The 121,896-nt window shown below is 39.6% G+C and overlaps 2 protein-coding genes across 7 annotated transcripts; one reads left to right on the forward strand and one right to left on the reverse strand.

Moving 5' to 3' along the window:
* The first annotated feature begins 4,769 nt into the window (after window positions 1-4,769).
* SAMD3 (sterile alpha motif domain containing 3) lies at window positions 4,770-40,837 on the forward strand. The gene is made up of 11 exons (XM_058020533.1): window positions 4,770-4,790; window positions 5,271-5,378; window positions 6,100-6,289; window positions 10,107-10,211; window positions 17,895-18,080; window positions 18,383-18,467; window positions 25,314-25,481; window positions 37,653-37,856; window positions 38,225-38,396; window positions 40,031-40,113; window positions 40,360-40,837. Exons 2-11 carry the CDS (start codon window positions 5,300-5,302, stop codon window positions 40,675-40,677), a joined length of 1,590 nt encoding a protein of 529 aa, XP_057876516.1. The 5' UTR covers window positions 4,770-4,790; window positions 5,271-5,299; the 3' UTR covers window positions 40,678-40,837.
* Window positions 40,838-42,563: 1,726 nt separating this feature from the next.
* L3MBTL3 (L3MBTL histone methyl-lysine binding protein 3) lies at window positions 42,564-120,823 on the reverse strand. 6 transcript variants are annotated; one of them, XM_058021097.1, is made up of 22 exons: window positions 120,761-120,823; window positions 110,676-110,787; window positions 98,020-98,131; window positions 95,646-95,805; window positions 94,526-94,664; window positions 93,138-93,222; window positions 90,903-90,994; window positions 88,317-88,421; window positions 86,862-86,997; window positions 83,304-83,395; window positions 82,615-82,766; window positions 73,841-73,917; window positions 72,359-72,444; window positions 70,130-70,240; window positions 68,390-68,504; window positions 65,124-65,226; window positions 57,713-57,859; window positions 55,828-55,992; window positions 52,166-52,257; window positions 47,531-47,694; window positions 46,690-46,752; window positions 42,564-44,441 (listed from the first exon to the last, which is right to left on the reverse strand). In XM_058021097.1, the coding sequence occupies exons 2-22, from the start codon at window positions 110,775-110,777 to the stop codon at window positions 44,298-44,300; spliced, it is 2,442 nt and encodes an 813-aa protein (XP_057877080.1). In that variant the 5' UTR covers window positions 110,778-110,787; window positions 120,761-120,823; the 3' UTR covers window positions 42,564-44,297. The 6 variants fall into 6 exon arrangements, with proteins under 6 accessions (XP_057877080.1, XP_057877084.1, XP_057877083.1 ...); XM_058021101.1 differs by lacking the exon at window positions 120,761-120,823 and adding an exon at window positions 120,671-120,721; XM_058021100.1 differs by lacking the exon at window positions 120,761-120,823 and adding an exon at window positions 120,422-120,494.
* Window positions 120,824-121,896: the final 1,073 nt, after the last annotated feature.

Raw genomic sequence — 121,896 nt, forward strand, 5'->3', positions numbered from 1 at the left:
GATTGCAGTGCCCAAGGTTTCTGTATTGCCCAGTGACAAGAGCTGGAGTCCTGTAGTCAGCCAGCAAGCAGCAGCATGATCACACAGTACTCATGGCCCTGGTGAGAAACTTACACTTTAGGGAGAAAAGTCAGCATGATATCATTTACAAGATGAAATTAATTTTTTTATTTAGTCTTCTGGACCAGTGTCCATGTCATACTGAACATCTTCAGTCTGATTGCTTTCTTTTTGGTACATGAAATTTCATTTTTGTGTTTCATAAATTTTTAACCTTTACTTGACTTTTTGACTGTTCTCACTGCCCAGTAACATTGTATTTCTATTTGATACTTTTTTCTTAAAGGTGATTAGTTTTGCAGGTTGTGGTTTTTGGTAGCAGGTGGGTCGCAAAGATGGCTCCTGTGGGAAGCTGCTGGAAGCTTCCACCATGTCCAACAGAGCCAATCCTTGGTGGCTCTGAAGATGGATGTCCTGCTGGCCAAAGCTGGGCCAATGAGAGAGGCTGGTAATGCCTCTGTGATGGTGTATTTAAGAAGGAAATCAAAATGAAGTCACCAAGTGTTTCTGCTGGTCTGAGAAGAGGTGAGAATGTGTGAGGCAAACAACATGGAGACACCAAGGTCAGTGCAGAAGGAGGGGAGGAGGTACTTGGAGTGCTGGAACCAAGATTTCTCTGCAGGCTGTGGTGGGACCATGATGAAGCTGCTGTTCCCCTGCAGCCTGTGGGGATCCATGGGGGATGCAGAGATCCACCCAGAGCCCATGCTTGAGCGGGTGGATGCCTGGAGGATGCGCTGTGATCCAGTGAGAGACCCGGTGGAGAGAGAGCCCCTGCTTCCAGGCTGGAGCAGCCTGTCCTTGGAGGACAGCACCCCGTGGAAAGAGAGCCCCATGTCGCTGCAGTTTTGGGAGGACTGACTGCCAGCAGGGAGGAGTTCACATTGCAGCAGCTGTGGTAGGGCTGCTACTCGTGGGAAGTGGACCCACAGGAGAAGTTAATGGAGAGCTGTCTCCCACGGGAGAGACCCCACAGCCTCACAGGGGGAGGACTCCTCTCCTGGAGCAGTGGAAGAAAATCTTGGTGATGAACTGACTAAGCCCCCATGCCCTGTCTCCCTGTGCTCTTGGTGGGAAGGAGGGAGGGGCTGTGGGAGAAAAGGTGTTTTAAGGGCTTATTTTACTTCTCATTATCCTCCTCTGATTCTGTTAGTCATAAATTATTCACTTCTCAACCTTATGTTGAGCCTGTTTTGCTGTTGAAGTGATTTTTTTTTCTCCCGTTCCTTATCTCAACGCATCAAGTCTTTGTATGCTTGTTTTTCTCTCCCCTGCCCAGCTGTGGCAGGAAAGGGTGAGAAAGTGACTCTTGTGGGTGCCTGGTGTTAGGCCAGTGTCAAACCATTACAATAGGATAATATAAAAAGTTTTGATTTTACAGGGCCTTCATTTCTAGAAGGTTTTATAAAAAAATATAGAAGGCATTTACAGCTAAGTGTTTCATTTTATCCCTTGTGCACTGTTGCCAGTGATAGCAAGAATGGACTCTCATTTACATTACTATTAAATCACAGCCAAGTAAACTTTCTTCCTTTTAAATTGCCAAATGACTTGCACACCTGTAATAGAGTTCTCTCTCTTGGTTCTTGTGTTGAATCTTGCTCTTGAAGTGGGACAACTCATTTTTCCAGAGTACTTCAGATGGTGCTGATGAAAATATTTTTAAAATTCATATAGCAAAAACTTGAATATTAGAAATGGCATGCTTAATCAGGAGCCCTTGTATTAAGGAAAGAGATGAGTTTTTATAATATTCTTCAGAGTTAATTCTTGCAGAGGGATTTGTTTACTTGATAATGGGTGGGCATGTTCAGAACCCTTGAAACTTCCCTTAGCTCTGATCAAATTTTAAAAGGTTTGTCTGGCTTGTATCCCTTTGTCTACAGCTGGCTAATGGATGTGCTTGTGTTCTTCCTAGATCTTCTTATATAGCCTTTCTCCTATGTGATATGGGTTTTCTCTTGCATCTGCTGTACATTTGCATCTCTCCTTGTCTGCAGCTGCATGTGTCTTCCTCTACAGCAGCACAGAAATGGAAACTGGTGTGTTGACTTTAAGATTTGTTTCTTCACTCATATTGGGATTTTTTCCCCTTTCAGGCATCTCTGCACTATGGTTCATGCTAGCATAAACATGTGATAAATGATAGCAATATGTTGTTGACATTTTCAAGGGATGGGGAAGTTGACAGAGGCTCTACCTCAGATCCTTTTCCTATGTGTTACTGAAAAGGTTTGTGGACAACTGATGTTCTTTTCATGATAATTCAGCACTGGATCTGAGATTACATATTCTGTCTTGAATACATTTGTTTGAATCTATTTTTAATTGTTTTAAAAAATAGGTTGGTAGTAAGTGGAAAGAAATTAATAGTCTCTCTAGTGCATTTGAAGATGAGGCGAAATTAAGAGAGCATAAAATTGCACATGGGATACTTTGCTTACATCTTTGGTATGCACCAACTCCTCCTCATCACACTTGTAACTTTGAGGCCTGGCCTTTTACAAAATGTGACATACAGCTGTGATGTATAGCTGTGCACACAGCACATGCCTTACACATTCCTTTAGCACTAAAATGTGCTAAAATCAACCAAAACTCTGACATTGGTGAAAACCTCATGGAGGCCTGTCAAAAGTTGTGCTAAAGTCTTGGTGCCGTAAGCTTTCTCATAGGTAAGCATAATAGCTCACTCATCATGTTTCAAGTATTTTGATATATTGGCTTATTCATTTAGAAGTGTCACTTCAAGATTGTGGCAGCTATGGACAAGCTGTGGAATAATTTGGTGCATATGTAGTATGCATCTGCCAGCACAGGCATGCTGGTCAGGATCCCCATCTCGTGCTATTGAGTAACCAATTATGTGAGCTGAAATCTGTACCATTGATAGATCTATATACCTGAGATTTTCATCCTTTAGTTTTGAAGAATTTTATAGTAAATAGAAGTGTTCTCCTGTCACATTCTAGGGAAAAGTAATTTTCATTGATTTCATTATTTAATTTCATTAACCAGGACTAGTTAAATCCTAATTGTAGTTATTGAGCCCAGGTGTATGAAGAAATGGGTCCCAGTGATTGGCTATATTGCTAACAAACAGAGATCACTCACTCTTAGAACTGTTCTGAATTTGACTTGAACTTACACTGTAAATGTAGATGTTTCTCTAGATGTTTCTATTATTGGGTTTTTGTTGTTCTGACTTATAAGACTTGATTGAGGAATATAAATATTCACAGGTTTCACCACATTCAACACAGGCAACATTTTGCTGGGTAGTCTTTTGATGCTACTGTAATAAGTAGAATCATTAATGAAGACAAATATCAGCATCTGTGCTCAGTCCTTGTTGTCTCCATAACACTGATAGAAGACTGATGTGCTCTTTTTCTTGTTGCTTTATCTATAGCAGATGCAAGTAACTGAAATCACTTTTGAGAAGCATTTCAGGTATTGATGTTTCATGACCCTTAATGTATATAATCTTTTTTTTAAAAAAACAGCCTCTAAGCTATCATCACTTCCCTCAATAAACTGTGCAGCCTGCATTTCCATGTGCAAGTGGCCATTGTGCTGTAGAATTAGCCACCCAGGGCTAAATGTGCACATTGCTGTGCATGGCACTAGAGTTTGCTTGACACTTTCTGAAGTGTCGGTATCTGCCTGTCTGCTTTAGAAGAATTGTTCTAGGGCGTTAGTCTTCTTATAGGGTGAAGAAGTGACCTTTCCAACATTTAAATGTATCTCTCTCCTTTTACACTGCTTGGTTGATAAGGGAAGTATCTTTCTGCTTTGCACTCGGTTTTATCTTTCAAGTTTTTGGAGACTTTTTTTTTTCTGCCCTACGCTTTGCAAGGAAGTAAGAAGTGTGACAGAAAGGTGTGATTTTTAATTTACACCAGAGTTCTCAACAAATAATGACTTTTCACACCCTGTTCTTGTTGCTTAGCCTGGGGGAGGAGTTGTATGGCTACTGTTGTCATATCAAATTAAACCCACTCATGTAATTCAGAAAGGCATTCCTCTTAAACTTAACCCTTCTAAGTGCTGAAGTCGACAGGCATAAGAGTGTAGGCTGAAGTGTGTGTCTTTTGGAAGGTCTCTGCTGCTGAAGGATGAAAATGGAATTTTTTTTTATTCAAGGAGTTGCTTTCGTTTTTTTTTTTCCTTTTCTTTTGAGCACAGATGCTGATGAGGTTTGTGAGGGTGAATCCTCATGTTAGCCTGGAATTTGCTGGAGGCTCAGGGTATGGAAAGAAATGTTTGACCAACAATGCCAGACACTTATATGCTTGTCTGAAAAATGGACTCCAATAGTGCTTTGCTGTGGATTGCAAGCATGGTTGTGGAGCACTTGGTGCTCTTTTAGGTAGTAGAGCTAAAACAAAATAATTAGAAAATTCCCCTCAGAGAGAGTTTGCTGTGCTGAGAAGTTTGCAGTGTGGAACAAGCTGTGCCTTTACAAGTAATCTTCCTCTGGGGAGGTCACTGGTGGTTTTGGGGTGTGTTGCACCCCTTCGTCATCCGAGTGAGTCCTTCAGGCAGGGGGGCACACACGGTATGTGCCGGATTGATCCAGAGGGTGGATGCACCTGTCCCAGCAGCCCCAGAGACTCTGCCTTCCCAGGGCACCCGCTGCATCCTCCCAGGTACCACTGCAGCAAGGAACCGGCAAATAACAGCAGGAGCAGCCTCCTCCCTTTCCCCTTGCTTGTCCCTAGCTGTTGGTAATTCAGGGTTAAGTATTTGCTGGGTACCTGCCCTGCCAGGCGGTGCAGAGGGGGTTAAAGTGTTTGACTGACTGTAAGCATGGATGTGACAGACTCTTATCTGGTGGTGGGGTGGCTTGTTTTTTTTTTTTTCCTTCTGTAAAATGTCAGCCATTTCCTGATGAGCCTGATGGTGGTGGTGAATTTCACACCTTTTTTCTTCTCTGTGTGGAAACCTGGGTGTTAATGGTACCCGAGCAGGTCTTGTTTTATAAGGAATGAGGCTGCCTCAGAACGGAGGGAAGCCAGAGACAGGAAAGGAGGTGAGGAAAGGGATCCAAGCAAACTGCCACTTACAACAGACATTAGCTGGATTATTTAGCACTATTTTTATTCAGAGCATGTAGATATATTATTTGCTAAGTGCATTTTTTGCTATGAAATGTTGGAGTTTGGCTTAGAGCTCAGCACAAAAATAATCCCCTGTTTTCATTTCAGAGGGAAATTTAGCATTGAAACAACTGAAGATGGAAACTTGGTCAGTTGAGCAAGTCTGCAACTGGTTGAAACTGAGAAATTTAGGAGAACTAGTTCCTAAGTTCCGTGGTAAGCATTTTTATTGTTTGGGGGGGTGGTGCTGTTTGTTTAGTATATCTTGCTATGCATTTTATTGGCACTGCCTACCTTGTTTTGGTTTGGGGCATGTGTGTATATGCTAACCTCAGACTTTTATAGAAATTTATTAGTGTGAGAGCTGACATAGATCTGATAAATCAGCATAAGTGTACAGATTTGTTACGGAGTCTGAGAAATCCTGGGGGACGAGATTAAGCCTGTGTATAAATAGGCACACCTCAAATCAGAGCTGGCAGTTTAAAAGTCCTGACGGGGCCTATTTTATTTTGTAGCAATCTCTTGAAATAATGCAAATGTAGTGTGTAAATGTTTTATGTTCTACAGAAGAGTGCACAAGAAACTGTAATGTGAACAGTCTATTTCTTGTGTACTCTTAAAAAGCTTTATTTCCTTCATCAGCAAGCAACAGTCTCCTGTGATTCAAGCAAGGCCTGATTTACAGCATTAAAATTGTCACCTCTGCCTCTGTGTGTTTCAGACTTGGCTCTATGTCAGGGGAAGATATCTGGGCAGTGATTAGGACTCCTGGCACTGCTTGGGAAAGGATGGTGACAGCTGAAGATGACTGTCAGCAGTACAAAGCATCCTTCCCTTTGACCCATCTTCTGTCACCATGTTTTTAGGCATACAGAATATAACTGTAACTAAAAAGATATTTTACAGTAATGATTTTAACCCCTTCAATCTGCAGAAGAAGAAATAAGTGGAGCAGCTCTTCTGGCTCTTAATGATCGTATGGTGCAGCAGCTGGTGAAGAAGATTGGGCACCAGGCAGTGCTGATGGACCTGATTAAAAAATATCAGCAACAGAAGAGTGGGCTGGAATCCCTCACATACTGTTGTGAAACAGCTTCTCAAAAATTTCCAGAAGTAATCAGTGGGTGAGTTTGTTCGTGGCACAGCAAATATCAGTCTGGATATAGTTGTGTTCTTTTCATGGCATTTTAAAACTGGCATTTACTAGCTCTTCATCTGTACCTGTTTTTTTTATTTTCAGTAACTGTAACAAATGTGAAATGTAAAATTGGGTTCTTACCTTGTGGTTTTTAACAGGGCATCGACATTCCTGAACCACGCCATTAATTAATTTAAACTTCCTTCTTAGCCAGTTTTCATTTGAATGAAGCACTGTCAAACTTTCATTATAGCTAGGATTTTCTCTGTTTAATATATTAGCCTTTTGAAGAACTTACTTTTAAATGCTTGCAAGTCTTAGAGTAAAATAATGATTTAGTCAGAGATAGTAATTGTCACAGGTATATTGAAAGTCAATTTATCAAAGGAAACTCTGGATTTGGTCCAGATATAAGCATTTAATAATTCCATAGTGGATTATTGAAATTTATTGTGAAACTAGATATATTTTTTGAAAACAGATTCCAGGGAGATTGTCCTCAATTATTATGTTCTGGCTCTTGGTTGAGCAGGTTTTCTTTGTTTGTTTGGGGTTTCTTAGGGGAGGAAGGGGCAGAGTTTGTGGAGTGTTTTTGTTGGGTGTATTTGGATGAGAGGTTTGTTGATTCTCCCATCCTTTACTTCCATTCTGATCTACTGTAAGTCTAGCAGGGTTATGTTTTTCTCAATGTCTTGGCTGAGGAGAGAAATCCTGACCTCCAAGTGGTCCCTTTAAAACCCAAAAATCCTGGCTTGTAGAGAGCAGCTTGCCATGGATCCAAAATGCATTTTTTGTCAAAAGAAAGGACTCTAGCATTAAGGCTGCATTAGTCACAGTAGGATTAATCCCAGAGGATTAGAACTGCAGAGCATTTGCCTTCATCCAAAAGGAGTCCAGGTTGTGCACTCTGAGGTGATTAACAGCCCAAACAAAAGCCTGATAAACAGTGATAAGAGTTACTTCCAAACAACTTGAGCTCATGAGCAGAACTAAACTGCACAGGGAGAAAGATCCTCTTGTCCTTGTGGAAGTATTTGTGAAACTCCTGAGGTAAATTCTCTTACACCATTGGAGAGAAGGGGATTGCAGGAAGAAGACCAAGTCAAAGCATGTAAGATTTATCACAGGCCTGAAGTATGAGATCACAGCCAGTCTCAGTTCTCTGCACCAAGGGCCTGTCCATTTGAGTTATAGGAAGCTCCTTCTTTAGGGGTAGAGGTGTCTGCTGTGAAGAAGATTACTCCGTATATTGTACTTCATCCAAAGTACAGCAGTGGATATACCATGATTTCAGCAGGGGGTTCAGAAGAAAGCATGTCCTTATGTTTAGGGCAGTTAGGATGTTGCTTTGGATATTCAGCTTTCTGACTTTGTCAGGGGTGTTTGCATAGACTGTGTCTCAGATGTGGCTGTTTGTCAGCTCTTGCGGGTCAAGCCATGCTGTCCCACAAAGAGCATGCAGTTGCAGTAGCATGAGTGCAGCAGCTTTGCTGTGAAGTTCTGCAGACTCCAAAAAAAAATCTTAAAATATCAAATCTTAGTGAATATAGTTTACATTAAAATCTTTCCCTATCTAATCTCCTTCCTGGAAAATAAACTGCTGGTATCCTTCTCTTTACAGGGAAATTGAGTAAATGAGCTGCTGTTCCTGAAATATTTTTTGTGTCATCAAGAAAGAATAAAATCCAAGCAAGTTTAAGATGCATTCAATCATGTATTTTAGGACGAGTAAAAAGTCAATGTATTCTGTGCATTTTGGGGTATAAAATTATGGAAAAGCATCTATAATGAAAAGAGTATTTTTTTACAAAACTGAAAGTTGTATCTTTATATGCAGATAGTTCTGACTCTCTTTTCTTACCACTGCAGTGCTTTGTCTGATTATCTTTGTCTGTTCGGTACATCTTGAACAAAATCCTGTAAGAATAATTTCTTTTGATCTAGTTCGACTCATGACTTGAGTTTACGAGACACTGTTTTGAACTAATGTAAAATTCACAGTTCTGGTAGTTCACAGTAGATGTGAACTCACATTTCCTCCATTGCTCCCTGATGTTAGGCTGAATTACAGTGAGAAGAGAAACCGTGTTAAGGTCTGCAGTTGTAGCATCCACAGCTGGGTGTGTGGTCCTCCTGTGGTGCCAGAGAACAACGGTGAAATCTGAGTTTGCATGCTCCTAGCTCCTATCATGCAGTGCTTGAGCCCAGGTGAAAACCAACCATCTTTTCTGTTTTTCAGAATTATTTCTCAGTCAGACCAGTTTCCAGAACTTGCTTGCCGTGCCAGGACCAGTGACAGTGTGGAGAGGGCATTGCTCAGGGCAGGAAGAAATCATCATCATCACAGTCTCTTTCTGGGTCAGCTGAAGTCACTGTGGAGCTTCCCAGAGCTGTCAGCAATATTTCCCTGTTGTATTTCTCATAGAAATGCTATCCCCAGTGTTTTTTGGTGCACTCCTGGCTGCCACCTCTTTATCCTGGTGTCCTTGGCTCATCCTGTGACTGTGTATGGATTGTGCTGACCTCTCCTCCCTGACAGAAACAGAAACAAAGTCCTTGGCTGGACATGGAATTTAGAGTGCAATAGCTGAACGCTTTCTGTGTGGAAGTAAAAAATTTGGCTAATTAGAATGTGGTTTACATCTCCAGCAGTTTGGATTAGGACATGGAAATAGCATCCTGTGTCTGTCACTGGTTCAGTGGAAGTGTTCCCACAGTAGAAACTGCTCATGTGTGTATGTGGAGCTCACACATAGACATTACCGGGTAAACATGAAGCTGCCTTCCACTTTCACAATCAATTGTTTCCAAGAGCCACACAGAGAATATTACTGAGGGGTTTCTTTGTTGTTTCGTTTAACTACATGGCTGAAATATATTGTTTCATGGAAAGGGAGAACTCCCCTTATAAATATGGCAAACTTAAATGTCATTTCCAATAACAGCCGTTTGTGTGTTGAGTGCAACTGAGGCTGGAACAATTTCTAGAGCATCTTTAGAGTTCAGATGTTCTGAAGAGAGGAGGTTAGGAAAAAAATTAATGTTTTATGATTGCCATGAATTCTTGGCAGCATAACAGTATCCCCTCTCTTAGCTCTGCCTTTGCCCAGTATGGGGTAAAACTTCTGGTGTTGGCTTCCTCAAACACACTTACCAAAACAAGAAATAACGACTATGAGGAGGAAGAGAAGTGGAAACAAAGGTTAAATGGAAAGTAGTGGACTGGCTCATAGCAAAGTGGGTATCTAGAGTTATTGTTCCTAGTGATGAGCTGGAGCAAATGGCCAGGAGCTGTAAGATCAGGAAGCACTTGGAGATCTTCTAGAGTGGCTGGAGTAATGCAAAGCTGACTTGATGCTTTTGACTTAATCTCCAGAAAAAAAGAATTTTTCAAGATTCTAGCTAAATAGAAATGTATTGAAATGCTGTGTAATTAGCTCTTTCAGCTCACCCCTTAATTGTTGCAAGGGTTAGTTTTTCCCAGAAGTTTGGGGATGCCAGATTATGAAGATGGATGTTACCCTGCAACTCTGAGAGGTCTGATTTTCTTGGGATTTGTAACTGTGTAGTAATTAGAATATAAGCAGGCAGAACTTTCTACCTTTTCCCTTTTAATTTGTTAGTTTGATAACTGAACTGAGAAATTGATTAAGAGGCATGAGCATATAAAATCATGACATATTTGATATGTTGATTTTACTTCTGTTCTGTTTCTGCCACTGGCATTTTAGAACCCTAAACATCCTCTTTTCTATAAGCTGCACAAGACCTGAGAGTGATTTTTGTTCTTTTTTTTCTTTTAGGGCTACTGACAGACAGATGTTAATTTCTTCTGGCCCTGTGGAGAAGTATCTGTGTTCACATGAAAATGAAAAAGGAGTAATTGATCACAGAGTGCTAAAGCAAAAGTGAGTTTATAATATATTAATGAAATTTTCCTTGCCTTTTGAAAATTACATAAACACTTCATCTTGCTTCATTTATACTTTTTATAAAAGTAATCTTAATTACTGGAGGTCAGGTTCAGGTATATCCACATGTATTTAAAAAAACAACAGGAACAGGAATTTATTTGACTGAATGAAATAGCCTGATGGTGTGATTGCATCCTCAGTCCTTGCTCACTGTTTTGTGTTACCTCTTGCAGAAGGCAAGATACAGGTTTGTCTTTATTTATCTGATTTTTAAAAATCATTTTACGTATGTTTTCAACAGCAATCTGACAAATTAGTCATTACACAGTGGAATATGGCTATTCAATAAATTGTGTGCTTGAGGCATCTTAAATATAGCACTTTGCAAGGTAGGCATGCTGATTCCATTTTTCCATTTGCACACTCATTTTCCTTGGTTGTCAAAATAAGCCTACCTAGAAACTGGAGGCAAGACAATGTGATGTGGGTTTTCTTCTTTTTTTTTTCCTCCTATCCATGATTTTCTTCTTTGTGATGGGCAGGCAGTGTTGAAAGAGTGCCCTGTTCCTCTTTCAAGGCAATTATTTTTGTGTTTCCAAAGCTTTGTCTGCTTGTCATTATCCCCCTTTATTTCCACCTGCTACAACTTCTCCCCCTGCCATTCTCCCCTGTAGATATGATTTAATGCTTTTAAAAGTCCTGATACTTCTGTTTTTAAAAGAACATCCCAAAAACTCCAAAGGTCCTGTCAGCATTATTATCAAACAAACAAAACCAAATCACTTGAAACCTTGGAATAAACCACTAATATGATCCTGCAGTATTTTGCCTGTTCTTTTAAAGGATGCTAATTTTTAATTATTTAGCCTTGTGCTGTATAAAGAGTTTAAGATGGATTGTGTAAATCAGAGTAACCATTTCACAATGCACAGTTTAAATTATTGTTACTTGGCCAGGATTATACTTACAGCCTCTGTCTCCTTATTAATTTCATCCCATCTGAAAAGGAAAACTTAAAATTTTTGTTTGGTTTTGGATTTTTGTTTGGTTTTGTGTTTGTTTTAATTTGTCTGTGGTGTTGGGTTTTTGTGGTTTGTTTTTGGCTTTGTTTTCTCAGAAGATTCATGGAGCCACAGCTTCAGTAACTGTATGATTTTGCTGGAAGTGAATTCGTGGATGTTTTTATGGATTATTAATGCTGCTGAATTAGCTCCAAGTTTCTCTGTTTCCTGTGTAGGTAGTCCTAACAACAGTGTTAAATGCACTCTTCTATATTACTAAATATTACCAAAATATCAAAGAAAATTGTTTAAACAGAAAAACAAAAACTGACTGGATGAAGCAATTGTATAATTTGTTTTCTTGTATTGAAATTGGGCATATATTAAACCAGATGAGGTTTGCAACCTACTGCAATGGAATAATGCTTTGACACAATGACAGAAGTAAAACCAGCCCATCTTTTTGGTAATATCCCAAGAAGATTAATCTTGAAGCAGTGACTGTCTGTGAAGACAATAGGATAGACACAGAGGACAATTCAATAAATGCATTTCCCATAGTCCTGCTTTTCTGTACTGGAGTACTAGCAGTTTTATGGCTCCTGACAGCCTGGGGTTTATCTTGTTGCTAAGACAGAGGCTTTTATTATTTGTAAATACCTGATACTGCTGTGGAAAACCAACCTTTTATTGGTTAGTTTATGTGTCCTGTCTGCCTTTCCTCAACATATTTGCTTAGCAAAATGACATCGTATCCCTTTTTCACTGTTTCCACTATGACGGTCCAGCTGTTTTCCCTCAAGAGTAATGTCCTGGTACATGTTTATGTGTACATTTATTTTTGCTATAAAAACATGTTCTGTAGCTCTTGAGTGCTGTGTAACAGGTTTACTGTCTGAATGCCTTGGGGTAATTTTCTCAGAGCACAGGCAGGATAACAGATCTTCCAGCCAGCCTCAACAGGTTTGAACTTCCCTATTTGCTGTGAGTTTGGGAGATGTGGTCAGTGCTCAGCTAAACGTGGGCCTGCTACCAATAAAGCTTTTGTCAGCATTGACAGAATATTGGTGCTGCTGCCTGCATCAATTTGAGCTGATAGCAAGGACAACCAGCTGGAAGATTTACAATTACCTTTACCTCTGCCCTCACAAATTTGGTGTCCATCTCTAAGATGGCCATGATGGCCTGCATGGGTCATTCATTTCCTCAGTGGAGGAAATGTCTTTAACTAGGCCAGTCCCACATCTTTTTTGGTCAGGCTACAACAACTGCCCTGACTGCTGGGTAGCTGCATCTGAAGTGACTTTAATTATGATATGTTGTTCTAAAGATCTTTAGAGAGCGCCTTCCTTTGCCTCCCTATACATCAGTGTTATTCATCTGTTTGATGTGTTTTATCAGAAACGTATTTATGCTTGTGCTTAAAAAAAAAAAAAAGGAAAATTTTAAAAGGAAAAGAGAAAAAGAGCAGCTCGCCTGAAAAATTGTCAGAGAGTTACTTCAAATGATTTTGCTCTATTTACACAAGAGGGCAGATATTACTTTTATATAAAACATACATATACAAACACATGTAGCTATAATCCTACAATGAAAACTCAGTAGGACTGTGCTTTTTATGCTTTTTCTTAATGTATATCTTAAAAGTTTCTTAGTTTCTAAGCAAAGACCTTATTCTTGATAGCATCACATATACCAGAAATAATTCTGATGATCTTTTTTTCAGTTGGCTCATAAGGACATGAAAAGCTGACTTAAGTAAACCATGTGAAGTCTTTGACAGTGGTCAACAGTAGGCAAGAAGTACTGCCTGTCTGTTTTGTTCAGAAGTACAGATGTCAGATGCTGTTTGATTATACCTTTAGTATAACATACCAGAAAAACTATTTCATTTTTATGATTTCTGATAATTTCACTTCAATTGCTATTACATCTTCATGAAACCTGTCTTATCTGTGAGTTTTGGTTTGGTTTGTTCAGGGCTTGAGGGTGACGCTTTAAATTTAGGCTTTTAATTCATGTGGATGCAAGAATTTCTGCCACATTTTTTTGTTTTAAGTCAGCATTTCATGTCTCTGTTATTGCAGCAGGATACTTAAGGATACTAAACTAAAAGACCTAGAAGACTCATAATAATAGCTATTGTGTGTTCTTGTTGCCTCGATGTTTTGAAAGTCAAGATAACAGGACTCATGGTTTTGGAGCACCTCAGGTCATCAGAGCTGAATTTAATGACATGGTGCTGTGAGTCTTCCACAGAAGTTTACAGGAAAAAAGAAATAAATTGCTATGTCTTTTCCACACCAGAAATTAGCAAGTCTTAAAAATGACTTGCAAAATACACTAATTGCATTGCCTTAGTAAGGTCTAGCAAAGTCATAACAACAGCACAACAAAAATTGCAAAAACCCATAAAATTCTTGGGATACAGTATACCATATCTTACAGGGGTGAATACAAATAAACCCTGTTTCTTTTAAATGGCTGGATTTAGCTGGCATTTTTTTCAGTCTGATTCCCTAAAGAGCATTTTTATTTTCCCTTTCTGCAACCCACAGCTGCTGTCCTCGCATAAGGTGAGAGTGCAAAGCCTTCCCTTGTGTGATGTATCTCCTTAGGCCATCAAAGAGCCTGGAAGAAGGTTGTGTCTGCATCTTGCAAACTTTTTTGGAAGCAGAATTGTTTTGTCTGTAACTTTGTAGTCGTACTGAACATGATGGTTTCTATAGAATGGGTTCTGCAGGGGAAGCTGAAGTGGGAGCTGCTCTGGGGAATGGGCATCTTTGGCACATCTCACAGCTCTCACATCCCAGCCTTGCTGAAGTTGTGGGTAATTTCTTTTTCAGTCTAAAGGATACCTGCCTTTATGTTTAGTGGGAACTAAAAAATAGAAGCCATCATCAAGCACTAGGTAGACTGCAAATCCCAGGCTTGAGGGAATAACTGGGAAACCTTGTATTTGTGCTCAAAAGTTGGAAATGACATTGAAGCACTAAAAGAGAATGGCATGAGGATCTTTCAGGCACAGATATCAGAACTGAGAACAAAAAAATAGAGCCCTTTTTATCTGACTATTGACAGGAAGAAGAGTTTTTTTGATATTTCATCTTCTGTCATAATTTCTTCCTTTTGATGGAAATAGCCTTTGCAACTTTGAATGTTGTCATAAAATTGAAAGCATATTATACATGTATTAGGGAAATGGAATTTTTTTACAGCTGAAGACTTTTCTTTTCTTTCGCATCTGCATGTTCCTTGTTTTCTCCTCTGTTTCTTCCTTGCATTTGTTGACATGGACTTCCAGGCTACATACCTTCAGATCAGAGTCTCTTGCTGATGTGTGATGTAGACATGTGGAAGGTTAGACTTTCATTTGTGAATAGTGGGAATCTATTGAGACTTCACCTATGTGCTGAGTTTTATGTGGATATACCAAAAAGGGAACAACCCATTGATGTCAGCAAATTTCTTCTTAACTGCCATGTCCTCTGACTAAATGGGATCTGAGCTGATGCAAGATAAAGCAATGGGTGCCTGACTCACAGACTTGAGCAGACAATAAGAAAAGCTCATGCCACACAGCACATTTGTGTGTGCTCAATTGGCCTTTAAATCACATTTTCCCCTAAATGATCAAAATAGATCTTTCTTAACAGGAAGCTTAAAAACAGCAGCCTTATTATGATTTAGTATTTGATCTTATTTCTAAATATCTATGGCACTGTATACAGCTATCTTGATTGAGTTGTCTGTATTGATACCAAAATTATTTTTACTGACTTGTTGCAGCTAATGCAGGTGGCTTTGTGTGTCTGTGTGGTGTTGCACGGCACTGAACTTGGAGAGATGATGCTGTGTTTACTCCCCACTCTTCTCTCCAGTGTAATCTAAAACAATCATTGAATGGTCTGGGTGACACTGCAAATGTGTATCTCTTTGTCTTTTTGGCAGTAAAACAAGGTATTCCCTGGGATTAGGGATGCCAGGGGTTATATAATTCAAATAGATGGGTCTTTGAGGGCTCATTGTGAGGTTTTTTGGTGTTTGTTTTTTTGTTTGGTTGGCTGGTTTGCTGTGAGGTATTTTTCCATTTTTCTGAAGGAGACAAACGGCTCCTCCCAAAATAATGCTGTTTTATAGCCTCATGTCTCAGTAAACACGCTGTGCATGAGCAGAGTAAGGTTACAATGGAGACAAAGAAGGAAACAGCTGTGTGAGACAGGACTGTGACTGAGCACATTAAAGTGGCAGTCTACAAAAGCTGAGTGGTAAAAGCTATGTGAGTAGTTGTCTCCTTGCTGAGGAGGTTCCTCTTAGGATGCAGTTCCTTACTGTGGCTAAGCATAGAGAGAGCAGCTTGCTTCATCTGAATTGGTATTTGTTTCACTGCATGAGAAGTCGTTTTGGGGGCTTAAACTGTGAGAAAACGAAATGAAAAGTATAATTAAGAACTTTGTCACTGTAGCTCCTTGTAACTTGCTGCAGGGTTGCTAGTACCAGAGAGAAATGGGTGCAAATAATTCAGATGTGTGACAGCAGAGAAAGAGGGACACTGAAGTTTTGCCTTAGCTAGCCATTGGATTCATTTAGCTATAGAATCAAAAGCCTCAAGAAATGAGAGACAGGAAAAGATGTAACTTGAGATTTTGAGATTTTTGATTTTTTTTTTTTTTTTTGCAATTTCAAGATTTTGATTTAATTTGTTTTGATTTCTGCCTCAGGTTAGCTAGAAGAGGTATGAGCAGAAACAGGCTACATGTATTTGTACCTAAATGTCAAAACTGTACGTGCACTGGGATTTATGTGTAGAGCCAAAATCTCTTGTGATGGTAGAGGACAGCATTACAGCTGGACTCAACTGTTCTTTTAGTTCAACAAGTTTGCATGTGAGTGTTTCTGAGGATAAAGTTTATGTGGAGTTGTGTCTCTTTTCAAACAAGCTTGTATTTCATTCTGAAATATTACAGCACATGTTTAACATGACTTCCCAACAGCCATGAGTCCAGCTAAAACTAGTAAAATTTTTAATCTCACACACTGTGGAGACCAGGGGAATTTTTGATTTTGTTTGGAGAGCAAGGAATTATTTTTGTTAGGTAAGATAAATGAAGAGAAGTGAAACTTGGAGTATTTTTGTTGCCATGGCAAATGTTGAAGGGACTGGTGGATGGGAGAGTTGCCATATTCCCTGATTATTAGCTATCCCAACTGCAAGAAAATTTTATTTTCTCATGTGACTGAATGTAGTACAGTGTCCCCAAATGGAACCTGCTATAAACCCCTCCACTTTTTGAAATTACTTTTTGGCTTCAGTGGTATTACCAACAAAAGGAATTTCAGTGCTGCTTAGATGAAAAGTACTGTAAATTTTAAACTTCTGTCCACTTTTGAGCTATATTAAATGGTAGCATGCTGAAAACATTATGTAGTAACTTGCAGCCTGTGCATCACATCCATCAGGAAAGTTGGTGAAGGTACAGGATGTAAACTTTAAGGTTGCAGAGCTCTCACTGATGCTACATTGAACATCTGCACTTTGTTTGCATAGGAGGGATTTCCAAGTGATTTGCGAATCCAAGTTGGGTTTTATTTTCCTATTTGTATATTAATTTATCACCAAAAAAGGACATGGATATGTCTATGTGGATATGTTGTCACTTCCTGCACAACTTTGCCTTCTTTTAAGACTGCAAAGTGCAAACAGAACTTCACTGCCCTTTGCATCTACTGTTAACCATCTGTGTCCCATGGAGTCTGGTGAGCCTGAGAAGACAGCAGTGCTGACCATTTTGTGCCTGTTTTGCATGGAGGAATGGTAGTGCTGAGTACTTCTACTGATGCTGGGAGCAGAACACAGTACTGAAGCTATATATATTTTTTTTTTTTCCCCTCAGCACTGCATTGCCATTTGTGGTAGGGCTGGCATTGGTGCAGTTATACCAGGGATGTAGAGTTTTTGATAGCCCACAAGATACATTAAAAAATGCCAGTGTGGTGTGGCAGCATAAACAGGTCAGAGAGGTTGAGAGTTACAGACCAACCTGCTCAAGGAGGAATTGAGATGATAACTGGTTGGTTGGGACCCACTTTTCCCTGTGTTCTTTCAGAATTAGGGTTTGGGCAGCCAGTGGTGATAACCTGCCTCAAGTTCCCCCCAGCTGGGGTGTGACTTCTGTAAATTGTGGTCATGGTGTTCTTGTGACTGAAGCTGCTGGGCTGTGTCTGCTCTGTTTCCATGAGCTGATGATAGCTGCCTTCATCCCTTCCTTGCCTTCCCCTGTGGGAGTACAGCCTTAAATAATGTCATGTATAGTATTTTATTCAATTAAGCTGTTTGTCTTACTAGAGAGGAAACATTATAAATTAAGAGAGAAAAAGGTGTTTTGCAACAGCAGCAAGCCCCCACTGACTTCTGCTTTTGCTTTCAGTTAGGAAGCACCTCCTACTGTCTCCTGGTTATAACATTCCGTATTTGACATCTGCTTTTTCACTCTGTATGTATTGATCACTGCTTTTGTAGGTATTCTTTATGCAGAAACAAAGACAGCAGGCCTTGAATTTCTATGGCAATAATTTTCCCTTGTGTTGTGTTTTTCCATGTATTTATCTTTCCCTCCTGCCTGCATTTCCATAGAAGAAAGATGTGATGGTGATAATACGATCTTTTCTTTTACAGAAAAAACCTGAAATCATTTTTTGTGAGACACAAGATGTTGCAGTGGACAAGTTCTTATGCTTTGCCAGACTTCCCTTACGATGTCAAGTGCATGTTAGCAGAAAAAAAATGCCCTGATCACAGTATGAGAATAAGAATTATTGAATTTTTACAAGCAGACATGACAAAATACTTGGAAGGATCACTGTAAGTCAACACCATTACCTTTATTTGGGGGCAGACCTGTTGTCTGCAGACATAAATTTTCAAATGGATGTAAAGATATTCTGTAATATATTTGCTTAAATAAAAGAGGCTAAGGGCCTGACATCTACTGAAACCAATAGAAAGATTTCATGCCTTTAAGCAGTGCCCTTTGTTATTTGGAGGGCAGCTGATTGCCTGAGAAATAGTCAGAAATTATTTAATCTAGATCAGAATAGACTCCAGTGTTGAATACTGTCTAGAAAACCATGTATTTCTTTTCTATCTCCATCTTGTTTGCACAGGTATCCGAACAGTCAGCAATATAACATTGTTGTCAATGCTCTGCTCCAGGCATACCCATTCCTTGATGAAGATGGGAATGGCTTTGTGAGTATTGTGGGCTTTTCCCACATAATCAATCACAAGAAAATAATCTAGTTCAGAGGAAGTCAATTTCAATTTCTTATATGCTGGCTCTATTCAGAGTACACACACTTGACTGTGTTTTGCAAATCTCATTCTTATTTGATTCTGTCAATTAAAGATTAATGCAGGTATAGCTGTACCTCAAAGCTACCATGAGATCATGCAGACCTGTCTTTCTTTCTGGGCTGATATCTGCCCAGGGATAAAATTAAATCTGATTTTTTTTCCATTTTTAAAACCTAAGACGCCAGCTCTTTAGAAAATTGTCTGTGTGAGGATTTATATGTGACCGATGCTCTTGCAATGTATTATGATTGTTTGTGTGTTAGGTATGAAGCTATAACATGCAGTAATACCAGTGGTTTAAGGAATCTAGGTCTAATTAAAAAAAATTAAAATAAATATTGGAATATCATTGGGGGAAATAGCAGAAAACAGTGGAAGGAGATGATTTAAATTTGAACTACATTTTTCTCACTTCTGATTTAAAATATCTGTCTGTGATCTTGGAGGACAGTGGTTGCCTCACTTAACATCATTGCTTTGCCATATGATACTTTTATACCATCTTGTAAAAGCTTGTGAGCCTCAGAGGGGTCTCACATATATCTCACATGCCATTACTGTAGAAAGCAAAATAATTTTGGGAATAAATAAAAAAGTTGAGGCTTAAGGGTAACTATTCTAGTTCTCCACTGAGCCCAGGCACTGTTGAAGGGAAGGAACTAAAGAAAATGAACACATGTCAAAGAGAAGAGAGGGAGCAGAAGGACCAGAGAGAAACAGCCTGTCCTCATTTTTAATCAGGAAATGGCTCTGAATACCCCAATGGTGGTCCTTGGGAAGGGTCCTGAGTAATGCTGTGGCTTCCTCTGGCTCCCTCTATGATGAGGAGCTGGAATGATATTCAGTTTGTTCCAAAGAGAATTTTTAGTTTTAACTTTTAAAAACTGTTTTTAAACAGATTCTTAAGCTAGGTTTTCAAAGGGCTTTAATCACAGAAGGACCACAGGCTGAGGGAAACTACTTATAACCCTGTTCTTCGGTAAATAGTCATTACTTGCTGCAGGGGTGGCAGAACTGGTGCTGGCAGAAGTTATGTGAGAGATTTCAGAGTGACTGGTCTTTATCTTTTGATCTTTCCCCCCCTTCATACTAGAAAGCATTCTGACAATAGCTGCAGTAAGTAAACAAGGAAGCTGGAATTAGCAGTTTGCAGTATTGCTAGTCTGCCACTTTCTGATCCAGCCCCTCTTCATTGCCTGTGTTGAGAAAGGAAAAACTGCTCAAAAGATATATGCTTGCATTCTTAATTTTGGAGGAGGGTGTGAGAATGAATTAATATTTTTTTGTTGGGCCTACCATTAGGCACTCTGTTCTTCCTTCTTGATCATAAGCACTATAAATGCATCCTTTTTCTTGATCTGACAGTTGTGTGTTACAACAGTAACAGCTTAAAACAAACCCTACAATAGATGCATAAGTATTTATCACAAGACTTGCAGTAAAATTGAATTCATATACCTTTAAGAAGCAAATGAACAGCAAAAAAATTTTGACAAGTCTTTTTTCCTTGAAAGGCTCTTCAGCAATTAAAATAAGCAAAAATTTTATAGACTTTTCTTTTCAAACTCCTCCAGCTATTAAGGGAGTATAATTGTTGCCCTCTGTTCCTGATAATAGTATTAAAATGTAAGAGATAAAATACTGATTACTGAGAGGTTTTGAATACCTTTAAGTTGTTTATCTACAGTAATTAAACAGTTGTAGTTATTATTACAGTTTTTAAAATACTACATTGAAAACATTTAAGAAATTGGCCATCAATAAAATTCAGAGAAAAAGGGGACTGATAGTTAAATGTAGAAAGGAAAGCTAGCATGAGAGTGGTATTTCAAGCAAAAATGCTACTTACATTCTTTGTTAAGTAGCATTTATATATAAACTTCTGGGGACGCAGTTGGTATAATGTGGTTTTGGTGTCAACATTGGGAAGGGAGAAATAATCACCTCCTTTTTGTGTTTTGTAAAGCTGGAGAATGGGAGACACCAAACATGGCAATTCAGCCGGGCTGGTGGTAGTGCAGTAAAGTCGTTGGGGACCATTTAGCATACCAACAAGTCTGTTTTCAATTATTGGACTTATTTTTCCTACAACTTTGAAAAGAAATTATGACTTGTTTCATGCATTTAGAAACCAAAAGGGCTGACTGCAGTTTGGAGTACCAAGTTTTGTGTTCCCTCTGGTGTGCTGGAGCTCACTTCTGCTGTTGAGTATTATCTTCCTGCCGTGTAAAATGCCCTATATCACTGTATTGTTAATGTCATTCATTTACTGCCTGCTATTTATTGCTGTGCCAGGTCTCAGTTCCTAGATTCATTTTAACTCTAAAGTTATGCTTAAAAGGAAAGCAGTTTCTCAGCCTTTGGGGTGGAGGGGCAGCCACAGCATTTGCTGGGTTCTGCAGAAGGCTGCAGTAGTTCTTAAAGAGATGTCCTGAGAGGGTCTGCCAGTGGTGGGTGTGATTTTAATTTTAACTCACAAGTCTGAAGTTTAAAGCCCTTCACCAGACATGGATGTGTGCTGGCTGCCAGAAAGGTGCAGCAGAAGCTGTTCTTGGTTTCTCCCTGGCCAGGGTGCATGCCTGTGTGGCTGGGCAGGGGCAGGCAGCTGGGCTTCCTGGAGGAGGAAAGGGAAAACTATCCCAGGAGGGATCTTGGGATTCCAGAATTAACGTTTTCTTCTGGCCAAGCGCAGAAAATCAGAATGTAAAGAACTTGATGTTATTGATGTGCATGGATGGAGAAGCTTTGAACTGTAAATGTCAGCACTTTTATTGCAACATTTTTGCAGAAATGAAGTGAAATTAACAAGTGGGAAAAGGAAAGATTTCTGGCAAACATAGAGGAAAACATAAGAGCACCTAAATTACCACCATAATTTTCATGACAGGAAAGAAAAATTACTTGCAAAACTTTAAACATTCCTTTTTTTTTTTTTGTGGGATTTTTTTTTGTGAGGATTTTTTCCAAAATACTGGAATTTTGTTTCCCAAAATACTTATTTACAGCTCTAAATTATTTTAAACAAATAATTTAAACCATGTGTGTCTGTAGTCTAATATTTTCAATCTCATACTCTTGCAATGAGAGATCATTAAAAGTTTGTTGTTTCAAGATTTATTAGTAGATTATTCACAATTCTGTTTTCTCAGTTAAAAATTTCCCCATTTAGTTTTGCAGTATGAAAAAACATGCTTCTGTGCATTCCCTTTTCAAAGAGTATCCAATTCAATATAGTCAAGACAATGATTATGACCCTAAATAAATTCATTTACAAATAAAGTAATGAATAAGCCACTTATGTACTATGAATTTTAAAAGAATGTTATTTATGAGGTCAGTCTAGAAGCAGGGATTAAGAATTATCTAAAATTCTAAATAATGATTTAGAAAAAAATTTCTACTAATAGTAAAACTCATTTAAGAAGTGGGGTATCTGGAATGAAATTAATTCCAAGATTAACTTTTGGTAAGCGTGCTTTAAAGTGACTACATAAGGAAATTTTCCCATGGTATTTACTTCTACTTGCAGAACAATGCTATCCTAAACTAACATATGACATTTTAAAAAAATAAAAGTCTTCATTTAATCATGGAATAGTTTATTATATTTGTGGTGTGTATTGTAACCAGTACAACACTTTTAAGTTAGACATATAGTTTATATAGAAAAAGTGAAGGTCATAAACACAGCAGTCAAAAGCAAATTGGCGTGACACTCTTTCTTGAGAACTTGCAAGATATTCTGTCCCTGCTTGTCCATTTTTCAAGGCTTAAACCCAACAATTTGGAAAGAATCATCTGCCTTATTCCATTTCATTTCAGCCAGCCTTTTGAAAATCATATGGTTCCAAGAAAACATGACATGAGGACGGGAGAGAGGAGAGGGCTCCCTGCTGCACACCACTTGCCCTTTTGGCTGTGCTTTGCAAGGAGCTGCTCCCTTGAGCTCGTGCCTGTGAAAACCAGGGTGCCACTGCTGGCATGCCCCATTTATGTAACTGCTGCGCACAAAGTGATTATTTGCTAGTAAATTACTGATTTTAATCTGTGTGTAATCCTTTCCCTCCTATGTCAGATAGACACAGGCTAATCCTCCCACTCCTTTACCAGGAAGGTAAACCTTCCCAGGGTGGTGTTTGGGGGAAGCTGAGGAGAGCAGGAAAATGATTAGAAAATAAAACTGTTGGTTCAGAAATGGTAACAAAAGCATCCTTTTTAGAGCATGCATTACCCACAAGGGAAACCACATAAATGTATTTGCTTGCAGTCTCATTCTGGAAATAGGTGTGTGAGAGGGGACTTGCCTAAGTTTATGACAATCCTATTATAGAAATTGATTAAATTAAAATTCTTAATTTATTGGGGCGACTGGAGAAGGAAAGTTTTCAACTTTGTGGGATATTTAAAGCCTTGTATAGGTGTCAGCATATTCTTTCATGTGTGAAAAAATAAGCAAAAACATCTTCTAGCCAAATAAAGATTTTCAAAAGAAAGAAGCTGTGTGAAGCTCAACTACAGGGATGCTTAAATTGTCAGCTGCTAATATATTCTGGGATGATCATGTTTTAAAATACTGTAACATCTGTTAAACACTTCAAAGAAGCATTAAACTAAGGTTTTTGTTTGCTTTTCTTAGGAACCTTAAAATAGCAAGCTAGGCATAAATTTTGCTAAGCATATAATGATGAGGTATTTGCATCAAAATGCGTAAGGCCAGAACTATAAATGTACTTAGGGACCTTAATGGTTCAGGTGAACAACAAGTGGGATTTTCAAGGCCTCTAGTCACCTTACTGCTTCTGAAGATGTTGCTGAGGTGTAATACTCATCCTGAGGCAGTGACTATGCCTTGTGAGAAGACTGAGTGAGCAGTTGTACTGTATTTTTAGTCATTATCTTTAGGTTAGTGCTGATGTGGCTTCTGTTCTGGCAGAACACGAAGCCTGAAGTTTGCATACTAGAAATGCTGATGGGCATTTCTAGTATGCATTTATAGTTTGTATACTTTCTTTCCAGTTCTTGGGTGCTGAACTGTGACTGGCTGTGAAAAGATTCTTTGGTAAGGGCACCTATGAGGGTGGCAGAGAGTGTCCCCTTAGGAAGGGCACTCCTGCCCTGGTAGGCCCAGGGCTGCTCAAGAAGAGCGTAAGTAGAGACCGCAGGGGTTGTAGTCTCATAGCTCTTCCATTCTAATTTTTCACCATTAATGGAGGTCTTGCTTTTAGGATTGAGGGTCTGTAGGTCAGCTAGAGCCTGGGGAAGTGGGAACAGTAAGCTCGGCAGGAGAAATGCAAGGTCACACTGCCTTCACCACCGTCTCTTGAGAAACCCTCTCATCTGTATCCTGTGAGTGAGAAGGGCAGGCGTGTCCAACTCATTGCAAAGAGAGATACTGCACTACTTAGTCTACTTCTACTGAATTCAGGTTTACACTAAGTTAGCCTTTCATATCGTGTGGCCTTGACTAATAAATGACACCATTCTGGTAAGAAATGTAGGGTAATCATTCTTCTGTTTATATTGTGTTTCAGCATGTCAGTGGGTCAGCATGACTCTTGGTGATGTCCAGGGGCAGGCTTGAGTATACTATTATGTGAGTGTAATATTGGAGTCAGTTTTAGAAAACAAAGTAACAGATATTTTCATTCCTCCACATCTTTTAATTTACAGTCACTTTCTGACTGATTTTTTTTTCCATCTGACTCTTGAACAGTCCCCAGTAGCTGGAATATGCAAGTGCTTTTGAGGAATGACAAAACTGCAGGTTGTGCCTGCAGATGTCTTGAACAGCCTTTGCTTAGAAATTGCTTCCTGGGGTGTCAATGTCATGGCTAGCTCCTGCCATGGGACATCCAGCTTTGGGCCACATGCCAATGGCCATTGGTCCTTAAGGATGCATGAGGAAGTTGCCATCCCTACAACTTTCAGCAGTGACTTTTCAATAACTGAATAAAGAAATACAAGAGGGTGACAGAAGCACTGCGGCCGTGTAAGCTCTGCCTTTGACTGCCAAGGAGTGATGAATGGTTGCATTAAACAGGAGCTGCATCTGCTTGCAGTGCAGAAATGCCTTTAAGTTGCACTTTACACACCTTGAGGTGTCTTAGAAATGCTAGGACCTATTTAAATGATTGTCTTAATTCAGCAGTTTTGAGTTCAGTTTAAAAATACTCTTGATCCAGTATAACTGTAGACTCCCAGCAAAAGGTAGTGCCACACTGTGTCTTTCCCACTCCCATTCTGTTAGACACAATAATCATGAAACTGCAACCAGTTAGATACTGCCAGAGGCAGAAATAATACACTAAACTAAAAAAACCCAAAAACAAATCACCAAACCCCACAGCAGTTTTTGTTGTATCTCTGAGCTGATCTGCTTCACTATGTAGTTTCACAACCCAATGTCATGAATGGAGCATAAAGTAAGAGCTGAGGAAGGGACAACAGTGCAGTTTCACCGGTAGCCTAGGACAGATGTAACCCTTAGATTCAATTACTGTTGTTCTCAGCAAGCCCCAGCAGTGCCATTAGCCCAGCTGTTGATTGCTGTAGAGCCATCTACTACAGGTGCTTTTGTTTCCTTCCATCCTGAAGCCAACAGTGGTGCTGCCCTATGAGCCTTTTTCTGCTTAATGGCAAACACCTTTTTGTAGAGTTAGTTAAAAAAAACTGACCTGCTTTAGGCTGGGGCAAATTCTTGACAGATACTTGTAATGACAGCTATTTTTTCCCCCCGTGTAGTTGCTGTGGAAACGGGCCCTTAAAGATCGTTTCAAATATGTGCGGAGACCCATTGAGGATGATGAGCAAGTCCTGAGGAACAAATGCAAATTTGGCCACAGGAGGGGACAGAGCAGAAAATCATCTTTTGCTGAAAATACTCTTGATGGTGTCCAGGGGCAGGTGGAGGTAAGATTTTTTGGTGCTTGACTGAGTTCAGCCTTTCAGCTCCTCTGTTGACAATAAGGCCACCAGCCAGTAAAGGGGACAACTGATCTCATCCCATTTAAACTCATTTTGTATAGAGCTTGTTATGTTGCTAGACCCTTGACTTTTTTAGGTATCAACAGCAGAGCTAAACCTGATACTGGACGCCTTGCACATTTGTTGTCATTTAGAGTTGTAAATTGGACAGAAAATACTGTTTTTTTAAATGTAGTGTTTCTATTCTGCTTTTGATTGTATACCTTCAATTAGAGTAAAAAACAATAGAGAATTATGTCTACTAGCTGAAGCCTCTGTACAAATAAGAATGCAAAGAGGTATGTGAGCTGGTAACAAAAATCCCACTGTCACATTTGTTATATAAAATCTGTTTGTGTAGTTGTGTGATATACATGGGCATGTTTACAAATCTGTGCATGCAGTTGCTGTGTATTCCTTTAGCTGGAGAATTCAGAGAGTTATCACTGTCCTGTAAGCAACCTAATTAATTTATACACTTCCATAAATTCATTAAGGTTCCAGGTTTGCCAATGCTGCACACACCTCTTTGCACTGAAATTAAAACATGGTAAAATTTAAACAATTGTATAAATGTGATAAAGAAGTTATGTAAGTAGATATTCATCTTTAGCTTATCCATGTTCATCCTGCTGTTTACCAGACCCTGTATTTAGGGAACAAGAGTGGTTTATTGGATGCATTTCTGCATATATTGCCCTTGTGATTGAAGGTGGCTGTAGTTTCCCATACAAAATGCAAATACATGTTTGCGTTGGCTTTTAGAAATTTCAGTGATTTCTGTTTATTTTCTTTGGGTTAATATGTTCAGGAATAAACACACCCCTTCTTGCCTGCTTTAGTTGAAGGGTTTGCAGCTTGTGTGAAGTGAGAAACCTGTGACTTTGGTGCAAAACAATAAACAGTCTCGCACCCAGTAAAGAAGAAATTATAAGCTCCTGGTTTTGTGTGCACATCAAGAGTTAGCCATCCTTTATCTGCTAAAGCTTGGAAACGGCACACGTGGATCTTTTCTGTCTTATGAGCTCATTGAGAAGGGCTTTGGAGTGATCCTGTAGGGACTGCTTGCTAAACTTTATTTATCTGTAGAGAGGGTGTAACTGCTCTGTGCTGTGTTTCTGCAGACCAGGAATCACCGCTCTTTAACTGCATTGCCTGAAGCCAGCACTGGTCACACTTGTTTGCTTTAGAAATTAAAGACAAATATTGCATCTCCTCTAAAGGCCTAGGCCTTTTTTGCTAACCTGAATGTTGTAAGCAAATTAAGGGTAAAACTTAAAGGTGGTGAGAGGATGCTGAATATCTCTAAACAACTTTCCTTTCTCTCTCTCTCATTTTCCCTGTATCCTGAACATATATTTATAGATAAAATGCAAATATAAATGCAAGAATCGACACTTGTGGGCCCTGTTAAGGATTAAGAATGTATTCCATAATTTGAGGGACTCAAAAGTTAGTTTTGAATGTGTTTCTACATTGAAAGCAGCGATGTCTAACTCTGAGATCCTAATTTATGTCACTACATATCTGCAAAATGGAACAAAATGTTTCATATTGTTTTTAACAAAAGCAGTGGGGATTTTCATTCCGTACATTTAGGAACACACATAAAGGCACTTTCCTGCCAATCCTTTGCACTGATTACTCTATGAAAAATAGAAACTGTTAAACTGTCTTAGTCTCAAAAAATGAACATTTTATCTAGAAGCCAAGACCACAGGCAAACTCAAATTATATTCAAATTACTGTTAGCCAGATCCCCTTGTCTTCATCCCTTTTCCAAGACTGGAAGAATGAATCAGCCTTGTGTGAACTAGAAGCCAACACATCAAAATTAATTGAGGTGAAAGAGGGGGGAAATTAATTCGAGGTTAAGGCGACCTATGGAGAATAATTAGTGAAGGATCCTCAGTCCCCTTGGGCCACCACGCTCTCCTTTAGACAGGCAGAGTAGGACATTTAGGGCATTGCAGGTCAAAGCCGACTGGCAGAGCTATGCAGATGAGGGAGCACATCTGTTCCCAGCAGATGACCTACTTACCAGTCACACGGCTGACTTCTGCATCGAGCTTTATTTCTGAGCAGCTATAAGCTGTCACCCTGCCATGTATGCTTTGTGTCAGTACAGTCTTGGAGTGTTAATGGCATGAAACTGATAAAAAGATTGTTTACTGATCGGAAATGTCTCACTGTTATAGCTGGCATTTATTTTATGTGAGAAGAGTAATAAAGTTATTACTACTAATAAAACCCTCAATCAATCTTTTTACTTCTTCACGTGAAAATCCAGCTGCTTGCCAGGATGATCTTCCTGTGATGTTTTGAGCTGGATGATATCCGCCCCTAGGACTGCCCAAGCTCCTTCACCTTCCAGCCAGGCATTCTTCTTCAAAAGCAGCTCAAGCACACTCGGCAGGGTATGCTCCCATGCAGGGCATTGCTGCCAGGTGCAGCATCTGGCTTTCTCCTCCAGTTTCTTTAAAACATCTGCTGATGTATTCCTCATTACAGAGCATTATATTCAAACAAGATTGAAGAGTAGCTACTTTTTTTCCTAGTGACTAGCATCACATGAAAGGTCTTGAGCAAGTGCAGGGCAGAAGGGTGATGGTAAGTAAGCACCATGCTAGAGCTGTCTGTCACTAAAGGAGATTTATTTAAATGATGGTCCCTATAAATATCCATCAGGTTGCACCACCAGGGAAAGAAGCTTGGACTGTGCCTGGCAGGCATTAATTTGAGTCTCTGTGTCTGAGTGATATTCAGAGTTTTATCAGGAAATCCTCCATAAACAACAAATTTTGTGGCTATGGTGTGAGAATCCTTCTCAGTCATTTTCCACAGTCAGGCAAATATCTTGGAGCTGCAGTAATCCAGGGGAGAGTGTTTTGTAATGATAATGACCTTCATCTGCTGCAAATGGAAGGTCTTTCCATGACAAGGGGAATTACACTGTTAAAATACATAAGAAAAGCAAGCCAGTCTCCCCTCTGCAGCAAGAGTGGGATTACTGCTAAAGCAGCCATTCAGTGGCTTCTTCTGACTTGTCTCATTATTTTTTTAGCATCAAGCCCCCTTCCTCTGCCATAAGAACTTGTTTGATTTATGGTTCTTCAGGCCGTGAGGGAAACCACCTCCTGCCAGTTGTAATAGGAAAGGCCCTAGAGTTGGGGGAGCCAGAAGAAACATAAAGAGGGACCTTCCTGGTCCTTGGCAAAGGATTGCCAGAAGGTGAAAGGTGATGGAAAAGGAAATGGGGTTAGAGCTGATGATTGCCTTGCATACCTTGAGAGCTTATGGCTCAAGCACTATTTTAGTCTTCCCAGGGGCAGTGACCAAAGAGCAAATTTTCCCTTTCAGATCTTTAAGTTTGGAAATCTTGCCAGTCTCAAGCAGTGCTGTTCATGGAATGTATGACTTCACTGTCAACTCAGTTAGCTGAATACAGAAATGAAAAAGCCCCCAGATATCCTGCATGGCTTAACCTGCCAGTTCAGAGAGGTGTGTGTTTCCCATAGGTCCAGTATCCTATTCTGTTCCCAGAGGCTTCTGGGATACTCTTATGATATCTCAAATGCCACTAAATAGCTGTATCTATGCAGCTGGATTAAGCTCCTTCAATCCATCCCAGACATTAAATAAGAAAATATCTCATCAAAGGGAGTACCCAAGGGTGGCTTAAGCTTCCTGAAATGTAAGGGAATAACAGGCTAGAAGACTGCTGGTAGTTCTTGATATAAAACAAAAATTGAGAGAGACTACAGTCCCTCTTCTAAAGCCTCTGATTTCTTACATCTTATGACAGCCTGTTTGTGAGGTCATCAGGGTTTCTCTGAAGCTGTCACACAAATAAATTTGGAGTTAGGTGTGAAAAGGAAAAATAGGCTCTGACAAGATATCAGCTAAGATAGCAGTAGATGTTTGCAGATAAATGGGAGTATTTGCCACACCCAGCAGAGCTGGGAATAACAAAATGAAAACAATTTATAAAGGGGGCACTGGCACACCATCTTCTTTCTGTGTCAATGGGACAGAAACAAGAAAAGCTTTGATGAGAACTTTGACTGGGAGAAGTAGAAGGATTCTGCAGAAACTTTAACTCATGAAGTTGGACATCGATTGATATTCCTGTACAGGCAAGATAAGCAGGAGTTTTGAAACTGGTGAACATGCAAATTCTGTGCCAGGAGGACTAAAAAGCAGAGAAGACCCCTGGCCGAGGAGGTGCACCATTTGTGCTCGCTTTGGTGGTGTCATGCAGTACAAGAAATTTACCCTGTTGTTTTTATCTGGAAACTGTCTTTTCTGATGACAGGAGGAGTCAGGACTGAGTGAAGTCTACCCTGAGATGGAGTCTCTTTTATCTCAGATTAGGTAAATTAGGCAAGGTAGACATTTCCTAGGGATGTGCCTTTCTTTAGTGATAACTAACATCATGTTTATCAATGATCTTATGCCACTGCAGGAGTCAGAAAATTGAAACAAGATTTCAAGGGCTCTACAAAGAATAGGACTTGGAAAATGATGGCTGGAGAAAAAGGGAGGAATGAGAAAAATAAGGCAACAGCAAGGGAAAAGGAGAGCTAAATGTCTGTAAAATTCTCAGAGGATGAACAGCTTGTGTACAATATGCTGAAATTCTCTTGGCTCAGTCTTATGGCACTATTGGCAGGCAGAGCATTAGGTACCATCTCTGCTGAGAATGCCATGTTCCAATGAAACAGGGGTGATAGCACCTTTCCCTCTAAGATTGATGGTCTCCAAATAAGGGGTTTGAATGTTTGCACAGCTGGAATGTGAGCATGCATATTTAAATGATCTTTCAATGGCTGTACTGAACTGTTGTAATGTGATTTTTCCACTAAAACTTTGATGTGCATACATCAAACTTTGAGCGTGTAGTGTTGCTTAGTTAATATTTTGAAATGCTTTTAAGTCGAAGCAAAAGCTTTAAACACAAATCCCCAGCATACATCTTGCACTTCACCTTCTTATTTGTGTCAGCCAGTGTCTTCATTGTTCTGTGAGTTAAATTGTCAAGCACAGGTTGTTCCTTGGCAGAGGAAAACGGATTTCTGTAATTTTGCTTGTGCAGCTTACAAAATTAGAAAGCAGTTGTTGTGGTCAGAAATAGGCTGACTTACGTGACTTTGAAAGTTTTTGGTTAGCACTGGCACATAAATCTAGTTCCGAAGTTGCCTGCCTGGCTCAAAAAGGCAATTATGTGTAATTAAAGCAAAGCCTGCCTTAATTAAGCATCTCATTGGAATACAAGTCAGTGTGGATCCTGCTGATGGTTACACACTCATTTTGCTTGGAAGCAGGCTGTCCATGCTGTTTCACATGTCTTTGTGCGCTGTGTTTGGATGTGAGGGGTGAGGCATGGTTTTGATGTCTTCTCAGTTCTCTCTCACCATCCAGGATGAGAAGATGGGCCTTGAGCAGTGCCCAGGTTACAGCCTGCCTTTTTAGATTCATACTTGTTCCAGATCAGTCTCCAGTGTTTGGGGGTTTTTTTGAGCAGACCTTCACTTTCTCTCATTGCCTGTTTTGATCACTCCTCCTGATATAAAACAGCTCAGTGTTCATCATAGTAAATGTCATTCCAATGACCCTGATTGTCACCACAGAAAAAAGGGCTGTCCCTTACAACAGTGGTAGCAAAAAAACTGGTCTACACACTGTGCTTTTATCATGCCTTGTGTCTGTATGAGGTCCAGAATAGCAAGACCCACTTTTCAGTATTCAAATATCAAGACACAGAGATTATGCTCGTTTAAGTAACTGTGAAAGTTGCTTCTCACCCTGAAGAAGTTATAAAAGCCAATTAATGGAAAAGATTATTCCAAACAAGAGTCCTAACTATCATCAGGCTTTCTTGTGTAAATACCTTGAGTGTTGATGCTAACTAATGCAGGTAGACCCAGCAACCAAGAAGTGCTGGCAACATCAATGCTCTTAGCAATAGCATGACTTGGAACATGCATTGGCATCTAGCAAGGAAAATTTGAAATGTGTTTTTCAAAGGAAATATTATTAGCAGCTGCTGGAAGCTGAGAAGAGCAATAATAATGAAAGACAGAGGCTGTACCAATCCATCAGCATCCCCAGTCCTAGTGTATGGTTTTAAAGGACTTCCCATTCAGTGCTGATCCCACTGAACCTGCCTGCACAGCACTGCTGTTCCAGGAGATGAGTCTCATTACCATCACATGTTTTCTACATTGCTTTCTAGCGAGCAGATTAGTCTCCATCCAAAGGAGTTGCCTCAAAGAAACATTTCCAGAGCATCCCAGGTGAGGAACCTGGATCACTGGTTAGCAGTGAGCAGACTGACAGCATGCAGTAATGTCCTCATATACACCTCTTTAACTCCACTGCTCCTGTCTGAATTAACTCTCTCAAACTGAGGAGCCAGTAGGTCCTGTTGGCATTCATCAAAAAGAGATCTCTATCTTTGTCCTTAGCAACAATGAGGCTGCATTTACCATTCAGGAACTGGTCTAAACCCATATAAAGAGCAAAGAGTTGTCTGCTGTCCACACCAGAGGCACTTTCATCACTCTTTGATTAGGCAGTCATGTTTTGTGTTAACATTCATGTCCTTTACAATTTATTATGCTGGCTTTCAACAGTAACTGAGAGCTTAGACCTTGGAGATCACATCATGCAGAAGAATTTCTCCCTCCCTCCTCACAAACTGCAGTTTCACTGCCTTGGCTGTGACACTGTTTCATAAAGGCGCCCTGCTAGCTGGGGCTTTTTACAAGAAGGTGCTAATACAATCTTGTATCTTGGGAAGTACCAAGATCCATCAGAAGGGCATTTAGGAATCAGGCCTTTATTTAGAAATCTGCCTCCAATCAAGTGACTATCCTCTTGCTTCAGGAGATGGGAGGAATTTGGAATTTGGAGTCTAGTAGTTTTTTGTTGGTATGTTTTCTTGTTTTAATGTGAGCATCTTAACACAGTCTGCTTGTACATGGTTCCAAGTAGAGCTGTGAATAGAAGGTGGGGAGTCACAGTCAAAAGGCATCTGGAGTGTAGGCAAAGAGCCGTACAACCTGTGTGCCTCCCAGACTTAGAGTCTCCAGTCACAGATACCTGAGATGCCAAAAAGTCAAGAGTGTTTGTGGGCATGGGCAACAAGGGATGAGTTCCCTGCTGTTGTCACCTTTGAGAGTGAATCCAGCAGAGTGAGTAGGAGCCTTGGCAGGACCATCCTGCAAGCTAGGGCTAGGTTACTCTGACAGGTACTGGGTATCCTCTACATTAACTTCCTTTCCACATCCTTTTGCCTTTTTCTCTGTTCTGCTGCACTTCTCATAAGCTTGTGATTATAAGGCAGCTTCTTATTTAAAGACTGCGAAATAAATTTTTGTTTGTTCCAGAAATATTTATTTTTAATCAATTTTTTTTTGTTTAAAAAGAAAGGAAACCCTTTACCTTATAGACTAAGCATGTGCATTGCTAAACAAGACAAAAATAATTAAATATCACCAATTAACATTCTTATTGTTGCAACTGAGATGGATGTTACTGGTGACACAACTGAAAATCTGGCCAGAGGGGTCTGGTGACCTCAAGAAGAAAGATTCCTTATTTAATGAGGCTATTTTTTAGTTCTGTGTGGTATACATGCTGAACTGTTTAGCTGTGGTTTCTTCAGGCATTGAGACGAGATTCCAGCTTTGGTCTAGATAGGATTGGTTTTGCACATCATCAAAATAACTGAGCTTTAACCTTATGGTCAAGTTTTACTGGAATATTGCTGTGCTGTAGCTGGCTTTCTCACTGTGATGGTTGAAGTGGAGAGGATCTAGAGTCCTCCCTGAATAAAGAATTGGTGGGCTGATAAGCCGGTTCAGCAACCAGCTTCCCAAACGCAGATTCCTCCTGCAATGTTAAAGTTAACTATAAAATATTTTAAATGATATTTGGAATCATTCTCCAATCAAATGGGTGTCCCACTGAGATAACTTATTTCCACCAAAAGAAAGCACCTCTCCCCTTTCCACTTGCCTTAAAAGCCAACTTATTCACAGTCAAAGAAGTTGAAAAGATTATGATAGTGATTGCTTTAAGCAGGATGAACACTGCAAGGCAACCAATTCTAATACTGACTTCTCCCAGGTCATAGATGATTTACACTACAAAGTTTAGGCTTCCATTGCTATTTTTCCCCCCTAATAAATAGCTATGACAGCAATTCTTCCTTATACTGCTGCCATATTTCTATTGGTGGCTTGCCATTGCCACTGATGAAAATGTCAAATGGTCTCTTTTAGCTAATTAATAATATCCATCAGCTGAACTAGCTCTCAGGGACAGAGCTGACCACAGGGAAAGTCCATCAAATCAAGCAGTGTTTGCCTTGACAAGGGGGCTGGAGAGAAGCTGGTGTAAAGGTCACGACTTCTTCTCGTGTTTGTTTCTAAGCAACCGAGTCAGTCTGTGGTTGCAGCACACTGGGTTGAGTTGTTTTGCTTTCTTGTCTCTGCAAGTAAGACACTGAAGGTGACAGGCCCTCAGGGAATGAGCCACCATGTTCCACATCAGCTGGTTGAAGAAGTTCCTGCTTTATGGGCAGGAGGCCTGAAAGCAGACCCACAGGAGAAACCAGTGGTGAAAGGGCTGTTTGGAGTCAGAGGCTTCAAGCTAGCTCTTGCATAAAAACATAAATGTAATTTTAAAAGCCCTAACAACTGCCCAAGTTTGTGTGTGTGAGAAAATGTGGGTATCTTGAGACTGACAAGAATGGGTCATCCCTTGGTTCTGTGCACTGGTCACAGTGAAGCAAGGGACAGCCTGTCCAGCTTAGGGCAAGTTGGCAGGTTAAGGAATAGCTGAATGACCCAGCTGTGAATATGTGAATACTAGGATGGTATTCATACTAGTAACCAATATAAATTTCATACCAGAAACCATCAAAGGCCGATGCAGGAAGCTTGCAGGGATGACATACCAGCAGCAAAACAAAACTCTGATGACTCTGAGTGATCTGATGGACATTTACACAGAATTCTTTTTTGTGGCTTTCTGCCTTTTCTACATGGGTTATAGAGGCTTTCTCACCCAGGGTGAGAAGCAAGAAGCCTGATGCTGCTGAGGGACAGGAGTGCTCAAGGTGCATTCCCTAGGTCCAGGGTGGCTGGCAGAATATAAAGCCATACCAGAAAAATGAGATAGATTTGCAAGCATTCTCAGTAGGTGAGTTCAAATGATCACATTACTGGGACCATTTTCCATAGGCATTCTTCAGGGCATCTGTCTCAAGACATGCATGTCACTAAAGAGGACAGAATAGTTCACTAAAATGAGCAGTAACACATTTTCAGGATCAAGAACTTGCACAAAATTTTCAGTGGTATCCAAGGATAAAACAGGTAATCTTTTAATTGGGAAGTACATTTTTTCTCATATTAGATAATTGAAGGTAACTAATTTCATGCCAGTTTCTAGAGTTTCAAGAGAGAGCTAGAGAACATATGGACCAAGAAACCATCTGTTTTCACTGGCCAAACTGGCCAGAACTCTAATGCAGACCCAAGAGATTAACACGTTAGGAAGGAATCAACAAAATTTTGGTAAACAGACCTAATTCTTCACAAATTCATTAGTTCTTTGAAGTATTCAACAGCCCTGAGGACACAGGCAATCCAGCTGATATAGTTTACTTTAAATTCAGAAGAGATTTTAGCACATGCCTTTGAAAGGCTCTTAGAGGATATAATCTGAGGGGATAAACAGGAAGGTCCTTGAATGGATAAAGAGTTACAAGATAGAACAAACAAGGCTCTGCAGAAATGGTTGGGATTTGCAGTGGAAAAGATTATGAAAGCTTAGTTTAAGCGGTTCAATATATTTCTAAATAACATGAGAAAAGTAGACTAGTTGGCAGATTACCTTTTGTGATGCTACCAAGGATACTAAAGGCAAAGACTGAAGAATTGCATAAGGACCCCTTTCCAGGGTGGGGAAACCCAGCAGATAAAATTCAGTTCTGATAGATGGAAAATAAGGGACAAGGAGAAAACCCAGTCCTAACAACACTGATAGTGGTGGGCTCTTAGCTTATTAGTACCATTCACAAATGCTATTTTTGTACTAGGCCAAAGAATATCTGGCACAATGCTAAGCAGCAGTCAAAACAGAAAAAGAAAACAACAAAAAGAACTTTATTACACAGAATTATTTAAGAAAGGAACGAAAGGCAATGCATTATTCCACTGTATGCCCCTGTGGTGCCCCAGTATATCTCAAGAAGTACTTTTAAGTTATACTGCACCTATTTCATAAAAACTACAGTGAAATTAGAAAACTTGCAAATACAGTAACAAGGATTATTGAAAGTATGGACAAGCTTTCATATGTGGAATGATTAAATAGCTTAGGATGGTCTTGGCTGGAAAAGGGATGGCTGAGGACAGAATATGACATGTCTGTAAAACTATAGTGGCATGGAGATGGTGAATAGGTTTTGAATCCAGTATGATAATTAGGAAGCAGAAATAGCAGGAGAAAAACAAAGAAATGCATTTCCTCTGACAGCATATAGTTAAACTGCCACATTTAAGGCAGGATTTTGTGGAAGGCATGATTTTATGAGAGTTGGAAAAGTGACCGTGAGAAGTAATTGAAGGAGAAAAAAAATCTACTGAAGGCTGTATAGCTATAAAGACTGAAGGCTATTAAATATAAAGATTGGGAGTCCACAGACCCCAGTGTAGTGAAGTCTTGACAAACTCACCATATACTCATAATTTATACTTTTTGCCAGCACCTCTCCCAGGCAGGTAGGGGAGGGTATGGTACTAACTTGTCTCCCCACCTCTGCTCCTGTGCTCTGAGGAAGAGGCCAGGAATGCCTATGCAAGCTGGTCACAAACACACACTGCTGTTGTAACACAGTGAAGACTGAAATCCCCTATTAGGAAGAGTGCAGACTGTGCTAGCACAGAATCCTAGCAAGGGCCAGGGAGTTGTACAGGGGGGACATTAGGTATCTCTCCTCCATGCAGATCTAATTTTCTTCTGGGATGCCTATAATGGCTATTGGTAGCTATGGATATGTACTAGGAAAGGCAGGTGTCTCACTGCAGTGTGCAACCATTCTTGGAATACCACGTGCATGATTTCAAAGAAGGATGTTAATTAAAATGAAAAGTTTAATTGCACATGCAGAGCACTGCGAAGTGGTTTGGGATGTTGTGTGTTTCACAGCTCTGCGTTGGGAATGTTCCGGGGGGCATTTTGAAGTGTCTCAACTCCCTCTGGCATTGACCCACCGCCTGTCCATATGTGTAATCACAGCTGCATCAGTGACAATACAGACAGCAAAAGCCAGCAGCAACGCAGCCTGAGGATGTAACTGTACCAGCTGTGCATCTCTGTGTCCCTCAGCTTGTTTCAGTGAGCAAATTCCCTGTGTCCACTGATGGATGAGCTACACACACTCAGGCTACTCCAGCTGGTGTACTGCTTTGGATAGCCACCCTCCTCTCAGTAACTACTGGCTTTGAAATTACATCAGGAACAATAACAATAATTTTGAGGAAGGTTGTTAACTTCCCTCACATACAAAAATACTTTTTGGAAACACTAACAGTCAAACTGCTCAAATAATGGCTTTCAATACTAGGTTTTTAGTTCAGCTAGTGTCCTTGGGGGTAAAAATTCCAGCTGCATAAATGTGAAAGTTAGTTGTCCTGCTTTTAGGACCCGTATGGGTAAGAGGAGAATACTAAAATTCTCTTGGTAATACAGATTTAATATTGCTAAATACTGAGTTGTCGTTAGAACTGACTACTCCTTTCCAATAAACCACAATGAGACAAACCAGAAACAGGAACAGGAATTTCATAAATAGCCTCAAATATGCAATTTGGACTTGGGGGACTTGGCTGACAGGTATAGTTTTATATGAAAACAGACCTTGGTCTAACTTAGAATATGAGGGTGAGTTCAGAGAGCTGGAACTGAAACCACACTGCCCATTCTGCTGAGCTCAACTACACTCAAATCATAGAGGTCACATCAAATGACACGAGCTAAAAAAGATGAATAATCAGATAAAAAGGCTGATTTTTTATAATTCTGTCCTTAATTTCTTCGTAGGAAGAACCTGCTCATCTTAAAGGCAGTGCAATGGATTTACATATTAAGTGGCTTAATCAAGAATATATGAAAACTCAGAGGAACTGGGAAGAAGTGGAAAACAGAATGAATGTGACAATAGAAATACGGAGAAAGATGATCAGCGATAAGGCACCTTTAAAAGATGTTCTTAGACTATTTCCTTTCTTAAGATGCCCTTATCAGGTAACAGAGCTATTTTTAATAATAACAATGAATCCTGTGTTATAGATGTGATACATCTGTAGGCGTGTATTTCACAGGATATTTCCACTGAAGTATCCATCAGCAACGTTCTCTTTAATTCATACTGAAATCCCATTTTAAAAGGTTCATCACTTCAATTCTGTGTTAAAGGTGCCACACACACCACCAGCGTCACTGTTTGGTGTTACTTGATGTATTCCTTCCCTGCTTTGAAAAAAAATTACATCACCCTCTTGAGTTTATAATCTTATTTAACTGAGCTAGTTTTATCCTGTCTTCAAAGTGCATGCATTGTTTACAGTTGTGGTTTTGAGGTTTGCAATATCAAATACTTGTTTTTCTTTTAGCTTTTTAGGGAGTTCCAGCTTCTCACACACATGGACATTCATAAGAAAACAGTCGAGATTTTGGAGATTTATTCAGAAAACATATTGTCCTTGTATGTGGTGAGGAATAATCCAATTAACATTATGCTGCAAGAAAATCTGAAGCAGCACACAGAGGAAGACGTTCTGAAATGTCAGTACAAATCTCCTATGCTCTGAATATCAGAGTTTTGTTGCAGCTAATTGTTCTTACTTATGTAACTAAACTAGTTTCAATTGTACTGCAAACTCATTTCAAAAATGTTATGGTTTCTTTGAAAATATAGAATGATGGTGAAGCATTTAGAATAAAAGCTACTAAATTAGTAGGAAAATTAAGTCAGTCAAGTATTGAAGCTTTTTTTTCACTGAATAAAAGACTGCAGGTTTGATAAAATAAGTAATTACCTTAAAATACGTATTGCTAGATGAGCAGAAGTATGTATTTCTAGATATGAGTGCTTATTATTTTCTAAAAATACCCACAGAAAACTAATTTTCTGCTTTAGAAATTGCCCCATAAAAAAAGACGCAATTTCCTTTACAAGTCAAGTTTCTATGGTTATAATCTTTACCCCAGTAAAATAAAAGTAGTTCCCACTAACCATTTCAGGCACCTCGTCTCTGCAGAGAAACAGTGCAGGAGAAAGGGCACAGACTGGTGCCTCTGGGGAGGTCCGTGTGTCCTGGCTGTGGGGAGCAAACACCTGCTGACACTCAGCTTCTTTCAGTCAGTGAGAAAGCTGGGCAGTGTGGTCCTGCAGGGACAGAACTCTTCAAGCAGTCATTCAGAATTGCCATTCTTGCCCAGCTGCCCAAGCTCAGCTCTCTGAGGAGTCCTCCCTAGACTCACTTTCTGTCGAACAGGCATAATAATTCCAGGATGTCAATCCAAGGTCACACCATATGAAGACATGTGAGTCCTATATCAGTTTCACTCCATTTATTGCCAGGTCAGCTTCGAAAGAAGCAGGAAGTGTAGGTTAAAATTCTGGGGATTTCCTTTGCTAAGGTTAAAAACAAAAGCACTCATGGTAGATTAAAATTCTTCAATGAATAGTCTAATCCAGAAAGCCTTTATGGACTTTCTTTTCATAGCTTTGGCCAAGGAAATCTATAGATATAGTAAGTAATTTCCCCTTTTCTTATACAGCATGTCCACAGAGATTTTTGACTCATGCCTTAGTAAAGTCCCAAGGCCTTTCCTTTTCTGTTTTTCTCTCACAAACAACTTGACCTGGCACCTAGATAATAAATGCATGGCGAGGTAAGTTCAGTGAAGCACATAACACTAGAAGCCTGAGTTGCAAAAAAGATGTTATAGTCAATAACACCTGAGTCAGAGGGATAGTAGATACCAGGTGTCAGGAGGTTCTGCAGCACCAGCTGGTGCCATGGCCTCCAAAGCAGAGCCCTGGAAAAAGGACTCCCTGGACTTCAGTTTACTGGGGAGAGAGAAGTTTGGGGAAGGGCAGTGAGAGCAGGAAGACTGCTCAGCTCACAAGCTCAACTAAAAGCAACCCAATGGCCAACTTACTTATTGTGAGGAAAATTGAACTGTAATATTGAGTAGCAGAGTCCCATGAATTATTTGGCACTAATGTTCATTGCCAGCTGAGTTGTCTAAATATTGACTGTGGTACAAACTACTCTTCAAAGTGGACTGAACAACAGCTCCACTACTGAGCTCTTAACTATTACATAGACTGCAATCTGTTTTTCCAGGATGATACTGCAGTGCCAGGAAGTTTTCATTTGTAATTTAGTATAAATCCTTGCCTTTGACAGATATGAAAATGACTGCTGCATGTTTGCTCCTGCCAGAAGTCTTTGGAGATGATTCCAGTCTGTTTGCTGCAGTGAACGAGGAGGTAGGAGACAGAGCACGAGCAGCCTTGGTCTCTCTTCCTTTTATCACCTGCATGTGCACATCACCCGGGCTTTTGGTGGCTCAGCTTAGTTCTGGGAAGAGGTGACATTAGCCTGCCTTTTGAGTAGAAATACTCACAGAAATACTACCTAACTTCAGAGGAGTGTTATCAGTCTTACTTCATTCTCTGACCCGTTCATCGTAGCAATGTTGTGGCATCATTTGAAATAGCCTTTTTTAAATTTAGGTAAAGGCAGTGACACCAGTGCTGGAAGTGAAAAATCCCTTCAACGTGAATTCATGCGAGTTTGCCCTGTACATAGAAAGGGAAGAGCTGGCCCAGCTTGACGACTGCACCATGGCTCTGGCAGCACTGGTGGCTGCATTCCATGTGTTTGATATCCCATGCCCAAAGAGAATCCACAGGACACTGAACTTCCTGGAGTCCCTGGTCTTTGAGGTGAGGAGCCCAGCAGCTCTGCCCACCCCAGTAAAGACAGGGCTGGAGGCACCCAAGCATCCAGTACCTGATGGTGCACCCAGCACTCCTCTCAGGAGCATGTGATATTTTGTCAAAATAAATCCCTTTGTGCCATTCTTTCTATTCAAAGTGTATGTATATTTAAAAGCTACGTTTAGTAATGCCCTCCTTTTTTTATTGTACTGGCTACTTCTAACAAAAAATTAAAACTCCAGCAATCTCATTATTTTAAATGTAGATTTTAGAGCAGTCTAGAGATAATAAAATTTTCTGGATTACTTTATGTGTTATGTATTATTTTTCTATAAGTAGCATTTGAAAAATTCAGATATTTTGATTGTAAGAATTTAAAAAATGAGCCAACATGAGCATTTCACTGTTTTAGATGGTAATACAGTTAATGTTTTGAAATGACACAAATTAAACATCTACTTACTACTATTACTTCATAATGTTCTGATTGCTGAGAGGCTAATATAATAATTTGAGTGGTTTAAAATGGTGGGCTTGATTTTCAGTTTACAGGATGATGACTTTTGCTGTTCTCTTCTTGCATGAAACATTTTGTTTCAACATTAATCCTGAATTTACTAAATAGGCATTCTAAGATGAGCTCTCAAAGCAGCAAGAATGACTTATCTGGGATGCTGCCATGTGCATTGGTGCTGCAGAGGGAACATTTCTTTCCAAATTTGTTCCTCATTTTCTTTCCAAATTTGTTCCCTGGAACAAATCAACTTTCTCCACATGGTGACTCTGTCTGCCTACACAGAGTAGAGGCCCTCTCCTCTCTTCTTCCACAGCCTTCTCTCTTTGCCAACACTCCATTCGTGACTTCTGTGTGAAAATCCCAAGGGTTGCTGTCTGGCATTGCACAGCTTTGGGCAAGTGCCTGGTGATAGGAACAGCAGCCAGGACCCATTGCATTAATTAGAAATAAAAACTGGCTTTTTATTAAAACACTACTTTCTGTTAGAGACCAATCTCCCACAAGTTCCAAAATGTCAGCGTAGGCAAAGCAGCCTCTGTGGTCATGATGATTCTTTAAACACTCCAACACACAGCCTGGAAGATCACAGAAGCTTTGGTAAATTTTGGCTGTGCAGGGGTGACTCCAAGGCAGTGATGACAGTGGGAGATCCTTCAGGATGAGAGGAGATGGCTGCATTTGATGGCCAAACTCTCCTGCTATAGGCTTCACATGGTTCCAGGGAACCTTTACCAATGTGAGGGCTGGGCTACCACAGATACAAAACAAAAACCAATGCCATTTCAGAGATTCAGTAGGTCTGATGAGTGGTTTTAGTTTCTTTAGTCAACAAAGAAAACTTGTTGACTGTAGTTTTTGTAACAGAGGTGGCTACACTCAGCTACCTCATCACATGGGATACAAAAGTAAGGATTATGTATGTCCTCATTATTGTTTGTGATAGCTGTGTGAATAAAAAGTTGGGCTCAAGTGAGGTTTATTCTACATCTTGTAAACAGTAATAATTTAAATTAATTTCTTAAACCACAGTACTTTGTAAGTAGTTGTAAATAAAAATCCAGGGAGGTGCTAACATCCCCAGGTAATCTCTGTTGAGCTGCAGATCTCTTTGTTGGTTATCACTGCAGGCTGTAGACCTGGCACACAGGACAGACACAGAGGGTAGAGGAAAATAAACTACACAGAAGGAGACAATGAAAGAAAACAGAAGAATTTAGCTATTTACAGTCCTGCTTGTGCAACTTCAGGTGCTGCTGGTGACAAAGTCCAGGGCTATAAATGGCATTCTGATTTGTAGTGGCCAGGGGGATGTCAGCTTTGGGAGTAAGTGTTGAGGGAGAGGGCACACAGCAGTAGCTAAGCTGCTCTTTTAAAACTACTGGCTGCACTGAGCTACAGTGAGAAATCACTCCACACACACACCCATCAGGAGCAGCTGGGTTCATCTGGGAGTCCTGGGCACACACAAAGGTAACAGAGGCTCCAGTTCAGGTTTTATTTGTATTGTAGTACAATAAGAGTGCAATTTGAACGTACACATATTGAACAAAATGTAAAAATATTATTTATGCAATGCTATGGGAGGAAATTAACAGAGCAATGCAACTTACTTAATACTGACCCTGTTTCACCTCATATTATGGCAGGAACCAGTCACACGATCTGGAAGGGACACAGAGAGTGAAAACTTAAAAACTCCAGCCAAAGAAAAGCCTAGCAAAATCTGTGGGAAGATGTAACATTCTCCCAGCTCTGTGCAATGGGAATGTTCTGTTTGTTCTCAGTTCCACAGCTGAGCAACTGCCCACTGCAGCACTAAACAGAGGGCTGCCAAAAACCTGATCCAACTCTTCTCTCTCTTCTTGCAAAGTAATTCTGGAGCAGTCCTCAGTATACAGGTAGCTAGGCTTTCTCCCATATAAAGTGCATCTGGTTTACATCTTGCATGTATATATACCACGTGCAACGACTTTCCCTATAATAATCCTCCAAGAAAGGAGGTTGCCTCACCTCAGTACCTGCTGGTGGCATCTGCAGCCTGCTAATGACCTGGTGAATTGCATGTATTTTACACTTAGCATGTGCCGGTGCACCACAAGCATTTAAGTATCCTTTTCCCTGTGCTTTGTCTTTCTCCATATGCCTTATCCATTTACAAATCAGAGTTTTCAGCTAGAAAGTGGTGAGAAAAATAATTCTCCCACTCCTGGGAAAGCAAACCTCTGTAGAATATGAAACTAGGGTAGCAGTCCTAGCTTGAGCACAGTTTTTCTCCATTGTTGTGGTAACTATGCTGAAGACTGGGAAGTGCAGACACAATTGAATGTAATTTCTTTTCTGCTAATTTCCTTGCCTCAAATTACTCCTATTTTCTACCATGTTCTGATGGACTGTAGCAGACTCCATGTAAATGGCTGGGACTCTATTGTGCAGTATAAACAAAAATCTTCTATGAAGTCAAACTTTATTTTTCAGTTGCAGCCTTCTCTATACTGGTCTTTTGATAAAATACATGAAAGATGCTGGTGGCAAAACTCACGTAACAGTTTTGTAATCGTGCAAAAGTAAAAACATTCAGTTATCAAAAAAGCATTATAATTTCAACCCCAACAAGGTTTGTTTTGTTACAAGCAAACAGACAGTTTTATTATCTGTAAAGTAATATGCTGTAGCATAAAGTGTCACATATGTAACATTAAGTGTTTCATTTTCAAACTATGGCACAAATACACATTAGCCATAACAGTCTCATCTGGCTACCTGTAGCCTAATTTTTGGCTGATCAGTTTTTATTTTGATAAAATGAAGTAAAAGCTTCTGAAAAGTAAAATGGGTACATGAAGTACAATTCAAGAATCCTTAGAAAATATTAACGTTCCCTTATTTAATACAGCATAAATAATTAAGGAAGGTTTTCTTGATGTCCAGAGAGAGTTAGGGATCCTAACCATCCATGGAGAATTAGCGCCATTAGTTTGGTAAATGAGACCAGCTGACTCGGGTGTCACACAGTACCTTCTCAAAAGCTTGAACACTTCCCAGAAGGATTCAGATGTGTACTGGCTCCAGGAGATTATAAATAGTCCACGAGTGCTGAACTTCAGTTTCTTCCTTTCTGAGAGTCCTTACTCAACACTTCTAGTGAGTCTTTGTGCTTTGAATAAAACATGAGCTCCAGTGGAGAAAGCTGGTTCGTGCACATTTTCCATTATCTTCAAAGTTCATTGTGTGAATTTTTCTCTGCAGCTTTGAACATCAGAATGGAATTAAAGATTTTTAGGGCTGGTCCCAGTTTAATGCTCATTATTTTGACTATGTCTGATTGGGTCATTAGCAGGAATGCTTCTCCATCAATTTGCTTTAAAAGAAAAACACACAAAGCTATTAATAGATTTGACAGTGCAGCAGTATAAGTTTCAGAAAACATGAAAAGCAAAGTCCCAGCAACTTCAGACAAAGTTAAGGACTGGCTGAATTCAAGCACTTTCAAATGCTTTCAGGAGCTTTGATTTCAACCTTCAGACAGATCAGCTAGTCTAAGAGAACAGGATGATCTTCTTCCTGCTCAAAAACAACCGTCTGGCTAATTTTCAGCTAAACGTTTCTCATTTTCATACTGACAATATAAAACCTATTGAAGGGTAAAGTGGGTAAATTAAGTGTAATTCAACTATACTGAAGCACAGCAATGCTTTTAAACATCTTAGCTATTCGTTTTATGCCAGCATCCATAGGAGAAGCTTCTGGATCTCTCTCCCAGCTATAGAGCTGGAATCCCCTTTAGACCAACACTTCTCTGCTCACTAAATAGCAAATTGAAATTAATTTGATCCCAGATGAAAATAGGGGCCAGGCTAATAAAACTGCCTCTTGGACACAAACATAACAGAACATTTCAAAACACAGAATATTTTTTCTTTGTATTGTTGATATTTTACTAAACTTTACAAATGAACATTCTCCTGTAAGCAAATCACTCTCTCAGCAGGAGTGCTAAATCCCAACAGGAAGAGCCCCCAGGGTCCTCACTTCAGGGGCTTCAATGGGGCCAACATTTCCTATCTAAGCTTTTGATCACTTAGGTATCTAAAGCCAGACTTGGTGGGCTCAGAACTTAAAGTGTGTGAACTTGGGGCCCCCCAAATAAAAAGCTGAAGCATCTTAACAGAAGCAGGCTGAAGGTTCATTTCCATATAGAAGTTTGAACCAGCACCTTCTACCTACTGATGTCAGCCAGTCCATGCCTCAATGACCTCATTGACCTCAGTGGGGGACATTTAATTTACTAGTCACAGACAAAGCCTGAGAGGCTGAATCCTAGAGAAGGGAAATATTTTCTCACACCTCTGAGAATGAATTGTTAAGAATTCAGCATCTCTGTGGCACTTGCTGTTTGCTGACTTGATTAGCAATATGCCAACTTTTATTTCTAAATTAATTGATGAGACACCCTAAGTGACATAGGGAACAATCCAGGCTTGAATACTAAAATGCTCAACATCTGAGCTAGTGCCAAATGCCCAGAGATGCAGCCTCTCAGTCCTTTGATAAGCAGCTGTAATACAGTCTACATTACAGTCTACAGCACAGCCTGAAAGCTTCTGTTGCAGGAGATTAGCAGGGCCATTTGTATGCATTTTCCTCAGGAGGTGCCTTCCCAAGTTTAAGCAGCAAAATTATTCTTCACTTGAAAGGCTGGCTGACTCTGCCCATTCAGGTTGTCTGGCTGGGATTAAGCACCTGATCACTCTGGCATCTGTGATCAAACTGCCTTCTTGAAGCTAAGCATTAACATTAAGGAATAACAAAACTCTGAGCAGAAAAAAAAAAAAAAGACAATCTAGTTTATAAGGCCTAATGTATCTAAAACCCTATCCATTCCTAATGACAACTTTGGAAAATCAATCTCAGATGACAAAAATGCACACCTGACATGCTCACAAAGTGAGTACATGCTCCTTTGAACCTCATCAGAACCTTCAGATCTTCTCACTCACTGCTGAGTTAAATCACATTCATAAATTGGCTATATCAGGAGGAAGAGCATCAATAGCTAAATGTGATGAGACAAGATGCAAGGAGTTTTATGGGGCGGTTATCTCAAACTACTGTTCTGCTTTGTTTTACTTATTAACATCCTGGAGAACTAAAATAACATCCTTGCTTACAAATCTTGTCCAATCAGACCAAGAGAGAACGGTAGTAAATCAAAAAGTTTGTAAGTAATTTCAATTGGCAGGAAAAAAGATGGAAAAATACCTGGCTGACACTTTGCTGGTTTTCTCTTTAATTTCTTCCTATTTCATGACCTGAAAACCAACCTAATCTTCCATAGATTTGCATCTGACTTTAAACAATGTGGCATTGAAATGGGTTGTCCCAGGAGGCGGTGGAGTCACCATCCCTGGAAGAGTTTAAGAGGCATCTGGGTCTGGTGCTGATTGGCAAGGTTTGGAGGCTAGAGGGATAGTGCTAGGTTGGAGGATTAGACCTAGTATTTTAAAGAGCTCTTCTAACCCTGATGATTCTCTGATTCCATACACTTCATTCTACTAATTTGTATGTATTTCTACCAAGCTTTCTTGTCTCTGTTCTTTTTTACGCACCTCATCTTTAAACACCTTGCCATGTTCTTCACATCCTGGTAAACTTCGTATAAATTCAGAGACCTGCCACCAAAGCATACCACAAAAGATTTAGTTAGACTCATATTTTCTCAAAATAGTCTTTAAGGCTGACAATCATTAAAGTCTTTTAGCTATTGTTTTTACAGTCTCATATTAGGTGTTCCACCTTGTTCTGTAAGTGCATAGAGTCATGCTTCTTTTGTTCTCTGATTAAATGAGATCCAACTGCCTAGGGTGCAGAGAACAGTCACAGGTACTTGTGAAAGTAAAGCAATTACGAGATTCTGTCTGCCCAAGCATTGCTATATACCCGAACAGAGGCTCTAATCTTAAAATCAGGTGCTATGGCCTGACCATATCCGTACAGTTCCTCTCTGCACTGTATAATCTCTCTCCAAAGCAGTGTGCCACATCCAAACTATGCACAAGGAATAGCTGCTTGCTCCATGCAGACCCCTACACTGGGGTCCATTCCTCCAGAATGTTTGTGTGGGGACTAGATGTTGGTAGTGGAGACCATGAGCACTTGATATGCTGGACCATACATTTACCATTTCTCTTTAGAACACCGGTGAATATGCTTTTATATATATACATACACACATATTTATCTGCATCAATACGCATATGAATGAATACTTCTGCTTCTGGAGCTGGATGGCAGCAGGATGAGCATTTTAGGGATCACTTACATTAGATTTGCCTGAGTCTAATCCTCTGAGTAGTCATGTATTATTCTTAATCTATGGGGATAATCTAAAGCTCTAAATCAGCCTTCAAAGACAGTGGTAGTAAGACAGAAGACAAAGAGGGAACCTACCTCATCTGTACTCCACTTAGAAACTTTGCTGGCTGGGATCCCAGCCACACTTGGAAGGAGCTTGCTCTGCTGTTCCCAGCGCAAGGGCAGGCCAGGGATTTGCAACTTAGAAGACACGATAACTGGTTGGGAGAGAAGCCTCTGCGTGTTGGGCTCTTCAACATCTTCAGCAACAGGAAACACGAATTAAATCCTCAGTCAATGATGAGATCAGTCATGGGAAAAGCACATTCATTTCTATTCATGGGCCTCCCTACACAAGCTGTACAGTTTTGCTTGAATAGTAAAATGCAATGAATGCCAAACCAGAATTGGAAGTGCCATGACTGTTCTTCCACTAGTATGACTATCATCATATTGGCTCTCTATAAATATAACTACTCCTACATGGAAGAAGTCTCTTTCAACACAACACAATTCCATGCCATCAGATCTGTTAACATAACACACCACAGGTCAAACAATTTAAAATATTTTGGTACAATAAATTACACACTCATATTTAATAGTAGTACAGCAATACAAGAATTAACTTAATTTTGTGGTTGAGCTGTTAGAAAATCAAAAGCAGCACTGCACTGCTACAAAATTCCAAGTGAATCAGTTATACAGTCCCAGCCCACACAACATTTATGGCTCATCCACAACAAAATGTTTTTCAGTTCTTCTGAGGAAAAAACGCAAATGTCTGCAAATTCTCTGCTTCCACTTTAATTGAATGTTTTGTTTGGAAAATAACATTAAACTCCTCCGTGCTGCATTTTATCTCACTCATCCGTAATGGAAGGAATGATCTCCCATGCCACTGTCCCCAAAGGTAATGCACTGGTGGGAGGCTGCCTTCAGACACACGCTGCTGATGTCTGGAGAAAAGCAGCAGCTGCAGATGTGTGCAGCAGGAAAGAGTGAAGAGTGATATCTCAAATGATGTCAAACTGCATATGACACCCCTACTCATTTAGATCCATTGGCAATGCAACAGCAGCATGCCTGCTCTCTGAACTCAGGCCCAAGTACTTCCCAATTGCCAACTCTGATTGTGGAAAACCTCTGAAATTCACTTCTTAAGCAACAGCCAACAATGTACACTCTTAATGCCTAATATTCCTTAATGACATGGTTCATACAGTTACTCAAAAATCCCTATGCTATTTTCGTTGGGATTGTTCATTTCTGTTTCAGTTCCATTCTACTTTCACTTTTGAGAAGCTGCTATTAACCACAATGTTCTAGTTTTCACACATTTGCACCCAACAACTAGGGCACAAATTCCCATTATGGATTTTTGCCAGCACAGTGGGGCTGGTCTATAATACACCTAATATAGGATGTTACCACATTTGCTTGTGTTGTTCTGCTCCTCGAGCCTAGTTTTTTGTTACTTTCCAGATCTATCCTCATTTCTTATTAATGCCTATTATTCTGAAGTTGACTCTTAAGCCATTTAGTCAGCACTGTCAGCCCACTCATTCATTTCTTTTAAAATAGACTCCTTAATATTTTATTACCATTATACTCCCATTCTTCAAAGAGAGTTCCCTAAATGTCTTTTTACACTTCACTGTTGTGTTACAAATATTCCTTAGAGCCTCTAATACTAATAAAAATCTCAGTGAGAAAGGAATGTAAAAGGTAGAAACTATGCTGAATGTAAAGCATATTTTACAGAACAGTATCTTTCTAATTGTTCCTCAAATCCCCTCCCTATCCTTACCCTCTCATCTTTTCCTTCTAGACAAGGTCTCTCAAGAGTTGGAAATGTTAAGTGTTCAGCTATTTTTTCCTTTCATTCACAAAACATGCAATATGTTGATAGTGCCACATAAATAATAAATAGCAGACTGTAATGCTGTGTGAAGAAAATACCACACAAATCACACCCTGTATTCACATATATAAATATATGCATGCACACAACAGCACATAGGTACAGGCAAAATAATGAGCAGCATTCTCAGTCAGTGTAGTATCTGCCTCACAGGCAAGGCAAAGAGCACCAGTGGACCATGTAAAGTACATTTCACTCAACTAAATTGAAGAAATTAAAAATAAAAGTCCCTAGCCCTATGGCAGATAAAACCACAACAGCAAAAAAGAGGAAATTTAGATTTAGTGTGGGTAACCTTGTAACAGGAAGCCCAGAACACACCGCTTTGGCTACAATCTATATCTCTAATACCAGACAGTTAAAAGTTTTCCCTATCCTCTGGAGTATGGAATGCTCTGGAGTATTTCTCACTCTGCATGCTCTGCTTCCCATAGCGAGGCAATCTGTCTTTCTGGGCCATAGAAAATATGAGATCTATTCCAAGTTATGTCTCAACTGGGACATTTGGAAGATTAACTTGAGGTGAACCAGAGATTAGCCAGTTTCATCACAGAACCACAAACAGCTTCTTCAAGCACTGAAGTGAAGAAAGAAAATCTGCTTGCCAGCTCCACAAGACAGCAGCCAGATGCACAAAGTTCACAGTTTTAAATCTTAACCATGTCTTTTCTGATGACATTTTGCTTCAGCATCCTGCCTTTACATTGTTCTTACTTTACACCACCTTGTTATCCTTCTCTCTGAGAGTTCATCTCTATCTTCCTAATGAGTTACCACAGAACAAAATATAAATTTGTATTTCATAGAAGGTAAGTGGCAAATGCTTTCTGCATTAATGAGAGACCATTAACACTGCTCATTGCCTCCTGCATGGGTCTAGCTCTTAGCATATATAAGGTTTTTAAGCACAAGATTTATGCCCATAAAAAAGTTAGTATGAATGGGCAGTGATTTCAGTGGAGTTCTTTAGCTCCAAATAATCTTTCTCCAAACAAAGGAAGACAGTAGTACACATTTTATAAAGTTATCAGTAGGGAACTGGTCAAGTGAGTATGGAAAAAGTAGGCTGAAGAATAATAAGGTAAGTGACATGCCAAAAAAATAGGGCAAAAAGCACAGGTACCAACAGTGACAGTTCCTAAATGCACAATTATTTTATCTTGAGATTTCCATGACCATGATAGCAAGACTTTAATGATCCATTTTCCTCTTACAGTTTAAATGTGCCGTCTTACTTAAACACATAATAACATAACATCATTATGTGTTTAAAAAGGACAGATTTTTCCAGACGATGATGTAAGAAAATGTTATATTTTCCTAAATCTAACTATGCAAGAACCTAGCAAGCAGAGGTTGTTGGTGTCAATTTTGTCAAACTCAAAATGCTTCACAAAATCAGGCCAGCTTTCTTAGAATTAAAAGAACAATACCAGACAATTTAAAATGTTCCCAACTACTTGAATTTTTTTGTGTCAAACAATGCAAAAGTTAACATCAAAGCTGCATATTTCCTTCCCACTGAAACAAAATAGCTAAAATTACTAAAAAGTCTCTTCTATAACACTAATACAGTTTTTTCACAGCTCCTACAGTAGATGGAATCTCTCAAATTTTACACTCACCAGAGTGCCTCATATCTGTCTGAAAAGTACTGGCAGATAAATATTGTCTTAAGATAAAAAAATACACAAGGTAAATATTTAAAAATAAACCACTACCTCAATTTTATCTTTATGCAAGCTCTACCAGTCTCAAAGAATTTCCTGCATTTTACAGAGATGAGCTCACTTAAAAGGCAAGACATGTAGCTCTTGAAGAAACAGTTACTCAAGCCAATTACTCAATTTTGATGAAAGCTTTCAAAGTGTTGTTGTACAAAAAACTGCTGAAGAAAATAATCTAAAAATACAAGGAATTAAGATTAGAAAATTAAGATACATAACTTGCATTGACCTTGTATCAGTTAATAAAATTATTGCAGCAAAGCTGCACTGCAACAATGCACTGACTTGGTCTAATAACAAACCTGGTACTAAGATTTACACATGAAAAAATCAGCAAATATAAGACTGATATTCTGGATTTGTGCTGTTTTCTTTCTAAACAATGAGGATAAAAACTATTAATGAACAGCTGCTTCCATCTGTCCAAGTGGATCTGTGATCATCCAAGAGTTTTGCTACAGCTGTACATACAGCCACTCAGAGTCACTGAACAGAAGAAAAGTCCACATTGGAAGAAACCTTTGGAGACCAAATGAGAACTTTCCTGTCTCACCAATGAGGAGCCACAATCTGGCCATCACCCTCAACAAGACTGAGGCTGGGTTAAATAAGACACCTTAATTTTGCATTGTATCTGTAATGTGTAAGTACTTTAACTTTCAATACATTTTTAAGGCAATAAGTGAATCTTATATCTTTACAATTCAGACTGGTTTAATAAACTATTTTGAAAAGTCAGTAGAAAAACATCATTGAAATGAGATTTTTATATTGCTATTCATTTTGCACCCATCCTTACACCTGTGATAAAGTTCTTGGAAAAACCTTTGATGGTTACAAGATAATCTCCTGAACAGGTAGGGGGCAGGGTTGCTGAATTTTGCCCTTTAAGGAACATCCCTTTGGAAGTTCCTTCCAAATTTGCCCCAGACCAGGACATAGTGCTGAAAGTGTTTTTGGACACAGACAATGAATGTAGAAAATAATTCGCAATACAGTTTCAGGAGAATTTCAAGGGACATCACACTTCTTCACTTCTGCAGATTTTAATTTGAAACAAATTAAGAACTGCCAATTTACCTTTGATTTCATTTGAAATGAGCAGCTTATTTTCTGTCTCCTCATCTTCACACTCTTTGTGCTTTATGGCATCCTTTGTTTGTAGTACTCCACTGAGGAAAAGAAGATGTTCAATTTTTATTAGTACATCATAAAAATCACTGAGCATGATAAAATCTCTTGCTAGCAATACTATTGACACACCAGGATTCCCACACAAAGGATGCTGTATCATTATAAAATAAATAAAGAAAGAGGATCTTATTTCTGACTTACACAGAATGGCATGACTACTGACATGAATTTTGCAAAGAAGGCTCAAGAATAGTGTAAACTAATATTATGTAAAGCATACCAACACACTTGACTTAATAACTGAAACTGGAAAATACACAAATGGAGGCAGTGGATGTGTCCACATCATAAGGTGGGAAGAGTGAAACCCACATATATAGCTGTGTGTCCTACAAAGCCTGGCTGGTTATGCAGCCCATTTGCAGGAGCAGTCTGAAACAGCACTGACTCCTTTTCCTCTGCCCAACATTCTTCTCTACAGGGCATCAACTCCTTGTCAGTACAGTTACTGACACCCTGTTGTGCAGCTGCTAATGATCCCAAAAATATCACCAAAAACATTTATATTCCTTTGCATCTGCTTTTGCATTACTTCTTATCCAGCTGCTCCCTAAGCTTGCCAACCCAAGAATTTGCGGACAGGGAATGTCTTTCCCCCTCTCGAGAAAAACCAGGCAAGAGATGTGGAAATAAGAGAATTTCTCAAGGTGGGGATGTATGGGGTGTGTACATTCCCGTCCTAAAGTCAGCCCTTGGGAAGTTCCTTTTCAAACTCTGCCTTCAGAAGGCATTTCCAGATATATTTCCTGGTACTTCCTGGTTTCTTACAAACGTGAAGTGATATTAATTTGATGACATTATGTGTCTACTTACTTCGGCTTTTTAAGAATTTCAGAACACTTTGGTTGATTCTTACTAAACCATCACAGATACTCAGAGCACTCGGAGATACCAAGTACATAATGAGCATTTTCTAAAAATAGACACCAAACAGAATGATTCTTAGAGTCAAGACTACAAGAAATCTCACTACTGTATGAACTGATGCTTTACTATCTACCACAGAGGGAGTCAAGAAGAACACCTTAACAAATGTCAAAATCACAGAGGAAAAGCAGATGCACACCTAACACTTTGTTAGGCATCAAGATTAGCTAAGCTCAAAACACAAATCCATAGCAGAAACAGACCTACTTAATTCCACTGTTTACATTTATATTGTTGAATACCATTTATATATTACATACAAGAAAACATTTGTGACTGAATCAAGTAGGAGCTTCAGGTTCACTGACTTCAACAGAAATATAATTATCACACTAGTAATGGTGCAAAATGAACACTGCAGATCAGGAAATCCAGCCTTTTTAGTATGACAGGACACAAATAACAATAGTGTGACAACCAATAGCAGTGGAATGCATACAGCAGGCACAACGTCTTGTGCCACAAAAGACTTCTCCACAGTATCTTCCTCAGAAAGATTTACTCACTTAAAACTTATTTTCCAAACTCCACAAACACAGAAAACTTTCTAATTCAGCTAAGGAAGAGAGATCACCCAGTCCTGTGAGGAAACAAGTACCTCCCTAATTTCTCAAGGGCAATTTTCATAGCAGCATACATACAGAAATTTGACTTCATTAGTTAAATATGACTGTGTCATGAATTGAAGGTTTTGGGTAAGAGGCTGGGAGACAAATAGATTTTTTTTAAGAGCCAGTATAATTTGATTCCCAAGTCTGAGTGTTCAGCTTCCTTCACTGTAAAGATTTCCAGAATAGAATTTTTATTACAGTGAAATTCTTTTGCTACTCTGAAGATACTTTGAAATTGGATATGCTGTAGGCATGTAATTTTTATCTTGACTTTTAATCTCAGGAACAATCCAGAGGGACACACTGCATATTTATGTATATAATTATATTTTTGAAAACCAAAATTTTCTAGTATACTTGTTTGATGTATAGAGAGGAAAAAAAAAAGAGAGAGAAAAATGAAAAAGAGTAAGTGGAACCAAGATTAGCTGAGTACCACTTAGATTTAACATGACAAAATAAAACTTATGTTTGGGATCATTTGTGGTTGGTTCCTCAATGAAAGGATTCTATGAAATAGAAGATTACCTTTGAATACAAAGGTATACACAATTGAACTGAAGTCAAACATAATTAAATCCACACTGTGAGCTCAGCAACTAAAGAGCACACAAGTGTGTGTATCTATGTCTTCAATTATGCATGTGTACTTTGAATACACATCTAAAAAGATCCACTGGGCATTGCAATAAGCAGATGCTCAATATTTTATAACCCCAGCAGTTCATATATACCTAATGTTGTGAACATTATTTTTCATGCCTTTTTCAAAGGGAGATTATTCAACTGAAAGTCCTCCATGACTTTGCTGGATACATAATGAATGAGGAAAGCTAGATGATAAAATGCAGCCAGTCATCAATGTATTCAAACAGTTGAAATACAAGCTGCAAAGTCTCTGGATAATTCAAAGCTGGCACAAGACCTATTCTCTTAATAAAACTGACTCAACACAGTGAACAGATAGCACAAGTATTGGTTATTTTAAGTCTTCTAAAGGTAACACCCTGAAAAAAAATAAAAGACAAAAACTTTTTTCTTCAATTAATCTTAGGAGGCAGTCTGTAAAGCCAAAGTATATTTCTAAAAAAAATTTGAATTTATTGTAAGTATGATAAAATAATGAATTACAACTATTTTTTAACACAGGTTACTTCAAAATTACACTTGAAGCCATCTTCCTTTCTGTGCTGTTTAAATTCACTAGACTATGACTAGTGAATGCTGTTTATTATCCTGAGTTGGAAGGGACCAAATAAAGATCACCAAAGTCCAACTCTTAAGAAAACAGTTCTATTTCAATCATCAGCTTTACTGTGAGCTGTTTTATTTACCATAAAATACCAACTCTCCTGTCTCTGTCTCTCAAGACACTAATATTGTTAACACAGTTCATATATTATAAACATAAAATAATGTAGCTCATGTAAATATATAACAAATGACATCTTCTTCCAGGGTGCCATCTATTTCTGTTTGAAAATAGTCAATAAATTAATGTAGCGATACTGTAACTAATTAAAAGTGTAGGGAATCCTATTGCCTCACATATCCCCATGAAAACACTGAACTGTGTACTTTTAGCTTCAAAGATAGTTTCCAAATTTGCTCTGGAGAAAAATATTTATAGTATAAAAAAGTTCTCATGTCATTTTCTGTCAAAAATACATGCCAGATACTGAAAGATAAATAATTACTTTTAATTTTTCCATGTTTGTACATATTTGTATATAGAAACTAATTTGGACATAAACCTAGGAAGAAGAATCTCAATTTCCAATAATTGCATTGTATTTTTCCTCTCCTCTAACATATACTTATTTCTTATACACGCTGTGATACTCCCTTCCCCTCTATTTCTAAGATAAGGAGAGCTGAAGAGCTTCCATCTCCTTCCCCACTGCTTTTAAGAATTCCACAGACAAATCACACTGGACTGCTTTGCCTGGTAAGTTGCACTTTGAACTGACTCCAAACACACTCAATGCTTTGAAAGGAACTGAGAGTTACCCAGGTGCCTTCTTTTCTTTCACATTGCATAACAGGGGCTTCTTGCAAGGAGATTTATTTTCTGCATCTTCCAGCTTGGTTGTTTCTGGTACAGTTTTCCCTGATGGTCGATTGTGAGGTGAAGATTTCATACCTACATGACCAGGGCTGGGGCATTTTCTGTCACTGTTTAAAACAAATTAACAAAATGTTTAGAAGTGGAAGCAGCAAAGCTGTTTAATTTATTTTTCTCTCTATGCACAAAAAGGAAACTGAAAACATCCAAGGTGGTTTTTTGGTTTAAGAAATACAGAGAAGTTTTTTTACTTGCCACTAAAAAAATAACTGTATACATGGCATTTTCAGTAATCAAAATAAAGAACTCTCTTCTCTATTAAGTCAATGGTAAAATGATTAGACAATTAAACAGAAACAGAATTTGCCTAATATTACTTCTGATAATAAGCTGTCCACTTCAAATATTTGTTACACAAGAACACTTTCAGGTATTATTTTTCTCCTATACCTTCTCTCCCATAACATATCGCTGTGCAGCCTTTAATGTGTTCTGTGCAGCCTCTTAATTGGCAATGAAAAAAGCAGCACTTGACACAGTCCCTGCCACTGAGGACTTTGCTCAGAGTGCCAGTGGATTCACTGTAATGGTAAGCAGGCTACCTGCCAGGGAGTAATTAAGTCACTTCAGATTTCTAAAATCCTACATTTATAACAATCACATCAGGCAGAACTCTTAGACAGAGGAACATTCTGGGTTTTAAAGCATGAAGCTGAAACTGTCTTTGAGATGGCAATTTAAAATACAATCTATTGAAAATATGTGGTCATTACAGTGGGAACTGGAAATCTTCACATTGTCACATTTCACAACATTCGAGCTTTCACATTTACATTAATGTAACCCTTGAAAAGAAGGGAAAGCCTCCTTTCCTTTCCTTTCCTTTCCTTTCCTTTCCTTTCCTTTCCTTTCCTTTCCTTTCCTTTCCTTTCCTTTCCTTTCCTTTCCTTTCCTTTCCTTTCCTTTCCTTTCCTTTCCTTTCCTTTCCTTTCCTTTCCTTTCCTTTCCTTTCCTTTCCTTTCCTTTCCTTTCCTTTCCTTTCCTTTCCTTTCCTTTCCCTTCCCTTTCCCTTCCCTTTCCCTTCCCTTTCCCTTCCCTTTCCCTTCCCTTTCCCTTCCCTTTCCCTTCCCTTTCCCTTCCCTTTCCCTTCCCTTTCCCTTCCCTTTCCCTTCCCTTCCCCCCCCCCTTTCTCTTTCCCTTTCCTTCTTAAATTATCTATTTTTCCCTATAGCCCAAAATAAGCACAGGAATCAATATCCACGATTTCTGAGATAAAATAATCATCTGAAAATAATCATCTTGGTATCACACTCCTGTGTTTTTTCCCAGTGCTCCTGTTTAAAGGCTTCAGCTACAGACTTCAACATTATTCTTGCAAAACTCACTTCCAGTAATTTGATTCCTCACTCCCACTGTAAAGACATAATAGTGGCTGTTCTTCAAAGAGCTACATTAATTTACAGTCACATCAATAACACCACTACAGCAAACAAAAGGAACAAAAAGAAATAATTTTCTAAAGGGAAACCAACTGGTCAACATTCAATTTTACATTCCAATTAACCACTTGGTAGTCTGGATAGTTACACTGAAGATGAAACCAAACTCTTGTTAAGCCATAGACAGTAAAATCAGTATCAGTCTTTGACAGCTCCATGACCTTTTTGATAAGCATTCAAAAAAACATTGCTCTTCCCTGTAAATGAAAATGTAGATAAATGGGCAGGCCTTTCTGAAACCATTCAGTCATTGCACAGTTATAAATCACATTGGAGAACACAGAAATAAAATATTGCTGTTAGTTATGGACATTGCTTCAATCATAATTACCTGATTACAGGAGAGGTGCATCTTTCATTTGTTTCCACTTTTCTGTTTTTGGGGATGGGACTGGCTGCAGGCATCTCCCCACTCAATCGGTCGGGTAAGAGGCTTTCTTTGTTCAAGTTCATCTCTGAATATGGACAGCTGACTGCACTAGAAGGTGAAGAACAACAATTACTCCTTATTCTCAGACACTTTACTGATTTAAAACAAAATGTCATTTCCTAGAAGTAGATGCAATAACTTAAAATAAAGAAGATTTTAAAAAATGCAGTAAGTAGTTGTACTTTAAAATGTAAGTAAATCCATCAAATAAAACTCTAAATTCCGCATTTTGTTTTGACAGCAAGTTGTGTCACACAAATTGCATTAATTTCTATTACAACGTTCATTGTGGAAAATTGCTTGATAAATGTTTAGCCTGCTCCATCATCATTTTAATGGTATTTATGCATACAACACAGGATGCCTTTGACTATACCCATGTCTCTCCAAATAAAGTCATATTACCATGGTTAGGTATTTATGTGAAGGAGGATATTTCTATTATGTAATGTCTATACAGAAGCTGCATTTCAAGGGCAAAACATGAGGATTGAAGCACATCCCCTTACTGCAGTGAGTGCCCCATCTTTGCAAATGCCATTTTGTGATACTCCATTAAGAAACTGATATTTTTACAGTCTTTCTTAACATTGATTGCACAGCTGCTGGGGAAATAATCTGACAATGAACATTGACACAATGACTTTTAAATACTGCTCTAAGAAATGTGAAAGTTGTGCCAAAGTCAGAAAACCTGTATTTGCACAATACGTAGGAAAGGGAAAAACAGCAACACAAACCAAAACACGTGGGGCTGAACTAGGATTTTCCTTTAGTAGAATGCTCTGCAGTGTTCAACTGATTAGTTAGCCAGACCACATACTCAACACACCAATGATAATATCCTATACTCTGAATAGTATATACATGTTACAACAGTGAATAGCATCACACTCAAGTTTTCAAAACTATATAAGGTACAGGACAGACTGTACTAAATATGATGCTCCATTTGTGGCTCATGAGCTATGACATTAACTATATTTTGAAATTACGCTTTCCTAACTCACCTGTATTGTTACAATGACTTCCATAATTTTAAAAGGTAAAACCCCCACAAGTTCTACAATTTTGCTTATTTTCTTTTCTGTGTCATGGACACAAAAGAAAGAAGTTACTGTAACTACCCATCTTTCCATAAATCACTGCAATGTTTCATTTGTTTCACTGATAGTTACATGCATGATTTCCAAAGAGAACTGTCTAATATAAAAAATGCTACCTTGATAGTCATGTGCCCTGCCACCTCCAAATTTCAAAAATTAATAGAGAAACAACAGCTTTCACTATAGTTTTCTTTCTAAAAAGCACAGCATTAAAAGAGAAAAAGGCATTTTAATTTAAAATATGCTGTCCTCTTCCCTTACCAACAAAGCTCTGGGTTCAGAATGATTATGTAACAGCTCCTATAATGGGGTTGGACCAATATTGCTAATCTAATTTTGATGTTGCCAAGATAAACAAAAAGTTGGTGGAAATTTACATTTCTATCAGCACTTGCATAAAAGGAGAAAATTCCTTAAGGCCAAGACAGTCAGCCCTTGCTGGGGTTATCAAGGCAGGATATCAACAGTATGTTTGATTTCTTTAGTTGGCACATTTGAAAACAGGACAGTATAAACATTTTTTTTAATACTATATTATTATTTTAAAATACTTGAGTAGCTATGCTGAACTTGAATTATGAAAGAAAAAAAACAGAAGAGCTTCTGCTTTTCTAGTCAAGATGGGATCCCTGTTAAAGGCTACTCCAAGCAGATGTAACAGTCTGCACAGCGCTGTAAAGGGACATGCAGCCACATCTCCAGGTGATCCAATGAAGCACAAAACAGGCATCTTTTTGCCTTCTTCTGAGGAACTCTTTGTTTACATGTCCAAATCAGATAGACTCCAGCCACCCAATTGACTACAAAACACTAAACTTGAAGTGTGGTACGCTTTTGTTAACGAAGTTTTTTAGAGACATGGAACAAAATATACAAATAGAAATTAACCTGGAACATTCACCTTTTATTTCTATTTTCTCTTAAGTAGAATGTGGCATTTTATTTTAAATCTACTTATATATGTCTACTTACATTTATTCTCAGCCTACTGGTTTTGTGTGTTTTAGGACCAGCCTCTGCCAGAGGACTTACGCTGCTGCATCTATCACAATGATTCTCTTTCAAAAGAAATACAAGATAAAAGATAAAGGCTTCTGCTCAGGAAAAGGTTTGAAGGCACCAGTGCTAGTGTGATTTAAGTTCTTGCTGTGACAAACATATACCACTGTGATGAAATACAGTTTTCAGAAATTCATGAATATATTGGTTAATCTCAGTTCTGCCATTGGTACAGGGCAAAGCATGTAATTTTCTTTTGGCTTCCTAGGCTCACAGAGGTGTTTTGAGCAATGTTTCTGAGCAGTTAAAGGGCTGTCACAAGGAAACACTACCAATGTGGTATTTAACTTCAGTTGTGTATTATTAAGCAAGGCTTACAGTCCCAATGAAATCTGACAATACAATTGTCAGACTCCAGCAGGTTTTCTGTTTACCAACACCACTAATAGGTTTTAAATTTAAAAAAAACCCCAAAAAAACAAACAAAATACCCTAAGAAAAAGCCTAAATATTCAGTCCTTTATTATAACTTGTCTGCTTATATACTACCTTTTCCCTTAGTATTTTCGGGAAAAACTGAAGTTGAATGACAGTTTCAGTCAACAATAGTTATAATATTAACAATGCTTTGGAACACCAGATTCAGATGACGTTTTATCTGTAATTAATCCTTCAAGTTGCTGTACAATTTTAAAAAAACACCTTGATAGTCCTCTGATGTTACTGTCACTTGGGGCAACAAAAGAACACGTGGTTTCCACTGTTAGCTAGGTTACAACAAAACACAGCATGAATGAACCTGAGTATGGCTTTGGATCAATCAGTAAATGCTCCTGAATCTCAATGCCTCCAGCCTTCAGTTCAGTTTAACTTGTCTACTACAAAAAATGAAAAAAATTAATCTTGTTATTCCTACATAATAGAAGTATTGGATTTATATAGGCCTGTAAGATTTTAACACAACTCATCTCAAGGGCTCAGAAGCGTTGGTGTTCAGGTTATTTATTATTAAATAAGGATTTTTAACTCTTCTGTCACCTTAAACCTGGATTTCTGCTCCAGCTTACATTTTGCTTTAGCCCACCATTTTGAAAACAGCCCAAGTTCAGAAGGTTGTTTCCAAAATAATCTGATGTCCTTGGCTTGGGGGTACCAAGGTCTGCCAGAGGCTCAGGAAGAATGGCATGAAGCAAAAGCAGCAGGTACTCAATGTGAAACCTCTGCTATTCTTCTGGCAGGACTGTACAGCCCCCAGCACTGCCCACAGCTTTGGAACCAGTCCAACACCAAGATCTCAGTTATCATTGGAGCTGCCTCAGTAAACAAACATTCACATTAATGCCACCTGACACACACACCCCCACACACGGGAGTAATCAGCCATCTCCAGATGCTGAAGGATCAGCACAGCACAATAATTAGCTGTCTGCAGGGCACCACTGAAACGGCAGCAGACTGGCTGGCAATCTGTGTGTCCATGACACAGTTTTCCAAGGAAAGGGAGCCACTGTTTCCAGAGTCCTGCACATGCTGAGTAAAAACAGCATTAAAATAAGTTTCTGGTTTTTACTGAATCATGAAAGAGGAAGAGAGAAAAAGGCAATGCACCATTCTGATTACAGGCCTGGGATTCTCAATTCAACAGAGGTTTTACATTACTAGCCCTTTCCAGAACTGAGGGAAGAGAAGTGTTGAGTAGCATACCCCACCTGTGTTTATTTGCAACTGCTCTTCTGTCACACTCAAGATCTATCTCTAGGTGCAGTTACGTACCTATCTCTTTTCTATAAAGTTCAAGAGTAGGAGGATAAAACTGGGCTGCTGGTAGGCATGGACCTTAGACTTCTCCAGACATTTGAAGATGCTCCTATCTTGTAGCAGTATGCAAATTTTCTGAAGCACAGATGCAATACTCTCGTCTACACCTAATATCAGAAGGGAACATAGGCCAGGATTCTCTTTCAAACTAAAGAAGAGTAAGGCAGCACTCTGTTAGGTCTAAGAACTTGAAAATGAAGCACTATCAAATCTAGATTATTAGTCTTTTTCAACACTTGGAATATTGTGCAAACTTGTATTAACCCACAGACAGGTCTCCTGGTCCAGCTGTACTGTTTGGAAATGTCACCAACACCAGCTTCTCATTGCCTTTCAGGTGCAAGTTACTGCTGAGCACTGCCAAGGGATGAAGCTCTATGAGAGGTGCATGAGAGCTCCAGACTGGACTAATGGATGGATTAGACTGTCTAGAGCAGTCTATGTCCAGGTGATCACAAAGCTGGCAACAATATATGATTAGCAAGAAACCTTCAGAGAAAAGATCCTGACAGCATCTGAAGGATGTGGGTTTTGTTTTTTGGTTTTTTTTTTTTCTTTTCATGATGGATTTTGTTAAGTGATCTCTTCAGGCTTTAAGAAAACATTTTTAATTAGTCTCAGAACAATCAATACAACTATTCTCTCTCACAAATTAAAGTGCATGTGTATCATCACAGCATTCATTTTTCAGGAGAAAGCTGCTTCAACAGTCTGAAGATGAATCAAGAAATCAAGAGTACTTAAGAATGGATTTGGCTGGTGCCAATGACCCTGAGACTGGCATCAAAAACCACTGAACAAAAAGATGTGACCTCCTGCTGACCTGAGCTTTCCATGTTTATGTAACATGTTCTCCTACAATACAGCCTCTACCACAGCACTTCAGCTCACTTCAGCTTGCACATAATGCACGGGAAGTTTGAAGTTTCAGGCAAAAATCTTTACTCATGAAGAATTGACTCAAAACTCTAATGAACTACTTACAACTGACCTCTTCACGCTCCTGCTTGAACTTGAGAATTACTGCATGCATTAAACATCAGAGTATACAATTCACAAGCACAAATATGCAGGTGATCTGCATAATGCTAACAATCTGTACGTCAGGCTGCTTCAGCTGCGCCGCACATAACCCTAGATCAAGTGGTGATAGATACCAAGTCCTTAATAACATCAACTCTTCCAAAAAGTAAATGCTTTAGCACTGCTATATAATTAATCACAGAGGCTTTCATCTGATTCCTAAGGAACAAGCTCTCAAAATTATTTCAGAGCTGCTTAGCATTTTAAATTATCATCTTTTCTGCACACAGGCAGTTATGCTTTGCACCTCATCACAAAAAAACAAGATAAGCATGGTTAAATACATTTCAAGGTTGCCAAGATAAAAGAGCCAAGGGAATGCTACCTGCTACAAATTTTAAAATCTCTTGGTTAATTCAGGAAAAAAGTGGCGGTAGAATGTTAGAATTTTTGTGGAAACCTGGACCCTCAAGTCTGTAGGCTCCAGAGGAGAACAAATCTCATTCTTTTCCACAGAAATACTCAGGAACAAAACTAGAGCATCATCACAGAGGGCAAATCAATAGCTAGTGAATAAGATACTTACTGGTAAAATATATTTGCTATGAAACAGCAAATATCTGTCTTACGTTCAACAAAATCTCCTTGGTTATATTTTTATACCCCAGAACTATCAGTTAACGTGCAAATAATTGGATTGCTTAGACTACAGTAAAAAAAAGAAGCACAATGAAATGCCATGAGTTTGTTTCCTTTCTTAATATTTAGGATGAGTAAGTATAACGACCTTTAAATAGCATGGAAAAGGTAGCTATAAAAGCAAAGGATACACAAAGTAAATAGACATATAACTCTTACTCATCCCTTCCATCTAAAACATTAGAACTTTTATTGCCAATGTTTATTTAGAGAGATCATAAATGAAAAACTTTTCAGACAAATTTACCTTTTTTTTTTTTCTCATTTTAAGTTTCAACTTTGGTATGAAACCCATGGTATGTCGACCTGATTCTAAGTAATTGAGATAGCACTTGATAAGGAATTGGAATTTACTGCCTCCTAGATTAGATCCAATGATAAATCATACAAGACTCAAGTCTACTAGAATGTGAAATTAAATGGGTTTCAGATAAGCAGTCAGGAAGCTTTTTAGGCAAATCTAGTTTAGTTCATAGTTTGTGCTCCTAACAGCACAAACAATGCTTCTGCTGCAGACAGGGAAGAATTTGCAGCAGAAGATGCCTTTTGCATATCAAAATGTAATCCAGTGAGTTTTTGCTGGCCAGATATCTTTGACAGGGATTAGTCAGAACCTCAATACATGGTCATACACCACGAATACCTTGTAGTGTAATTTGAGTCAACAGGACATAATGATCTCATCAAAAACGTGAAAAGATTGCAGAGCTCACTCTTGGATCAAGGAAGTTTGAAAAGATATTTTTAAAAATGTGTAGATAAATAACCAAAGCGCAGTCATCTAACCATATCAGAGAGCAGGAAGAACAAAGGATTATGACATTTGAGAATTCTATGACTGTGTAATGGAAAAATGACAACTTTTGGAAGCTCTAATTTGCAAAAAGGTAACAGGATGATATTTATGGTGCTTCATTCTCAACTTAACATACTATATTACTAGTACATCCCTTACTGAAACAGTCTGGATTCACTACACACTGGAAATATTTTTAAAATAATAAAATTTCAACTTGAGAAATGTTTTCCATTTACTCAGTCATTGTCTCTGTCCCTTCCATTCCATTCTCTGGTGCTAATATCAACTACTGTCTAGGATGGGATGTCCATATTTCTGAATATTTCTTCAGAAGGTGTCCAACAAAGTATCTTTAGAAACACTAAAAAGAAGCAGCAAGTTGTCATTCGGGAATACGTCAATGAGAATTTCCTTCCTAGCATTGCTCCAAGCCAACAAGCAAATCCTTACCCTTACCAACCATGCAGAACAAGAACACCCGAGCCATAATAAAATCAGTGGCCTCATATTTCAAGAAGTTAAAAAGTTATTGCTTTATATATATCTGTCTGTGATATTTTGCAAACTGGACAGCAAGCTGAGGAATCCTCAAAGGAACAAAATACAGAGTAACTGAATCTACCAATTGTGATAAAGAGTAATGTACAGCAAATCTTATCTCAGCACACCCTGGTGAAATGAAGTTACAGATTGCTAATGTTTATTGCAGCATGCTCACCATGGCAACTGAAATAACTGCATATTTAGGTTTACAAGATTTCCTATTTTTTTTCCAGCTTGGATCTGTTTTCTTATGAGCAACAATTTAAAAGAACCATCTGCACACATCCCTCAATTGAAAGAATAAAATAGTTTTCACAGAACATACCTATGATGGCCAATATGTCTTGCTCTTTTAATGTGTCCAACTCCCTTACATCCTGCTGTGGGACACCCTCCATGCTCTAAAGCTTCCACCAGTTCCAAGGGACCTGTATGCCAGGTGAAATTACAAATGAGACTCAAGAAAATTATATAATATTTAAAAGCTATATAAATATGCACAAATACCAGTGCATTGTAGCAAGCATGAGGAAATAAGCAAACAGAAACACTTTAATAATACATTCTGTAAAAGCATGATGGAGATTTAAACAACCTAATCCACTGGAGAAATAATTTTATTCCATGTGAATAAATCTCTACAACAGAACTACATTTGTATAAAGAACACAAATCTTGGAGGAATTGCATGACATTGAATTTCTCTTCTACTATCTACATTTATTTGGAACCTGGTTGTTTTGCAAGAGCACAGAAAAAGTAAGCTACCCTATCCCTGTTCCTGAAGACAGGGAGGTGTTTGTAATGTGTACTGTTCTTACACATTTTGAAACTGAAGTTTTCCAGTAAAAAATATGTGAAAATGAAGGCTGAAAATCCTACTAAAAACAAGCCATCAGATTTTTTTTACCTTTTCCCTTTTCTGAATTTGTGTGTCTACCTGATTTTCACCAACCCGTACAATGATGCCTGCAGAGACATCAAAGGGTGTCAAAAGGAGCTTTGAGGCCCAAGCAAACACGATGCATAACCCAGAGTTTCACAGCAAGTGGGAGACAGCTCTGCTCCAGCACACGACACTGGGAGCACCTGCTGAGCCTCTGCAGGAACGCATGGCCCCCTCCTGCTCCTCCTGAACAGCACATGAACTTGTATCTCCCCCTACAGATAACAATACAGACATGAAAAGGTCTATTTAAATGTTTTTCCAGATGAAAGATTCTTGTTCGCAGATGGATAATGAGGGACAGAGAATTATTATGTATAATTAGTCTAAAAGCCTTTTTTACCAAATGTTCCAGCTATGCAAAAATTACAGAACTATCACTACGCTGAAGTCCAAAGACATGTATAGCCTTTAATGACTGTAATTGGTGAGAGAACAGGGAATTTTACCTTCTCTACCTTTATACAGAAATCATGCTTATAATGTAGCAAGTAGACTCAGAGGAGGATTTATCTGAATAGAGACGTTTCTGTAAAGAGAAGTCTTGCTTCACTGATGTTCTGATTTTGAAAAAAATTAACTCCCTATAACTATTCTCTCTCCACTTAAAAAAATTTAACTCTCTAAAAATGTAATTTAAGAGAGCTACAACTGCTTGTCCATGTTTACATGAGAAGCTGCTGTTCACATCACTGTAAAACAATGTTAAAATCATCACCAATACTTGGCTCTTAACTCCCTAAGTGCTATCAGAAAGGTCATAATCCTTCATGATGACTTCATTACATCTGAAAACAGTATGAATACATGAATACTGGGAACTGCTCTAGACTAATATTGCTAACATTGCACAGCATTCACACAAAGCTTCTCATGTGAAAGGCCGGGATCTGGACCTCATAATTTCAAGTCCTATCATACAGACTGAGGCAGAAATTGCCTTGCAAAATATTTTCTTCCCTCCTTATGAAACCCTTGCAGAAGTCTGGAAATGCCTTTTAACTTACATGGAAGCAATATTAACATTTTTTAAATATTCCACATGGTAATAAAAAAAAATCATATTGTTGGATTAATATTTTATTCAGTAATCATTCTATGTTAAAAGTATTTGAGTAGATTATTACTTTTTTCCTATTTAATGGATGGTCAACTTCCTCTCCTGTCATATCATCCATTTTAATGTTTGTAGCTTAACAGAAATTTACTTCTACCAGTAACATCCTAAAAGGGATGAGCAGTGCCTCCTAAGCCACCACCTAGAGGAGATGACATGCTGGGCACCTGTACCTCGTTTCTTTTAAAGTCTCAAAAAACCCCAATTGGTATATTTTATACTCCACCTAGGTTAAGATTTTTATTTATATATCAATCTTACATAATAGAAAAGTTGTAACCTTATTCAGCTCTTCTGCCTTATGATACAATTTTTATACATGTGGCCGCAGACTGCTTTTCCCACTGGGCTGCTCATTCAGCACACAGGACAGCACATCTCAGATTAAGAAGCAGATATGCAGCATTCTGCCTTCTCCTCATTATTCACTTTGTGCTTTGGCACTTATGGCACTCTATTCAGATTCTGAAGGCAGAATGATTAACTTCCTAACAGGCAGTCATCACTGTACTGCTGGAGTGCTCAGAAAACTAATGAATATACTCTGATCACACCCTGGATAGGAGTAATTTCTTCTTGGCATTAATTGACTTGAGGTATTGTGATTTTCAGGTAACATATTCATACTTATCTCAGTTATTTTACATAATGTGACTTATCTCAGTTATTTTGCATTAATTTTTTTTCTGAGTACTTGGCATTGCTCAGCATTTTTTATTTTCCAAGCACAGCTGTTTCTGACCTTCTAGCAGCTGTGAATACTCAGCACTTGTGCAAACCACACCTCAGAGTACTACATAAACCAATCTCAGAGAAGAGCACTCACTTAAAAACTCATCTGTTCAAAGTTTGGCTAAAGTGATTTCACTGCCATTACCCAGAAACACGGTGGACTAGGCAGGGATATATTCACCAAAAAGTTTCTTCTCCCTGCAACCTTTCCCACTACTTCAACAAGTAAAGCAAAATCCCCAGAGAGGACAAGCTGGTAAACCCAGTGTTATTATTGGTACCATGCTCCCGTTAGATTTATTTTCAAAGTGGGCACCATTAATCCCTCTTTGCTCTGCTGAAGAAGAAAAGGAAGTTTGTTGTTTCTGAGGATTTGCCACAGCATCTGAAAGCAGTGCCTTCTCAGTGCACTCTGGGCTCCTTTGAGCCAAAAAGCATAGTAACCATCCAGAGAGATGTGAACAAAGGATCTTAAGAGTGGTACCCTGCACCCCTACTGAGTGCCACAGCAGTTTCAGTGCTGGCTTTGAGAGGGCCAGGATTTTACACAACAGATCTTTTACACCACTTCTGGTTTTGACTGTGGTTCCTGTATTTCCACGGCAGTAAGGGTCAATAAAACCATCTACTAAAAAGTGATTAATTACTGACTGTTGATTTTGCACTAAATGTCACATTTGCAATTATTTTGCATATCTTAGTGGCTTCTCTTCTTTGAATGGCACTGGCAGGGACAAAAGGCAGCACAGCACACATGCCTTTTACCATCATTACATCAGAGTGTGGTTTCCCTTACTAAGTGGGGGCTGGAGAGGGTGTCCAGTTTTCGTACACCAGCCTGCAGGATGGATATCAGGGCTGTCCACATCAGTCCAATAATCATAAATACTATCCCAGCCATCAAAATGAACCTAAAATACAAAAAGGAGAATAGTGCATTTTGGATCAGGAAAATTCTCCATAAAAGCAGTTTACCTGAGTAATCTCTAGAAATTACATGTCCGGTAGAGAAGTCACTTTCAGAGAACTATTTCAGTTACACACAAAATATATGTACATTACATTCTGGACTCAGGCATACTCTCACTAAAGTAAACAGTAAACAACCATATGTCATATGGTTGCTTACTGTATTGTCAGGCTCAAATCCCAGAAATAATGCAGTTCTCACATTAATACTTATATTAAAGCATGAATTTCTGCCTTTTTCATGTCTCGAAAAACACACAAAAATCCAAATGTTTTTAAATCTCCTGTTTGAACTGGATTTAAGAACAGCAGAACAGTAAAGCAAAGGACTACAAAAATGAATTTATCTATAAAAGACAAACAATCCCCTCGTCATACAAGCAACAGTTTTACTAAAATCAGACTATACAGGATAAAGAGTTGAAACTGAAGAGAAAATGAAGCATGTGACTTCACAGGACAGCACCAGTATGGGTTATGCACAATTTTTTTCACATGACAGCTAAATATCTTCAAATCTTGCATGATCTCTGTACCAGCAAACTCCTCAGATCTCTCACACACCCAGGTGTGGATGCACGTACACACAGACACACACACACAGAGCTCTTTCAACAGATGCTACAGAGTTAAATTACTGCCCTAGAAGTTACAAACCCTTTAATACATTAGACTGGGGAGTGGGATTTTTCTTTATTTTGGGATGGGGTTTTTTTCTGTTTCCTTTTTTTTTTTTTTAAATTTTGCATGTCCACCTTGAAGCAGAAAATGTGTAGGTGTGAAGATACTAGTTCTGATGAATTCCTATCAGCAATTAATTCAGATGATTCAAAATGAAATGTCAGCTGCATCTCCTACTTGAAGTAACAGGTATACCTAGTAAATCTGTACAAACTGCAAACATCCTTCATTTCTAATTGGATATCTGGTATATGTTAGCCCTTCTAACACTTAAGGCCTTCAGAGTGGAAACTGGTTTCATACAATGAAACAGAATTAATTCAAGTACACAGCTTCTGCAAAACACATTAAAAATACTTTAACTTCGTTTAATGCAATCCAAATCCCAAAATTAACAGAAACTTCAGAATTGCAGAAATCACTGACAAAGGACAAAAGATCAGGGCTCTTTCATATCTCCCATGTATCTATCTCTTCCCCTTGAAAACATTTAGAAACAGATTCAATTAACACAGACCAAATATTTTATGGTCCCTAATACAAATATCAAAGCAGCCCTTTGACACTTGATATTAAATAATCACATTTTTTGATAGAATAGACAATTGTCTTCTATCTGGTATTCCCAAAGCAATTTTCCAGTTATATTCAACTCTGCTCTCTAACTACCCACCTCAGCACAAGTATCGAAGAGGACAATAACACAACCTATTCCAAAGGAATCATGCATAAATCAATTAGTGAAAAGCAAGAGCAAAAGCTTAGCAGGACATAGCAATACCACTTATTTCTTTCCATGATTAATTTTACAACCTCAGGATTTTGGTTTTATGAAGTCCTCATCATTTACTTAAGTAGGATAGTACAATAATACAGAGGAACTTACTTTTATTCTATAGTCATCAGTATCTACAATGGTTGCTACTCTGATAAATACTGGATTTCTCTTGTCAACCACTTCAAGTTTCATATTTTTCTGAAAGCCATGAGAAGGTTTCTAGAAAAGAAGAACAATACTCTATGAAACAACAAAATTTCAAAATCTGATGCAGCTATAAAATATCTAATCCATCAAAAATTTTATGCCTTTATTTTTTCAAATCTGCCTTCCCTCTACTAGAAATTCAAGCATAAAAACATAATTCAAACTAGAATTATCAATATAGTGAAACAAAGTAACCACCTGGGGATTCCTGATTCTCCTGGAGTGGACTGGATTCAAGCCATCCAAAAATCTAAATGGGTATCTTCGGTTTGAATCAGTTTTTTTTCTTAATTTCTCTAGAAAACTTTTCCTTGAGGTTTTGGCCAACAGTTTCATTACAGTATTTAATAAGGCATTACATACCAGCTGCCTGAAATGTCTATGAAATTGTCTACAGGAAACATATTTGTGTTTTCTGGTATGTATTTTTGATTTCATGAATCAAACCCTTTTTCAGTCTCCTACTGAAAACATAACTAATTCACAGCATAACAGTAAAAAGCAGGACCAAATGCCTGGGTTTGTAATACTATTTTGATAAATTCAGTGTCTTTGGTAGGAGTATCAGATTTTGTGTTTGTCATCTGTGTTTATGAAAACTAAATCAAAATTATTTCCATTTTAAAGGAACCTATTCGCAAGAGAAGTTATGAGGTTTATTCTAATTTTTATGAAAATAATGTAATCTGTCACTCTAGGACTTTGCAGAGTATTGGTCTTTTTCCTTCAGCTGCAGTTTAAGAACTCAATTTTCCCCTCATAATACAACACAAAGCACTGTTACTGTCTCAGATATAAACAAATAACTTCCTAATCCTTGCTAGGAGTATTTGGCTGAGAATGTAAGATTGAGAAACATTACCAAGACAGACACACCTTGGGGTGATAAACCACAGGTCATGAGTAACTCTGGCAATCCACTGACCCCAGAACTGCTATAAACACCACATTTTGCCTTTTGTTAATCCAGTTCTCAGCAAAGTTGAGAATTAATGTCCCTAATATGAAAAGGTGAGGCAAAGGTGCTTCAGGGTGCTGTGAGACAAGGGCTGGGAGCTACCGGCCACGCAATGCTGGCTCCCAACAGCAATCCAAGATGAACAGAGGGAATGGAGCCCCTCTCCCATGAGGAAAGCCTGAGAAAATTGCGTTTGTTCAGCCTGGAAAAGAGATGGCTTAGGGCTGATCTCATTGTAGCCTTCCACTATCTGAAAGGAGCCTATGAGAAATATGGAGAGGGGCTTTTTACAACGGCAGGTAGTGACAGGAAACAGGGAAATTATTTCAAACTAAAAGAGAGTAGGTTTAGATATTAGGAAATAATAGTTTACTGTGAGGATGATGGGGCACTTGAACAGGTTGCCTAGAAATGTGGATGTCCAACCCCTTGAAGTGTTCCAGGCCAGGCTGGGTGGAGCTCTGAGCAACCTGGTCTAGTGAGAGGTGTCCCTGTCCATGGCAGGGGCATTGGAACCAGAGGATATTTAAGGTCCCTTCCAGCACAAGCCATTGTGTGATTCCTTTCTGCAGTGCTGACCAACACTGAAATCTTAAGAACTCAAAAAGATGGATCACTGAAAGAAACTAGCAAGAACAAAGATAAAAGAAAAGGATGTTGCCCATAAACACCAAAGCTAAGCTGGGGAGCTGCCTGTGGGTGCTGCCTACATGCCCTAGCTTCAAGCTTGCAGAAGAAAAGGTCTGCTAAAGGGCACTGAAAACAAGCCCAAGACAATGGACTAGATGGTCAAGCAGACTAACCTCTTACATTCTTTTTTACACTGCACCATATAAAATGTACAGAAATACAAATCTTCAAAATATGTTATCATGACTCAGCAGCCATCTCATTATTTGTAGTAAGTAGGCAGTAATTTTCCATAGCAAATTACACTCATTAGTAATACATTTGTAGCATTTAATCCCATTTGTAACAATTAAAATAATGCATTAATAGTTATTTATAATGATCTGATTTCTAACAGTGAACTGCAAACTTGCATAAAAATAAACCACCTGTTTGCAACCAATTAACTGGATTCATTTGGAAACATAGGAACACCATATATGTATTAAACAAATTAATTACATGAACTTAAAAGCATGAAAGAAATTAAAGCATTTTCTCACCACTTTAAAAGCCCTTGCAGGTGCAGGTAATGAACTGGTTTCTTCCAAATACTTCTCCCAAGAAAAATGCTTAGCATGTGGATAATCTGGCACAGAAGAAACACGAGCAAAATTAAACACAGCAGCGCAAAAAAATGAAGTTAATGTCTAATTTACAGAGTACCTAGCACTTTTATAATACTGTTTTGATTTATACACTGGACTTATAAAATCATTGCAAGAAAGGCTCTTCTAAATTGTCTCTGACAAATTCACCACACCGGTTAAAAGAGTCAACAATCCTCTCATACACACTACTGAGTACCTATTGTACACGATTGCTCTGGATATGAGAATATTCTGTGATTCCCTTTGCAATATAAATAATGTGGAATGGAAAAATCTGTCCACTTAACTGAGGAAATTAATTCAAGTAATGAACACTCATTCACTGGTGAACACTCTAATCAGTGATAGCTTTGTACCACGGTTGAGCACCCCTGACTACTTGTTAGTCTTTTAGTGAGCAATTTTTTACTAATTTTCTAACAAAATACCCTGGACATTATGAATAATCTAAAGACATCATCAAAGAAGATGTTGCCTTTCTCAGAAAATGTCAAATTTATAAACATTCTAGGGAAGAAACACAAAGCTTGGCTGTTAAAGAAAAGGCAGTGCCTGTCCTTCAAGTCTACACCAGAACTTCAAGTTTAAGTTTAAATATTAGTACTCATAAGCTAGAAGAGAACAAAACCAATTCTAATTTGTTTTACAAGGGATTCACTGAATAACAGGCTTCAATTAACTTCTAGCAGACAGACTGCTTATGACTTTTCAAGAATGCTGGTGATTAGAATTTTTGTCAAAGTTAGTATTAACCAATTGAAACCTTCTATGTTCTCAAACCCCAGATGCCAGTTTCTGCAACAGGGCATTTAGGTCATCCAGCCATACACAACAGTCCTGGAAAACATTTTGGGTTTCACACTAATGAATACACTTCCTTCCTTCATCTCTCTCACAGCATTTTCCTTCATTTCAAAGGCTCCTTACAAGTTTGATTCTTGATCTCATTAAGACAATTTTCTCATCAATCCGTTACCTTGCACACTCAGTTCACATGAAGATGTTTCTCTTATGTAATGATCTCATACACCTGGAATTTGCTTTATCAGCATTTTCAGAACATGAGTCTTACAGTACTTGTCAGCCATTCAGCCAAAATTACAAACTTGTTCAGATCTCATGGGATGCCTTTTGAGTAGATGTCTCTTTACTAAATCAGTGTGTATTTGCATACTTAATGCCAAACATCTATTCTACTTCTGTTTTCAATATATTAAGTCTTGTAAAAAAAACTACATCTCTGCAAATATCAATTCCTAATTAGAGAAACAAAAAGGAGAATTGTAAATTGTAATGATGTAAATTTGTAAATTTTTATGATGCTAGCTGACTATAGCCACCTTAAATCTTTTAGACATTTAACAATATACAAACCTGGTGGAGTGATGAGAGTTCTTTTATGTTCTTTACACCATCCAACAGGATGAATATGTGGGCTAGCTGCCTCACACCTGGAGGAAGGCGAGAAAAAAAGAGCCTGAAAAAGCAGCTCTTCATACACCCTGTTATGTTTACAAACCAAGACCTACAAGAGAGACTTAAATTCCAAACAATCCACAACACCTTCAACTTAAACTGCAAACATAACATGAAGACACAAATACATCTAACACAGGCTTGTTACCACCTATACAAGCAAAAGGCTTTACTTGCAATTTTGCTTGAACATCAAGAAAATAAGTCCTTTAAATTAGTGGTAGGTGTCTTTTGAGAAGCTATGATGCTGTTCACAAGCAGACATTCTTGGTAGAATCATGTTGGCTAATTGCAAGAACACCATAATCCCATCAAAGACAGATGGAATCTTGCAATGCCAAGACCAAAATTTGAAATCAGAAACTTAAAGATCTTGATTAATGGTCCACGTTGCACCTGGAGGTGGAGGAGGAAATCACATATAACTTCAACACGCTGCCAATAGCAAGAAAAATTCAAAAGTGGAATCTGAGTGGCTTAAATGGAGCTATAAACATGTTACTGTAACCCAGCAGCACATAAGCAAAGTAAGTCTGAGAAAAACTCTGAAAAAAAAACCCCAACCAAAACCCCAAACTAAAACAAAACAAAACCAAAAAAACCAACAAAACAAGCATTTGAGGCCCAAAACTACACAAAAGAATTAGTGATCCAAGACTGCAAACTGCTCTTCAGAAACAGATCAAACTCATTTACTCAGAGTTAACAACTTACTTCCCATATTTTCTGTAAAGTGCATCCTATTTTGCAGAACTGCAGTTGCCTGTGGCATGCCAGGAGAGCCACAGAAGACCAGCAGAGGCAGGGTGAGCTACATGTGCTGGCACGTGTCTCAAGCACTGCCACTGTGCTCACTGGGCCAGTTACATTGTGCACAGAGAAAATCAGAAGCGAGTGCTGGCTATCAAGTCCTCTTACAAAATCAAACAAGAGACACACACTGTAAAGAAACTGATCTAAAAGCAGACAAGAGGAAACCTGCTTAAGCCTTCTGTAATATTAAATTATTATATATAGAACTACATATCCTTATTACATATTGGGATGTTATTTCATAACATAACACATTTTGCACAATAAAACACAGAGTATATAATATATAAACCACAATGATTATATTAGTACTCAATATTATTAATAAAGGCAAAAAGTAAGACTGATCTACAGGAAAAGTAATAAGCTGTCAGACTCTGCTGTGAAACATGCACCATCCCTACGTGTGCATTGGTACTTACTGATGGTTTTTGAGTTGGCCAAAAAATTGACAGTACTTTTTTAATGAAATGCATTGTATTTATGTTGCCAGGATGACTAAGAAACATGCTGCTGACACAAAAGGCCAGCATCACTCTGCATGGCACTGCACCGTGCAAACACACTGTTTGCCTCTATTTAGTTTAAAACCCCCATATTATAACCATGTAATACCCATGTAGTTCTGCCCTTAAGGACCTCGCTTCTCTCAGGATCCTGCCCCACCTAATTTCTTCTTTAGTTAGATAAACTCAGTATCACAGTGCACAACCTCTCTCCTCCACTATTTCCTGTCCCTAAATGTGTTTCGGTAGCTGACATTAAATATTTCCAGCTATGCCCCCCTCTCTTCTGGAGAGCCCCACCAGCATTTCCATCTCTCCAGTGGCCATGAGCTCAGTGTCCCACTCACTGCAAGGACCCAGCAAAGCCAAAAATTGAAGCCTGAGTAAGTTGAAGTAGCTGAGGCCTTCATTCCCAGCTCCCCAGGGAGAGATCAAGAAACCAACCTTAAGCAGCCAAGCAATAGTCTAGACTCAAACACTGTGTCTCCCTCCTGTGTTTTGCAAACACTTCTAAATACTTAATGAGAAAAGAAAACAAACAGAGAGCAACCATGCATGAAGACACATACTTCATAATAATCACTGAGCAAAACACCAAACCACTCATGATCCAGTTTCTATTTAATCTCTCTCTGAAGTCAATGTCTCCATCATTAGCCTGGAGAATAACAGGTATTCTTGCCACTTTACCTCAACCCGAGTTACTAATGCAAAATACCAAACAGTGTGGGGCTGCTCTCTCTGAGTGTTACAAAATAATTGTTATCTCTATCTACCCAGAAAGTATTAGCATGCTAGAAGTTCAAATTAATTAGGTTCCCTTAATTAAAATTCTTCTAAAATATCACATGCTGATAATGTGCAATACCTAAAAGGGTGCAGTGAACTGTGCATGAGAGAAGAAGAAACTAAAGGTGAATCATGCAGGCACTCCATAGTCTTAAGATTCAAAACACTGGGTCTGCAGATCTGGGACACAAACATACTTTAGGGATTGCAAAAAGAAACACAGCACAGAAAAGATTGTAAGATTATAGATTGGACACTGGGCTATACCACATTGCAGTTTTGAACCTTCACTGCATAAAAGAAAAATGAAGGAGCACACCATGATTGAAATACATGGAGTAACTTTTTTTTTTTTTTTTTTTAATCTGAGAACTATTTTACATGGTGTCTAAAATTTGGATAAACTGCAACAACAGAAATGCAGGCTGGATGCTCCAGAACATGGTCTCACAGCAAGCACTCACAGTAGCCTTCTACCTAAACAGAGTGAAGCACTAATGATGAAAAATACTGGCCAACACAACATCATTATCTTGTGCCTATATATATATGAAACAATTCTGCTGGTATTTCTTTATAATGATGCCAATCAGATAATTCCAAGCAGATGAAACCTACATTAGATAGACTCTGTAATGGCTCTGACAATAGCCAAGGATTTTAACTCAGTTCATGAATACCAACTTTTTGTCCTTCTATAATATATAAAGCTATATTTTATGTATTTAATTTTTATAGTATCACACCAGGTACTCTCTAAATCGCTGAAGCTGGCATCAATAAAAGGAAGCAAAGGAAACAGGGGCCCTTTTGTGATAATTTAGCACTGTTAAAACGCAGCACCTGATTCCTAGAAATGTTTTGCCTCCAAAAAATAAGAAAAAAAACAGTGAGCCATTCATGCTTCCTCTGGCCTCTTCCTTTCTCTTTACAGTAACTCTGAAGAGAAGCTAACAAGAACATGGGGCAGCACTCCTCTCTTCAATCCCTCTTACACTGGGAGTTTTACATGTATGAGATATACTTCTGCACTGAAAAGACATATCCTCTTACTTCCTAAAAGGTTTTGAAGTAAAGTTCACAAATGATTTTCAAAACTCTCCCAAGTTAAATTTGGGAACAAGTCCCATGTTCAGGATCACTATGGTATTATCAGTATTATACTTAAAATAATCAAGCAGACGTGTAAAAACACTTACCAGGACAAACCTCCTAAATGCATTTGGTTTGGTTTGATTTCTCAAGCATAGTCTGAACATATATTTTAATAAAACTCTGAAAAGTGAATGCCACTGCACACACTTTTTGCCTTGAAGATTCAAGAAGAAGCAAATGACCAAGGAACACTGCAATGAAAGATGCATTCCTGGAAGATGCTCTGACATTACAGTGAGCATGAACACAAAGCAACCTGTGATTCAACAGCATTTCAAAATAGCACTATTAAACATCTGCAGACTTTGATTTGCTTTAAAAGAAAAAGCCAGTCATTACAGATAAGCCTATGAGCAGCTCCTGCAACTGCAGTGGACTCTGGAAAAAGAAAGATCCCTGTTCCAGCAAAATCAGATCACACAGTCCATCTTCACCTACTGATTTCACGCAGCCTTTTAGCTTCTAACAGTTAATTTAACAATAGAAAGTAGAGATCAGTAAAAGTCACACACAATTTAAAGTAAAACTATTATGCTTTAATGTGTGTTATTTAATGGATATGTATCTAGTCTGGAAGAACAACAATAGACTAAGCCTTAAGAGTTGTCAACTGGAACGTTAAAGGCTATGTTGACCTTTCACAATCAATTTGCCACATCCCACAGCTTTCTATTTCCTTTGTTCCAAAACAGAAGGCAGATCATCCAGCTCACATGCTTCATAAAACACGATGATCCATGAATTGTGAGGATGCTTACTAGGCCAAAAATGGTTACCAACACTAGCAAGAGCTGAAGGATTTTGCACCTCCAAACCTACCTACCCCTGGACCGCAGCAGAGCACCAACACCACCTTCTGCCGAGCAGCAGAGACATGACAAATGCACGCTCGACTAATAAAACAAGATTACAATGCCCACACAATTCATGTCACTTGTGAACCAGTCTTTCTGTTGTGTGAGAACATGCAGTCAGAAAAAGAAATCTAATATCCATACTGGAAACTGAAGCTAATCCAGAGAGCTGAAGTGGAGCCAAAGGCAGCAGAGTGAACCAGCTGAACCTGTAAAAGAGCCACACAGAGGGACAGAACAAGGGACAGCTTGCTGAGCTGTGGACATCTTAACTACAGAGAAAAACATCAAAGCAGGGAAGAGCTACATGATGTAAATGGCCAGGAAATAGTTCTGCAATAAGGAAAACTGAGGGCAGTGATTCCCTGGTGTGTGCACCACTCTGCCTGAAAGGAAGACGTGTAAGGTTCAGCAGTCCTTAACTCACGGCAGGAGGGCACAGCCCAGGGGGGAGACACATGTGGTAGACAACTTAATATTCTTCTACTGATCACTTTCACCTGTCCTGCTAATTTTTCCCAAAAATCTGTTTCACATATACAGCTCATCCCAACTAAATCAAGAGAGATGGATGATAATGCTTGCTGCTGAAAAAGTTAATGATTTCAGCAAAATATTTTCTTAAATAGGTCTCCACCTAATGCTCTGGACAGATTTTTTACATTAAATGGTCAGCATTGTCTTTACAATAAGTGTATGTGTTATAATAATTTTCTATCTTGAAATAATTTCTGATTTTCCCTTTTGAGAAACTAACCTTTGAATATTTTGATATCCACTTTACTAAGTGTAGATACAGTCTGTAATGAAAATGTTATCTATCAAAAACCACTCATACACACATGCCCCATACACCCATAAATAATAATGTGCTCTCAAGAATGCTACTTACACGAGTTCTTGACTGTGACATGTCAGTCACCCAACAGAGGAAAAAAAAAAAAAAGAAAACCACAAAAACTATCCTGCAGCCCCATCTAGTGCATAATTGAGAATACTTCATCATTGACAAGTTTAAAGCTGGTACAATTTTAGGTCAGGGCTTCTCAAAATGTAATCCAGGACGTTGTGGCATGCATCCAGAGGTGGTATAGCACTACCATAAAACATTATCATATTTTCTATTTAAGGTCTGATAAGAAAGCTGCACAGTGATTCACAGGAAACTTAGGGTCAGATAATGGTTCATTATCCATTTAAATAGTTAAACACATGCACTGTGACTCATGCTTCTTTAAGATTGTTTTGTCTTCTTTTTGATGTAATATTACCCCTCCAAAAAGACAGTTCCTTTCAAAGAGAGAGTGGAGCAAAGTTAATTACCTCAAAAGTGAAACTAGAGGAGTGCAGCTTTTAAGGACTTGGCTGCTAGGAAAGTAGTAAATACTGATGGACAACAGGGCTGGCCTCTTACTTAGTCTCATGACAAAGTCCAATCTGTTCCAAAAGTCATGCAGATCAAAAAATGGTTCCAAAATACAAAAGCTATTCTATTTTCACAGCAGGCTTCAGAAATCATTTTTCTGTGCAAGACAGAGAGGAACAGAGCAGTGAGTGGCACATGGGTCACTGTATTTTAACACACTCCTGGTAAGCTGATCCCAAAATCTGCCCCTTCTCTGCAGGGTAACTTCAGCCCAAGCCAAGGATGAATGAGGGCACCCAGAGCCTGGGATGCAGCAAGTCTGGGATGCAGTATGTGCAGCACAGCCATTGCACCACTTCTCCTGAGGGCAAACAGCAACAAGCTGGCACAGCTTCACCCCTTTCATGAGCTCTGGCTATGTTTCCATTGGTCACAAAAAAATTAGGAAGATGAGACAACATCAATCTGTGTGTAAGCAAAACAGAAGAATATAGGAGGAACCTGTATTTAATTCATAGTTCTGACATAACAAAAGATTCCCAATTCCATTTCCAGGTTCAGACAATGGTAAGAAAATGGAGAAGTCCCACTGAATGAGAATGCCTTCAGCTTTCAAAGCAGTATTATGTTTCATCAAAAGAGATGGAATAGATGGAAAGGACCTGGAGGCTTATGTTGTATAGGTCAAACTTCTCCTTCATTAAGTAAAATCTTGAATTTGACAATTTTGTTCACTTTTGTTCCATCTAAAAGACACTATCAAAGGAAAATTTAATAGGATTTATAATACACTGAAAGTAGCATGACCATGCATTAAAGAGCTGCTATAATGACTAATTCAAGCCAGAGTACTTACTTTCAATCAAAAATGTATTTTCTAATGCTCAGAAAGAAAGTAAGGAAGAGTATCTTCAGGCTGAAAGCCTGGAGCCTAAAAACCCTTAGGCAATCGTAATGGGTTTCTGTTGCCTGAAGTCACAATATCAGTCAACTCTCTTTTAGGTATACAAAAATAGGAAAGGTTTTTTTTAACCTTAGTGAGAAAGTTCAGCCTACTCCAATAAAACACAAAACGTATACAGAGAAAAGAGGTACTTGTTTGAAAATAACCAACATACACAAAATAAGTAATTTCACCTTCATTATTATTCTGAGATTGAAACTTACATGCAGGCACAAGGAAACTGTGAGGTTCAGTTATGGGCAATCTCAAAAAACCTTTTTGTTTTTAGTTAGAGACAGCAGTTGGTAGACATGAAATGTATGCACCTAAGATATTTTAAGGCCCTTACAAACCTGATATCTAAAATTAAAAATGTGAGTGGGATGCATTCAGGTTACATTTTCAGGCTCTCTTTTGGTCAGACGCTCCACTGCTATTTTCATTTGCCGCTCTTTTCTCTCATTTTCTTTCTTTCTTTCTCTACTCACTATTCTCAATGCAATGCTGAGAGGTAGACCACATTACTGAGAATTTAATTTCCATGTACAGTACTTCCAGGAGCATCTTCTTGCTGCTTCCAGAAAGGTATTTCACAATTTCACCAAAAGAACAAAACTTAAGCTTGACCTCAGTATAAACACAGCTCCAGTGATTTCTGAAAACCTATAGGAAAACCTATCAGCTTTCCACGTCAAATTTTTCATCCTTTAGGAGGGTTTTATGTCATGTATTCTATATATAGAATTCAGAAAAACCACTTCAGCATACTATAACTAATATTATAAATGTAAAGCTTGGTTATGTACTTGAAAACTACTTTTCCCTCTTCTGAAAAGACTGGTGGACAAAGTTCCTGTTGACACTGGAATAATAACAAGTCTGAAATTCAGTATCTGTCTGCTATATAGACTGCAGCGTTTTAGAAAGATGCCTGTGCTACCTCTGAACAAACTATGGGTTATATTGTTTCAACACACAGGGAAAACACAAAACTCTCTTTTCCCTAAAAGCTTTGCCTAAATACAATTTTAATTATTAATGTCATAGCTATTATTAGTGAACGGGCAAATGCCAAAATATTCAGACTAAGTCTCCCCATCCCCAGTTTCCTGATGCTTTGTAGAGTAAATGTATGGTTTGTGTTACTTCTTCGTGGAAATAATTGCTAATCTTTCTTGTCTTTGACTCATATGGTCTATTATCTTGATATTCAGTTCTTGACTTCACTTAACTCACTGTTCACTACTGCTTCAATAATTCAGTTCTACTTTGGTTTATTTGTCATACTGGCCACAAAATTATTATTTCAAGAGATGCACTCACAAAGCTTTGAAGTTACTTTTATAGTTTTGTGACATTCTCATTGATGGAGTGCCAAAGTAGTCATCAAATACAGATGAAGAAATTTTTCTTCATTTATTTTATAGGCTCAGCTACACAATTAAGTTGCCACTGCTGAACCCTGGCCATAAAGGAAATCCACAACAATGCTCTCTATCTGTTCTGCAGTAACTTACTCTCCAAAGACTGCAAGGTAAACTACATTTCTCCAAATGATCTGTCAAATGAAGATCCAAGTGCAAATACAAACCTGCACTGCAATAGCCTAAATCTCCTTCAGCATCTTTATGCTCCTAGTACATCCTGCTCCATCCACTGACTTTCCTAAAGATACACACAGCCCCTCCACCATAAAATATGCAGAAAGTCACCTCAAACATAGGTCAGGATAGCAGGATCTCAGTTTCCACTGGAATATAGAACACAGAGGACTAAAATCAGAATTTTGCCACTATCTTGATGCTTTATAGAACATGACTACAGTTTGGTTTCAACATAAGTGGATCAAGAACCTTATGAACACATGCAGCCCTTCGTTCAATTTACAATTATAAGTAAAACTAACTCCAATTACACTTAGTCTCATTATCATGGTGTATATTCTCCACTGAAGAGATCAACGTCAGAGATATTATGTAATTGAAATCAATCCACAACTCCAGATGCAGCAGCACACACAAACACTCACTTAGCACAACCTTGGCATTTTTTACATGCAACTTGACATGGGAAAATTAATTCCTCCCATCTGCCACTGAGACCTACTTTGGTGGCCATACTTAAAAATCCAGCAAAAGTTGGTATGGTGACTGTATCACCAGCCTGGAAAGCATCACAGAAAACAGCACTTAAAGCGAACACATTTCTGATACATCTCACTAGGATACAAAACAAAAACATCATACCAGTAGTCATAACTCTCATCCCAGTTGTCAAAATGAACCAGAAAACGATTGTCCACCATGTCTGTTACCGTGGCAACACAAATGAAAGTCGGGTTCTTCTTGTCTACAGCTTCCAGCTTCATCCCCACTCGAAATCCCGACGGAATCACTGTCTACATAGAGGAAGACATTTAACTGGAGATAAATACTATAAATCCAGAAATCTCCCCATTGTCCACAACCAATATATTCATGCTATTTCCAATTTTCCCAATTAACTGTCCCAACAGAGTGGCAGCAGGCTAATTAGCTGACATGAGAGATGCTCAAACACAAAGACTTCTGGTTAATGAAAGGAAAAAAATCCTAAATATGCCGCTAAAATGAAATGTGTTAGTTTTCGCTGTCTTAGATACTCTCTCTGAAAGACCATTCTTGTTCCACAAGATTATGGTGCAAGACACAGTACAAATAACAAATCTTTAATTTAAGAATGCATCAGAAGTTTAAACAGATCACTAGAAGAGTAATGAACTGGAACTGCAGAGGTTAGCTGTGCAGTGGAGGATGTTAGAATGTTATTCATTTTGCTGTAAACACTTTTGTTTTAAATTTCAGACTCAAGTCTGCCATCACTGAAATGTGCTATGAGTCTCTACCACACACAAGCATGCTCACAACTACACCATTAGTAACAAGTGAGTACTTACTGCATTCTGGTTTTCAAACAGTGATTTAGGAGCAGCTTGAGCCCTGCATGCCTTTAAGTAGGAGGGCCAGCTGAATTCTTCTTCCTTATATCCTAAATGAGAGTTGTAAAAAAAGAGCAAGAAATTATGGTCATGAGACATACATATCAGTAAGAGACAAATTTTATAGTTTCATCTTCTTCCCTTTGAATGAATGTCTCCAAGAAGCACAGCCTAAAAGTCGTCTCTTTGTCTCTCCCAAAGAAAACCTCACCTTACCACCACCTGTCAGCCTCACAGGTACCACCTAACTTCCCTTTGCTAGTCTCACTGTCACACACACAGAGCCAACAAGTGTTCTCCAGCTGCTTTTCACTCTGCTGCTTTTACTTCAGAATCAGTAAAAGACCTACAGATCCCAAAGTTCTTCCCACTATGCCAGTCAGTCCAAGAAAAAAAATATCCCTCCTCCTCCAGACTTCACCATATTACATCATCAGGCTATCATTAACACAGCATCATCACTACTAGCTTTAAAACAACCCCTCTAGGTTATATCCAAACAGTTGCTTACACTACCAATGCCTCAGGACCCTTTCTCAATTTACAGTATAAACTGTCCCCTGCATGGACATTATACATTTTTTATTCTGTGTATACAACACTTGAAAAGAAATCTATTTCTGTTAATGTTTAGGGAAAAAAATTACAAATAATTCATAATATATTAAACTGCATAAAATAATCTTCAAAATACCATTTGTAGTTCTAATCTAAAAAACAATGCTAGGAGTTGGAAGCAAATACATTTCCCCCTTCATTTTTCTGTTATGGAACAGTTGCAGAAAAATCTCTTTTAGTCAATATGTTACAACCCAGTAAAGTAAGACCAAAACCACAACAAATTTCAGTGAGTGACTGCCTTTACTGAAATGTGTCACCTCTTAACTACTTGAAGTATAACTCAAATACGCCAGAGACAATTGCTTTGTTTAATCTTCTCATATTATAACCTTCTCATATTCTCATATTATCCCAGGAACCGCAAATTTAAAACCTTCACCTTCTCTGCATTGAGCTTTCTCACTTTTCATTTTAAATAGTACTCAGCATAAATTAACCTACAAGTCCAAACAAAAATACTTGTCTTATCCTCCAATTGCCTGTTTTCTTGATACACTACAGCGGTGTGTCAAGCTTTGAAACCATTTTTATGTTGTATGTATATTATATTTCAAATGTATGTATGTTATATTTCAAATGCTGTATCATTTGAAACCATTTTTAAAGCAATACAGTATTTAGGCTTTCTATTTTTGCTTTGTAATTCTAGAGAGCATTCAAACCTAAGTCCAAGCTCACAGAAGACAATAAAAAACTCCCACCTACTGCATGAGTGAAGGGATCAGTTACTGGGACTAGGACAAAGCCCATGGAAAAAAAAATTGTTTTAGTAGGCTGTGAAACTGTTTCTGGGCAGTGTGGGTCTTCCTGTCACCAAATGAGAAAGGGAGATCTTAAGCTCCTAGCTCATCTCTCATAACAAGACCAAAGGTCAATTTGATTTATTCACTGCAGATCAGATCAGTTGTAGGAATGTGTCCCAGTCAATGCAATTTTTACATGCATATATATACATGTACATCCATTCTCTTGCTGCAGATTTTGCTGTGTGAGATAAAAAAGTGCCCTCTTCTACACAAAATGAACAGTGCCCTGACCACTATCTTTTTTAATTTCTGTGAAATCTAGTTTGATTTTGCCTCTTAGCTCTCCTATATCTGCTGGAAGCCCAGAGTAGCTGCCTGTTGCCTCCAATCCCATCACAAGACCTGTCCTGCCCAGCAGCACTAAGAGTTACCCATCCTTTCCATTTTAATAAACATGGATAGAAATACATTTCAGAAAACAAATAATATTCTTCCTGTCTCACGTCCCTCACTCCCCACCCCCTGCCCCCCAAGTCAGACCACCAGGTTCCAAATTGCTGAGGGTTTATTCTGTGAAGGTCATAAATTTGTATTTTAGCTGGAAAATTAAAGGCTACTGACACAAACCTTTGAGTTCTTCTCTGGGGTGCTATTTTATATAAATACTCTGTCGTATGCCATAACTCTCAATGGCTTTAGCATCTGTAAAATTTGCAATGGGCACTACAGAAATCATTATTAAAATGTCCTAACACAGCAAAATAAACCCATCTGTCCAATCCAATTAAAATAGAACATACAACTGGCATATTATCCTTCCCCTTGGAAAAGCAGAACCCCACAAAGTTCTTCCAGGGGCAGTCATTCATGGTTAACAAAAGATTTCTAAACCAGGCATGTAAGATTAAAAGGTGACAAATCCTTGTCATAGACACAAAACTTACTAACCACACTGTAATAGCATCAGGAAGGCTCTAACTGGGAACTACCCATTTGCTACATACAAGTTATTACATCAGCAAAGGCCAGCCTTCTAAGAAATTCTTATTTATGCTCAAGGAATTGCTATTTCTACACAGCCAGTTGTCCCAAGACAAGCAGCACCCTGTGGCCAGAGTGGGGCTTGCAGAGCACTCAGAGGAGCAGCTCATGCCCCTCAAGGCTCACACAAAGAAATGCCATCCTCTCACACTGGCAGGCCCCATGCCCCTACACTCCCAGTGGCTTTACTGTCACTTTTCCACACTTGAGCCCTTACATCTACAGTTTTGTAATTCTCTGCAAGCACATCCTCTTCAATCTGTGCACTCCTCATTTTCCAGCCCCTCTAAACCACATTATACTACCCTCACTGTGTATGGCAAAATGGCACATTCACTTACATCTCACTTTTCAGACTTCAGGACTTGCTCCCTTCATCCCCACATACTCCCTCCATATTCCAAAAGGACCACATTTATCTATTTTTCATAGTACAGTTCAGTACATATACCCTCCAATTGCCAAAAGAAGTTACACAATGTGAAATGGAAGTAAATTATGCAAGTAAATTACACCCATTTCAATACCTGTGTACCATTTATATAATCCATGTACAAATTACACTTTCAGGCTTGCAATCTTACCTTTTTTTCTCCCCATTGATCTGTTCATTCCTCTTTTTGTTTCTATTTCAGACTTAAAGACTGTGCTATTTCCACAGAGATTATTAGCCTGTACCAACATTTGTACAATAACAGTGATCACTATGCAGTAGCAAAAATGTCCTAAGACCTTCCACTAAAGGATCCTCAGCAGCCTGTGAGACCTCCATTTAAGCATATAATATGTCACCAGTAAGCTGCCATTTTCCTTGCAATAAGCTGGGGTCTAGGCTTGCTGATCAGTTTTTTTCTTTTCCTAATGCCTTATGGATGACTCTTACGGCCCATTTTCTTTTCTTGGTTTCTCTGAATTTCCACTGAATAAAAGGGGCATGCTTTCGAACCTGAAATTCTAGGCAAAATATGTATTTAATTTGCCATTTTGAAATACTCTTGACTAAACAAACTAAAACATTTCTGGCAAAAAAAAAAAAATATTACAGCATTACACAGGTACTCTCAATCTCAGAACTGTGTAAGACACAGAGATTTAAACTAAGCAATACCTTTAGGTGGATGAAGCTTGTGACCTGTTTTTTCACACCATCCAACAGGATGAATGTCGGAAGAATCAGCATTCACCCAGAAATCGTAACAATCTGGGTATCCATCAAAATGTAGTCTTACTCTGTAGCCACAAACCTAAAAGCAAGAATTGACAACATACAACACTAAGACCTTTGCCCTACACATAACCACTTCCATTCATTATTATGTATAATTACTGTATGTTTTCAGTCAGCTTTTTACTTCTGCCCAATCCAGCACTGGATTAATAAATTCATTTGATAAAAAGGAGAGAATTAAAAGGCAAAGCTATTCGCAGTCTGAGTGCCTCCTCTTCTGGTCAAAAGAATTTAACTAAAAGCTGGCTATTGTCAGTAGTTCTCAAAAACTTGACAATGGTTCCAACCCAGCATCAAAGTAAAACGTAAGCCCTACAGAAGAGTGTGAATACATCTGATGCAACCAAGGACAAAGTGCAGATAATGAGGTTCTCAAGCTATCCTGATTAACTGATATGCAAGGGAGCAGTGAACAATAAGTATGTTCAAAAGGCTCTCCAGAGAGATACTGAAAACTGTTTAAGTAAAGATGAGAAGTCAGTGGAGGTATTTCCCAGAACTTCATTATTCCATGAAGTAATAAGTCAAACCACTGAGAAGAGAAGAAAAACAGGACACAACACTGTCTCTGTACGGAAGGTCTCCACATCTCCCTGAGTGCCAAATGCCACAAATTTACTGCAGCCATCAATGAAAAATCTCAACATCAACCCTATTTTATATTTAATTTGTACTCTTGACATAATTTCCAGTTTCCCCACTTAAATTCACAAATGAAATCCAAAACCCATTAAAAGTACCCAAAAATTAAAGTAAGGTATGTTTAAAAGATATTCAAAAGATGCTTGAGAGGCAGGTTCTCTATTGAAAGCCAAGAAGCTGTTCATCAGAAAAACTATATCATGAACCACATAAAAAAGAAAATCTGGGTTTATATTTTATGTTAACTTGCACAGGTTGCCAATACAGGCAGTTTTGGTGGCAATCAGCATGAAAAAGTTGTAGCACAACAGCAGCATGAGAAACTTTTAGCTATTTGTATCAGTGAATGGAGCAACTGCAAATAATATCAAACTTCTATCAGTCGTCATGTTTGTTTTCTATTTATTTTTCCTTTTAAATACAAACTACAGGATTACAGATAAAACCCCATATTATCCAACTAGTCTAACACTGTTTTCTGTACCTGTGTATGTTAAATATATGTACTGCTGCATTGACACTGGATATATTCTTTATATGCCTATCAGGCAGAAATAATACGGCATTCTTAATTTAAAAACCATCTTCCTACATGTAGTTTCTGTCTGCCTGTTAGGTAAGAGTGAGGGTTTTCAGCTGCTGCTGTTTCATTTCAGACTCTGCCACAACCCAGCACTGTGGCTGCTTGCTTACCTCAGCCACTGTGAGAACACAGTAGATGGACTGGTGCTCAGGATCCACACCCTCCAGCTTCATCCCTACCTTGAATCCATTCTTGTTGTATGGGAAAGACTGATACTGCAATGGAAAAGAACAGTTTCAATACTTCTGAGAGTATACCAGAGAAAGACACAATATCTTTATAAGGAATAAAGCAATCATTATTTATTATTCATGTTTCTGAAGGAACTAAAAAATCACTTTATGTTTTGCGTTTTCAAAAATGTGGAGAGGAAAAGAGAAATTGACGATTGATTGAAAAACATAATGACTTGAAACTTGAGAGTATGTAAGAAAATTAGGAAGAATTAGCAAGAGTCAAGGGAAAGATGACACCATTTGTCTTCAACTTTTTTCACTAATTGACAGTAAAATATCTTAGCAATTTAATTATTCAGTTTTCAGACTGCACAGAGACACCTTCCTGGTGGACATTATTCCTGTAATAATCACAACAATGACTCTGTTTTGCCTTTTTGGTTCCCCATCTCAGACCATGAAAGATGAACTGAAAGGCAGAAATATTGAACACTGTTTGTATGTAGAGATGGCCTATTTGCTGTCCTTTATATGCTGAGTCCACACTATGTAGTCTTCCAGGAGAATTTCTACATCACAGGAACATGACTACCCTTACATCACATTACAATGAACCCAGAAGAATATCTGTCAAAAAACAGAAAGGGAAAATGAGGCTAAGCAGGATGGATCAACTACCTTTTCAACCAGCAGGCATCATCATCCTTCTGGTAAAGAGGATGGAAGGTAGCAGATATTAAGGTTAAATTGAAGGAAAGATCAGAAAAATAAGTAATCAAAACTGGAGACAGTTTCCCACAGGTTAGAAAATTCACAGTCAGTTTTATGTTACAGAAAAAACCACAGGAAAAGCATCTTAATTGTTCCCTTTTCCTTCTGTTTCTGTCTAGGAGGCACATGTTCCTGAGTCAACTGCAGTACTCTGCAGCCAAAGGGAAGAGAAGGGTACCAAGGGAAATACTCAGAGAGGTATCACCTACTTGGAAGGAAGGGAAACCTTGTGAGACACAGCTTAGGAATCACTCCAAGGTCTAAGGAAATGGCAAGGACCCTCCATCATCCTGACCATTCCTAACTAAGGGTACGAAACAACCCAGTGAGAAGTACTGTTTCTGAAATGGTAAAATAAAAAGAAAAAAAGTAATTCTCAAAATCCAAACGGAAATCAAGGATTCATGATTGGTTGTGATGTTTGGTTTGGGCTTTTTTTTAATCTATCTGTTTTTGTGGCTTGCTTGTTCATCTGCAAAATGGAGAAAAATTACCTGGCCAATTCTGAGTGTTATTAAGAATTCTCTTTCTGCTACAGGCTTTAAATAATGCACACTAAATCCAGCATTACCCAGGGGCTAAAAACTTTGAAATAAAATACTAAATTAAGATGCAATGGATGAGAAAGGTACAATGTGAAGGAAACATCACATAACTCCAGACTTTACCACCATGTGAGTGCCCTGCAAAACCTTTGTACTGCTACAGCATTTCATGGACCTTTAGAGAGGCAGAGCAATGCTTTGTAAATCTGCCTTCCCACCAGGGCACTCTTTAGATTGTTTTCTTGCTAATTTTTGAACCAGTATATAGCACTACCTTCACAACTGAAGACAGTCAGGGGACTGTTGTTCTTGCACCTACAAATCTATGGATTCTGTAAACCTAAATCCCAGTTCTTCACTTTTCTCACTCAATAGCAACTAAAATACCCATTAAAGACCAGCATCACATGGCATGTGTAAGCTGAAAACTAATTCCCACAGAGAAGATTTAACAGCTGAAGTATGAAGCATACAGAAAGAAATGGATGCAAGAAACAGAAAAGCAAGAACAGAATTATCAGAAAAAAGCAACATATAGCAGGAGTACAGCAGCTGAGACGTGTTCACATGTTTCACCAGCTTTTGCAAGGGAAGATAACAGCACAGAAATCCTGTGGGTTTGGATACAGAGCTCTCTTCCAAGCAAGAGAGGTGGCACTAATGAAAGCACCGGAATGACAAAGCATAGCAGGCAAAGGACAAGCAGGACATGATGATGTGACATCCAATCAGATGACAGGCAAAAGGAGAACAAGACAAAGTAGTATCTGATGTAGTAACAAAATATAATGTCAGCAGAAGCTGAAGAAAAGACAGGTAATATAATCAAAGCAACAAGACAAAAGATGACCTTTGTACCACCTTTCTAAACATATTTAAAGAAAATTATATGGCATGAAAAAGTGTGGGTATGTATCACATTTTTTAGCTTCAGAGACTAGAAGGAATGGCTAAACCAGCAGATTTTGGAAGAGCATCTGCTTTCTGCAGTCTGATTTGACAGCATTCATCTACAACAACAGAATTCTCTGAAAAAACAGAGAGAGATAATTGCTTTCATAATTGCTGATGGACACAGTATTGTTTTCATCATGCAGGTTTTCCAGAGAAAAGAATAAAATCTTCAAATTATTTTTTGTTTATTGATTTCCTAGGAATTTCATGATCTTAGGTGGTTGACTGACCTAAATTTCAAAGGTCATACCTCCTTAAAAAGCTTAGTAGGCACTGCAATGGCCCTTTCTTCCTCCAGATAGGATGCCCAACACCATGCTTGCCTTCCTTTAGAGGGTACAGCTACAAAGAAGCATAAAACAGGGAAATAATTCTGTAACTGTTAGTATCTCAAGAAAAAAAATCCACAACACAAGTTCATAATATTCTTGAATTTTCATTTTATGAAATGCACTCATGGTGTTGTTCAGAACTTATTTCAGAAAAAGAAGTTCTGTAGGCTGAAAGGCACCAGGAACATGAAGGTTCCTGGTTTGTCCAGAAACAGTTCCAGCAGCTCAAACCTTGATTAATAACAAGAAAAACCTCCTTCAGGTGACAAGAACAACTTACAAAGTCTTGCTCCAACACGTTTTTCCTATTGCTCCTAAGAAGCATTAAGATATACGATTTGCAAATGTGTAAAAAGATGAGTTCAAATCACAAAATAGCTCAGTATTTTAAGGGGTTTCTTTTTCCCCATGTCCTTCTTTAACTGGAAAGCCTTTTCAAGTGGATACTGCTCATAGTAAGTTTTTTAATCAGGCTTGAAAGACTCCACTCTTTAACAGTATTCAGACTGTTTCTCACCTACTCCATCACTTTGTAGTTTGATGGTTTTGGGTAGAAAGGCAGTGATTTAACAGTATTTTCTGCAAGTCTTCAGAACTGTCACCAGTGCTTCTTTTCCTCAGGATGTCATTAGCATATGAGAGAAACCTCCAGTTTCAGGTTTGTTCACACAGTGTGAACACTTGCACAGTAATTGCAATACTGCTTACAGTCCATCTTAATGATGGCTACAGTCACACAGTTTTCAGGCCTCAAAAATAAGGCACTACCTGCACAATAGCAATAGCCAGGAACTTCAAGAACAGATGACCATTTATGTATCTACTTTCATACACCTCTACTCTGCTCTACTGATCTCCACCTAAAATGCCTCCTCTGCACAGGCAGCTTAGCATTTCAGACCACAAGCTCACACTGTCAGAGGGATTCATCACAGTCCACACTGTGATTCTGGCTTGATCCAGACTGTGGGCTACTCACAGGAAAAATAAATCCTTTAAGTAACAGTCTGGCTTAGCATTTTTATGATTAAAACATGAATCATAACAATAGTAATGCCAAACTCTCCTGAAGAAAGCTTACAATAATGTAACCAAAAGATAATAAATTTTAGAGTGATAGTAATCGCTTAACACTATTAGACCACATTAATTTTATTTGGGATTTACCCAGTTTTCATCTATTCCATTAAAGAAATTAATTGCACTTGGTTCTGAATACAAATTGGTCTTTGATACCAGTTTATACTTTTATATTGATACCCAAATAAAAATTAAAAAAAAAAAAACCTAACAGAAGAAATTTGTAAATCATTCTGTCAGTGGGCAGCAGTGATTTCCACAAAGCATCAGCTTTGTCCCTGTGTCTCACACACTTCTTATCTCTTCAGCCTTAGAAGCAACTGTAGAAACATTTCAGACATGATTCTATTTTGGGAGGGGGATCTTTCATAACATTTATTGTTACATCTAGTTCATCTGCCTGGTGTACATGAGAGCTAACTGGAGTTCTGTGTTAATTAGTGGCCTGGCAACCTCTGTTAATGTCTCCCCATCTACCATAAGACGCACTCTGGAGGGCAACATGTAGGTCTGTGGTTGGTGTACCACTGAGGTATAATAGCAGCTGATTCTCCCATTCTTCCTAAAACTATCTATCATACAAATAGCTTGAAAGAACAGCACTCATTTAAAATATGTTTTATTATGTTGCTTGATGCAGTATATGTCCCTTTGGATTGATTATAGCAATTATTCCTAAACAGTTCCATAAACGTGTCTATTTCCAGCACATAATGAAGATGCAAAATTGATCCCCAAGGAAACAAAAGTAAACTTTCACTTCTGCTTGATACATGTCTTTCAGCATCTGGGAACTCAATGGAGCTGATTCCCTCTAATACTGGCACTATTTAGAGGGATGAAAAGAAAAAACCTAAAATGCACATTAGTTGCATTTACACTCACCAGATCCTCCCCCATGCTGCCTTAAAATTTAATTGCTGTAAATAACACTGTCACTGTCTTTTTACAGTAATGAAAAAAATTCAATAGGGAATATAAATTTTGTGAAACAATGCTGGCAATCCACAATAAGATATGGCTATTACCTGAAGAATTGATGGTTGAGATTTTTGTTCCATAATATAACTTACTTTGTTTCAAAACTGTTATGTCCCCTTTTCTTTTTCTCCTGGCTCTTTGTGAGACTCTCAAGATCCTTCCTTCAGGTTTGTCCTCCTAAATTAGAAAGAGAAAAAAAAATAGTACAGTAAGCTCATTAGCTTAGAAGTCTAGTATGATAAAAGTTGAGATACTGAAGTTTAAACTGTGACTTCATTTAAATGGTTATTCACCCAGCTCTCTCCTACCTCAAACAAAAGTGCAGATGTCTCATAGAAGCAAAGTGAGCCATCAGTGACAAATCACCGCAAACACAGTGAAAATGGCAGGCAGAAGGGCTCTCACCACTTGGCACTCAGCCAGCCTTGCCTGACCCAGAGACCACGAAGCCTTCAGCAGACCCCGCTGAGACGCTGATAAATAACAGTACCTTTGGCATCTTCATGCCTCCAAAATAATGTAAAAGAAAACCTCACACAGTTTTAATCTGTTTTTTTCCCCCAAATGTTCAATTGCTTTATTAAATACAAAATGGCACTGTGATCCTTTCAATTTTTCTCACTGTTTTTGTATTAACAGTGTTGTGAGCATCTGAGCAGACGAGCAGAGTAAGTACTCATCTGGGAGGGCAGATGCATGGAGACAAAGAAGGTATCCCCTGACTTTTGCCTAAGATACTGCTACACAGAGAGCTGCAAATTCCCTCCTGACAACTCTAAGTGTCTTCATCCTTTTGACAATTCTGTAGTTGCAGAATCTACCCTTCTCCCTGAAAACTGTGCTACCCCCAGGAGTGTGACAGCCATTAGGAAGAAAACACATACTACAAGAAACAAGCATCATGGGAAGGTACTGTGGGGTAAGTTTTTTCTAAAATTAAGAATAAATCCAAAAGGAAAAGAAAACAAAAGGAGCCCCAAAGCAAATTACACTGCCACACAAAAGCAGAACAAATTTTGGGATATGATTTTAAAAGGCAAATTACACAAAGAAAATCCAAAGTATTCCCTTCTTAACTGCAGTATGGCTTTCTTTGTAAATAAATTAGTGGTCTACAGTTATTTATTCATGTGTAGAATGACAAAGTAACAGGGTTGTTGGGAAATATGTACTCCTGTTTTTCCATGCTGAAGACATGGCAAGTAAACATTAGCATCATTTTTCCTTTGAATTCTTTTTGTTCTGTTCTTAAAAAAGCAGGGAAAAGAGACCAAAACTAGCTTTTATCAATTCATTGTCAATAATTACAATTTACTGCTGAGGCATAATTAAATTGGCAAACGAAACAACCACTTATTGTGGCTCTGACAGAGTGATGAAGTCTCTCCTCTTTGTGGGCTGATGGAGCTACTGACATTGCAACACAAGGCAAAACTCCCACCCAAATACTTGCAGGAATGGGTTTATGATGCACACTAACAATTTCATCCGGATTCTCCTTCTTCTCCCCATTATCCCTTGACTCTTCTTTGAGAGGTACTTTTGCTTTTCTTTTCCGAATGCCTTTAGAATCATCTTCCCCATTACATTCCATGCTGGGATTTTCCTCCTTTGGTTCTCTATCACAGAAGTAACACAATGACACAAAGCCAATATTATTTCAATTCTCGTATTCATAAAACAAGTAAAAAAGCAAGTAAATGTGTGGGTCCCATAGTATTACACCAAATATATTCTTAGAAATACTACTGAAAATTAAGTCTGTCAAAAGAATTATTCTGAGAGACACACAATAGCAACTGTAAAAGGAAAGCTGTCAGCTTCTGCTGAACAAGTTTTACATGTTTTAAACAGTGTGTCTTTTTTCATGTACCATCAAGTCTCCCGGAGAAGCAAACTGTGAAATGTTTAGGACTGCAGGGCAGTTTAGAGAGAGGAAGGCAAAGGTAATTGTTAAGTCTGACAAATCCAATTGGAGAAAGCTGGTATGTGACTGTACAAATTGCTAAACAAGAAATCAGAACAGGAAACTTAGAAGCAATTAGCTAAAAAGCAGGAAAATGTACAAAATCATAAATGTTTAAAACTGCCGTATGCAATACAGAATGGACACACTAACACAAACATGCTTTTATGATGAGATGAAATGCACTAACTGAAAAAGAGGAGCTGAGAAACTGCAGTATGCTCATGTTTTCACTCACTGTCGACTATAAAACAGCTCTTGCACTTAATTATAATTAACTTACCACCCCAACCATCTCATTACTGATTATCTTAATTCCAATGACTGAAACAGGGTGGGAGTCTGACACTGATTCATGCATCCCATAGACTGTTTTACTGCTTGCATCTGACAGCAGAACACAGCACACTGAGTAAAAAAGACTGCCTTCAATGTCAGTGTTAGACAAAACCAAATGTTGTTAAGGCATTTACACAAAAAAACAGTGAAAGAACATTATAAACCAATGGTGACACTGAAACTTGTCTGCTTAATACCTCCCTCTGCCCCATCATGAACATTTTATCCCACCACTTCACTCTCATGCTGCATTTATGCCAAATTCTTTGCTTCTATGCTTTGTTATAGTACCTACTTGTTTTTTACTTGCTGGGCACATTTCTGGCTGCAAAATTTCCCTTCAGGAACAAATTCTTCTATGGTACCATAGCGGTAACAGTTTTCACAGAAAACAAGTCCATCCACTTTTGCAGTTTCCTTCAACCTTGTGGGGATCCCTGTCTTTTCTGAAAAGGCTGCACAATGACAAAAGTTAACTTCACTTCGGCAGAGGTGATACATTCCCAAATATCCTTAGCAGGCCTTGCCAAGCAAAGAGAAAAACATCAGCCACACCACTCTTGTCAGAATGAAGAACTAGGAATTAGTGTTTGTTTGAGGTCCAGATTGCTGACAAGCAAGTCAGGTTTTCACACTGCAACAGGAGAGAGGAACCCACTGTTCTATGGTTCTGTCACAGCTTGATGTGGCTGCTTGTGGAAGGACTGAATTTTGTGACAGGCACTGACTGCTCACAGAGCCACTGTTTAGAATCTATGACTGTTCATCATCACTGTTTAGAATCCATGACCTCATTTCTTGCTGATATGCCTATACCTAAATTTGGGAGAAAAGGGCTGGGGTAAGTTATCTTTTCATTGGTCGAAATTATTTCTGGAAGCAAACTGCTGACTACACTCTGCAGTCTCTAGCAGCAGCTACTGCTCAACCTGCCTGGGGTCCACCAGAAGTGAAACATCACTCAACCTGTAACAAAGCAATCTTCAAATACCAAGTTACTCACTGATCCTAAGCTGCAATTTCCCCACAACAGGCATAGAGCCTAGGAGAAGCTGTATGCAGGAGAGAGTGCAGTTACTTTCCCCCACAAGCAAGTATGAAGCACTGTCAAGTACTCCAGCCTCTAGAGCAGGTTGTTGTCTTTGTACCTCCCCAAAAGGCAAACTTCAAGTCATAGACTATTTATGTTGCTTAAGCACTGTACTGTCTTTAAAAGCAGAGTCAAATGAACTCTTGCATGCAGGCTATCTCCCCCAGAAGAATATATAATGTATGTTATATTTACACACCAGCATCATAAGTGGCTCAAAACAACTATTTATTCTCACAGCAGAAAATTTTAGCAGTGATTTTACTTTTGGGGAGCCCTAAGTTAATCAAGGATGGTGTAAGGTAGCAGCAGGAGACTTATTCTTTATGTCTGTATGTCCATGAACAGGGTTCAATTCAGTAGAAACACAAGTTTTTGTTTAGGTTTGTAAGAGTGGAGAGGATGCAGCTGTGTGCTTTGCTGTAACTGATCTCTCAGTCTAAGCAGAGAATCTGTTGTGCTACTACACTCTCACAATGATGCTACTCTCATCACAGATTTGAAACCTGAATTAACTATCACTGCCCTGCTAGAGAACACACTAACAGTGTTCTGCAGCTTCAGACCTCGGGGGTCCCAAACCACTTTCCTACCAGTGTAAATGTCCCACATGACAACTATGAACTCACCGTGAGGGAGCAGCAAAGGAAAGCTCTCACTGACTTCTCATGCTTATAGGGAAGATTATGAAACAAAAATTGTGATGTCTGCTTTTCAAAGGACTTGCAGAATACATATTTTAAAAGAAAGTTGACCAAATGCCATACCAACAAGGAAAAAAAAAAATAGGTGGTTGTAAATAATCACAAAACCAGTTGTGATATTCTCTTTCACGCTACTCCATCATTACTGGAGTCAGTGTAAAAAAGATTGCAGCAATTTATGACCATGTAAACCAACTTTCCTTGAACAAAACAGGTGTTTCTTACTTCAGAATTTTAAATCCAGGAAACACTTCATCTGGTAGATAGATACTACAACTCTAAGAATTTCACCATTCAAGATAAACATTAGCTGTTACTCCAGACTGTTTTTAATGCTGCAAAAAAGCATAGTTGTCAGGAGCGAGGCATCTGTGGGGATACACACTGCACATTGGACACTGACATGGGTGGTGGCAGCTGTGCTGACCATACCAAGGCAGTCTGCAGTGCATAAATCAGGTCTAGGCTGTTGCAAAGTCCGTGGGCAGTCTGGGAGAACCAGCTCAACAAAAAATTCAGTAACTTAAAATTTTAAATTCTCAATAATTAAAAGAAATTTACTATTTTGCAAATTAAACAGAGGGAAAATACCAAATCTAAATTTAGAGAAAATTACTGTAAGGAAAAAAATGTGGCTGTAATTGAATTTCATATATTTAACAGTGGAATTATTTCCTTTCAACTTGAAATGAATTTGTGTTCATACTAATTTACATCCCAAGAAACAGGTTATTTCATCAGAGGTACTTTATCCATTAAAGCAAGTTAATTGTTTTGGTTTTTTTTTTTAACTTTGGATGCAAGCTTTAAGGAAAGTTGATGCATTAAAGAAACTACAGTCTACCACAGAAAATGCTTACTGCTTCTTAACTGACCTTCTTGAGCAGTTGGAACCATCCAGGTTGTGGTAGCAGTTGCCTTTTTAACACTTTCCATCTCAGTTTCATCTGTAATTACTTCCAGGGCCCCAAATTCATTGACTCTAAACTGTAAGACAAAACAAATGGCACAGAGCATAGTAAAAATTTACTGGAAGTCTCCTGAAGTATCTGCTATTAAAAATAGTTTTTACATGGTGTCCTCATCACATTGCCTATTTTCTATGTGTTTCTGCTTATCCCCACGGAATTCAAAACAAGCCGTTCCTGTTTTGATCAAGCCAAATGTGCATTCATTTTGATGTCTATAAATATTAATTTGCAATAGATACTGATACAGATGCCTCCAATATCTAACTTACAGGCACATATTAAAAAAAAAAAAAAACAGTAACAGAAATTCATGGGAACAACCCCATACCATATGTTTTTCACTGCCAGCAAAATAACACACTCCAGACACCAAGTATTCTTTCTGAGGACAAGGGAGCTGAATGAACATCACACACCAAATGCTTCACAGAGTACAGAAATTTCAGCATCCCCTGAAAACACAGTACTTCTCCACTAAAAAGCACACATAAACAAACATCTCAAGGCAGTTTATGAGGTGTTTAATTACACGCTGAATGTGATATTACTGTCAGCCAGACGCACGGCTCAACAATGCCCCACATGCTATGCTTACACTGGAGCACTGCGAGTTACAGCCGTCCTGCTGCCAGAAGAAAAGTTTCTTCCCAATGCTGTAGTGATTACAGCACTACAGGAAAATAATTCTGCTTCCCAGTGACTGCGTGGTTTGCAGGCCCAGCTGGTGACCTGGGTTTAGCTCAAGGCAGAGTTCTGTCCCTGACACCTGCTCTGAGCAGTGAAGGGGTGCCTCTGCCACAGAGAGCAGGTCTTTATCAGTGTGGGGCTCCTACCAACAGCTTTCTACAGGGAAAATTACATCTGAGAGAGTCCTTCAAAGCTCCCTGGCATCCACCAGAGAGCATATTCCTTCAAGGCCATAGCATGAAGCCTATTTCTCTTTCTCTGGTCAGGCTACTTTACCTCGGGAAAATGAGAACGGGAACAATTGCCTGGCACTACACTGACCCTTTCTGTGCCTCCAGAGGCTGTTGAACACATCACACCCCCTCACTTTGGACCCTGCCATGGTACAGTACTGAAAATAAGCCATTCTGGCTGCAAGCAAAGGTGACTCCCATTTACACACACATATAAAGTGTGCTTTCACTAATACAGTCCTTCCAGCCCTAAGGAATGTGAACAGCTAAGAAATAAGCTGGGGGGAAGGAAAGGAAGAAGAGGCCCTCACACAGTCATAAGATGTCTGGAGCTAAGATTTTTGCTTGCTATCAGCTGTGCTCACAACAGATGTGAAAGCATGGACAAACTGCTGATAAATCCATCTGGACTGAAACGCCATGAGTTCAACTTTGAAAGGCAACCAAATGCACTAAACACCACGTGCTGATGCTTCAGTTTGTGGAGAGACATTCATGCTGTTCCAACCACAGAAAAGCAGTAGAGTTACTATTCAGAAGAGTCTTACAGCTGACTTACACACTCAGTCTTGTTCCTATTTTGGCTAAGCTCATTTTTGCTATTTGTGCTTTGCTGCCTCTGCAACAGGTGGATGTCAGAGGGAAAACCTTCCTTGCTTTCAGCTCCAACTCTGCAAGAGCTGTCTCACAGCAGGCAAGCTGCGAACATGAGCCAAGACACCTGCAGGTTGCTGCAGCCTACCAGCAGGCTGGGCACAGGGAGGTGACTGAGCAGCTCTTTGAAACACTCTCCCACACCTTCATACAGTGTCAGCTGGAACACCCAGGCACCAAAGGTATTTCTGAGCAGTCCTGGGACACCTAAGTCCCTGGGATGTGTCTGCAGGTTCAGTCAATGGCCAGCCCTGACACCACACACATGTTCCTCCTCCACTGGGACCTACTGTGGAATGCAAGGACATGCCCCCAGGCAGTGCAGTGACCTGCCAGCCCTTCTGGCTCACTGCTGACGGATGGGCACCGAACAATGGAAGACAGATGACTGCAGGGAAGGCAGCTCCCAGTCACTATTTCCCTGGAGGCTGTTAACAGCAGCAAGAGCTGAACCATTAAAGAAAAGCTCCTCAAGGAGCTCCTCAAAGCCAGGCAACCACGCTAAGATGGTCTCGGTGATGGGGAGTGACAGCTTGCCACTGCCTTAGCAGGCAGGAGGGCACAACAGTCCAGCTGGACACTGCCTCACTGATCACTGTAACTCCTGGTTTTGCCTGCAGCCTTGCCTTTACCAGTGTCAGAGGCCTCCAGCTCCTGTTTGGAGGCAAACCTGAATTCATGACTGCTCTCACTCCCTATTTCCCCAGTGACAGCGTCAGCATTAATGTATACACCAAGCTCTTTGTGGCTAACCAGAACAACACCTCAGACCTGGGAAATAATACTGTGGTTTTAGCTGGGGAGCAAAAGACATGAGCAGCTTGTGACAAAGGTTAACTGCTTAAAAACAGGATAAATAGATGTACAAAGCAGCATGCTGCACAAAGTCATCACAGGATAAGAGCTGCCAGAGCAACATGCCAACTAGTGTATGCTGCTGGAAGCATGACAAAAAGGGATGTAGATTAATGGTGGTTTATGTGCCTATGAAAAAAATTCAACACATTTGTAAGCCTCTTCTACTTAAAGTGTAGGCAACAGAAAACCTAAAAGTAAAGGTTTCATCACAATATTTCCTCCAAGCTAAAATACAGTAAGGGCAGTCCTCCCAGGCACTTCCCTAGGTGTCTTGACATTCTGAAATGTCACAGCAGGGGACAGTGCCAGGCAGTGCCAACTTCTGAGGATGGATCCACAGCTTTCTGAGAAGTAAAAAGTTGTTTTCAAGTCACAAAACTCCTGAAGTAAATATAGAAATTTGCATTAGATAAAGGGATTTTCCTTCAATCCTCATTGCATCAAACAGTGAACCTCACCTTGATGTAAACAAAGGCCATAACCAAGCACTTAACAAACAGACTCACAAAAAAGACTGATTTTTTTGTCACTACAATGTTTTTAAGTGAATAAATTATAAGGCTTATTGTGTATAAATTCAATCCACTTGACTTTTGTCAAATGCCTGTTGCCAAATTTTAAGTAATCTCTTAAGGTTATTCTCTGTCCCATGCTATGAAGCCAACGGTCTTAAAAGGTCAGACAGCAACAGAGAAGAGAAAGAAACCTCAGCAGCTTTCCTGAACAAATTCATATGAAGATAAACAGGAATAAATACAGCATCTGGGTAGGAAATTTAAATTCCAATGTTTCGTGTACAGGCAAGCAATGAGGGCAAAAATATACATGCTCAAGAAACTGCAATTTTTTTAATGCAAACCTATTGTAACTGAGTTGGCAGGAAGAGTCCAGCTGCTAACAGGTAGGTTCACAACACAGAACTTACTCAGCTGCCTTGTCTGCACTTTCCACAAGGATCAACAACAGTAGCTTCCATTTAAACATCATTAGATATGCCTTCCACACAGAGCTGAGATACATTTTCACGTTCTTGGGAAATGATGCCTTGATATACTAAAAACTCCAGCTTTTATGACTGTTAATTTTATCCCCAGGAAAATTTTAATATTCATTCAATAGATAATGAACATACTGAGGGAATCCAAGGCTTAAATAAATAATAATCAAACATTATCAATACTTTCTGAACCATTTATGTCCGTCTACACGCTAAGTTTTTCTACTGGGATGAAAATTACTCTTAATAAACATTTTTTAAAAAATTTAAATTGTATGAAAATTTACACAGGCCTGAAACAAGTATCATAAACCACTGATATGAAGCCTTTGTCTACTACAAGCAATAGTATCACACAAAGTATTTCATAAACGTTTCAGAAGAAGGCAGGTTTTCTGTTACCAGTGCACTGAAAGTCCTGAATTTCTTTCTTAAAAAAGTTTCTTATGTATTTTAATTTCCACATATTCATTGTCAGTTTGTACCCATTTTTTCTTAAACCACATTAACCTATGGATTACATAGCTGTAGTACCCCAATACGTACTCTCTTGGTATATGATAGAGCAAGGAATTATGTACCTCCTCAACTCGATTTTACTGTGCTAAGCACATGGTCCCTCTGCTCTTATGAAAATATTCTCCATCTTCCTGCTCAGCCTGTCATTCTTTCTGAACCACAGAAATCCCAGGGAACATGACAAAGCACAACTCCAGTGGGTTTAGAGAATTTCCATTTCTAATGGAAGTTCTTTGCCTTATCCTGCTGGCTGGATTTTATGTATGGCTAATTGAATGCTAAAAGGGCTTTCAGTTCTCTTTTCCACATTTCATAAAAGTACTCTTGAGCATTTGTCTCTCTGTGGGATGAACTAAAATCGCAAACAATGCAAAATGTCTATCATATTGTAGATTATTTCTTAAAAACTCAAACCTGTTGGGAACAAATGCATACAATCTAGTTTCAAATTAAGTCCCCACTGTTACATGTGTCCAATTCAGAGCAACGCAGATCAAACTATCAGTGTTTGCTGCTACTTGTGCCCTCTTAAGAATGTAAAAGATCTCATCAGCTCCCACAGGTATCCAATCAGAATAAAAGCTGCTATTGTTTTACATATGGTAAAATTATTATTTGGGAGGACAGACACACAAAAAAAAAAAGGATGAGCAATTGAAATGCAAAGGAGAAAAAAAAAAAAAAAAGACCAAAACCCCCACATATGTTAATGCACAGCTTTAAAATAAATTAGAAAAATCAGCCAACACCACCATCTACTGGGCAAGACAAGGACAAAGAGTTCATTGCAATAAAGACAATTGTTGCTGCATTCTGACAGGAACTTCAGCAACAAAACATATCTTGACACCACAACAGTGACTGTGGACACTCTCAGAAGAAATCTGCAAAGTTTTTAATATCCAAAACACGAGTAAACTGAATAAATGTTCAAATGTTCAATGTTCAAAATGTTCAACTCTTAATGCCTATCAAGTAGCTAAGCTTAAAGTAGCAGAATTCCACAGCATTTTGTCAAGAGGACTGACACCTGGGACTTCAGTGATACAAGAACTGCACTCTGATCTCTAGCTAGCAAAAAGTTATCATCATTCTTGATGTTAATCCCCATTTAGTCACAGTGGTTTCAGTGGGACTCCTCAAACAAATCAGAGCTTTCCTGGCATTTTACAGTCTTTTTAAAGTGAAGGAATTGCCTGTCACCATTGAATTGTCCAACCACATCCTGCTACATGCCAAACTATTTATAACATATTACTGAAGTTGAATAAGTTATTAAATGCCAGAGCTTGTCCATTCAACCAGACCCCTCTTCCCTGTGTGTGTGATACACTCTTTACATGCACAATCACATACTACTTCTTCCACAGAACCCCTGCCCCAGGCAAGGGCTGAATAGCATTCAGAAAAATGAGGCAGCTGTTGGTATTTTTATACTCTTTCTTCAAGCAGTAAAGCCAGTCTTATTTACTCTACATGGTTTGAAAGCAGAATGACTGTTTATTTTCTTTTTAAAAAACCCCTATGTACAACAAAGAACACATATCTAAAAAAGCTTTAGGCACTCTAGCAATTACTGTTACAATGCAGTGTAAAGAAACTCCTGAAACAAAATCTCTGTTCTCAGCCACTTAGAAAAGAAACAACCTCCCTTTGGTAGCTCTTCATCCTTCTGAGCACTCTGCTCCCAGCTTATTTTAAAGCACTCAGTAAGCATGTGACCCCTTACAGTTGCCTGGTCACAAAATTTTGACTCTTTTAGGGATAGAGAATATTGGGGAAATGTGCTTTTTCTGCACCTGCCAATTCTGCTTCTTCACTCGTGAGAAAGGATCCTGCCTGCACACTGCTACGCTGCAAGTATGGCAAAAGACAAACTTCAGTGGGATCACAGGGTATCTACACTCCCTAAATCACAGTCAGCAGAAATTAAATTCCTCACCACAACCAAGGGGCAAGGCCAGACCCACTCTCACTGGAAAGATGCTGTCAGCAAGAAGGGCAAGCACTTCCACCAGTCTTGGACTGATTTTAAGATGCTTCAGTAACACTGCAACAGGCTAATCCTGAAGTAACAAAGAAGAGAGAACAATTTGCATCCAAAAAGAAAGGGTTTTTTCCTATCTGGGCAGGCACAAGCAGGAAGGAATTGCTATCAAATTATATCCTTCCAAAAATAAAAAATAATAGGAGCATTCTCTCATCACTGCTGAACAGAAAGCTAAGGTACCATCAGAAAACATATTCCTTTAGCAAGAGAGACTGACATTTTCCCAGTATATACCAATACCTCAGTCCTGTCTGCAGTAATGTTTATCTACTTTATTCTTAGACACTCCTCAGGCTCTTCCAAACCCCCTCCCATCCCACTTCAAGTGCTCAAGAATTATCTCAGTACCAGAGGGCTTCCCACTGATTTCTCTACACTGCAAACTCAGCCTGCCTTATTATCTCCACTTGAGTAGGAAATTGCAGCTAAACAGACTTTCTTAAGGTGACACATAAATCAGCAACAGAGCCAGAAGTCAAGGCCTGCCAAGATGACGCTTATTGATCCAGAAGTTGACCTACAAGGCAACCCTGGCTCCGAATTATTTTGGCCAGAGTATTTCTAGATACAAAACACTAATATCTCATGGGAAGCCCAAGCTAGCAAGCAAATAAAAAATGGCTACCTGCCAAAAATTTGGTTCCAGTGAGTTGTTCAGCATTGCGCAGAAAGGCTGCGGTAGAAACAAGTGCGGTGCTAAGCGTTCCTGTGCGGGATTTACCTGCAATAGTCACAAAACTATTCCTTTTCCTTCCTGAAACCCTCTGCCCAGTTGTTTGCAAATTTAACAGCATCTACAGCAAATAGCACAGAGGACTTTGTGGTAAAATTTCATGTGATCACTTAAGACTACCATGAATACACATGAGGGAACCCAAATAAAGATCCAAAGGCAAACCTAAATCCAGCACTTCTTGCTTTTGCAGTTTTAACGATTTTAATAGTGAAATTTCCTTTTTTAGTCCTTCTTTTCCTTACATAAGGTTCACTCATTTTATGACATTGCAAAGTTTTCACCAGAAATCCATGGCAATGAAGCAGAGCAAGAACTAATTAATTACAGTAGATTGCAACAGAACAAATTAATTTCATGTGGAAAGGACCAGGCCACTGGGTAGATCTGCTGGGGCTCGCACATGGTCAGAGGAAGTCCCCATCTACCTTGTTTTCTGCTCCCTAGGCTACTCCTTACCACCTTCCCTGAAGGGAATCCATCTTCTCTCTGGAGCAGCACCTTCCCAGTGCTGGTGTGATTTAACCAGTTACCAGTGATGTTTCCCAGGGACACCACTCTCATGGACCCTCCCTGCCTCCCCAGATTCAAAGTGCAGCCCATGCCACCACGAGAGAACAGGAACAGCATTGCACTGTAAAAGGACTGCACAAAGTTATCACCCGAGACACTGCCCATGCTTCCATAACAGTGTGAGAAAATAAGTTGCTCTAAAATCATTAATTATTCCAAGCAAGCTGCAACACAACTTCAGAACAGGCAGGTGGAAGGACGCACTTTAGAGCCTTGAGCTGCTGCAGCACCCCTGCATTCAGAAACACAGCAATCCAAAACACTCTTACCCTCTTGACAGCACTGCTGGAAATACCAAACACCACTGGTCATTATTCCACCATTCATATCCACTACTCTATCAGTTTCCTACAATACTTACTGCTCAACTTTATTTACAGGTTAATTTCTTCATCATTACATTTTAATTTTTTTTTCCTTTATGTTCAAGCACAATTTGCAAGCTGGAAATAACCAAAATTCTGTCCACGCAGTTTATAACTGCTCACTTTCCAAACACAGCACTAGAAAATGCATTAAGAAGTACTTCATAAACTTCTGTCACTGCAGTAGGAAGTGACTGTAAATTATTACAGCTTTTCCAATTTAATGAGTATATTTAAATCTTGAAGCCATAGTGTTACTGTGTGCACTCAGCACAGAGATTTGAAAAAAAAAAGAAAAAAAAAGAGAAAAAAGAGGAGTGTTTCACATTTACATTCACACCATGCAGAGTAACTGGTAAGCACTGATGTTTTTCAGATGAGCATACATTACTTTGCCTGCCACATGAAGGCATTCTGTAATTTGTAAACTATTTTAAATTCTACTGGAATTCAAGTTTTCTGTTTTATTTAAACATATTGAAAGAACTAATATACAATGCTAAAATTTTTGTTCACAGTCTTCAGTGCATCATACTGTACAATTTTTAATTCTCCCTATTCCCTATGTAATTTGAAATTCTAGCATTTTCCACAACTACTCACTACTTATCTGTCACACACCATGTTCAAAGCAGTGTTCAAGGAGTGTTAACTATTTTTGCTGAAGATTTTTTTAACAAAGTCTGTATAAGAATGTATTTCCACAGCTTTCTCCAACTACATGCGACAAAACCCTGAGAATTAACAGTGCCCAAACTCATAGGAAAATAACATTTTCAGCATTTTACTGGTATAGAAACAGATGCAGGAATAAGAGACTGTGGCATGGCTGAGAACGGAAGCTTGGTATCTGATTTGCTCCCTCATTTTAATTAGACTGGGAAACAACAAAAAGAAATAATCCAGGCATCTATTCCTGATTTAGATGTTCCTCTGTTAGAAAAGTTAAGATTTAAGAAATTTAAGAAAACATTGAGAAAAGTTATTTTTAAGTGTTTCAAAAACATTTTGCTCTGCTTACAATAGTGTTTTACCAACTTTTCACCATTCAGGAACTCATATTCACAAAAATTAAGTGGTTCTAAAAAGAATGGTTGCTCATATATACTTGCCTGATAACCCCAGGCTGGATTTTAATAAAGCACACAAGAAAAGAGACTTCTTAAAACATGCATACGTTAAAATAAGCATGACACTTCATCATGCAAGCAGTAAAGACAAGCAAATGCTATATTATTTATACAACTAAAAATGAGGACTTCAATTAGGTAACTCCCTAAAATGTTGATATTAAAAAGTAGCATTTCAATATTTTGTATAGGTTTAACTTATTATGCTGATACAATGCAGTTTACCAAATCTGACTGGTCAATTTCCCTGAACATTTTAAGAAGAGAAAAGATTAAACATGAGAAATTAAGCAATACATTGTCTACAATGGATATTTAAGGTATCGCTTACTATTTGTTATAAAATGACTCAGATACTCTAATCTATTACCAAGCTGCAAAACTAGAGCATTTGTGTTTAAGTATCTTGCTATTACAGGGTTTTCATCAGATTTTTCAAGTGCCTTTCAATGTAAATACACAACAATGGTTTGATGCCTTTAGTGGAACAAGTCTATTACAATTTTTGAAAGACACACACACAAGCTCACAATAAGTAACTGCTATGTAAGGTCATTTTCTTTAGGTTCAGGACACAATGTAAAATACTCTGTGACCAGGAGAGTTCAGGTAAATAATCCTCATTAAACCCATTCTGAGAATTTCACATAGAGCATAACATATCTTCCACGATCACATTTACAATTTCAAGTGATCAGTCACCATTTTAACTATCACTATTTAGAATCAGTCTTGAAATATGAGTTGTTACCATTATCATAAAAGCTTAAAAGTCCTTACTATTTTAACAGCTCAAACAGTTTTTGGTATCTGTGTGAACACCTAGTCTCTCACTGAATCTTGATGTTCCCCGGTTCAGTGACCTTCTTGGAATAATTCTGCATTCTTCCTTCAGTCAGTCTTAAAATAGCTCCATTTCAATTTCATCCCTTTTATCCCTTCAACCCCTTGCTTTTGTAGCTAACAAAATGCAAACAAGCAAACAAACCCCCAAATAATGACCCAAAAAGGAGCTGCCTGGCCAATACTCTGTATATTTCACCATTCTGGGTAGACTACCATTGAACCTCTGAATGCACCTCTCCTAATGCTTGGACCAAAGAAAAAACCTCTGTCCAAAAATCAACTATGTATGTTTCCAAATTATAATAAATTTAAAAAACAAACAAATACCCAAACAAACAAAAACAACAACAAAAACAACAAAAAAAAAAAGGCAACCAAAAGAGCAGCCTTAAAATGAAGCTCATGTTTTCCTGAAAAGGACATTGTTAAGAATCATCTATATGATTTCTTGAAGTTACCCTTGGCTACCTCCCAGCTCCTTTCCCTCACTTCTTCCCATGGAAACCTTTCAGCTCCTCTACTCATCAGTGACTAACTTTGCTTCAGTTTTGTACAACATCGGATAGCCACAATTGAAAAAAGCACAAACCAGCGATTTATATGAGATTATTATATTTTCCTGCACTGTTCCCTTTTGTATTGCTCAAATACTGCAATACAGTGGTTCCCTTTCACACAATGTTGCATATTAAAATAGAAAGAAATTTTGAAAGCCTGGACTTAAAATACAGAACTGTTCAGGGATGTGGAAGCTCATCATAGCTTTGGCTATCATCATCACTATGACATGATGAAGTCTGAAATCCTGAAAGAAGCCAGAGAAACAAATAATGAAGCAGCAGCCCTGGACTTCAGAAGAGGTGTATGTTGGCTTGTTCAGAGATATACTTGGCAGGATCATACAGGACACTGTTCTAATGGGTAACAGGCCCAGGAAATAGGTCTCTCTCTCTCCAAGGATATCACACCAGGAGAATGAGGCATGTCAATGTGCAAGAAGTTAGGCAAACGTGGATGAAGGCCAAGTTGAATGAACCAGGGACTCCTGACTTAGTTCAAAAAGGAAAAGGAGGTAAGCAGAACATGGAAAAGGAAACTTCACAGACAAGGTATGTAGTGATATTGCTGCAGTGCACAGTCATGGCATTAGGAAATCCAAAACTCAGCCAGAGAATGAACTAGCGAAGGGAACAAGAAAGGCTTCTCTATGAGTACGGGCAGGAAAAGTAAATTATGAAATTGAAGAGAATGGCTGATGAACTGAAGGGCAGGGTTGCTGGTCTATCTAGACCTCAATAAGCTGAAGAAGACAGGCTAACAAAACGCCATGAAGGTCCACCAAAGCAGGCACTAGAACAGAGCCTCTCTGTGCACCAGTTCAGAGCAGGGGCTGACTATCTGAGAGCAGCTCTGCAGAAAGCTGTGAGCTGAACATGAGTCAGCAATGTGCCCTGGCAGCAAAGGTGGCCAGGAGCACCCAGGCTACCTGAGCAGGAGGGCAGTCAGCAGGACAGGGGAACACACCATTCTCCTCCAGCGAATACTGATGTGCCTGCTAGGAGAAAGGCACTCTCACACTGCAGCAAGCCCACCAGACCAGGAACAGGCTGTGGAAGATGACATGCAAGAAGCTGAGTGAATCCATTTGCTCAGGCTTAAGAACAGGAGGAGAGATTTTACTGCACTCTTCCAGCAGTTAATGGGAGGATATAGAGGGGATGGAGCCAGGTTCTTCTCAGATGTGCATGGGAGAAGGACAAGAGCCAGCAGGCATAAGCTACAAAAGGAGATATTTCAACAAAGTATCCATAAAAGGAAAAAAACTACTATGAGTGTAGAAAAATGCTGGAACAAGTCACCCAGAGAGACTGTGGTATCTCCAGTCCTGCAGATAACCAAATCCTGAGCAACCTGATCTAACCCGCCCTGAGGCCTGGGATGCTCAGTCTGGGTGGTGGCCTGAAGTCCTCTGCAAAGAAAATTATTCCGTACATTTATTCTGCTGTTCTGTGACTAAAAGCAAAAATTCAGACAAACCCACAAAACAAACAAATGACCTAACACCAACACAAAAACACATTCACAACATGTATGTCCCAAATTTCAAACATTTTTTTAAATTTTTACTTCAACAATAGAAATCCTATCAGGTACCAAAAGATAAAAAATTGTTTTAAATGCCACACATTTTCTTGTGAGACTCCTTTCAAAACATAAACTACAAGCAAAATACATTAGTTTTAACTATACAAAAATATTGACTTTAATCAAGAGAAAATAGGTACAGGACAATATCTAATATCAAAATTGCAAGCACAGCAAAGGATACCTTCTGACGACAGATAAATAAAAAGAAACTGAAAACGAAAGAGTTGTGATTCACTTCAGGAAACTCAACTGGTGTGAGAAATGTAAGCAAAATTACAACTCTGATATAATTCAAATGTCTAAACTGAAACTGGCTCAGAAGCACTCACTTTATTCATCTTTCTAGGCACCCACATGACAAAAGCATAGCAAAAATAAACTATTTTTAGAAATAAAAAGACCTAAGAATGTAAGACTGTGCGAGTCAATGACAGTATGAAAATTCTTAGTGATACAGTAATATAATGCTCTAAGTGGACTGCATTTTCACACTTTTGAGATTTCTTTGGGATTTTGTGCATTTGATTAATTCTGTCTGTATAGTGAGGCAGTGCTAATTTATGCCTTCCTACAGGGATGACGGCTGTCTGTGCCAGCACCACAAACTGAATCAAGAAACTCCAGAGCTAAAACCTAACAGGCTACAGTCTCTTAACTCAGAACTGCAGATTCATGTTTTATTCATAAAAGCAGATACCTACACACCAGCTTTTCAAATGCATCCTTTTGTCATTTAACATTTTTATTGAAAAAATTACGTATCTTACCTTTAGGTCACTTCCTGGCAAAGTACCTATGCCATCCTTCCAGTCCATTGCACTAAATACATCAAACTCCTGACCATTTCCACTGGACGCAGATTCATTCATGATGCATGTACTGGAAAAAAAAAAAAAAAGAAAAAGGTTATCTGACAATTCTGTAAGTGGTTTAATGCTTATATCATCAGGTCTTTCTTCTAATTCATTTCACAGATTTGTATCAAATGCTTCCCTCTGCACACTGGCAACGTGGACAACTGATGACAAGGCTGATAATATACATGATGTAATGAAAGTAAGGGGAAAGCTTTCTGAAACTTTGAAAATAATACCTGTTTCACACACTAGGAGGCAATGGGGCTGTACTGGAGAGAAAAGAAAAATTTCAAACTGCAAATAAATTGACATGAGGAAAACATGTCAAGTACACTTAAAAAACATCTGTTCTAGGAAAGGCAAGACATGACTGCATGCCTCTAATAAATACACTAAGCACTGATTAGCAGAACTGGATTTCCTTAATGTTGGATAGCATGCTGATGTGAATGCTTTACCCAAGTTCAAAATTAAAATTTCAAAATTAATTTGAAAATTTGTCAGTTTCCTGGTCTGACTCAGGACACTTGAATATTCTTCATCTGTTTCCATAAGGATAAATTTTGAATTGTACTTGTTAAAACTTATTTCCATGCTAGAGAAGCACACCAGAGAAACCTACTGCTTTGCAAGACTTGACTTTACTGGATCCCTCTGTTTCAGAACAGTGAGTGGAGAGAATATTTACTTTCAGAAATAGTGCATCTGGACATCCCTTTCTGTGACAAAGAATTTGCACAAGCAACAGAAGGACATTGCATTTGCCCCTGGCTTCAGTTCTCCACTTGTCACCATCAGTTGCACTGAACTGCAAGTGTTTCTAGCAGCCAGCTGTGACTGCCACCAACTTCTTCCTTTCCCCTTCTCACAAACCCAGCAATCTTTAAATTTGTGGCCTGGCACCTAATTTACTATTTGTGCAATGTGGAATCTGACTCATTAATTTTGTTTCTGAAGAACGGCCACACTATGCCTAGCAGCTGAAATAACCTGTGGCAAAATTAGCTGTCATTGTTTGTGAACTATTAGCAAAACCTCACCACTTTTGAAATTTGCACTTTCTGAACTTTTTGGAATGTAAACTCTCCGAACTTTTAAACGAACACTTTTTAAGCCTCACATCCCATCTGGAGACTGCAAACGTTTGCTGCAAGTATCAGTATTTGAAATTAAAATAGAGAACTTCCTCAAAGTTTAACCTTGATTTCTAAAGCCTAATTTCTAACTTAGGTCCCACTCTGAATCTGCAAATACTTTCTGGAGATCTTGACTTCCTAAAAAAAAAAAAAAAAAAAAAAAACAAAAAAAAACCAACCAACCAAACAAAAAGGTGCTATTTGCTCATTCCAATAACAGAAAAAGATGCAAACCAAGCAGAAGTAAACTTTGGTCATCTAGAAGCTTTTTATTGAAAGGTTGAGGAGAAAAACTTTAAAGTTTGAAGTAAGAAGAACCAAATGATTCAATGTGTCTTTCCCACCTTTAGGTAATTTTCTGTGACAAAGTATTGAAAACCATAACAAAAAGGTACAAAAATTAACTTAACTTAGTTGCATGAAAAACAATTGAATTTACATTGTATTCATCAGAAAAATAGTTTCCATCACTGTAACATGCCCACTACAGACACACATTAGTTTGGTTTGGGGTACACAATTTGAACTCCCTTTCATTTCTCCTTGGTTTCTTCTTCAATTCTAGCAGAAGTGAGTAACACCTTTCTCCATGAGTTCTTTCATTATACTACAGCAACTACACAGTTATCAACAAGATAACAGAAGCTGGACCTCAAGTCAGTATCCACTGCTAAGAGTAAAAGCCTTTGCATTCCCCTTTATTTCACAAGATAGGCAGTGTTCACAGAATGCTTTTTGAGCAAACCTCACATTTTTCACATGACAAGTTTGAAGTAAGAAGAACCAAATGATTAAATGTGTCTTTCCCACCTTCAGGTAATTCTCTGTGAGAAAGTATTGAAAACCATAACAAAAATGTACAAAAATTCATTTTAAAAAACGTCGATAAATCTAAAAAAATCAGTGCAAACTGAGAAATTCCCCAAAGCCATAGATCTCACCTTTTACAATCCCAGGCAAATCCACCACCCCACCTCAGGGCAAGCTCCTGCAGCACAACTTGGGATCTCTGCTTGATCTGAGTACCAGGTACCACTGCAAACCAATTCAAGCAGGCTTGAGCAAACTGAACCGCAGCACAGTGGCAGAGGCACAGGCCTCCCCTCAAGAACACAAGACCCAAGCTGCTAAGGAGTAGCTAAAAAATGGGATCTCTCCAGGCACCCATGAAGTTTTAAGGACACAAAACATGCTGGTTCAAGCACATTGGTGGAACAAGCTCCCCAGGATTAGCCTGGCTAAGGAAACACAAAGCTGTGTTCTGCATTAACTGAAGTCTCTAAGTAATCTTAAATTATCATTCTATTTAGAGGACACTTCACTCAACCCTCCTGTGGTTTATTACAGAAAACATGCTCCAATGATTTCTGCAGAAGGTATGACAGAAGTTGGGTAAAGGCTTGGTAGGCTGTGGAGAAATGCTACCTCTCAGCAGCTGCTGTAGCACAGAGCAAGGAGCACTGGACAGCACAGCTGCTCCATCACATGCTGCCATCTCCCACAGCGCCACTCCCATTACAGACACAAAAATTACTTGGGGGCTGGGAAGCTGAAAGAGTCTAGCCTACTTAGGCAGGGAGCAAACCATGAAAGGTAATGAAAAATTGGTAACAGAAATGTTCAGGGCATACTTGTCTCAAGAAAACACACAAATTCTGACTTAATTGCACATAAGAAACTTTCCTCAGGTAACAAGCAGCAATAATGATACATTCTGGAGATGTCTAAAGACATCCATTATTGCTTTCCTTTTGAAATTAACTCAACGTCAAAGGCACAATCTGTGTATGTTTCACATTCTGCAGCCTTCTGAAGTGTTCTTGGTGGGAATGAAAAGGTCACAGGGCAACGCAGAGAGAAATTAATTTACAAAAAGGAATCACTTTTAACAAAGTATCTGTATTCCAGCTTTGCTGACTTTGAACAGATGAAAGATAGGCCTATATCCCTCTACTAATGATAGCAAGAAATAAGATACAGACCAGTAAAATTGTTACAGCACCGTGGTACTAAAAAAGGAAGAACTCATTGCAATAGCTACATCTAAATCTCAGAACAAAGAAAACTAAAGAATGTCTTATCTACACCTTTAATTTTTTTTGTTTTTAATGCTCTGATGTAGTTCTTTGAACTAGTATAACTCCTTCTATAATGATCTGGTATCATTTTTGCTGCAGCACTGCCAGAAAAGTAGTAAAAATACTAGACAAATAAGGGGCCTGTCAGTGAATGCCACCTAATGTGAAGGAAAGGACATAATAGTAAGTACTTGGAGCAGTCATCTTCCAAAAGCATCTCCAGAATCTGCCTTTAGGGATGTAACTACCTCAGTTCTTACAGCTGTAGGAGAAGTGTGCTGCATATTAATATTTCAACATTAACTTTATTTCAGACATATGTAATAAAGCCACTAAAATAAACAAGCACATTTAATAAGATTAAGACACATCCTTTAGAAAAACCTTCATTTTTACCAACAGGTTTAATGATAAGTGTGTACTTCACAGAGGAGATACTTACTGAGAATAACAGCACTAAAAATTAGATAGTTTCCTCTGGTGAGAGACTGTCTAAAGATATAAAGCAAAGAAGCAGGACAGAATATGTCAATTAGACTTACAAGTAGTTTTTGAAGTAATTATAGGGTTATGTAGTGAATACATCAGAAAGTAGTAACAGGAGTCTTCCTTTCAGTCAGTGATTTAAAAAACTACCCGACCCCTACCCGAATTTTTAACATCTAAGATGCTAACTGTGAAATGCCTGTATGATTTCTAACCAGTGGGGTAAACTCAATATTGGTCACTGGCAGCAGAAAGAGCTCAGCAGTAAAGCCACCAGTCATCACTGCAAGACTGGAATAACATGCCTGCAGTAATTTGCCATTTCTTCTTATGCACCTCTGTGTACTTTTATTTGTACTTTTGAGGATTTCTGTAGCTGCCATGACAAGACAGCCTAGCAGATTTACCCCATACTGATCCTCTTCCCCAGGTGACAGCTCCTATGAGGAGACCCAAAACTGGGAACACAGAGCCACGGGACAGCAAGTGACACCAAGAGTGAGTTCCAATGGAAAAAGAGATCCCAAGAGAGACAACATCCTTCTACAGGCAAGCCACGGTCTCTCCTCCCCACTGGACTGGGTGACACTAGCATTGATGGATGTTCAGAAACAAAGGCAACAGGTTAGCGTTTTTGTCCTCATATTGTATACATTTACTTTGGACATCTCCAAGGCTGACTGGTGTAGCACTCATGAGCTAAAAGGACACCTTTCCCCATATCCAGTAAATAAGGAAAACAAAGTGGATCTGAAGGGAACAACTCTGTGTACCAGAACTGCAAATACACCAACTTCTAGACACCAGGGACAAGTAGATACTCAGCTTAGTTCTATTTAACATGTAAGAATGTGAATATTACCAGCAATGACTTGTTACACTCCCAAAGCCACATGAAGCAGAACTACTCCTTGCAATGTAAGTTCCCTATATTTGACAACAGTAGTGACTTCGAGCTTCATGACAGCAAAAGCAAAGCCAATTGAGTGTAAACCCACTGAGTGTAAACCCACTGGGGTGAGCCCTGTTTCTCTCTTCACAGTCCTCTCTTTAAGCTGGGCACATCTCACACTTGTCTCTTTCTCACCCTTCATATTTTTGCACCAGACTCTTCACTTACAGAAAAACAACCACAACAGGAACAGCACAGGAAATGGTAAAATTCTTTTATGCTACCCACCACATTTTAATATGTCTTTTTTCTTGTACTGTTTAAATGTTTAATTATTTTAATATTTCACTAAAAGAAGTATTTTCAGATATCCATTTTCCTCAAAAATCTTATTTTTCATTGTTTGGAAACTGCTAGTTCTGCCATGTTTCTATTCTCTGTGTTGAAAAGTTGTTTGAGTAAATTTCACTATTTTGCCTGTTGCTCATGAAGTTTACTACAAGCAAGGTATTTTAAAGATGAGATATAGCTTTTATATGTATTCACAAAGGGACACAGCTTAAAATTCTTGGCCACTCAAAGGCTGCAACAGGAAAAGGACCAGAGCTCCTATTGATGATGTCCCCTTAGCATTATTTACTCTTTTTTATCTGTTGCTACTCTTCTGACTACTAGATGCTCCATGGCTACTCTTTACGTTCACTCTTGCTTCCCAATATTTTGGCTTTAAAACTTTTTCCCTACAGGAACAATGTGACCACAAAATCATTGAAAAATACTGTGAAGCCTGGGTCTGCACGGGTGGTTAAAGGAGGTTCGTGCTGTCCTCATCCCAGTCTGGTCTCTGTCAGCAAGGTGACACAGTTATTGCTGTACCATTGCTGGAGACTGGGTAACAATTACACACAGCCTTCATCTACTGCCTCATTGTCAAATATCCACAAGACACTACAACAATAGTTACCCAATACCAAAGCTATTCTGTCATCTAATGAAACTTACCACTGACAGCCTTTCCTTGTTTATAAACAGCCTGTACCTCACACTAGAAAAGTATTTCCTCTGTAAGGCTTTCATGGTTCCCTTATTTCTGCTGTTGCCCATGCAGGCCTGAGTGGAGATTTAATCTACTCAGATAGTAAGAGTTGTACACAACAACTTGGAAATCCTGTGTCTTAAATCTCTTAAGTGCTTGAGCCAGGCACAGAAAGTTACAAACAACTTCTCTGTTTATTTGTTCCTTCTTCCTTCCTCTACGAAGACAGAGCCTGCATTGAATCTTCACACCTCCTATCACCTGACCTGTTTCAAATTGTTATTTCCTACCCAAAGTTAATTCAATATAGATCTGAGCATCCCTTTTGTCTGACTCATGCCCTCCTCTTCCTCATCTGTCAGTTATTACCAGCTCTCATAAGCTCTGCTGCTCATAAACAATTAGTTCGCCTTTCCTAGCTCCTAAACACATGCAGCAGGTTACTGCATTTATAGACTTTCCCGTCTCCCCCATTCATAAAGAGCTGCTGGCATCTCCCATTGTGATGAGCAGTCCTACTACTGGAACACTAACAAGCTATGACTACACACATGCTACTGCTTTCTTCAGTAAGGCTCATGCCAGCTCATCACTGATTCCTCACACCCATCACTCACAATCCATCATCCTCCCTACCAGCAGCATCAAAAAACAGACAAGACTAAATTGAACAGCCCACTAAAACTCAACCATCTCTCTTCACAGAACAGGTGATGCCAAAAAAACCCTCAACAATTTAGAGGAAAAGAAGTCATCACAAGTTATTGAAACTTTTAAAGTAATACTCTAAAAAACTTCAGTAAACTGAAGGGAAAAACACACACCACAAACTAAACCAGCATTTATTACCATTGTCCAACTGACAACAAGGACCATCCAAGATGATTGCTTCAGCCACCTTCACTAGAGCACCAGTTCAGGAGACCAACTGGAGCACAGCCAAAGCTGCTAAGTCTCACCGGGAAATAACGCCTACTCGACACCACCCGGATAAAAGCGGAAAGCTCTGCTGCCTTCAGCCACTACTTTTAGGGAGCTTCTCTCGTACAGATGTTCATCATACACACTTCTGGGAATGTGGTAACTTTCTTGGTAAAAAGCATTGGTTCCTGAACAGCTTTAAGATTTGCACTAAGAAAACTGTGTTACAATTCTGAGCACAGACTATTTCCTAAAATGACATAGGCTGAACTTTTTATATCATGAGCTTTACTTATGCTTACCACCTGATTTTTAGCACCCACGACCGAGCATCCATTCATGAGTACAAATAGCAAAGATCCGTCCAGTGCCACTCAACTATACGGAAGAAATAAAGAAAATAGAACAAAACTAAAACCGTAACTCCCGCTGCCTCTCGCCGTAAAGCTTTCACACGGCGCTGCTGAAGCACAGGTAATTAAAAGACACGGAAGAGGCCGTGACCCTCACGCCCCGGGGGGAGGCTGCCGCATCTCCAGGGGCCGCCTAACGCGCGCACCGCTCCTCGATCCTGCGAACCGCGGGGGCTCCAGCCGCGCTCCGGAGCGGGACGGGCGGCACGGCCGCAGGGAGGGCGCGCCCCCTCCGCTCCCGCGCCGGCCGAGCCCCCGCCGGGCCCGCCCGGAGCCGCTGCCCGTCCGGAGCCGCTGTCCCTGCGCCCGGCGGCGGCGGCCGGAACGCTGCGGCGAGGCCCGGCGGGCGCGGCCGCCGCTCCCCGCGCCGGCAGCCCGCGGCCTACCAGCAGAGGTCCCTCCTTGGCCAGTTTTGCGGCGTGTTTTTGCTGCACTTGAAACTTTCTGGAGAAAACCCGGGCTCAGGTCCGCGTCTTCCCCAGGCTCGGGCAGAACCGCCGAGACAAAAGCGCCCGCCCGGCTCCTCGGGAGGAGCGCTCGGGGAAAGCGGTTCTCGAGTCTCTCCGTTTCCCTCCCGAATTTGCCTTTTTATCCTTCGCCCCCGCCCCGGGCAATTAAACAGAGCGGGGGAATAGTGCCCCCCTGGCCCGGCGAGGGGGCGGCGGTGGGGGCGAGCGCGGTGCGGGCGGGGGTGGGAGAGGAACTGGGTGTTAAGTGTTCCTGAGGAAGTTGCACAACGAGAGAGGGACTCTGCTTGTTTACCGGGTCCCTCGCTTTTTTCTTTTTTTTTTTCTTCCCACCCCCCCCCCCCCCTTTCGCCTCCACCCCCCGGGACCGGGATCCGGGAAAAGGAGGTTGCCTCCGAGTGGAAAGGAAAAAAAAATTTTAAAAAATGTTACCTTCTCCTCCCTCCTCCCCTCCCCCAGCGCGGAGGAGACGGAGGAGGAGGAGGGGGGCGAGCTCTCTTTTTTCCTAGGGGGCTGCGGGGGCTCGCTCCTCGGCCGCTCGCAGCCGCTCTCCGCGCATCCCTGGGCAGGGGAGTCAGCCCTTGCCGCGGGAGGGGCCGGCACACGCCGCCGCCCCGGAGGGCTCGCCCCCGCCCGGCCCCGCAGCCGCCAGCGCCCGGCCCCGCGCTCCAACTTTTTCTCTCACGCTCTCGCGTGCGCCCGCTCCGACGGGGAGGGGGGAAAACCATGGGGGTGGGGAGCGGGCGCCGCCGCCGCGGCCCCGACCGGCGCCCTCCGCCCCGGGCGCTGTAGCCCCGGCCGCCTCTCCGAAGCCCCGGCCGGGGGCGGGCGGCCGCTCCGCGGGAGCGCCTTCCCGTCGGCCGCCGCTCCCTCCCCCCGCCACCGAAAAAAAAAAAAAAAAAAAATCGCTTTCCGCCCCCCACCCCCCCCCCCACCGAAAAAACACCGCCCCACACGCGCTAGCGAGAACAAGTGTGCCTATATCCTGTTGTTATATGCACCGGCTGCGGAGACGGGGAGGGAGAGACGGGCGTGTGCGCGGGGGGCCGCTCCCCCACCCCGGCCGCACTTCAGGCGAGAGCGCGCAACTTAACAGAAAAGCCGCGTCCTATTCCCTGCCCCTGCCAGCCCCCCCCGCTCCCTGCCCCCGTCGTCGGCAAAATACGCACTCACGTGTATGTGCGCTCGCACACACCGCCGGCACCCCGGGGCCAGCCCCCGGCAGCCCCCCGAGGCCGGCCCGCGGAGCCGGCGGCGGTGACAGGCGCCGGCCCCCGCCGCCGCACGCAGCCCGGAGCGGGCAGGGGCCGTTCCCCCGCCGCCTCACATGTCTGCCGCAGCGAGCGCGGCGCACGCACCGCACAGAGGCAGGAACTGAGCACTCGAGCAAAAGACTTTTTTTTTTTCGTCTCTTAAAAAAAAAAAAAAATTGCTACAAGCTTGCCTTTTTTTTTTTTTTTTTTGTATGTGTATGTGTGTGCAAACTTTCCCCAAAATGGCGGAAATTGGGAGATGATTATATTTTAAATATCTCTCGCACACAATCACACAAAGTGCAGGAGCGACGGAAAATACAAACTCTCTGCTGCGCGCTGGTAGAGGCCTTCGCACACGGGCACCCACGGCACATTCAACCGGTATATCCCGGCAGCCGCCACCTCTCGCCGCTTCCGACCGAAAAACCCTTTTTCGCACCCCTCTCCGCTGCGCATTGCCCCCTCGCAGCCCGCACTTCTCCCCGTCCTTCAGCCTGTGCGAACAAAGAGCCGGGGCTGCGGAGGGGGGGCTCGGGTGGCAGCGAGCCCCCTCCCTCCCTCCCTCCGCTCCGCTCCGCGCCCTCCCCGCCCGGCGCTCACACGCACACCCGTGCCCCCCCAGCCTCTCCCCCCGCCGCCCGGCCGCGGCACCCGCATCACATTGTTCCCAACAGCACGGCGGTGCCCCGTAAGTGTCATTAAATGGAGCCAACTGACAAGCTCATTGGTGGGGCAAGTCTGCAAAATGTCTCTCCCCTTCCCTTCCCCCTCCCTTCGGAACCCACTACCCCCCCCCCCAAAAAAAAAGGCCCCCCCCAAACACATTTCCACAGCTCCCTCCCCCGTGTATATATATATGTACATACACATACGTGCGTGCGTGCCTGTGTATGTATATAAATATACAGCGCATATATATATACATGTACTCCCTTCATGTGTTTGGGAAGAGAAAAAGAAATACCAGGCACCTCTCTCTTTCTTTTGTTCCTCTTTCACACTCGTACACTTATGATTTAGTGAGATCCCCGGTGCCCCGGCCGCTCCCCAGCCACTTGCGAGTCACTTGCCCACTTTACCCGGCATTAACTTCCATCCTTTCTGCTCGAGGTGGTCGGGGAGAAGCCCCCCTCCCCTTCCCCAGATACGTTTCGTAAGGGAGGGAGAGGAGGTGCGTCTCTCCCTTTATCTCTCGCGCTCTCTCTAACTTTCATCCTCACCTAGGGGGAAAATTAAAACCCGTCACCAGCCTTTGCCATCGCGGCTCCCTAAACGGCTTGCGGATCAGATCGGAACCCGCCGCTCCTTACCCCCCCAAATTCTCTCTTTCTCCGTCTCTCGAGTAGTCCTGACAAATATGGTCCAGGGCTGCGGGCACAGTGAGCATGCGCCCGCGGAGCCAGGGCTGGGGAAAGGGGAAACTGCCGCCGCCGCCGCCGCCGCGGCTCCTCTTCCTCCCTCGCCCGCCCGCCCGCGCCGCCGCTGCGCCCCGGCCGCCCGCAGCCGGCACCCGGCAGCCGCCGCCGCCGCCGGGCATCGCCCGAGCCCCGAACGCGGCTGCCGACACGGGCTCCGGCGGAGGTGCATCCTCCCCCTGATTTACTGCCGACGCTGGAGGAATAATAAGGAGACTTGTGCGGCAGTCGCGCGCTATTTTGGGCGCTTTCAAAAATAACGCCCCGCACTTTTCGGGGAGGGGGAGGTCCGGTCCTCCAGGGTCCCGCCAGGTGCTGCCGAGGTCGGCTGGTGGGCGCCGGGGAGCCCGGGAAAGCCTGTCTGTGGCTCTTGGCCCCGTCCGCGGCGCAGAGCAGACCTGGAGCAGAGGCAGAACAGCTGGGCGCCAGCGAGGAAAGTGCGGGTGCGGCGGGAGAGGGGCTGCCCTCCGCCGCGGCCGGCGAGGGCATCCCCGAGGAGAAGGTCTGAGCCGGGCATCGCTGAGCCGGGCTCCTCCTGCGCTCCCAAAACACGAGTGCGTTCGGTGTGCACACATTCCTTGTGATGGGCCTCGTCTGCTTTACAACCTAGCCAGCTCACAAAATAAAACTCAGACGTGCCACCTGCTTGAATACTCTCCATCGGTGCCCTGTATTCCTAAAGACAAATATTGTCTTCATTCATTTTCTGTCCCTGGTTCAGAAAACAGTGGAAACTGAAGGCCCTTGTTATTTCACAGGAATGCCCAGGATGGACTTCACCTGCAAGGAGATCTGTTAGCAAGAGAACATTACACAGCACAGACCTGTATGAGGCCTAAGTGTACTGGGAAAGCGGGAGGATGGAGGATTGTGATCAGATGTAAATATGATACTTTCAAAACTGTGTATACATACATACATGCAGTTTGAGGCAAAGTATTAAAGAACACAGAACACAATCTTCATTATACTAATCCTATTTTTTTTCAGACCACACACAGCATCTCCCTAAAGTCATTCTATCCTAAAGG

Source organism: Melospiza georgiana, chromosome 3, assembly GCF_028018845.1.
Source record: "Melospiza georgiana isolate bMelGeo1 chromosome 3, bMelGeo1.pri, whole genome shotgun sequence".
NCBI classification, from domain to species: Eukaryota; Metazoa; Chordata; class Aves; order Passeriformes; family Passerellidae; genus Melospiza; species Melospiza georgiana.

Coding starts and splice junctions, on each gene's coding strand:
- SAMD3 (XM_058020533.1), top strand. CDS start 5,300: ATGGAAACTTGGTCAGTTGAGCAAGTCTGCAACTGGTTGAAACTGAGA. Junction 18,081..18,382: donor AAATACTTGGAAGGATCACT/GTAAGTCAACAC, acceptor TTGTTTGCACAG/GTATCCGAACAGTCAGCAAT. Junction 25,482..37,652: donor GTGTCCAGGGGCAGGTGGAG/GTAAGATTTTTT, acceptor ATTTCTTCGTAG/GAAGAACCTGCTCATCTTAA.
- L3MBTL3 (XM_058021097.1), bottom strand. CDS start 110,777: ATGAATGAATCTGCGTCCAGTGGAAATGGTCAGGAGTTTGATGTATTT. Junction 95,806..98,019: donor GGTTCCAACTGCTCAAGAAG/GTCAGTTAAGAA, acceptor GTCATTGTGCAG/CCTTTTCAGAAAAGACAGGG. Junction 88,422..90,902: donor CTACTAAGCTTTTTAAGGAG/GTATGACCTTTG, acceptor TTTCCATTGCAG/TATCAGTCTTTCCCATACAA.